At 43.7% G+C, this 137674-nt stretch overlaps 2 protein-coding genes across 6 annotated transcripts; both read left to right on the forward strand.

Moving 5' to 3' along the window:
* Positions 1–49201: 49201 nt before the first annotated feature.
* Positions 49202–84332, forward strand: NCF1 (neutrophil cytosolic factor 1). Its single transcript, XM_069972467.1, has 11 exons — positions 49202–49331; positions 57518–57598; positions 62954–63029; positions 70615–70780; positions 71315–71373; positions 74292–74414; positions 75251–75358; positions 75775–75892; positions 76493–76594; positions 78297–78433; positions 83003–84332. The coding sequence occupies exons 1-11, from the start codon at positions 49260–49262 to the stop codon at positions 83125–83127; spliced, it is 1167 nt and encodes a 388-aa protein (XP_069828568.1). The 5' UTR covers positions 49202–49259; the 3' UTR covers positions 83128–84332.
* Positions 84333–90369: 6037 nt separating this feature from the next.
* Positions 90370–111368, forward strand: RCC1L (RCC1 like). Of its 5 annotated transcripts, none has more exons than XM_069972472.1 (12): positions 90370–90454; positions 91312–91602; positions 93459–93588; positions 94782–94910; positions 95909–95975; positions 96310–96361; positions 96963–97047; positions 97584–97765; positions 105225–105312; positions 105725–105898; positions 107335–107420; positions 111007–111368. In XM_069972472.1, the coding sequence occupies exons 2-12, from the start codon at positions 91330–91332 to the stop codon at positions 111082–111084; spliced, it is 1344 nt and encodes a 447-aa protein (XP_069828573.1). In that variant the 5' UTR covers positions 90370–90454; positions 91312–91329; the 3' UTR covers positions 111085–111368. The 5 variants fall into 5 exon arrangements, with proteins under 5 accessions (XP_069828573.1, XP_069828574.1, XP_069828569.1 ...); XM_069972473.1 differs by lacking the exon at positions 90370–90454 and adding an exon at positions 90478–90540; XM_069972468.1 differs by lacking the exon at positions 90370–90454 and adding an exon at positions 90711–90870.
* Positions 111369–137674: the final 26306 nt, after the last annotated feature.

A 137674-nucleotide genomic window follows, 5' to 3' on the forward strand; every position in this document is an offset into this window, starting at 1 on the left:
TGCGTCATATGACGCGAGACGTGCGTTCCACGGACCGGAAGTCGCTCAGAAACAGTGCGGGCTCGCGTTTTCTCCTGCCGGGACATCCACCATGTATTTAGGTAGCAGGTATGTTGGCGTCCGGTGGCTTTTTGGTACTGGGCAGCCGGACTCACTGTTACTTAGGGATAAGTGTGGTATGTGTAAGGTCCAGGGGGGCCGCTTTACACACCTAAAAACATGGGAGTTATATCTCTATATGTGTCTGCATTATGGCTGCTGTGGGTTGGTCTGGCTGGGCTGATAGTTACCCCACTTTTTATATAATAATGGGTTGCTGGCATTCCATCTGCTCCTCTGGTATATTTATACATATATTATATATATATTTTACAGATGTAGAGCCATAGAAAATCTGACAGTCGCAAAAGAAGAGAAAAGACAAGGCACAGACTATGTGCGGACTGTGATCAACCATTACCAGATGATCTATCAGGCTCCATCTGTGATTACTGCTTTGATATGAGGACTGAGCGAAGGAAGCGTAACAGAGAAGGCTTCTCTGCCTCTAAACCAGCTGATGATATCAAAGCTTTCATGAATGAAGCAAGAGAGTTGTTTGCATCCTTTCGCAGCCAGAGTCATAGATATTCTCCTTCTCCTGAACCTAAAAGACATAAGCCAGATAATCAGCAAGGGTCTTCTTACTCTTCTTCTGCGCATGAATCTGATACCTCTAGTTCATCTGAGGATCATATCCCTGAAGATTTCTATCTGTTTAGAAAAGATCATGCTGAAAAATCAATTAATGTGGTCAAAGAAATCATAGAAGTGAAAAAAAGATAAGCCTGCTGCTGAAGACAAAGAAAGTTTATATTATTTCCCAAAGAAAAAGTCCAGTGTTTTTCCCGGTCATCCGGTCCTAAAGTCTATCATGGAACAGGCCTGACAAAAGGCCTGACAAAAGGCTTGAGCTAGGATCCAGATTCAAGAATATGTACAGACTAGATTCAGCTGATACTGAAGCCTGGGAAAATCCAGGAAAAATAGACACAGAAGTCGCCAAACTTTCCAAATGTACCTTACTGCCATCAGATGATTCGGCCCTATTGAAGGACCCGATGGACAGGAAAATTGATGTCTTGTTAAAGAGAGCCTATAACAATACTGCGGATCTTACTAAGGCTGGACTTTCAGCAGTTCCTGTTGCCAGAGCCCTCAGGGTTTGGTTAAGCAGATTGACCCGTGATATAGAAGATAAAGCACCAAGAGAGGAGCTTTTGCAAGACGTTACTAACCTTAAATTGGTAGCAGACTACTTGTGTGATTTCTCCGTTGATACAGTGAAGATAACCGCTAAAAATCTTGCCCTCACAAACTCTGTTTGACGCGCTGTTTGGCTCAAACCATGGGTTGAAGATGCAGCCTCCAAGAGCAACTTCTGTTCATTACCATTCGAGCCAGGTCACCTGATTGGTTCCCAGTTGGAGAAAATCCTTGAAAAAGGCAGCAAGGATAAAGGCCAGCCATTTCCTCGTGAGGTCAAGAAAAAGCCCTTTAAGTCTTTCAAAGGTAGAGGTAGAAATACTTTTCGTCCCAAACCATTTCAAGACCGAAATGACAGAAGATATCAGAGAAAGAATCAAGCTCGCACCAAAAGCAAGCAAGGGGAGTCTGGTCAAAACAAGACTGAGTTCTGACACCAGGCCCTTACCAGTAGTCGGAGGAAGGCTTCAAAAATTCTTTCCTGCCTGGGAGAAGATTACAACCGACAGCTGGGTGTGGAGCATCATAAGAAATGGTTACAAGCTAAATTTCCTTCACAGACCAAGACAGCGTTTTCTCCTGAACCAGTCAGAAACTCCAGTAATCACTTCCCTTTTGCAAGAATTCATAAAAAAAGGGTTACTCAAAGATGTTCCTATACAAGAACAAGGCAAAGGGGTATATTCCCGAATTTTTCCAGTACCCAAGCCAGGAGGGAAGTGGCGCTTGATTATCGATCTGCGTTTCTTAAGCCATCATTTAAAAAAGGAAAAATTCAAAATGGAGACCATCAGGTCTGCATTAAATCTTGTCCAGCCAGGAGATCAGATGGTCACTATAGACCTCATGGACGCATATTTACACGTGCCTATACACCCATCTTCAAGAAGTTTCTCAGAATTGCTGTCAAGATAAAGTCAGAAGTCCATCACTTTCAGTTTCAAGCTCTTCCATTTGGTCTGTCACCAGCTCCGAGGATATTCACAAAGGTTGCAATCGTGTTAGTGGCTCATCTAAGATTACAAGGAGTCCATGTGGTTCCTTACTTAGACGACTGGCTCATCATCGCCTCCACATCAGAACATCTCATGCATCATCTGACTCTGACCAAGAACCTCCTAGACGATGTAGGTTTTATCATAAATTATCAAAAATCAGACCTCCTGCCAAACACCAGAAAAAGGTTTCTTGGTTTCCTGATAGACTCAGTTCAGCAGAGACTATTTCTTCCTCAAGAGAAAGTAGCTCAAATTCAAGAACTGATACAGACGCTAATAACAGCTCCACATGTCACATTACGAAGAGCCATGAGTATCCTGGGAACAATGACTTCTTCCATAGACGCAGTACCCTGGGCGAAAGCACATGTAAGAGATTTGCAGGAAGAAATCCTACATGTTTGGGACAGGAACCCTCAGTCTCTGCACCGCTCCTTAAAGATCTCTGCATACGAAACAAGGTCTTTATTGGTGGCTTCAGGAAAAGAATCTTTCCAAAGGAAACACTTTCAAACCTGTGGACTCAATAGTAATTACCACAGACGCTTCAAAGACGGGCTGGGGAGCGCACGTCCATCATGCCTGGGTACAAAAGAGATGGTCAGCGCAAGAAGCTGCTCTTTCGTCCAATCTCAGAGAGATGAAAGCAGTCCGTCTGGCATTGATTCACTTCTCTCCTCTCCTGAGAGACAGGTCAGTGATAGTACAGTCAGACAACGCTGTCACGGTGTATTATCTGAACAAACAAGGAGGCGCCAGAAGTCCAGCACTCCAGAAAGAATGCAAACGCATTATGAAATGAGCAGAATTCACAGTGGCCAGCATCTTAGCGATGCATATCAAAGGTTGCTGCAATATTCAAGCAGACAGTCTGAGCAGGAGGAGAATGAACCTGAACGAGTGGTGCTTGAACCAGACTTACTTCAGCAAAATTGTCAAGATGTGGGGAGTTCCAGAGATGGACATGATGGCAACCAGGAGCAACAAGAGGTTACATCAGTTTGCTTCGCTCAATCCGAAAGACAAACCCCAAATCTTGGATGCATTCTCAACCAGTTGGAAAGGCCGGTTCATCTATATCTTTCCTCCTCCAATAAAAATACAGAAGGTTCTGAAGAAGATTGTATTAGACAAGCCGGATGTAATATTAATAGCACCGTTTTGGCCCCGCCGGGCATGGTTCCCTCAATTATTGCATCTTTCGAGGGGCGTCTACTGGAAGTTACCCCAGAACGAAGATCTCCTAGTCCAAGAAGGCCTATTCCATCCACATCTGCAGAAACTCCACTTGACTGCGTGGAGTTTGAAAGGTCTAAGTACAGATTAGAAGGTCTTTCGGATAATGTGATTAGTACACTCCTATCAGCCAGGAAGAATTCTACAAATCGTGTGTATTCCAAACTTTGGAGGAAGTTCACCTCCTAGAGGTTGGAAAATGGCGGTGATGAAGTTTCTCTTCCACTCATTTTACAATTTCTTCAGAACGGGTTTGAAAAAGGATTAAAAGCTAATACTTTGAGAGTCCATGCTACTGCAATTAATGCATTTACGGATGGAAAATTTGCAGGAAACCCGATTATTGGAAGATTTTTCAAAGCCTTAAAGAACTTAAGACCTGTAATAAAGCCTCCTATAGCACCTTGGGACTAATCGTTAGTGTTAAAATTCCTTCTGGATCCTCCGTGTGAACCTCTACAAGACGCTGAACTAAAGTGGCTCTCTTATAAAGTTGCCTTTCTAGTAGCGATTATGACAGCGAAGAGGCTTGGGGAGCTGCAAGCACTGTCCGCAAGAGAACCCTACCTTAAGTTTGTACCAGATGGCGTTCTTCTACGTACTGTATCATCTTTCATTCCAAAAGTGCCTTCGGTAGCCAATATCAACCGTGAAGTATTACTTGTCCATTTCTTGCCAAATCCTACTACAGAGGAAGAAGAAACTTTACATTCCCTTGATGTAGTGAATGCCTTGCAATGCTATCTGGACAGAGTAGAAAGTTTTCGCCACAACGAAAATCTCTTTCTTCAATTTAGTGGAAGTAATAAAGGGAAGAAAGCGTCTAAAGACACGCTGGCCAGATGGCTGAAATCTACTATTTATGAGGCCTACAAAGCAGCGGGAAAATCACCACCATTTCCACTGAAAGCGCACTCCACCAGATCTACTGCCACTACCTGGGCTGAGAGAGCGCAAATTCCACTTCAAGACATCTGCAATGCTGCTTCATGGTCTTCAAGTACGACATTCATCAAATATTATAGGCTAGACATCCGTACCAGTGATCCAGCCTTTAGCACCGGAGTCTTGAGTGCTGCTGTCTGAGGAACCCTCCCTTTCTAAAGCTATATAGCTCCCTTCTGTGCTGCCGGATGCAGACTAAGAAAGCATAAATTTTATACTCACCTTAATTTTGCTTTCTTTGAGGCAGAAGGCAGCACACATACCCTCCCAATAAATTTATTGAGCATCAAAGGAGTCTATTCAATTTTTTACACAATGAAGTGGGGGGTTTGCTGCTCTTATATAATGTATGTCTGCTCTCTATTGGTGAAACTTTTGAGAGTTTTTTTTAGGTGGGCGGTCCTAAGAGAAATAAAGAGGAGGAGCTAATAACCCCTTCTGTGCTGCCTTCTGCCTCAAAGAAAGCAAAATTACGGTGAGTATAAAATTTATGCTTTACAAGTTTGAAATATCTCTTTAAACAGGTGTCAGGATGGTATCTCTGCAGAGCATTATGCGTCCCTCTGCTCGTGCTGTTCGGCCGAGAAGGCACTGATTTTCTTGTATCCTGTTTCTGTGTTTTGTTTTGCTGTGTGTGAACTCTGGTTTATTGCTCACCTGGGTTGGGAGACACACCCGACTTCACCTGCTGAGTTCTGTCTGGCCATGTCATGGTTAATCTGTGTATTGGTTCTGCTGTGACTGACAGGTCTTCCTGCCAGTGGATCTGTTTTGTTCTCAGGTGTCTGTGCTTGGAGATCAGGGGGATGGTCCAATTATGTTCTGGATCAGAACCCTGGCCTCCTATATAACTACCTCAGTCTTGGATATCATTGCTGGTTATTGACTTAGTCTCTGCCTGCTTGTGGATTCTGTTTCTTTGCATCTCCTGACTACTGCTTTGTGTTCTGACTATCCTTGCTAGCTGCCTGCCCCTGACCATATCGCTTGTTTGTTTACTCTGATTATAGGATTGTGATTTTGTACTGTGCTGCCTGATTGTTGTGACCCGGACTGTCGACTATTCTTTATTGTGTTTTGTCTGTCTGTCTTGTCTTTGTGTCCCACCTAGCCAGTGCAGGGACTGCCGCCCAGTTGCTCGCCGCCACCTTAGGGTGGATTGTGGCAAGTAGGTAGAGGACAGTGGGCGGGGCTGAGCTTAGGGCTCACTGTCTTGTCTTGTCCTGCTGTCCGGTTCCTAACAGAATAACCAGCCATACTTTTTTTTTTTTTTTCTCTCTCCACCTTGCTATGGACCCCATGAAAGCTCTGGTTGAGCAAATGCAAAGTCTCAACCAGCTTGTTCTGGACCTTACGCAACGGGTGCAGCAGGTAGAGTCTTTCCTGGGCCAAAATGCCATGCTATCTGCTGCTGTTCCCCCAGAACCTCCAGTGCAGCTTCCTGATAGGTTCAAAGGCGAGAGAAGGGCCTTTCGAATCTTCAGAGAGGGATGTAAGTTGTTTTTCAGACTTTGTCGCCGGTCCTCTGGGGATGAGAGCCAGAGAGTGGGCATAGTTATGTCACTCTTACAAGGACCTCCGCAGGAGTGGGCCTTTTCTTTGCCTCCAGATGCCACTGAATTGTCTTCTGTAGATCAGTTTTTCTCTGCATTGGAGTTACTCTATGATGACCCTGACAGGGCAGCAGCAGCTGAGAGGCAGTTGACAGTTTTGAGACAGGGCAAGCGACCGGTGGAGGAGTATTGTGCAGAGTTCCGCCAGTGGTGCGTTCCATCCGGATGGAATGATCCAGCGCTTAGATGCAAATTTAAGCAGGGGTTATCTGATGACATTAAAGATGCCTGGACAGGACATCCAGATCCTTCCACCCTAAAGCAGGCCATGAATTTGGCTATTCGCATAGACCGTAGACTCCGTGACAGACATAGGGAAAAAGTAGGCTCTGACCCTTCTAAGACCTCTGTCCCCTGCTCTGTCAAACACTCTGTTGTTATCCCTGATATTCATGAGGACGAGCCCATGCAGCTGGGACTATTGGACACCAGGACCAGGCGAGAACACCGGAGACACAACGGTCTGTGCTATTACTGTGGTGACAGTAGTCACTTCATCAGTTTCTGCCACAAGCGTCCCAAGCGGCAAGAAAACCTGCACCCAGATCATCAGCGTTCAGGTGACTCCCAGGAAGGTCACTTGGGCGCACAGGTACCCTCCGGCGAAATAAACATTGCTAGTTCTACTGTAACTGATTTGCCTGTATCTGATGCCAATTTATCATGTTCTTCGGCTCGTCCTGTCAGTAAGCCTGTTCTCCATGCCATGGACTCTTCTTCTGATGAATGGGAGTCAGATGGCAATCTTCTAAGTGAAGTTGAGTCCTGTGAGGGTCCTGAGGCCCCTCGTAAAAGGGGGGGTACTGTCAGGATGGTATCTCTGCAGAGCATTATGCGTCCCTCTGCTCGTGCTGTTCGGCCGAGAAGGCACTGATTTTCTTGCATCCTGTTTCTGTGTTTTGTTTTGCTGTGTGTGAACTCTGGTTTATTGCTCACCTGGGTTGGGAGACACACCCGACTTCACCTGCTGAGTTCTGTCTGGCCATGTCAGGGTTAATCTGTGTTTTGGTTCTGCTGTGACTGACAGGTCTTCCTGCCAGTGGATCTGTGTTGTTCTCAGCTGTCTGTGCTTGGAGATCAGGGGGATGGTCCAATTATGTTCTGGATCAGAACCCTGGCCTCCTATATAACTACCTCAGTCTTGGATATCATTGCTGGTTATTGACTTAGTCTCTGCCTGCTTGTGGATTCTGTTTCTTTGCATCTCCTGACTACTGCTTTGTGTTCTGACTATCCTTGCTAGCTGCCTGCCCCTGACCATATCGCTTGTTTGTTTACTCTGATTATAGGATTGTGATTTTGTACTGTGCTGCCTGATTGTTGTGACCCGGACTGTCGACTATTCTTTATTGTGTTTTGTCTGTCTGTCTTGTCTTTGTGTCCCACAAAGCCAGTGCAGGGACTGCCGCCCAGTTGCTCGCCGCCACCTTAGGGCGGATTGTGGCAAGTAGGTAGAGGACAGTGGGCGGGGCTGAGCTTAGGGCTCACTGTCTTGTCTTGTCCTGCTGTCCGGTTCCTAACAACAGGGGTATGACTTAAGATCTTAAATAATAGATGGATGGGGGTCAGACTCCTGAGAGTCCCACTGATCAGGTGCTTGATGTTATAGTGGTGCTTCGGCCTCTTTATTGGATGCTGCTGCTTGTACCTAAGTCATTGCACCACCACTACTAAAAGTACTGTGGTAGAATTCTCCTCCTATCTTTCTATATCCTAATGGTCCAAATTATGGATGAAGTAGATTATTTCCGAGGTTCTCGGAGAAATCAAATATACACAGTGGAGGATGTAAAAATGACTTCTTATTTATTCATCATTAAGCACATGTATGTATAGTGTTGTCGATCAATAGATGCAAATTAGAGGTGTTCACATATAGCACGTAAAATATTTTATTTTTCTATTCTTTTACTATTCTATGTAAGCTTTAGCTTATTTTACAGCCGTGTGGTTTAGCTTTACTAAAATAGCCATCGAGCAGTCGTGGTCTAAGTATGTGATAAAAAGCTTTAGCAAAACAGCAAACAACTTATGTGTGCAAGCATATAATGAGAAGAGAGACAAAATGACAGAAAACAGGGTCCTGCCTGCAGATATGAGAAGCAAACAATGAAGAAGCTTCTGTGCTTGCATGAATGTGTGAGCGCCCTCAAATAGCTCACCAATAGGGATGCCTGAAGTTGGACCCTTGCCGATCTAATACTGAGTTCATAAATATACATAACTCCTTCAACTAAAGTCTGGTGTTTTGTGTATTAAAAATGAGTTCTATTGATGATTTACAATGAAAAAAATAAAATCATAAAAAATGTGTTAAAAAGTTAGGTAATTATTTTTTTTTTTAACTTACGTTGTTTGATCTTCACTCTGCATTTCTATTTCTTTGGCTAATAATTTAATAGAGGAAACAAAATAGCTGATATATTCTTCACATTACAAATCAGTACATATTCACTTTACTAATTTATCACAGTTATTATATGATGCAATCTTCCTCGTTGTGAAATGTAATATATGTTGGGACGTGCCTTACATGCCAGCAACTGTGAAAAAATACATCTTTATAATACAGTGGTACCTCGGTTCTCAAACTGCTTGGAACTCAAACTGTATTTTCAAGAAAAGTTTGCTTCGGTTCTCAAACACTTTTCAGGCGCCCAGTCTTGAAGTACTCTGTATCTGAATGTTTTTGCGGGTGTGGATGGTGGGTTGTACCTGGTGAGTTTAGCACTGGTGAGGCTTCACATACAGTACAGTACTGTATAAGACTGCTGGAGTGCATATACAGTACAGTAGTAGTAGTACAGTCAGTGCACCACCATCTTTCATCCTGTACTGTATAAGACTGCTGGAGTGCATATACAGCACAGTAGTAGTGCAGTCAGTGCACCACCATCTCCCATCCTGTACTGTATAAGATTGCTGGAGTGCATATATAGTACATTATAAGTACAGTCAGTGCACCACCATCCCCTATCCTGTACAGTGCTGTATAAGACTGCTGGAGTGCATATACAGTACAGTAGTAGTATAGTCAGTGCACCACCATCTCCCATCCTGTACAGTACTGTATAAGACTGCTGGAGTGCATATACAGTACAGTAGTAGTAGTACAGTCAGCGCACCACCATCTCCCATCCTGTACTGTATAAGATTGCTGGAGTGCATATATAGTACATTATAAGTACAGTCAGTGCACCACCATCCCCTATCCTGTACAGTGCTGTATAAGACTGCTGGAGTGCATATACAGTACAGTAGTAGTACAGTCAGTGCACCACCATCTCCCATCCTGTACAGTACTGTATAAGACTGCTGGAGTGCATATACAGTACAGTAGTAGTACAGTAAGTGCACCACCATCTCCCATCCTGTACTGTATAAGACTGCTGGAGTGCATATACAGTACAGTAGTAGTATAGTCAGCGCACCACCATTTCCCATCCTGTACTGTATAAGACTGCTGGAGTGCATATACAGTACAGTAGTAGTACAGTCAGTGCATCACCATCTCCCATCCTGTACCGTATAAGACTGCTGGAGAGCATATACAGTACAGTAGTAGTACAGTCAGTGCATCACCATCTCCCATCCTGTACTGTATAAGACTGCTGGAGTGCATATATAGTACATTATAAGTACAGTCTGTGCACCACCATCCCCTATCCTGTACAGTACTGTATAAGACTGCTGGAGTGCATATACGGTACAGTAGTAGTACAGTCAGTGCACCACCATCCCCCCATCCTGTACAGTGCTGGGGTGGTGTGCACTATACAGTAAAGGATGAGTGAGGTGTTGGTGACTACTGTAATATAATTGCTGGTTTTGTTGAATATTTCTTGTGTATAATGTCCTGTACTGTATATTGCTGCTCTGTAATGCACTGTAGAGATTAAACTGGGCACTTTTCAATGTAATATTTGGGTACTGTAGGTAATTTGAGAACCAAGGTACCACTGTATTCTCTTTGGGCATTATAATGATTATCGACTGAACAGGCCAACATTGTCCTATGTAATGAGGCCAAAGATCAGCTGATGAAGGAGCGTACACTCATTTTGACCCACTAAAAACACATGGGCTGTTGACCACACATATACCTGTATAGTTGTGGCTGTACGGGTTATAGCTGATAGCCACAAGTGCCTCATAAATGATCCACAATCATCCATGTAGCCTGGTAGCACAAATGGTCTGCTAGGCTGCAGGGACAGCACATGCCCTGTTGTAAAAAGGCTTGTGGACACGGAGACATGAAAGATTGAAGCAGACCAGTGACAAGGCTGTGGGAGAGCTGTGGGCTGTGGGTGGGCTAGCAGGAAAGGAAACAGTGACATCATGCTGGGGGTGGCATAATAGTGCAGATCATGATGGATGGCATCCAGAAGACCACAGAACACCTTCCGAGATCTTCTGGAGTCCATGTCTCAGCAGGGCAGATATATTTTGTTGACACAATGAGAACTTACACAATATTAGGCCTGTGGTCTTAAAGAGGTTGCTCTGGAAAAATTAACTTTTCCCTTATCCACAGGATAGGAGAAGGGTAAGAGATCACAGTTGTCCGACATCCAAACCCTGCTGCCCTCTGTATCTGGCCCCCGGCTTCTTTGTTATGAAGAGAGCTGCGGGTATGGCACATGACCCGTGGCTCTATTCATTCCTATGGAGCCACCAGAGAGCAGAGTAAGCCTGAAGAGTGCTTACTCAGCTCTCTCCGGCGCTCCCTAGAAATGAATAAATCCACGGTTCATGTGCCATACCCGCAGCTCTCTTCATAACAAAGAAGCCGGGGGCCTGATACAGAGGGCAGCCCCCTGCAATCCTATGGATAGAGGAAAAGTGGATTTTTCTCTTATGACTGACTGGTGTATTATAGTTTGTTAAAGAGGCTTCAAATGTAAAGACATGAATTGGATTACATTACAGCAACTTACTTGATTTTCTGGTTTCTTTTTTCTTAACACTAGAAGTAATTAAAAGAAATATATTTATAAATAAACAGTGTAAACAATTTTTAGTCATTTATTATTATAAATATTTAATCCTATTTTATAGTAATATTTAGTTAGTCCACTTTTGATTTCTATAAATAATTATTTAAAAAAAAAAAAGTAAAAAAAAAATTGAGAATTGTTTAGATTTTTTGATATTTTTCAACTCCTTTAAAACCTGACATATGGAATGTAAAACAAACTACAGCACTAAATACAAATGATTCTATGGATCTTTCAGTGACATTACATGGCGTTGTAACTTACTTTTTTGAACGTTTGCAATACCTTCTTTTCCTACAATCTGGGAAAATTTGTAACAAATGTCAACAATGAGCTCTGTCATATTTTACAGGCAAAATACACCACATACACTAGAAACTAGTTCATATTTATTCACAGAAAAACCACGCTTAGCTGTATCAGTAATATTATATATTACAACGTATATCCACTTAAACGGGTATTCCCATCTTTACTAACTTAGTTAGAAATGTAGGGATTGTAAAGTTAAATAGTTTTGCACTAAAGGCAATGCTGTGACTGGTGTATATATAGATATAATGTAGATGTATAGCGATATAGGGCCTGATTTACTAAGATACCATCCTTTTTTCCATTCTGCCATAGTCTGTGTCATATTATTTCCTGTTTAATTTACTAATGTGTTTTATGCCCTTAGTAAATTTATTGTTTCTTTCACAGGACTAAGGGTCCTATTCCACGGGCCGAGCAGGGCCGATTAACTATGTAAACGAGCGACGATCTGCTAGATCGCCGCTCGTTTACTGGGCCTATTCCACGGCCCAATGATCGTTGAGCGAGGGCTGCAGGGACATCGTTACTGATGTCCTTGCAGCATTTGCAGCAGCATACATTACCTGTCCAAGCTTCTTCTCCGCGCGGTCTTCATCCTCGGGTCCCGCGCGCTCTATCTTCAGAATGGCCGGTCAGCTGATAGGCCACACTCAGCCAATCACAGGCCGCGGCGGCCTGTGATTGGCTAAGCGCTCCGTCAGCTGACCGGCCATTCTGAAGATAGAGCGCGCGGGACCCCGGGATGAAGACAGTGCGGAGAAGAAGCCTGGACAGGTAATTTATGCTGCTGCTGCTTGTCAAATCATCGGTCGCCCGCCGCGCACCGCTATTCAACCGTAGCGATGCGCGGTGGGGGAACGATGATTTTAGGTCTGGCCCTAAATGAACGATCAGCCGATGACACAATCATCGGCTGATCGTTCTCTCTATTTCACCAAACGATAATCGGCAGAATCGGGCCAAATGGGGCCGATCCGGCCGAATATCGTTACTGTGGAATAGGGCCCTAAGCTAAAACCCAACCATCCCGCCACACTAGAAGTGGCACGCCCACTATATTCCTTCTGCTTTTATTGCAAACTTTGCCTCCGTCCCACTATGAAGATTACAGTCAAGTAGGTGTAGTGAGAGGAAGATAGAGATGGCTGAATTTCTTGCTAGAGTGTACAAATGAACAGGAAGGACAGGAATAGGAAGTACACAGGAAGTTGTGCTAATAAAGACAACAGAACAGACATTAATTAGCTGCATTATTAGTGGAAGAAGATCACAGAAATTTAGTAAAATAACTTTGTTTACCAATATATGTGAATTTAGTTGAAAAACCTTTCTTATGGATGTCTTTCCCAATTATGGTATATTGTATGTATGGCACCCCTTGGAACCAAAGGGATTGATAATTTGTATGCAATAAAAGAGAAACTTGCCACCAGCTCCTAGAATCCAGAAACTGTATTATGTATTATTATACATAAGCTGTAAATTAGCTTTAAAAAATGTATTTCTTTCATCTGTTTTTTTTTTTATTAAAACCTTACAGATCAAACTATGTCCTATAATAATCCAAAGAGGAAATCAGACACTATTGTTCAATTCTGTAGGGTAGAATTGAGGTGGCAATAGGCTGCAGTGCCTAACACTTTGGATACTAATTTTACATATCATATTAAAACAACAATTTATGATACATTATGAAAACAGAGACTCAGGCGTGCCATTAAGTGACAGAAGTGCTAGATGTAATACAGAGAAAGAAAATATTTACTCCTCATGTGAATTATGATGCATGTGCAAACAACCGCTAGGAATGTGATGAGCGCCACAACGATAAATATAATCAACAACAGGTATCTGTTCATTATTCAGCAATTGTTCCTGAAAAATAGAAAAAAAAAGTAAAAATATGTTTTATGTATGTCATGTATTTATTGAAGGAGAAGTACGGTGAAAATTTGTATTAAACTATTGTATTGCCCCCCACAAGTTATACAAACCCCCAATATACACTTATTACGGGAAATGCACATAATGTGCTTTTTTCCCTGCACTTAATACTGCATCAAGGCTTCACTTCCTGAATAAAATGGTGATGTCACGACTCGACTCCCAGAGCTGTGCGGGCTGTGGCTGCTGGAGAGGATGATGGCAGGGGGACACTGAGGGACACAGGGCACTGGAGGGACACTGAGCATCCCCCTGCCATCATCCTCTCCAGCAGCCACAGCCCGCACAGCTCTGGGAGTCAGGTCGTGACATCACCATTTTATCCAGGAAGTGAAGCCTTGATGCAGTAGTAAGTGCAGGGAAAAAATCACTTTATAAGCATTTCCTGTAATAAGTGTATATTGGTAATTTGTATAACTTTTGGGGGACAATATAGTACTTTAATAAAAATTTTGGCTGGACTTTGCCATTACATGCACCAACAGCAAGTGGGCAGGTGCGGAGGGGTTGGGCGGTTTTATGTAGCTGCAGGAGGGACCCACAGAAGATATCTGTTACTGAGAATAAAGTAAATGTAAGCTCACATGCTCTCAAGTGGCAGTTTCCACCTACCAGAGCTTTATCACATTACTGTAAAGCTAAGCTGGGGATATAAAGCTCTGAATCAGTAAGATGCAACTCCAACTGCTATGGAGATATATTAAGAAATTCAGCACCGAATTTTCATCACATAAAGAATAAAAGAACAAAATATTACTTAAATCTGGACATTTACTTTAAATAACAGCACTTAAAATTCCAAATCATGTTTGTTAGCCTGGCTGGTTATTCCTATTTGAAAATTAGTGCTATCAGGTTTTTATGCCTTCCCATAAATTGAGTCTGTTACTAAACATTAACAGATCAATAGGCTGAACCATATAGGAAATGGATTAGATGGAAATGTCATTTTGATTCATCCGTGCTTACTAATACGTGTGCACAGTTAACTTTTTTATTGTAAATATTTGCATCATATTTTCCTATAATTTTTAACAATAAACAAACAATAAACGGTCATAAAAAAAACTACACACGAACAAGAAAAATTTAATTTTATGTAATAAAAGAGCTGTGAAACATATACATACTATTGATCTCGTTATGCTATTAAATTTAACAGTAAATGCCATAATAATCATAAAAACATAAAATAGAATGGCACAGAAAGAGAGGAACAATACCAATCTCACATAAAGATCCCCATTTTATACTAAACAATAACTTTTACCTTTATTTTAACTTTATCCTAAAAATAATTTTAATTCAGTATCATAAAATCATAATCATACACAAATTTTCAAAACATGCTTTTAGTATTTGTACATGTATTTGGGCCAGGGGCGAAACTATCACTGAAGCAGCTGTAGCGACTGCTATGGGCCGCATCAGGGAGCCCTGTGGCCCGCTTCTACAATACACTTGGCCTCTGAGCTGTCAACATTTGCAGCACCAGGTGGCCAAGCGGGTTCTGCAAATGTCCCTTTAACTGCAAGCCCTTCTAAAGAGCATATGCAGTTATGACTACACATGGCAGCTTAGTGGTCAGTTAGGAAGGGAAGGGGGCAATCAAAAGTTTGCTATGGGGCCCAACCATTTCCACTTACACCCGTGATTTGGGCTATACTTCTAATTGCAGTAAATGATGCAGAATCTCACAGTGACTTTCATATTGGAAATTACCCATTTAACTCAATTCTGCATAATTTTTATTCAGTTTTATGGTAAAAAATTATAATTAAACATGTTGCTGTGGCTGCGGGGAACATAACTTGTATACTTACCCATCCTGCTGCACCTCCTCTGCCAGTTTCCAAACTTCTAGGTGTCTGCCTTCTTCAGAATTTCCACTGATGTGCTGTGTGGATAGGAAATGCCTGCCACAGCATAGACAGCATAAGGCCATGTTCATACTACGTATGAGAACTGTCTCAGAAAAGATCATCTGCGCGCAATCTCTGCGCGCCCGCATCAGAACTCCCCACAGCACACAATGGAGCGGGCGGCCGCAGAAAACTGACATCTCAGTTTTTTACGGCGCCGCGAGAGATCCCGGCTGGATTGATACTATGTGTATACGCTCCGGCCAGGATTCCATAGAGGCCAGGTAACGTATATTTTCGTATTAATCACGGCCGTTGTTGCACGCGGCAACAACGTCCGTAATTTTACAAAAATATACATTCTGTTAACATAGCCTTAAATAGCATGCCTTATTATCTTTTGGTACTCCGTTAAGTGTGCATTGAGAGTGCTCATTCTAATCTCTTTGGTCTGATGGGATGAAAACCGACATTTGGTCCTTGATATAACTATGAGGACTCTTATGCAGAGGTTATTTCTTATATATTGGTTACCGTACAATTTACCATTATTGGTGGTATAGCCTTATAAATGTATTTTTGGATCTAGAAGCACATATTTAAATATCTCTGAGTTCAAATTTCGATTTTACGATAGTTACTTAAAGGTTATGTTTTAGTATAAAATGGGGATCTTTTCTCCAAAAATAGGCAAATAAAGAAAAAAAATTGCAGAATGTCTTTCACCATTAGGAATATGGGTTTATGTGCAATTGTATATTTACCTGAGATAGTGCCAAAAATATACAAATTGTTCTGTATAAAAAAAAAAAAAAAAAAAAAAAAAAACAAGGCGTAAAATTGCTACTTAACATTTAAGACAAAAATGTTATGACTTATGGAAAGAAAATATATGCAAAGTAGCTCTCTCACGCCACTTTTATAAGGCAACATTACCTTTAAAGCAAATGCACTAACAGGTACATTGTTTTTTTTTTACATTAGCTGATCGGCACCAGTGACGGGATCCCGGTGGTGCAGTCCTTTTGCCATTCACCGGCCTGGCTCACAGCTCCTCAGTGTGACCATATCCCTTCTCTCTGTGATGCGGCTCCATTGATTCACATGGAGCTGAAACAACAATTCAGAGTGCGGGAATTGGTCGGTGTTTCCCAAAAAAAATTGTGACACTAGAATCCCTGTGCCGATGCCAATTGGCTAATATAAAGCAGAAATAAAGCAATGTACCTGATAATACATTTGCTTTAAATCAGTTTTTCACTTTGGCTAGGAGTTAGGGATGATCCGAACCTGCCGAGGTTCGGGTTCGTACAAACCTGAACTCTCGCCAATGATTCCCGCTGTCTGCCCGCTCCGTGGAGAGGGTGGATACAGCGGGAGAACCGCCTGGAAAACTGGGATACAGCCTAAGGCTATGGCTGTATCCCAGTTTTCCAGGCGGTCCTCCCACTGTATCCACCCTCTCCACGGAGCGGGCAGACAGCGGTAATCATTGCCGAGAGTTCAGGTTCGTACGAACCTGAACCTCGGCAGGTTCGGACCATCCCTACTAGGAGTGTAAGAACATGACTAAGGGTATATGCAAAGCCACAAATTTCTCCAAAAAGAAAGAGTACCCATCTGCAGACAGCTGTTTCAGAGATATCTATAAATTTGGAGGAAAGATCAGAAGCAACATGTGAAAATATTACTTTACTGAAAGAGTAGTAGATGCTTGAAACAAACTTGTAACTGAATGGAAACCTGCCTGGGAGAAACATATATCTATCCTAAGATAATAAGAAGGGAAATCCTAAAAGGGTAGACTAGATGGACCCAGTGGTCTTTTTCTTCTATGTTTCTATAAATCCATACTTCGCTAGCTGGATTCTTCGAGTCGATATGAATGGGCAAAGAGCTTAGCTAAACCCTTATGTTCCTTTGTTTCAAAACTTCTGATATGTTATAACATGTAAGAAGTTTGTTAAACTAGAGGTATTCTTTCATTATTTGGATTATTGATAATACCAAGTAGTTGACCTTAATGAATCACACTATTTTACAGGAAGGGGATCTTAAACCCAGAAAACTATAATGGAAACAATGTAATGACATACTTACTTATTGGTGATGTTTATCCACTGATGTCCCATTCTAAATGACGACTTTGAGGGTCTAGTGCTCAAATGAAGACAGTGGTTTCCTGAGTTATTCTGCAGAAACCACATCCTTTCAATTAGTGGACAATACAGCAATGACTCAGCTGCACCTATATGGCAATAAATGTTTCTAAAAGTCACATAATATTTTAGGCACATAAACGACAACAAACTGAATTGACGGTTAACCATGTTGGAAACACTGTAGCTTCGTATCAGAAACTAAAACGAATGTTTATTTTGTGTTGATGTGAGAATGATATATGGGATTTTGCTGGTATCCTGTTTCTATCATGACAGCCATACAAAACATCCCATTCACTTACCATGGCTGTCAGCCAATAGCTATCCTTCCGGATAGATGCATGCTCAGCTAAGTATATTTGTGTTTTCTTTTAATGAGAAGTAAATAATAAAACATTTCGAGACACTGCTCCTGAGGAAACAAAAGATCAGGTATGTTACAATCCAACATGCCCGACTGTACTTTCCTCTGACGTGTGCTGTCGGGAAATTTAGAACACCCCCAGAAACATTACATAGTCTCATTAAAATTGCCCGGTTCACCAGTTACCTTATCTGAAAAGTCTCAGGAACCTGTAGGTGCATAATATCTGACACTTTAGACAATTAAATCTTTGCCTATTTTTAAAAAATGTAATGCTGATGGTTAACGCCTACTGGCGTTCTGACAGGTCCTGTTCTTTGACCTGATTTGTGCTCTGTTCTCTAGCGCCACCACCATTTTCCTGTTTGCTCTGCTTTCTGGTTTTCTGGTTTTCCCCAAAGGATGCTCTCTCTTTTTCTCTCTCTCTCTTTCTCAAAGGCTATGTTTTCTAGCCTGGCCTCCTGGTGTCAAGGATCAGTGCTGCCCGCTCAGTTGGGCCAGCCGCTACCGAACTGCGACCTAGTATCCTCAAGCAGCAGAAGGGTGAAAATCTACAGGGTAGTTACACTCTGCTCCTGAGCATGGCCCAAAGCCAAACTGGTTGGGTAGCAATCAGTTTCCACACCCGTTGCAACATATAAATTCATGCAAAATTCCATAGTCTTCAGTATACTGAAGTTAGCTATAGGGTTTCTGCCAGTCAAGTTTACGGTTGATTTTTTTTTTTTATAAACTGAATGGAGTTTGATTATCCACCTTGGTCTTGGGGTGTGATTTTTGCATGAATAGTTGACCGCTTAAAAATTTGCAACAATTTTGCACCAAAACAACAACAATCACAGAGCTTAACCCTTTGAGGACCAGGCCCAAAATGACCCAGTGGACCGCGCAAATTTTGATCTTAGTGTTTTCGTTTTTCCCTCCTCCCCTTCTAAGAGCTCTAGCACTTTCAGTTTTCTATCTACAAGCCATGTAAGTGCTTGTTTTTTACAGGAATAGTTGTAATTTGTAATGGCGTCTTTCATTTTACCATAACATGTATGATGGAATCCCAAATATATTATTTATGAAGATATAAATAGGTGAAATCGTAAAAAAGAATGCAATATGGTAACGTTTGGGGGGTTCCTGTGTCTACCTAATGCACTATATGGTAAAAGCGACATGATACAATTATTCTATAGGTCAGTCCGAACACAACCATATGCAGGTTTACACAGATTCTCTAATGTTATATATATTTTTTAACCCCTGGCCTCCGCAGCCTGTTTTGTCCTTAATGACCAAGCTAATTTTTCGAAATCTGACCTGTCTCACTTTATGCGCTTATAGCTCAGTGATGCTTTAATGTATGCTAGCGATTCTGAGATTGTTTTTTCGTCACATATGGCACTTTATATTAGTGGCAAAATTTGGTCACTACTTTGTGTGTTTTTTGTGAAAAACATCAAAATATCATGAAAAATTAGTAAATATTGCATTTTATGAACTTCTGAAATTCTCTGCTTCTAAAAAAGGCAGTCCTAGCATATACATTAGTTAATAAATCACATTACCGATATGTCCTCTTTATTCTGGCATAATTTGGAACACATATTTTACTTTTTTAGGGTGTTATGAGGCTTAGAAATTTATTAGCAAATTATCACATTTTGTGAAAGTTTCCAAAACTGATTTTTTTAGGGACCAGTTCTTTTTTTAAATGGATTTAGAAGTCTGGTATCCTGAAAACCCCCATAAGTAACCCCATTTATGAAAATAGACACCTTAAAGAATTAATCTAGGGGTATAATGAGCATTTTAACCCTACAGGGGCTGGAGGAAAGTATTCACAATTAGGCCGTAAAAAATCGAAAATGAAAATTTTCAAATAATATATACGTTTAGATTAAAGTTTCTCATTTTGAAAAGGAACATGAGAAAAAAAGCATGCCAAAATCTGTAACGCAGGTTCTCCTGAATACAATGGTACCCCATATGTGGGCGTAAACCACTGTATGGGCACAGAGCCGGACTCAGAAGGAAAGGAGTGGCAATTAGCTTTTTTAATGCAGATTTTGCTGAAGAAATTTCTGAGCGCCAGGTGCGTTTGCAGAGCCCTTGTAGTGTCCTCAGAACAGAATCCCCCCAAAAGTCACCCCATTTTCGAAAGTACACCCCTCAAAGAATTCATCTTTTGGTAGGATGAGCATTTTGACCCCACAGGTATTAGAGGAAAGTATTCAAAATTAGACAGTAAAAATGAAAAACACGAATTTTTCCAATAATATGTTCGTTTAGTTTGAAATTTCTCAATTTCACGAGGAACAAGAGAAAAAAAGTACCGCAAAATCTGTAAAGCAGGTTCTCCTAAATACAACAGTACCCCATATGTGGGCATAAACCACTGTATGGGCACACAGCCGGGCTCAGAAGGAAAGGAGCGCCAATTAGCTTTTTTAATGCAGATTTTGCTGAAGAAGTTTCTGAGCGCCAGGTGCATTTGCAGCACCCCTGTAGTGTCCGCAGAAGAGAACCCCCCCCCCCCAAAAGTCACCCCATTTTGGAAAGTGCACCCCTCAAAGAATTCATCTTGGGGTGTGGTGACCATTTTGACCCCACAGGTATTAGAGGAAAGTATTCAAAATAAGACAGTAAAATTGAAAAACTCGAATTTTTCCAATATGTTCGTTTAAATTGAAATTTCTCAATTTCACTAGGAACAGGGGAGAAGCTGCATACTAAAATCTGTAATGCAGGTTCTCCTGAGTAGAACTTTACCCTATATGTGGGCATAAACCACTGTATGGGCACACAGCGGGGCTCAGAAGGGAAGGAGCGCCAATTAGCTTTTTCAGTTCAGATTTTGCTGAAGTAGTTTCTGAGCGCCAGGTGCGTTTGCAGTGCCCCTGTAGTGTCCGCAGAGTAGAACCCCCCCTAAAGTCACCCCATTTTGGAAAGTAAACCCCTGAAAGAATTCATCTTGGGGTGTGGTGACCATTTTGACCCCACAGGTATTAGAGTAAAGTATTCAAAATTGGCCAGTAAAAATGAAAAACTTGAATTTTTCCAATAATATGTTGGTTTAGTTTGAAATTTCTAAATTTCACAAGGAACAAGAGAAAAAATGTACCCCAAAATCTGTAATGCAGGTTCTCCTGAGTACAACGGTACCCCATATGTGGGCATAAACCACTGTATGGGCACACAGCAGGGCTCAGAAGGGAAGGAGTGCCAATTTGCTGGAGCAAAACCGCAGCTAGTAATAGTTATTAGAATAGCGCAGTTACTAAAATAAAATAAAAAAATTAGATTACAGGTAATGTGGGGTGGTTACGGACAGTCTGGGGTGGTTCCGGGTAATCTAGAGGTGGTTACGGGCAGTCTGAGGTGGTTCCGGGTAATCTGGAGGTGGTTATGGACAGTCTGAGGTGGTTACGGCTAATCTGGGGTGGTTACGGGTATTCTGGGGTGGTTACGGGTAATCTGGGGTGGATACGGTCAACATGGGGTGGTCACGGCCAACCTGCTGTGGTTAAGGCAACCTGGGGTGGTTACGGGCAACGTGGGGTGGATACGGACAACCTGCTGTGGTTACAGACAATCTGGGGTGGTTACGGACAATCTGGAGGGGGTCACTGGCAACGTGCGGTGGTTACGGGCAACGTGCGGTGGTTACGGGTAATCTGGGGGGGTTAGGGGTAATTTGGGAGTAAACTGCAATTATTACTATAATAAAAAGTGTGTTTTATTTTTGGTATGTTTGTCACTTTTTGTACTTTATACATTCATTTTCACTATATTACTATGATTACTGTGATATTTTCTATCACAGTAATCATAGTTTAGTGACAGAGACCAAATTGGGGGGACGCTATCACTTTTTATCGCCTGTCACCAATCATTCATGGTGACAGGGGATAAAAAGTGCCTGGAGCACATGGTACAAGCGATCACTGCCCCATGCTCTCCGCTACCTCCGGTGGCGGAGAGCATGGGGCTTTCATTCATTTTTACTTTAGATCACTGTGAACAGACAGTCTGCTCACAGTGATGGCGGCGGCCATCTTGGATCTGATGGCCGCCGCGGGGAGGGGGGTTAGTGATTGGGGCACTAGGGGGGCTGATCTGGGGTCTGATTTTACTTATTTCATTTCCCCCCAGCGTGGATTCACTGTGGGGGGAGATGAAATGCAGCGACGGCATCGGCACGTTAGTGACCGCCGTTTCGGCGGTCACTAAGGGGTTAATGGGGGTCAGAAGCCTGATCGCAGCTGATTCTCGTTATCTCCGGTGCTTCACTCAGATGAGAGCGGGATCGCTGTCCCCGCATGGGGAGGAGGGGGGGGGCCGGATCGCATAGGGAGGAGGGGGGGGGCCGGATCACATGGGGAGGAGGGGGGGGGGCCGGATCGCATGGGGAGGAGGGGGGGGCGGATCGCATGGGGAGGAGGGGGGGCGGATCGCATGGGGAGGAGGGGGGGGGGCGGATCGCATGGGGAGGAGGGGGGGGGCGGATCGCATGGGGAGGAGGGGGGGGCGGATCGCATGGGGAGGAGGGGGGGCGGATCGCATGGGGAGGAGGGGGGGGCGGATCGCATGGGGAGGAGGGGGGGGGCGGATCGCATGGGGAGGAGGGGGGGGCGGATCGCATGGGGAGGAGGGGGGGGCGGATCGCATGGGGAGGAGGGGGGGGGCGGATCGCATGGGGAGGAGGGGGGGGGGCGGATCGCAAGGGGAGGGAGCAGGATCGAGGCGGGGGAGCTGCAGCGCGGCTCCCCTCCGGGCAGTGGCAGCGGGAGGAGACTGTGTTACACAGCCTCCTCCCGCTGCCCGATCTCAGATAGGGAGAGCGGGGGGAGGCAGAAAAGGCATGACGTCCAGGGACGTCATGATGCATTCTGGCACTGCTTTTCATGACGTCCCTGGATGTCATATTGGGGGAAGGGGTTAAATGAAATCCTTTTTTTTGGCAATTAATTATAAATAAAATGGGACTATTGTGACGCTTATAACCAGGGGCGGAACTACCGCCGTAGCAGCCGTAGTGGCTGCTACGGGGCCCCTAGCATCGGGGGGCCCGTGGCCTGGGCCCCCGGAGCTTACTGCCTACAACACCCGGTGGCCGAGCGGGCCTCCCGGGTGTTCAGTGTTCTGATTGACAGCGCGAGAAGCCATAGGCTTCCCGCCCTGTCAATCACTCTTGTGACCGCAAGCAGCATTTGCTTGCGATCACAAGAGTGTTGCCCCCGCCCCCGACAGATCAGCAGCTTCCAGGCGAAGTCCCGGGCAGCGACATCACTGAGGTCAGTGAGCGTCGCGGTGGCTGGGACTTCCGGTACAGGAAGTGACGCGCACCCTGTACCGGAAGTCCCAGCCGCCGCCGCGCACACTGAGCTCAGCGGTGGCGCTGCCCGGGACTTCACCTGGAAGCTGCTGATCTGTCGGGTGCAGATGAAGAGAGAAGAAGAGGCCTGCGACCGACGGGGGATCGTGTGGTAAGGTGAGTTGTGAGTTTTTTTTATTTTTATCAGAGGGGAACACTGGGGGCTGTATATATATGGGGGATGCACAGCACTAGGGGCTGTATATATATATATATGTATATATATATACACAGCCCCTAGTGCTGTGCATCCCCTATATATATATATATATATATATATATATATATATGGGGGATGCACAGCACTAGGGGCTGTAAATATGTGGGGGATGCACAGCACTAGGGGCTGTATATATATATATATATATATATATATATATGGGATGCACAGCACTAGGGGCTGTATATATATATATATATATATATATATATATATATATATATGGGGGATGCACAGCACTAGGGGCTGTATGTGTGTATATATATATATATATATATATATATATATAGGGGATGCACTGGGGGATGCACAATACTGGGGGCTGTATATATATATGGGGGAGGCACAGCACTGGGGGTTGTATATATATATATGAGAGGCACAGCACTGGGGGCTGTATATATGGGGGACGGACAGCACTGGGGGCTATATATATGGGGGAGGCACAGCACTGGGGGCTGTATATATGGGGGAGGGACAGCACTGGGGGCTGTATATATATGGGGGAGGCACAGCACTGGGGGCTGTATATATAGGGGAGGGACAGCACTGGGGGCTATCTATATATGGGGTAGGCACAGCACTGCGGGCTATATATATATATGGGGGATGCACAATACTGGGGGCTGTATATATATGGGGAGGCACAGCACTGGGGGCTATATATATGGGGGAGGCACAGCACTGGGGGCTATATATATGGGGGAGGCACAGCACTGGGGGCAATATATATGGGGGAGGCACAGCACTGGGGGTTATATATATGGGGGAGGGACAACACTGGGGGCTATATGGGGGAGGCTCAACACTGGGGGCTATATATTTATGGGGAAGCACAACACTTGGGGCTATATATATATGGGGGAGGGACAACACTTGGGGCTATATATATATGGGGGAGGGAAAACACTGGGGGCTATATATATGGGGAGGGACAACACTGGGGGCCATTTGTAAGGGGAACAACACAGGGGCAATCTATAAGGAGGACGTCACAGAGGAGGCATCTATAAGGGTAACTACACTGTGGGATGTATATAATAGGGCATGCGCAGAGGGGGGGTATTTATTTTAGTGGACTAAACAGAGGGGTCATCTATAAGGGGACTACACAGAGGGGGCCATATACTACAGGGCAGGGATAGGGAACCTTGGCTCTCCAGCTGTTTAAAAACTACAGCTTTAGCTTTGACTGTCTACACATGATGGGAGTTGTAGTTTTGCAACAGCTGGAGAGCCGAGGTTCCCTACCCCTGGTATAGGGGATGCACAGAGGTTGTCATCTACTATAAACACAGAGGGGCTCTCTACTATAGTAGATGCACACAGGGCCATCTATGTGGAAGACTGAACAAGGGACTATCTATAAGGAGCCAGGGCTACCCACTGAAAGAGGGCTTAAAGGGGCCAAAACAGATGTGCAGTGTGTATAGAGATGAGGATGGTGCCAGAGTGAGGAGCCTAATATGTCTGTCTGGCAGATTCTGTGGATTCGTGGCTCGGAGAAGTTCTCATAATGGCCCAGGACAGATGGAGAAGAAGATGAAAAGGGAAGAACTCCGATCAGAGAAGGCGTCCCCTGTGAGTCACTAAATATATTTGCACTGTAATTTATATGTAGTACAGACCCTGTGTAGAGCTGGGTGTGTTGACGGTGTAGTGGTCGGTTGAGGGGGGGGGGGCCCAATTAAAAGTTTGCTATGGGGCCCAGCCATTTCTAGTTACGCCCCTGCTTATAACAGTTTTATTTTTTCCGCCATGATCTCTAGTTTTTATTAATACCATATTTGTGAAGATCGGATGTTTTGATCACTTTTTTTTTTTTTTTTTATATATATAATGTAACATTAAATCGGTAATCCGCGCACTTTTTACCCTATTTTCGTGTACGCCGTTCTCCGTTCGCAATGACGCTTGTAATATTTTAATAGATTGGACAATTACGCACGCTACGGTATATTATATGTTTATTAGTTTATTTATTTTTATATGTTTTATTTATATAATGGGAAAGGGGGGTGATTTCCACTTTTATTGGGGGAGGGGTTTTAGGGTAGTGTGTTAGTGTTTTTAACTTTTTTTTTTTACACATTTGAAGTCCCTTTGGGGGACTTTTACATACACTAGTGTGATTACACACACTGATCATTGCTATGCCATAGGCATAGCATTGAGCCTGCCTGTGCAGGCTTAGTGCAGCAGATCGGCGATCGGACCGCACGGAGGAAAGTGAGAGACCTGCGGGGGTCCCGATCGGTAAGTGACAAGGGACTCCCCCTGTCACTTACACTTAAACGCCGTGATCGCGGTGTTTAAGGGGTTAATGACACGCGGCAGCGCGATCGCTGCAGCGTGTCATTACCGGGGAGGTCCCGGCTGCTGATTGCAGCCGGCCCCCACCTGCTACGAAGCGCGCTCCGCTCCGGAGCACGCTTCATAGCGGGAGAACCACCCAGCACGTACAGTTACGCCCTAGGTCATCTGGGGACAGTCTTCCATGGCGTAACTATACGCCCTGGGTCGTCTAAGGGTTAAGGAGATCAGCAAAAAATCCAAGGGAGTACTCAAGAGTTTTTCAGGGGGCAATGTATCATTGGAGACTTCTGAGTAAGTACATTGGATTTTTTTGCTGAAGCCCCTGAGCTCAGTGATTGTTGTGCTTTGCTAGTCTACTTTTCATGGCCACCAATAGCCAGAATCCTGCTCCACACTAATGAGGGGCAACACCCCGAAACAGCTGTCTGTGGATGGATGCCTGGCTTTGGTTTTCCCTTGTCATGTTGCAGTACTCGCAACTGAGTTAGACTTTACCACTAAAGGGGCCACCCTGGTATTCCCATATTTGTGTCCTAATGCATGCAACTGAGTGGGACTTCAAGCGACTCTGTACCCAGAATCTGACCTCGCCAAACCGCTTGTACCTTTAGATAGCTTCTTTTAATCCAAGATCTGTCCTGGGGTCTGTTCAGCAGCTGATACAGGCATTGTGCTAAAAAACAACTTTTAAACTTGCAGCCCTGTGTCAAATTGGTGGGGCCTGGAGAGTCTATGCCCTAGGATTGCAACACCCCTTCCCCTCCTCCCCGCCCTCTTCAACATTAGAAATGCCCCTAAAACAATTTCTCCTATTCATCACCTGTCTGAACAGTGCACATAAGCTGGATGGTTAAGGCACCTGTGCACTATTCAGACAGGTGATATATAGGAAAAATCCTGCCTGGGGCATTCCTAATGACGAGGAGGGAAGAGAGAAGGGACGGAGGGGCATCGCAATCCTAGGGCACAGACACTCTAGGCCACGCCAATTTGACACAGGGCTGCAAGTTTAAAAGTTGTTTTTTAGGACAATAACTGCATCGTCTGCTTAACGAACACCAGGACAGATCTTGGATTAAAAGCAGCTATCTTGATGGTACAAGTGGTTTGGGGGGGTCAGATTGTGGGTACAGAGTCGCTTTAGGGGGCTACATATCAGGGTGGTTTGATGGTCTTCTCACTGGGAAGCACCCCTTAGCAACGGGCTTCCTCCCCAGGAGGGATATCTGGCTATTCCAGTGTTTTGAGACTCGCAAATAAGGCTACAAGGACCCTGTTTTTGCATATTCAAATTTTACACCAAAACAATTGATAAACCCCCCATTGTCTTGTTATGATAAAATAGTCATGTAAATATAGTATCTTACATACAATATACATAGCTGTCTATAGTCCCAAATTTAGCTCTAACTAATTCTATTTGAACTTTACTGTATGTGTATGATATGGAAAAAAATGTTCATGGTGGCAAAACCCTTTCAATGAATCTTGGACCAATTAAAGGGGAAACTGATTCATTCTTTGCCGCTAAAGATGCTAAAATGGGGTGGGCACAAAAGGACCCCATTTATTGTTAGGAGTTATAAAATAATAATTTAAAAAGGTTATCTATATTTTATTTGAATGAGGAAGTGGAAAGACCTTATGTGACAATGTAAGTAAAGACCTGCTGGGCTGTTTTATTTCATGTGGCTGTGACTTTTTGACCACACCTGGTCTGTGTTATTCTGCAAAAAATAATGCGTTATGTACCCAGATTAACTCTTGTTGCAAAGGATGTACTCTAGTATGTCACGGCAAGATGGCTTTAGGTCTAAAAATCAGCCCTGGCACTCACACCCCTCCAGCCCATATACCATATGACACTGTGTCCTTGGGTTGCGTTGTGTGGTATTGCAAGTTTAAATACCATAGATAGATTATAGGCTGTGGTGGCTATGTATTTGGAAGAAAGCAACTATCTTTTTTTAAAATCCGGGATAACCCCTTTACCCAGACTCTATCTATCTATCTATCTTATTTATCTATTACCACCATACCATTCATACATTACACAAGTAACAGTTAATACCTCAACACCATGACTAATACCACTATACTGTCACTGAATAAAATCCACTATGTGAACACAAATATGACCAATAAAATGAGTATACACAGGACATATAATACCTGAACACCATGACCACTGCCATCATCACCAGTGACTGGATAATACCACTATACTTGTCAGTAAATAATATTCCCCCTATACTACCAGTATATAAAAAGCAACATTCTCCTTCAGCATTGACTAGGGATGAGTGAACTTACAGTTAGTTCGGGTTCACACAAATTTGAACCCTGACACTTTTCCAGCCACTGGGATTCAAATACAGATTGTTTGGGTGTTGGGTGTTTGGGTTCATGTGAACCTGATTTTACTCTAAGTTCGATCATCTCTGACCAAATAGAGGTAGAGATCCAGCTATACAAAGGATCTACAGACTTTATACGTGATTATAGTGCAGTTACATCCATTGACTCACGGGGGGGAGGGGGGGTGTCTTCTCTACATTAATCATGAACATGAACTGCGAGGGCAAAGCAGCCCCAGGTGGGGAGGATGAGGCTGGCAGCAAGGGCAGCCCTTGGACTGATAATCTGGGCGGCCCAGCGGGCATTTGCCCAGTTCGCCAGATTATCAGTCCGGGCATGATGTGGAGGCTTTTGTGTATAATTAATTTAGTTGATGTGCCTGGATTGTCTGCCATATTGATTCCTATTTTACCTCTGACATGGCTCTCCTAATACAGCCTAAATTTCCTGAAATCCCCCAGGCTTTGCACAGACAAATTTGTCCTAAGTTCAGCAAGGTATAGATCAGTGCCAAAGATCTTCTCTCTCCTAACTCAAACTATAGAGTATCATATTAGATACAGCTTCAGAATCCTCGCTTAGCTTCTTCCTGTTAGCTCTTACAAGTAAGAGAGCTTGTCTCATTGCGCACACTAGAAAGTCATAGAATAGACAGTGTGAGTCAAGGGAGTTGTGTAACTCTGCAGTTAGCCATTGACGGGACTGCACCTACTATATCACTGCACCTCTGCTTTCTTAGGGTATATCACCATCACACTTTCCCCATATGCTCAGGGTATATGTCAGGAACCTGTTGGAAAAAGGTTGCTGAAGTATACTACAGCATTATGACAGTGGGTCCCTCAAATCTAAAAGACCAACATAGTAAAACAATGCAAAAAAAAAATCAGCTTACTCACTTGTATGTAAAGCAACTCCAAAATCTTCATGCGGGGAAAGGGAACGTCACAGATTTAAGTGATGAACAGCTGCTACTTCATAGGAGGAATTGAATGACCCAGCACTCCAAGAGGTGTAGAAAAGATAAAAGCTAAACTTTATTCCATATCCAAAGTAAAAATCATGGAACTAACATGTTTGTTTTTTTTTTTTGTAACTACATGATGTTTGGCCACACCAGATTAATTTAAACTGCAGCCTTTCTATATATTACTGAGGTGGTCACTGGTGCGGTTTTTTTTTTTCTTTTTCTTGTGCACCCCAAATATTGAAGATTACATTTAGTTACACTTTAAGGCTATGTTCACACAACGTATCTTTCCGTGAAAGTACGGCCATTGTTGCAATCTGCAACACCGGCTGGACTTTTGACTAAAAGACACATTGCATGGTCTTCTATGGGATCCCAGCCAGAGCGTAAACACATAGTATACGCCCCGGTTGGGATCTCTCGCGGCGCCGTAGAAAACTGACATGTCAGTGCCTGTGAGTGCACACTATGGAGCGAGCGGCTCCGGGGAGTTCTAATGCAGGCGCATACTGATGCGTCTGCATCAGAACTCTATGGCTGCTAAGATCATCCAGACCAGTTCTGCAGTACCGGCCAGGATGATCTTTTCAGAAGCCGGCCATTTTGTGACCCAGCCGGGTCACGGAACGGCCGGTCTCTTACGATGTGTGAACATAGCCTAAGGCTATGTTGCCACACAGTATTTTTGCTCAATATTTTTAACCACCCAGGAGTGGATTGAAAAGACATAAAGGCTATGTTCACACACTGATGAAATTGAGTGGATGGCCGCCATTTATCGACAGAGGTTTTAAAATAACAGCAATTACTTGTCATTAAATGTCGGCCATCCACTAAATATCAACCATGTGTGAACAGAGCCTTTCTGTGTTTTCAATCCACTCCTGGTTTTAATTGCAAAATACTGAGCATAATTCTATGATTTATGATTTGCACCTCTTTCTGTGTTTTTATCTCACTCCTGTTTTTGGCTAAAAATAATGACCAAAAATAACACATCTGAACCCAACCTTAGAGCTCTTTCACACCTTCGCATATTTTTTCTACAATTTCTGATAAGATCCAATGATTTCTATGGCTCCCATCCACAGATCTTTAGTTGTTACAGATCTGTGGGTGCTGTCAAAATTACTAGTGGCCCCCAGTACGGAGCGTAGTCGCAACATTGTATCACCCATTTTAATCGCTACGGATTGACATTCACAATCTATCCATAATTGTAGATGTGTAAATGGGGCCTTATACCTCAGATCACTGGCTGACCTCCCCCTAAATGACTGTTCTTTGGCTCTTTCAGCTCTCAGCATGTAAACTAAAACCTTGACTAGCACCCAAGGCATGTACCCAGCCAACTCCCACATCTGCTTATAGCCACAGCCTTATGACATATGCTACACAAATAACTATAAAGACAGCTTTCCTAACATGGCTTCACAGCACTAACTAGAAAATACTCAGTCAGCGGCCTCTCAGGAGTTCTTCCGGGGACTCAGTTTGAGAAGATCTCAAAAGGTTTAACGTGATCCTTTTTAGTAACATTTTGCCAGTGGTCAGACCCCCAGAGATCAGCTTCTTATTCCCTATCCTACGTTTAGAATTCCCCATCCCATGCCTATATGAGAATACTCCTTTAATGATTGTACTGTGAGGGCTGATTGGTGTCTTTGATACTTGGATGTCCCAGTCTATTGGTAGACTGTATACCCATAATCTACCACTAGAGGGGGTTAGGGAGATGTAATATGGGAATTCCTTGCGGCTGCTAGACAAAATGATCACATTGTATAGGACAGTGATGCATCATAGAGGTCTTAACTATCATTAGGAAGTTAGGACATCTGATCACCTTTTTAATCTAAAAAGCAGAATCCAAACCTTATAAAAGAAAACCACGTTTAACACTTTCAGTGTCGGTACAAAACTACTCTGTCCATGGTGGTGAGAAGGTTACATTATACAAAGCATTATAAAAAGATAATATGATTATCTTAGTTTTGCACTAATGTCATGTGTGGTAAATGGGGATCTAGAGGAGATGCAAGCAGACTGCAAACGCCAGAAAATATGGGTGTGTGTGTGTGTGTGTGTGTGTGTGTGTATATATATATATATATATATGTTACAGAGGGGGAGATTACATGTGGTGTTGGTGGCTTAATACTGGGGCTGGGGGGTGGGGGTAACTACTAAGAGGGGGGGGGGAGTGGCACCAAGAGACTCCTGACAAAGCTGTCTAGAGCAGCATAATGCATAACCATGCCGGGAGCCACAGTTTCACAAGAGCATCAGTCTATGCATGCTGGGGGTTGTAGTTTTACAGCAGGGGCAGTCTGTGCATGCTGGGTTTTGTAGTTTCAAAGCAGGTGGAGTCTAGGAATGCTGGGGGTTGTAGTTTCACAGCAGGGGCAGTCTGGGCATGCTGGGAGTTGTAGTTTTACAGCAGGGGCAGTCTGGGCATGCTGGGGGTTGTAGTTTCAAAGCAGCTGGAGTCTAGGCATGCTGGGGGATGTAGGTTCACAGCAGGGGCAGTTTGGGCATGCTGGGGGTTGTAGTTTCACAGCAGGGGCAGTCAGGGCATGCTGGGGGTTGTATTTTTATAGCAGCTGGAGTCTAGGCATGCTGGTGGTTGTAGTTTCACAGCAGGGACAGTCTGGGCATGCTGGGGGTTGTAGTTTCACAGCAGGGGCAGTCTGGGCATGCTAGGGGTTGTAGTTTCAAAGCAGCTGGAGTCTAGGCATGCTGGGGGATGTAGGTTCACAGCAGGGGCAGTTTGGGCATGCTGGGGGTTGTAGTTTCACAGCAGGGGCAGTCAGGGCATGCTGAGGGTTGTAGTTTCATAACAGCTGGAGTCTAGGCATGTTGGTGGTTGTAGTTTCACAGCAGGGACAGTCTGGGCATGCTGGGGGTTGTAGTTTCACAACAGGGGCAGTCACACGCACAAACAAACAACTATGCGCCTCCCCAGCCCTCTGCAGAACAAGTAACCACTTGAACACTCCTCTCTCCCCCTCCCGAGTTCTTACCAGAGCGCTGTCAGGAAAACGACATGCAGGAGAGGGTAAAGGAACAAACCCCTGCGGTAGGAGGGTGCCAGGGGTTCTCCGAACAAACCCCCCTGTCCCGTGTGACGAAACCCCTCCCCCTATGACGTGGCTCCATTGATTCCATTGGAGCCGTGTCACAGAGAGGAGGAGAGATAGTCACATTGGGACGGCGGGCCCACCTTCAGTGCCCCATACATGGCCGGTACTCAGCAATAGACCACGCCACCGACATCACCGCCCCAGCTGATCCACTCATGTAAAAACCCAAACCAATGTACCGATGGTACATTCGCTTTTAAGTTCCTTAAAACCCTGACTGCTTCTTAACATTTAACCAATATTTTATTGCTTGGCTAGATATATTTGTACAAGGAAGGAACTATTCTTTGTAGATGAATGGCAGTGTTCATGTGTTTAGCCTAAATCAATAGGAAAGTGCTCTTTTGTGAAATCACAGAGGAAATAATATTGCTTTTGTCTATGATGATACACACTTCCTCTTCCAGTAGTGTACCCAAGCATAAGCATCAGGTCAGAGAATGGCCTGCTATTTTGGGGATGGTTTCCATGATACGTCCAATAGGAATAACTACTGGCTTATCACAGAGCACATAAGCAAAAACAGTAATGACTTTTATCCTCCATAATAAAGCAGTTATTATTTCTATTGGTGGTGCCTTAAACTATTTTAGCACTCTCTATGTCTCAATTGCTATTACTTTAATTAAAGTTATTTTTGCTAGTCTGAGAAGGATAGGAACTTCTGCAGTGCTACATACAGGATATATTCTGCATACCAGACAGGACACGTTTCGGCTCTCTTGCCTTTCTCAACTAGTCTAATACATGAGGTAAGATGGGCTCAATGCAACAATGTACAGAAGGGCAGCACTTTTAACCACCCACATACCGGCAAAGTTTTCCAGATTAAAGGCCAGTTCACATGTGACAGCAAAAACGTTGTTTATTTAGTGAAATGCCCATGCGGTAAGGCGTATGTTGGTGAGACTATCCAATCAGGGATAGAATATCGAAACATAAATCTACAATCAGATGTAATAATGTACTATTGCCACTGCCTTACCATTTTAGAGAAGCCTGACATAATGTATCAATGTTGCGCTTCCAAGTGATTGAAAAAGTCTGTGCACCCCGAAGAGGTGGGGATACCCTTCTGGGTACATACTCTTCAGACCCTAGAACCAGCTGGCCTAAATAGAGAGTATGAACTTTCCACACTTATGTAAAAAAAAGTTTCTTGTTCTTCACATTGTTTTTCTAGATTTTCGTCACGGCCGCGGCGGCGTCCCGTGTTCCGGGCCGCCGCCGCGACCTCCTCCTGCCCCATGCAGCCGCCGGGGTCCTTGTGCAGGGACCCGGCGCTGCTGCTAGTTCGGCCCCTGGGGGCGCTTCACCTCTCCTCCGCTCCTGTCTCCGTCTGTGCCGGCCGGCGCGCGCGCCCCCGCCTCCTGGGGCGCGCGCGCGCGCCGGCTGTCTCAGATTTAAAGGGCCAGTCCGCCCTTAATTGGTTAGTTGCACCAATCACTCCCTATAAATCCCAGCATGCCCTGTCCCTTGTGTTGGAGCCTCTACATGCTTTCCATAGCGTTTGGCCCAGCCCCCTGTTGTTCCTGATACCTATCCGCTACCTGGTCCCTAGTCCTTGTTCCTGGTTCCTGCTCCCCTGTCACTCCATTGCTCCTGTGTTCCCCAACGTCCTCAAGCGTCTGGGAAACTCCAGCACCTAGGTCCGGTGGGAGAGGTCTCCCTGAGTGTGAATGCCACCTCTCCAAGTTTGTCTGTGCCAGTTTCCATCCAGACACCCTCAGGACAAACTCACCAGACTACTGCCTTTCTCGATTCTGGGTCAGCAGGCAATTTTATTGCAGCTACATTGGTCCAGAGATGGCGGCTACCCGTGACCCCACTAGCCAGACCCCTGACTATCTCCTCGGTCACGGGCGAGATTCTTACCGACCATGTGCACTACCAGACCGCACCTCTAGTCCTCCAGGTGGGCACTTCACATCTGGAAAAGATCTCCTTCTACGTCCTGCCCCATTCTTCTTCCACCATCCTCCTGGGACTCCCTTGGCTGCAATTACATGCCCCTAAGCTGGACTGGAGAACCGGGAAGATTCTCAGTTGGGGTCAGGACTGTTCCAACCAGTGTCTGAGGTCACCTCAGCCCAAGTGCTCTATGTTGTCACCCGAGCCCGCCAAGCCTTTGTCCGGCCTACCGGCGGAATACCAAGACTTGCCTGATGCCTCCATCTGCAGGCAAGAAAGAGGGGGAGGCCAAAGGGGGGGGGGTACTGTCACGGCCGCAGCGGTGTCCCGTGTTCCGGGCCGCCGCCGTGACCTCCTCCTGCCCCATGCAGCCGCCGGGGTTCTTGTGCAGGGACCCGGCGCTGCTGCTAGTTCGGCCCCTGGGGGCGCCTCACCTCTCCTCCGCTCCTGTCTCCGTCTGTGCCAGCCGGCGCGCGCGTCCCCGCCTCCTAGGGCGCGCGCGCGCCGGCTGTCTCAGATTTAAAGGGCCAGTCCGCCCTTAATTGGTTAGTTGCACCAATCACTCCCTATAAATCCCAGCATGCCCTGTCCTTTGTGTTGGAGCCTCTACATGCTTCCCATAGCGTTTGGCCCAGCCCCCTGTTGTTCCTGATACCTATCCGCTACCTGGTCCCTAGTCCTTGTTCCTGGTTCCTGCTCCCCTGTCACTCCATTGCTCCTGTGTTCCGCCTGTCATCTGCGGTTACGTCTACAGACCTCTGCCAGCACATTCTCCTGCCTACTGCTCCTGCCACGCCTCGCCTGCCGTCGCTAGCAACCAAGCCAGGGGTAGCGACCTAGGGGTCGCCTGCCGCAGCAAGTCCATCCCGCCTTGCGGCGGGCTCTGGTGAAAACCAGCGGCCCCTTAGACTCCGCTCCCTGGTGAGGTCAGTGCTATCGCTGGTGACGGTCCAGTGGATCCACTACTCCAGGCGTTACAATTTTTAATTACTTTTTCTATTCCTTTTTAGATAACCATTATTGACTGAAAAACTTCAGGTGGTAGGTTGGTCCTTGTGATTAACACCACCTGCCAGTTTGGCCTTGTATATTAATCCTGATTTGATGTTTGTTTTGTGTCATGTCTGAATATGTTCTAACCCACTTTTCTGCTGCCGTCTCAATGTCTACGCATGTAACGCATATAGCGGTTTACACATGTAACGGTTACCTTGACAACTATAGACGCTTTGGATGATGACATTCTGACATGGAAGCTATTCCCAGCCCGGAGTGGTGACGGAGGAGGGAGCACCGCAATTGCACTTACTGCGTCATCTACAAACACCACCAACGGGGACACAGAGAAGCAGAAATTTCTGGAAAATATACTGTTTGTGCTAGTAACACTGCAAATCCTCGAAAATTTTTTGTAACTTTTGGTATGAAAAGGATTCACGGGATTCCTCCTTCCTCTAAACTAGAAATGAGCGAATTTACAGTAATAATGAAGTGAAGCGCTTTGTTTTCTCTGCAATCCGCTCATCAGTCGGCTGCCTTCTAACTCACTGCCGCTCCTCCCCAGGCAGGGGCGGAACTACCGCCGTAGCGGCTGCTACGGGGCCCCTAGCATCGGGGGGCCCGTGGTCTGGGCCCCCGGAGCTTACTGCCTACAACACCCGGTGGCCGAGCAGGCCTCCCGGGTGTTCAGTGTTCTGATTGACAGCGCGAGAAGCCATAGGCTTCCCGCCCTGTCAATCACTCTTGTGACCGCAAGCAGCATTTGCTTGCGATCACAAGAGTGTTGCCCCCGACAGATCAGCAGCTTCCAGGCGAAGTCCCGGGCAGCAACATCACTGAGGTCAGTGTGCGTCGCGGCGGCTGGGACTTCTGGTACAGGAAGTGACGCGCACCCTGTACCGGAAGTCCCAGCCGCCGCGGCGCACACTGAGCTCAGTGGTGGTGCTGCCCGGGACTTCGCCTGGAAGCTGCTGATCTGTCGGGTGCAGATGAAGAGAGAAGAAGAGGCCTGCGACCGACGGGGGATCGTGTGGTTAGGTGAGTTGTGAGTCTTTTTATTTTTATCAGAGGGGAACACTGGGGGCTGTATATATATGGGGGATGCACAGCACTAGAGGCTGTATATATGTGGGGGATGCACAGCACTAGGGGCTATATATATATATATATATATATATATATAGGGGATGCACAGCACTAGGGGCTGTATGTATATATATATATATATATATATATATATATATATATATATATGGGATGCACAGCACTAGGGGCTGTATATATATATAAATATATATATATGGGGGATGCACAGCACTAGGGGCTGTATATATATATATATATATATATATATATATATATATATGGGGGATGCACAGCACTAGGGGCTGTATATATATATATATATATATATATATATATATATATATGGGGGATGCACAGCACTAGGGGCTGTATGTATATATATATATATATATATATATATATATAGGGGATGCACAGCACTAGGGGCTGTATATATATATATGGGGATGCACAATACTGGGGGCTGTATATATATATATATATATGGGGGAGGCACAGCACTGGGGGTTGTATATATATATGGGAGAGGCACAGTACTGGGGGCTGTATATATGGGGGAGGGACAGCACTGGGGGCTATATATATGGGGGAGGCACAGCACTGGGGGCTGTATATATAAGGGAAGGAACAGCACTGGGGGCTGTATATATATTGGGGAGGCACAGCACTGGGGGCTGTATATATAGGGGAGGGACAGCACTGGGGGCTATATATATGGGGTAGGCACAGCACTGCGGGCTATATATATATGGGGGATGCACAATACTGGGGGCTGTATATATATGGGGAGGCACAGCACTGGGGGCTTTATATAAATATATATATATATATATATATATATATATATATATGGGGGATGCACAGCACTAGGGGCTGTATATATATATATATATATATATATATATATATATATATGGGGGATGCACAGCACTAGGGGCTGTATATATATATATATATATATATATATATATATGGGATGCACAGCACTAGGGGCTGTATGTGTATATATATATATAGGGGATGCACAGCACTAGCGGCTGTATATATATATATATATATATATATATATATGGGGGATGCACAATACTGGGGGCTGTATATATATATATATATGGGGGAGGCACAGCACTGGGGGTTGTATATATATATATGGGAGAGGCACAGCACTGGGGGCTGTATATACGGGGGAGGGACAGCACTGGGGGCTATATATATGGGGGAGGCACAGCACTGGGGGCTGTATATATAGGGGAGGGACAGCACTGGGGGCTATATATATGGGCTAGGCACAGCACTGCGGGCTATATATATATGGGGATGCACAATACTGGGGGCTGTATATATATGGGGAGGCACAGCACTGGGGGCTATATATATGGGGGAGGCACAGCACTGGGGGCTATATATATATGGGGGAGGCACAGCACTGGGGGCAATATATATGGGGGAGGCACATCACTGGGGGTTATATATATGGGGGAGGGACAACACTGGGGGCTATATGGGGGAGGCTCAACACTGGGGGCTATATATATATATATGGGGGAGGGACAACACTTGGGGCTATATATATGGGGGAGGGAAAACACTGGGGGCTATATATATGGGGAGGGACAACACTGGGGGCCATTTGTAGGGGGAACAACACAGCGGGCAATCTATAAGGAGGACGTCACAGAGGAGGCATCTATAAGGGTAACTACACTGTGGGATGTATATAATAGGGCATGCGCAGAGGGGGGGTATTTATTTTAGTGGACTAAACAGAGGGGTCATCTATAAGGGGACTACACAGAGGGGGCCATATACTACAGGGCAGGGAACCTTGGCTCTCCAGCTGTTTAAAAACTACAGCTTTAGCTTTGACTGTCTACACATGATGGGAGTTGTGGTTTTGCAACAGCTGGAGAGCCGAGGTTCCCTACCCCTGGTATAGGGGATGCACAGAGGTTGTCATCTACTATAAACACAGAGGGGCTCTCTACTATAGTAGATGCACACAGGGCCATCTATGTGGAAGACTGAACAAGGGACTATCTATAAGGAGCCAGGGCTACCCACTGAAAGAGGGCTTAAAGGGGGCCAAAACAGATGTGCAGTGTGTATAGAGATGAGGATGGTGCCAGAGTGAGGAGCCTAATATGTCTGTCTGGCAGATTCTGTGGATTCGTGGCTCGCAGAAGTTCTCATAATGGCCCAGGACAGATGGAGAAGAAGATGAAAAGGGAAGAACTCCGATCAGAGGAGAAGTCCCCTGTGAGTCACTAAATATATTTGCACTGTAATTTATATGTAGTACAGACCCTGTGTAGAGCTGGGTGTGTTGACGGTGTAGTGGTCGGTTGAGGGGGGGGGGCCCCAATTAAAAGTTTGCTATGGGGCCCAGCCATTTCTAGTTACGACCCTGTCCCCAGGTGCTGGGAAAAGATGGATCCAGTCCTGCGAAACTTCTTCCAGTCTCCTACACTGGATCCAGCTTTTCCCAGCACTTGGGGAGGAGCGGCACGGAGATGCAGTCAGTTAGAAGGAAGCCGGCTGAGGAGCGGATTGCAGAGATAAGCGCTTCGCTCCCTTATCATTGTAATTTCGCTCATCTCTACTTTAAAGTTTGTATTTACTATTTTCTGGATCACTCCTGTATTACATTGTCTATTTTCATAAAAAGTATTAAAGGGGTTATCCAGCGCTACAAAAACACTTTTTCCCCTCTCTTGTCTCCAGATTGGGTGGGGTTTGGAACTCAGTTCCATTGAAGTAAATTGCAAACCACACCTAAAATGGAGACAAGAGAGGGGGAAAAGTGGGCATGTTTTTGTAGCTCTGGATAACCCCTTTAATATCACAGAGTCTCACATTACACTATTTTGTAGCGCATCAATCTTACATAGTTACATAGTTAATACAGTTGAAAAAAGACACATGTCCATCAAGTTCAACCAAGGAGGGGATGGATACAGGGAAGGGGGAGGGGTGATAGGTTCTATACATATGCATCTATATTATTTTGGTCTAAGAACTTGTCTAGCCCTGTTTTGAAGCCCTCTACTGTTGTTGCTGTGACCAGATCCTGTGGTAGACTGTTCCACAGATTCACAGTTCTCATGGTAAAGAAGACTTGTCGCCTCTGGAGATTGAACCTTTTTTCCTCCAGGCGGAGGCAGTGCCCTCTTGTCCTTTGAGGGGGTTTTACCTGGAACATATTTTCCCCATATCTCTTGTAGGGGCCATTTATATATTTAAATACGTTAATCATATCTCCCCTTAAACGTCTCTTCTCCAGACTAAACAAATGTAATTCTTTTAATCTCTCCTCATAACTAAGATGCTCTATTCCCCTTATTAGTTTAGTTGCCCGTCTTTGTACCCTCTCCAGCTCTAGAACATCCTTTTTATGAATCGGGTTCCAAAACTGGACAGCATACTCCAGATGAGGCCGCACCAAAGCTTTATAACGCGGTAATATTATATCCCTGTCCCGTGAGTCCATGCCTGTTTTAATGCATGACAATATCCTGCTGGCCTTAGAAGCAGCTGACTGACATTGTGTGCTATTCTGTAGTCTATTATCTACAAGTACACCCAGATCCTTCTCCATCAGTGACTCTCCCAGAGTAACTCCCCCCAGGACATATGATGCATGCGGGTTATTAGTACCCAGGTGCATAACTTTACATTTATCCACATTGAACCTCATTTGCCAAGTGGACGCCCAAACACTCAGTGTGTCTAAGTCATCCTGTAACATCTGCACATCCTCCATAGACTGTACTGTACTACAAAGCTTGGTGTCATCTGCAAAGATAGAAACATTGCTGTTAATTCCATTCTCAATATCATTAATAAACAAGTTAAACAGAAGAGGGCCCAGTACTGACCCTTGGGGTACACCACTTATTACTGGGGACCATTCGGAGTAGGAATCATTGATCACCACTCTCTGGGTACGATTATTAAGCCAGTTTTAAATCCAGTTACACATTAAATTTTCCAAACCGATAGACTTTAACTTACCCATCAGACGTCTTGTTTCATCATTTCCCATAACTTTCCTACAACTGGAAGTAGCCAGAATATAGTTACATAGTTGGTAAGTTTGAGAAAAGACAAAGGTCTGCCAAATCCAACCTATATCCCTTCTGTGTGTGATCCAGTGGAAGTGGCAATATCAACATCTCCAACATCAGAATAAATTGCTCAAACACCGTCACATCCCAGAAATCTAGTACCTATAACATTAATATTATATTTATTATGAAAGGCATCCAGGCCCCTCTTAAACTTTAAAGAGAATTGTGACACCCACCTCCACCCCCTGGCGGACAGAGGCGGGTGCGCACGTCTCCACCCATGTCATAGACTCCATTCTTTGCACAGGTGGACTCCTTCCTCCGTCCAAAGAATGATCAAGTTCATTCTTTGGACAGAGGAAGGAATCCGCCCATGCATAGAATGGAGTCTATGACACTGGCGGATTACACAACAGAGTTTCCGTCTGTTTTAAGCCATGTGCACATATCCTTACTGAGCTGATGGCACCACTGGATAGATATCAATGAAAGCGTTCAGAACATACTTTTGTTCTCTGAGTCTATGGGGAAGATTTATCAAACATGGTGTAAAGTGAAACTGGCTCAGTTGCCCCCTAGCAACCAATCAGATTCCACCTTTTATTTTCCAAAGAGTCTGTGAGGAATGAAAGGTGAAATCTGATCGGTTGCTAGGAGCAACTGAGCCAGTTTCACTTTACACCATGTTTGATAAATCTCCCCCTATGTTTTTATTTTCATTAAAAAAACACCTTTATTTGGGCTGTGAATTGTGTCAAAGAGGTGGAGCCTATCATTCCCTGAGCCCTAGCACTGCTCCGCCTCACCATGCTGTATGTCGCCCCCTGCATAATCAGCCACGTACACTCTGCATACAGCACAGTGAGATGTTGCAGTGCTAGGGCCCAGGGAATAATAGGCTCCACCTCTTTGACACCATTCAAAGCCCAAATAAAGGTATTTTTTTTAATGAAAATAAAAACGTAGACTCAGGGAACAAAGGTATGTTCTAAATAATTTCATTGATATCTACCCGGTAGTGTCCGTTTATATGATTGTCGTTCGTGCAACAAATCTTCCATGGCAAGAAGCAATGTAGGAGTTACTTTACTGTGTACGTGAAGTCTGACAGTTTTGCGGCTACGTGCTGCCTTCACCTCTAAGCTCTTCTAGTAATTTATTACTTAGGATTACAATATATGAGTTGAGTAAAGATCATGAAGAAAGAGCCATGAGTCAATGATGGGCTGAATGACATGTACTTCTTGTTTCTCCAACATGTAAAGAGGAAGTGTTAGCAAACAAATTGGTTCATAACAGACAAAAATATGCCCTTGTGTCTCATACTCAGTCTATAGCTTGTATAATGGGTGTCTGCTTTTTAATATAAGGATCTTATATAGTTGTATAGTAATCAGGAAAAAAAACGTAATTACCTATAAAAGTTCCATCTATTTTGCAAATTTGCCTGTTACAATAGAATTAATACATGATCTATTTTGCTATCTTTGTACCATTCATTTAAAGTGACCCTGTACCCACAATCTTCCCCCCACAAACTGCTTGTACCTTCGGATAGCTGCTTTTAATCCAAGATCTGTCCTGGGGTCCGCTCGGCAGGTGATGCAGTTATTGTCCTAAAAAACAACTTTTAAACTTGCAGCCCTGTGTCAAATTAGCAAGACTTAGATTGTGTATGCATTAGGCTTGCACAACCTCTCTGTCCCTCCTCCCCACCCTCTTTATCATTAGGAATGCCCCCAGGCAGATTGTCTCCTATTCATTACCTGTCTGAACACTGCACAGGTGCTGGATCGTTAAGGCACCTGTGCAGTTTTCAGACAAGTGATCAATAGAAAAAAACTTGCCCAGGAGCATTTCTAATGGTGAAGAGGGCGAGCAGGAGGGACAGAGAGGTGGTGCAAGCCTGGGCACAGACACTCTAGGTCACGCCAATTTGACACAGGGCTGCAAGTTTTATGGTGCATTCACACCTACAGGATCTGCAGCTGATTTTCTGCAGCAGATTTCATTTAAATAACTGAACACAGCATCAAATCTGCTGCAGATCTGCTGCAGATCCTGTAGGTGTGAAGGCACCCTTAGGGTACAAACCCACACACCGTATACACAGCAGATACGCAGCAAAAACGCAGCAGATTTGAAGCAGATTTGGTGGTGCAGATTTGATGCTGTGTCCAGTTATTTAGATCTAATCTGCTGCGTGTTTGTTGCGTATTTGCTGCGTATCGCAGCAGTAAATAAGCTGCGTATACGGTGTGTGGGTTTGTACCCTTAAAGTATTTTTTTAGGACAATAACTGCATCACCTGCCTAACGGACCCCAGGACAGATCTTGGATTAAAAGCAGCTATCTGAAGGTACAAGAGGTTTGGGGGGGACAGATTGTGGGTACAGAGTCGCTTTAAAGAACTGTTTTCTGGGGTTCCCTCGCGATATGTAGTTAATATGAAAAACACATCCTGTGAAGAAGGAAGGTGTCAGTCTTTGTATTATTGAAACACAGTGGTGCACAGTTAAAGCTAAAATCCAGTGGGGAAAAAAGTTTTCAAATCCACTGGTAACGGTAATTTATTTAAAAATCTGTTTGAAAGATGTTTGAAAGTTATACAGATTTGTAATTTATTTCTATTTAAAAACCTTCCAGTATTTATCAGCTGCTGTATGTCCCCTAGGAAGTGAGGAAGTGATGTTTTCTTTCCAGTCTGACACGGTGCTCTCTACCAAACTGTCTAGTGCAATAGCAAATTCCTATTGAAAACCCCTCCTGCTCTGGACAGTTCCTGTCACGGACAGAGGTGGTGGTCAGGGAGCAGTGTGTCAGACTGGAAATAATACACCACTTTTTGCAGGGCATCCTACAGCTGATAAGTACTGGAAGACTTGAGATTTTTAAATAGAAGTAAATTACAAATCTGTATAACTTTCAAACACCAGTTGATGTGAAAACATTTTTCCCCCCGCTGGATTACTCCTTGAATAGACTAGTAAATATTTTTTTGAAACAACTCTAATATAAACCTGTGATAGCGAATTTTCGGCTCTCCAGTTGTTGCAAAATAACAATTCCCATCACACCTGGACATGCCAAAGACAAAGCTTTAGCTGTCCAGGCATGATGGGAATTGTAGTTTTGCAACAGCTGGAGTGCCAAAAGTTTCCCATTCCTGATTTGAACTATATAAGCAAGAAAACAGACACTTGCATAAAAAAGTGTACAATCCTTGGTAATCAAAGGAAATAGTAAAGGAGCAGACTGAATGAGCACTGGCAGTGGTGTATGAACAGAAAAAAATCCAGCAGATGCATGTAAAGAAGAAACAACTGTGGCACTCACCAGCTCCTATACCTCCTGTACAACACAATCTTTATTGTTCCATTAAAATATGGCAGCAGGTTAGAAGATGTAGTTCCCAGGCAGATGGGGCAACAACTGTTTTACGGAATCTGCCACTTAATGGATCAATAAAGATAACGTTTTGCATAGGAAAATTTGTGTAGCATGTGAATGACGGAATTTGTAAAATCTGATAGCTCCTTGCACCTGGGGCGCTGCGATGAATGTATCTCTTACTTTCATCCTTGCCGCTGTTTCCGTGCTCTTTGTTGTGAAATCTCCTGCCCGGTAAGTCAGTTAGGAGCACTAGGGGTGGGGCTACCGCCCACCCCCTGCCACCCCACTCCATTTATAATAGTTACAAGGGGCAGGCTGTCCGGGGGCGGACTGGCACGCAGGGGTGGTAGCCCCGCCCCCAGAGCTCCTAAGTTAGAATTGCTGATTAGAGTTAATGAATAGATTGAATTTTTTTGTGATATCTCTATTTTTGGGGGTTCCCCAGGGTATTCTAGTGCTACCAATGTCTTCTTTTGAAACTTGTGTGTGTAAACTACACTGAAGCATGGGCAGAAGTGTTCAGTTCCAAGCACTTATATTTATCTACACATTATTATATGAGAGTTATAAGCAAAATATCGGCAATTGTTGACCGGCTTACTCATGGTTACTGTGATGAGGATTATTGCTATGTTCAAACTACATAAGCTCTGCAGAAACACTGCCGTTGTTACAACGGCCATGATTTCTGCGGTACTTACGTAGTGCTGCAGGCTGAGGGAATCCATACTGGAGTGTATACTCATAGGGGGAGATTTATGGGTGTAAAATGTAGACTGGTGCAAACTGACCGCAGCAACCAATCACAGCTCAGCCTCCAGCTCTGGTGAAAGGAAAGAGGAGCTGTAATTGGTTGCTGTGGGCAGTTTGCACCAGTCTAAATTTTAGACCCTTTGATAAATGTCTCCTATAGTATACACTCCGACCGGGATCCCTAGCAGCGCCATAGAAAACTGACATGTCAGTTTTCTTCGGCCGCTATTCAATGAATAGCTGCCACAGACAACCCTGTCAGTTCACTCAATGAAGCGAGCAGCTACGGCCGCACGCTCTATTGTGTGCTGTGGGGAGTTCTGATGCGGGCGCGCACAGATGCCCCCGCATCCGAACTCAGCGGCACTAAAGATCGTCTGCAGTACCGACCGGGATGATCTTTTCTGAGACCAGCCGTTCCGTGACCTGGCCGGGTCAAGGAACAGGCGGTCTCATACTACGTGTGACCATAGCCTAGTACTAATGACCATAGCCTAGCACTAAAGTACTAATGTTCAGCTATTGACAACATTGGAAATTCATGAAGGCAGCAAATTATGAGAACTTCCTTAAATAGTTATTCTTAGACAGTGTAACTTTCCAGGATTACATAATATAGCCAATAAAATATACAACTGGAAATCACCCAGCCAAAGGACAGTTTCTGCTAAACTTATGTTATCCAACATTGGTATAAAGGTCCATTTCCAGTTGTATGTTTTCTAATATTGATGCCATTGATAGCGCCTGTATTAGTAACCCGGATATTACTGTTGATAGAATGGAGAACAATATGATAATCTGACAAGACTAGTATTATAGTATAAAAATAATTGCCTTGCTATTACCATGTTTTCTGTATATTAAAATCTTAATCTTTTTTGTTTGTACATTTTTAGGCTCCCACATGCCTCTTTTTAGTTGAAAAAACAGCTTTTAAAAAATAAAAATAATGATCATTAGTAAATCCTATTAGTAAATTAGTAAATGCATTTTTTTCATGTAAGAAACATGTGGCGTTACAATGGCATAATGTGATGTCACAAACGTGGTGGTGTAGCTATATAGAAGGGCAAGTTTCAAATAATTGAAGCTTTTAGGACCATCATTTAAAGAATCACTCGTATTTTTTTTTATTTTAGCAGAAATCAATAGTACAGGTGATTTAAAGAAACTTTGTGATTGGGTTTATTAGGCTAATATGCCATTATCTGCATTCAAAAAGACTTTCCCCACCCCACCCCTTCTCTCTCCTTCACTGCTCATTATCAGGAAATTTCGACTCTTTTACATCAGTCAAGTCCTGTGTAACCTATAGAGAGGGGAGGGGGGAGGAGGGAGATTAGTCGCCAGCAGAGAGCAGAGAACAAAGGATTACACAGTGGGACCTTTGTGAAAGCCATATTCAGAGGTCAGAGAGGTCAGTGCTGACTTTCAAGGAGATTGTCCGGTGATGTAGCTGTAAATTAACTCTTTGTTGTTGCATTTTTCAACTAATAAACCCAATTACAAAGTTTCTTAAAATCGCCTGTACTATTGATTTCTGCAAAAAAAATTCAAACGACAGTGACTCTTTAAGAATGAAACAATATATTTTGTATTGTATGTAAGTAGCTTCTAATAAATTGTTATCTTTGTACCTAAAATAACAGTTCAGAAATACTTAGTGGACCCACCCTTCTCAGTACTGTTTATTTAGCAACTTTCTCCATATCCTGACAACTAACTAGCATGTCATGTGTCCTCAGGTTTTTAAAAATAGTAAAAGTGACTGGTGAGAAAACCCCTTTCTTCTACAAAATCTACACTGGAGACATATTAAAATGAAACCTTCTTGTACTAACTCCTCAAATAACATTTGCTTGTGCTGGCTAATTAATTAGTTAATTAATGTATGAATTTATTTATTTAGGCTACAAATCCACTTGGCGGGTCTGCAGCGAGTTCCCTTGCTGCGTATTTGCAGAGAGACTCGCTGCAGATCCCGGCCCTATACTTTTAATGGCAGACAAACACGCAGCAGGGATGTACATCCCTGCTGCGAGTTTGTCTGCAGCCCACCCCATTAACCCCCGGCTGCCGGAGCTGATACTTCACCTGATCCCGGCTCCGGCGGTTCCCGATGTCTTCAGCAAGCCGGAGCGGGGACCAGGTGAAGTATATGCTCCAGCCAGCTGCCCGAAGCCCCGGCCGCCCGATCGCCCCCCCGCAGCACCGATCGCACGCCCCCCCCCCCCCCGCAGCACCGATCGCACGCCCCCCCGCAGCACCGATCGCACGCCCCCCACCGCAGCACCGATCGCACGCCCCCCCCCCCGCAGCACCGATCCCACGCCCCCCCGCAGCACCGATCGCACCCCCCCCCCCCGCAGCACCGATCGCACGCCCCCCCAATCGCCCCCCCCCCAGCACCGATCGCTCGCACGCCCCCCTGCAGCCCCGGCTGCCCCCCCCCCGATGGGGGCTGCAGGGGGGCGATCGGTGCTGCCGGGGGGCGATCGAGCGGCCGGGGCTGCAGGGGGGCGATCGGTGCTGCCTGGGGGCGATCGAGCGGCCGGGGCTGCAGGGGGGCGATTGGGGGGGGCATGCAAGCGATCGGTGCTGCGGGGGGGGGGGGGGGGGCGTGCGATCGGTGCTGCGGGGGGGGCGATCGGGCGGCCGGGGCTGCGGGCGGGTGGCTGGAGCATATACTTCACCTGGTCCCTGCTCCGGCTTGCTGAAGACATCGGGAACCGCCGGAGCCGGGATCAGGTGAAGTGTCAGCTCTGGCGGCCGGGGGGTTAATGGGGTGGGCTGCAGACAGACTGTGTTTGTCTGCCATTAAAAGTATAGGCCCGGGATCTGCAGCGAGTCTCGCTACAAATACGCAGCAAGGGGACTCGCTGCAGACCCGCCAAGTGGGTTTGTAGCCTTATTATTTCTGTGATACTTAATACAAGATAAATCAACCAAATATACTATGCTCTGCACTACATGTATGTGTCCTAAATGCAGTATGAACAAAGCATAAGAGATATAATTTTAAAGAATCTTGTCGAGTTGATCATGCAGCCGGATCTTGATAGAACACACTATGCCCCTTAATATGATTTAATACACTGGGCCTTTAAAGGGGTAGTTCAGCAAAAAAAAAATAAAAAAAAAATATATATATATATATATATATATATATATATATTTCTGATCAACTGGTGCCAGAAAGTGATAGAGATTTGTCATTTAATTCTATTAAAAAAATCTCATCTACCACTATTTATCAGCTGCTGTATTGTTACTGCTCTGGACAGTTCCCATCAGAACATGCAGCAGCAGATAAGTACTGGAAGAATTTTTTTTTTTTTTTAAAAATTACAAATTTCTGGCACCAGTTAATTTAAAAGAAAATTGATGGACTACCCTTTAATACATTGTTTTCCCATTCCTTAAAGCGAATGTCCTATTTCAATCAGTAAATAAATATTTTTGTAGGATGGGCGCCGCTGCGCAGATTCTAAGGGAGTCTTTTTTATATGCAAATTAGGTCACTTGGTATACTGGAGGCATGCCCAGCGCCCCCAATAAACCCATATCTTCTCCCCTAGCTGACGCGCTGCCTTCTTAATTAAGCCCGGCCCCAACCTGGCTCTGCCTTTGTGTGTCACTCAGGGGAGGAGATATGAGTGCACTGGTGCATACTGAGCTAACCAGGCAGCAGTTTTAAAAACAGATGGCACCATCAGAATCTGCATGGCAGCCTCCATCACGTCATCTAAAAATTTTTTTTTTTTAACTGATTGAAGTGATTTTAATAAGGCCACTTTAATAAGGTATAAGGCACTGTGTCCCTTTTATTGAGCTATAATGCACAGTGCCCACTCAATACATTGTGCCCTGCCTTGAGGTTTAATGCACTATCCCCCCCCTTAACTAGATATAATGCTATAATGCATTGTGCCCCCCGAGCAGCATTTCATACTCATCTGTTCCGCTCTTGTGCTGTCCTCTGAAGATGCTGCTCTGGCATCTGATTGTCAAGGCTGGCTCCTAGGAAGGATGCAGGTGATGGGTAATCATGCCACCTTCATCATACACAGGGAGTGCACAGCAGAAGTGTTGGGGGAGCCCTTACACCACTGACTCCCCAGAGTGCTGATAGAGGTGCTGAGGCTAGCACCCCACCACAGCCGTGCACCTGGCACTACAATTAGGCATACCACAGTGAATGGGAAAGGCTGAACAGGTGACCAGTTCTTTGGGTTGTTTTGTGTTAGGGATGTAGAGCCAGCTGTGAAGGTGGATTACTCATGGTGCTTGGCGTAAGCTATTGCTGAGGGAGAAGGAAACTGAGCTTATGGTGAGTCTGTTAAAGGGGTTGGTCAGTGCTGCAAAAACATGGCCACTTTTGCACCACTCTTGTCTCCAGTTTGGGTTGGGTTTTGAAACTCCATTGAAGTAAAAGGACCTTATTGAAGAACAACGACTGAGATGGAGACAAGAGTGGTGCAAAAGGAGCCATGTTTTTGTAGCACTGGATAACCCCTTTAAAAGATCAGGAAGATGTCAGTCTGAAGGTCCCCAAAGCTAGGAAACTAGGCTCAAACCTAGAAGGAATGGTTAAATAAGTGCTGGTGGCTCACAGGTGTGGAGGTAGGTATCCCAATGGGTGTACCTGGAGGGTAAGTGTGGAGTTGTTGTAGGGGAAGATTGTGTGGGAGTAGTTAGAGGATAGACCCAATTCAGAACATGGCCTTCACTCTATTAAGTTAGCCTGAATTTGGGTTCCTTTCATCCCTTTTCCAGTAATGAGAATTTTAATACCAAGAAGTTACTTTGTTAAGGAATAATGCAACCTAATGCTAACCAATCAGAGCTGGTCCTGTATGTGTGCTTTCTCCGCCTTCCTGTATATAGAGGAACTGTTGCAGCTCTCTTTGTCTTACACTTTAGTGAACTCAAGAGTGACTTTCACAGCAGCGAAGGAACCTGACACTCAGCATAACTGAACGGATTGTACAATGACAGAGCCTTATATCAGGCATGTGCAGCTTCTGGGCTTCGAGAAAAGATTCTCCCCTAGCCAGCATTATGTAAGTAAAGATGCTTTTAGCACTAACTTTACAACCTGACCCAACTTGGCATATATATATATATATATATATATATATATATATATATATATATATATATATATATACAGTATATATATATAATTTATATATGTATACACACACACACACACATATATATATATATATACTACAATAACGAATAGTAGATTTATGTGCTCAATTATTGTATATAAAATAAAAAACTGGTTCCTTGCTTTCTAATTCACATATTGTGATAAAATCATATTATTATTATCATAAATGCCCCTAGCCACTAGGTTAAGGGAATACCACATATTCCTGAAACAGAGAAGCAAGGCGAATAATAGTATGCTAGTAGCTGAATTATTATTGAGCTTTAGGTTATCTTCCAGGAAAGAGTATATGTTCTATAACTGTCTATGTAGGAATATACCACATACAGGGTTTGATACCGTACATGAACCCTATGTATTTTCTAAACCAGACAACCATAAATCTCACCTAGTAGTTTACAGCCATGACAACCCTAATGTTTACAGCACAATGTGATTTAAAAAAAGTAAAATATTTAGGATTTCTGATTAAAAAGATGACCCTAGCAGATTTATCAACAAAAAGACATAATAGTAAGAAGGCAAAGATTTATAATATAAGAAACAGTAACAATATAAAAATCTAAGCGATTAACCTGTACAGGCACCATGACATTAGGGTCCTAGTAAGGCGGTACTGAGAGGGCTAAGGATGTGTGTCCTCTGTATACCGAGCAGTTCCCCGCCGCTAGCATTAGCCAAGGACCGCGGTCAATAGCCGGCACAGAGCATCTACATTGACGGCAGGGGCTGGCTGGCAGATTTTAGCCTGGGGGGCAAGCACACGGCACTGGCCCTTGACTGGCAGGCTAGCGGCCCATCCACCACCCTGGCCCTTACCTGGTATTACCCTCCCCAAATAAGTGCGGGAAAGGAAGATTACACATGCGCCACAGAATTATAGTATTGTGGCCAGTGTTCCCAGCCACGAAAAGCCCTTGTGATATACATCTATTGGATTAAAGGGAACCTAGCTCCAGGTGCACAGCATAGAACCTTAGGGTGCCTTTAAACAGAGAGATTTATCTGACCGATGTTTGAAGCCAAAGCCAGGAACAGACTATAAGCAGAGAACAGGTAATAAAGGAAAAACTGAGATTTCTCCTCTTTTCAACTCCATTCCTGGCTTTGGCTTCAAAAATCTGTCAGCTAAATCTGTCTGTGTGAATGCACCCGTAAGGTACCATGCTGTGTACCCGGTGACCCTGTTATCAGTGCTGTAATGCCCTTTTGGTTCTCTTATCATGTTAAAACCATCAGCCCTGAATCTCTGCAGCACCAGCTGTTATCAGAGGATGTACTACAACTCCCAGCATATCCTGAGGGCTGCAGACTGTAAGTAAATGCTGGGAGTTGTAGTGTTTGCAGCTGTTGTACTTGGAGGATTCCTGGTGTATTGTATACTGGAGGCTTTGTGAGAGATCAGTATACAGAGTTCTGTGGGGGATCAGTATGTGGATGTGACCCCAGAACAGAACTAATAGGGGATAGAAGAAATATACCGTTACTGACCAAATCCAATACACCAGTATATAAGAAACATATATTGTCACTGTGACCACAACCATTACCACCCCATACTAATACCACCACACCATAACTGAGATCCAGTATAACAAGACCAATAATACCAGTATAAAAGAAACAAATATCACAACCCCTTCACCACCACCGCCATTACTAACTAACATCCACTGTACAAATACCAGGATCATCCCCATAGAAGGTTCTCATTATTAAAATGTGTCTGCTGGTTGTGATCTCATGTGTAATCAAAGATACATAATGAACTGCTAGATAGCTATTTCCTACTGGATATCTATCTATCTATCTATCTCTCTCTCTCTTATCTATCTCCTATCTATCTCCTATCTATCTATCTCCTATCTATCTATCTCCTATCTATCTATCTCCTATCTATCTATCTCCTATCTATCTATCTCCTATCTATCTATCTATCTATCTCCTATCTATCTATCTCCTATCTATCTATCTCCTATCTATCTATCTATCTATCTATCTATCTATCTATCTATCTCCTATCTATCTATCTATCTATCTATCTATCTATCTCCTATCTATCTATCTATCTATCTATCTATCTATCTATCTATCTATCTATCTCCTATCTATCTATCTATCTATCTCCTATCTATCTATCTCCTATCTATCTATCTATCTATCTATCTATCTATCTATCTATCTCCTATCTATCTATCTATCTCCTATCTATCTATCTATCTATCTATCTATCTATCTATCTATCTATCTATATAAATAGACAATCCACAGCACTCCACAGGTTAACGATGTAAAAAAAGGTGATTTATTCACAAATCATGGTGCAGCACATCATAAGGCACAAGTGCCTTATGATGTGCTGCACCATGATTTGTGAATAAATCACCTTTTTTTACATCGTTAACCTGTGGAGTGCTGTGGATTGTCTATTTATATCTACATTCGGTCACTGGTCGAGACCTGGATCCGCTGGCACCACTTTTATATACATTGAAGCAGTGCTGCTTTTTTTCTTTTTCATATCTATCTATCTATCTATCTAATATCAATAGAGAAGTGGACACGGCACTCGAGAAAAATGATGTGGTCGGTGCCAGCAGTATATACCCTTGAGGACCGTGGGTATAAATGCATATAGTAAAAGAAAATCACTGCGGCACTCCGGAACAGCTCGTGTTCAAATCGTAAGGTTTATTTCTCCCACAAAGTGCATAAGCGACGTTTCAGCTCAATCCTTATGAGCTTTTCTCAAGCTGTGCAATATACATGTGTAACAACAAGCTTTAAATAGGTACAAAGTGGTTACTCCCATAAATCACGTGATCAATCAAAAAGCAGTGAAAAAAAGTGAAAGATGTAGATCGCATCTACAAAAGTACAGATATGTAAAACATAATGTGAAATGAGACATGATATACATGTCATAAGGTATGCATATTAGAAATGTGCTATAGTGTCCAAAAAATTGATAAAAGTCCTTCAGACATTCACAATTGAAGACAGGTGGGATGATCGCTCACCAGATCGCGTCAATGGGCCACATACGAGTCATACGGAGCACCTCGTGGAATCAGTTTGTAAACAAGATCACAGCGCATGCGCCAATTGGAGCCGACCAAAATAGATGACGTGGCACGGTCGGATAGGCGCAGAGGCATCGAGTATAACGTGACGTGTGGCGTGACAAAACCATGTGGTAATCAGCAGGGCAGCTAAGCTGCCATATACACATGTATATTGCACAGCTTGAGAAAAGCTCATAAGGATTGAGCTGAAACGTCGCTTATGCACTTTGTGGGAGAAATAAACCTTACGATTTGAACACGAGCTGTTCCGGAGTGCCGCAATGATTTTCTTTTACTATATCTATCTATCTATCTATCTATCTATCTTCTATCTATCTATCTATCTATCTATCTATCTATCTATCTATCTATCTCCTATCTATCTATCTCCTATCTATCTCCTATCTATCTATCTCCTATCTATCTATCTATCTATCTATCTATCTATCTATCTATCTATCTATCGCCTATCTATCTCCTATCTATCTCCTATCTATCTCCTATCTATCTCCTATCTATCTCCTATCTATCTCCTATCTATCTCCTATCTATCTCCGGTATAAGAACACTGACAATAGAACACAGTTGTCAAACTCCGTCCCTCCAGTTGTTACAACACTACAAATCCCATCATGACTGGACAGATAAACCATGACGGGAATTGTAGTTTTGCAACATCTGGAGGGACATAGTTTGACACCCCTGATAAGTTATAAGACCTTATAAGTTATTATAGTGCAGTTACATTCAGTGACTCACAGTAGGCGTCTTCTCTGCATGAAGAGACGTCCACTTTTCCTTTTCTTCTCCATCCGGCTCCGGCCATCATGAAGGCTTCTCTGGCCATGACTCCTCTCCACGGGATCTGTCAGACAGACATTTTAGGCTTCTTGCTCCAGCAACATCCTCATCAATACATCCCTCCATATAGAATAGCCCCCCGCTGCACATCTCTCCATATAGAATAGCCCCCCCCCCCCCCGCTGCACATCTCTCCATAAAGAAAAGCCCACCTGTGCATCCCCCATATAGGATAGCCCCCCCCTGTGCATCCCCCCATTTAGAATAGCCCCCCCTGTGCATCTCCCCATATAGAATAGCCCCCCGTGCATCCCCCCATATAGAATAGCCCCCTTGTGCAACCCCCCTCGTAGAATAGCCCCCTGTGCATCCCCCCTCATAGCATAGCCCCCTGTGCATCCCCCCTCATAGCATAGCCCCCTGTGCATCCCCCTTCATAGAATAGCCCCCCTGTGCGTTCTCCTTTATAGAATAGCTCCCCCTGTGCATCCCCCTTATAGAATAGCTCCCCCTGTGCATCCCCCCCTCATAGAATAGCCCCTTGTGCATCCCCCCTCATAGAATAGCCCCCCTGTGCATCCCCCCCAATATAGAATAGCCCCCCTGTGCATCCTCCCATATAGAATAGCCCCCTGTGCACCCCCTCATAGAATAGCCCCCTGTGCATCCCCCTCATAGAATAGCTCCCCCTGTGCATCCCCCTCATAGAATAGCCCCCATGCACCCCCCCATATAGAATAGCCCCCATGTGCATCCCCCTTCATAGAATAGCCCCCATGTGCATTCTCCTTTATAGAATAGCCCCCCTGTGCATTCTGCTTTATAGAATAGCTCCCCCTGTGCATTCTCCCTTATAGAATAGCTCCCCCTGTGCATCCCCCCCTCATAGAATAGCTCCCCCTGTGCATCCCCCCCTCATAGAATAGCCCCCTGTGCATCCCCCCTCATAGAATAGCCCCCTGTGCATCCCCCTTCATAGAATAGCCCCCCTGTGCATCCCCCCCTCATAGAATAGCCCCCTGTGCATCCCCCCTCATAGAATAGCCCCCTGTGCATCCCCCTTCATAGAATAGCCCCCCTGTGCATCCCCCCCTCATAGAATAGCCCCCCTGTGCACCCCCCCTTATAGAATAGCTCCCCCTGTGCATCCCCCCCTCATAGAATAGCCCCCTGTGCATCCCCCCCTAATAGAATACCCCCCCTGTGCATTCTCCTTTATAGAATAGCCCTCCTGTGCATCCCCCCCTCATAGAATAGCCCCCTGTGCATCCCCCTAATAGAATATCCCCCTGTGCATCCCCCCTCATAGAATAGCCCCCCGTGCACCCCCCCCCCCATATAGAATAGCCTCCTTGTCCATCCCCCCTCATAGAATAGCCCCCCTGTGCATCCCCCTAATAGAATATCCCCCTGTGCATCCCCCCTAATAGAATAGCCCCCCGTGCACCCCCCCATATAGAATAGCCTCCTTGTCCATCCCCCCCTCATAGAATAGCCCCCTGTGCATCCCCCTAATAGAATATCCCCCTGTGCATCCCCCCTAATAGAATAGCCCCCCTGTGCATCCCCCCCTAATAGAATACCCCCCCTGTGCATTCTCCTTTATAGAATAGCCCTCCTGTGCATCCCCCCCTCATAGAATAGCCCCCCGTGCACCCCCCCATATAGAATAGCCTCCTTGTCCATCCCCCCTCATAGAATAGCCCCCCTGTGCATCCCCCCCTCATAGAATAGCCCCCCTGTGCACCCCCCTTATAGAATAGCTCCCCCTGTGCATCCCCCCCTCATAGAATAGCCCCCCTGTGCATCCCCCTCATAGAATAGCCCCCCTGTGCACCCCCCCCTTATAGAATAGCTCCCCCTGTGCATCCCCCCCTCATAGAATAGCCCCCCTGTGCATCCCCCCTCATAGAATAGCCCCCCTGTGCACCCCCCCTTATAGAATAGCTCCCCCTGTGCATCCCCCCTCATAGAATAGCCCCCTGTGCATCCCCCCTCATAGAATATCCCCCTGTGCAACCCCCCTTCATAGAATAGCCCCCTGTGCACCCCCCTTCATAGAATAGCCCCCTGTGCACCCCCCCTTCATAGAATAGCCCCCTGTGCATCCCCCTTCATAGAATACCCCCCCTGTGCATCCCCCCAATATAGAATAGCCCCCCTGTGCATCCCCCCTCATAGAATAGCCCCCCTGTGCATCCCCCCTCATAGAATAGCCCCCTGTGCATCTCCCCAATATAGAATAGCCCCCTTGTGCACCCCCCCTCATAGAATAGCCCCCCCCCCGGTGTGGCCACATGTTAATGGGTTTTAAAAAAAAGAAAAACAACTCACCTCTCCTCGGGCCGGATCTTCAGTGTGCAGCAGCTTCTCCCTGCTGCTGCGGCTCCTCTCCTCTCCCTTTCCTATCAGGTCCTCAGCGGTGCGCGTCAGGGAAGTGACGTCACCGCTGGGGACCTGATGTAGGTGCCTGCAGACGTGCCTGCGTACAGCACGTCTGCGGCTCCTGGGGGATCAGGCGGCCCGGAAGAGACTGAAAGAATAGCGCGGCGGCCGGCCGCGCTATTCTTTCAGTCTCAACTACTGCAGAGAGTCGGCCGCGGGTCGCGGCCCACTCATTGGTGGGGAAGACCGGCCCGGGGGGCACATGCCCTCCTGCCCCCCGGCCCAGCCCGCCCCTGATTGACGGCTATTTTAACTGTTTAAAATAGCTGTGTCAATTCTGACAACTGCGTTTAAACAGTAGAAATATCTCTAATTTGAGTCCCGGTGGTCAGATCTGCTCCCTGCTAAGGAAGAACTGTGGCTTTCTATACACAAGAAGGAAAAAACTAAAGTGCATAAATCAAAAATTGGCGTTGACATCAATAGGCTAAACACTTCAATAGTTCCCTTAGGGTCTATTCACACGTCAGTATATTTTCCAATCCGCAATTTTGAATCCGTAAGCAATCCGCAAATTTTCATCCGTATTGCATCCGTATTGCATCCGTATTGCATCCGTAAAATACGGACCCCATAGAGTTGTATTGGATGTGTCAGTTACTGTCCGTACTAGGGTCTGTCCTTTTTTTTTTGCGGAATGGATTGCAGCCCAGTACACAACACGGATGTGTGTATGGGTCCATTGAAATACATTGGTCCTATTTTTCTGCGGATCCGCAATTGCGGACAGGAACAGGATGTGTGAATAGGGCCTTAGTTTATTTGCTGAAAGCAACCTAAAGATTACAACAATTGTCTCCCAGTTATTTTCACAACTGTCAAAGAATACATCTATATAAACTACCAAAGTCTACATATTTCAGAAAGAATCCAATATGCCATTGATAAAAATACTGTTCCAAAATGTACACACATATGAACCTTCACGCAACTTTGTACCAGTTATTTAAAGGAAAAACAACAAAAATATTAAAATCTTCACCTTTGCAAACCTCTAAGCATCAAAACAATTATTTACAAAGTGTATTGCCCTCATGCAACTTTGAATGTTATAGTAATTTTCATCTCTCAGTGTTAGAAAATTGTATAACTTCAATATATAGAACAAAAACATTTATCTGCTGATAAGACAATACTGCTTCAATACATATTTATAGTCTTCACCTTTTCTTTACAGTATTTCATACCTGCCTTATGTTCGGAATTTGTAAAAGCAATAGATGTCTGCTAATTCCTTTCTAACTGTTTCTTCCTTTAAAGGGGTTATCCAGTGAAAATCTTTTTTTTTTTTCAAATCATCTGGTTTCAGAAAGTTATAGATTTTTTATTTACTTCTACTAGATACTTATCAGCTGCTGTATGTCCTGAAGTGGTGTTTTCCTTTTCAGTCTGACATAGTGCTCTTTGCTGCCACCTCTGTCCATGTCAGGAACTGTGCAGAGCAGGAGAGGTTTTCTATGGGGATTTGCTGCTACTCTGGACAGTTCCTGACATGGACAGAGGTGGCAGCAGAGAGCACTGTTTCAGACTGAAAAGAACATTTGCTGCAGGACATACAGCAGCTGATAAGTATGGGAAGACTTGACATTTTTAAATAGAAGTAAAGTACAAATCTATATAACATTCTGAAACCAGTTGTTTTGAAAGAAAAAGATTTTCACTGGAGTACCTATTTAATAGCATAAAACGCAATACAGTTCTCTAGTGGCATTGCTCTCTAGTTACTACTGCTGCTATTTATTATGTTTTCTTCTGCTAGGTATACATGTTCATGGTTAAATGGCAGGATCTTACAGAGAAGCTTGTGTACAGAAAATATACAGACATTTATGAATTTCATGTAAGTTTATTTCACCTGTTATATGGGAAAAGACATTCATTTACTCTGCATTTGAGCAGCCATCATAAACCTGAAAGGCTAAAGATTACCTGCATGTTAAACTCATATTCATTAGTAAACATTCTAAAATATTAAGCCCTCCTTTACACATCAGGTAAATCTATCCGGATAAATTTCCTGACCCATAGGGTGAATTCATACTACGGAATTCTCGCGGACAATGTCCACGGAATTCTGTCGTGTGTCCGCGCGCACGGGTGCGCGCCTTTGCGCCGGCTCCATGGACACCATTCTATGTGGCTGCGTATTCCGCTATCCACCAAAAGAAGTGACATGTCACTTCTTTCGGCGGATAGCGGAATACGCCGGCCCATAGAATGGTGTCTATGGAGCCGGCGGAAAGGCGCGCGGCCGTACTGCAGAATTCCGCACAGTTTATCCGCGAGAATTCCTCAGTATGAACCCACCCATAGGGTTGCATTGGGCATGGACACTCATTAGTATTTTTCCTGAAGGGTGTCCATTGTGGAAAATAGGTGGTCTGGAAATTATAGAACCTGTCCTATTTTTGTCCGGAATTCCATCATGGATGCCTCCCATAGAATTCTTTCCTCAAGACACTTCTAAAGGTTTCCTGGACGTAAATACTGTCACAACTTCAAAAAGCAGAAAGAAGTAAGCCCAAAGCAGAGCAGGCACACACCCGAATGATAGAAAATGAATAAATCTTTATTTGACAAACATGATTGGTATCACATAACAGCAATTGAACTAGAACCTCTGACGAAGTTCCTGGTGGACGCAACGCGTAGGGCATCATGGTTTTTCACACCATATAGAAACATAGAAGATTGTCGGCAGAAAAAGACCACTGGGTCCATCTAGTGTGCCCTTTTAGTATTTTCTTTCTTATTATCTTAGGATAGATTTATGTCTATCCCAGGCGTGTTTAAATTCTGTTATTGTAGATTTACCAACCACCTCTGCTGGAAGTTTGTTCCAGGTATCTACTACTCTTTCAGTCATTTTCTTACATTGCTTCTGATCTTTCCCCCAACTAACCTCTCACTGTGTCCTCTTGTTCTTGAGCTCAGTTTTTTTTACTAAAAACACTTCCCTCTTGAACCTTATTTAGTCCCTTAACATACTTAAAGGTTTCAATCATGTCCCCCCTTTCCCATCTTTCCTCCAGACTATACAGATTCAAATCTTTAAGTCTTTCCTGATATGGTTTATGCCTCACACCCTCCACCATTTTTGTAGCCCGTCTTTGGACCCGTTCTATTTTATCAATGTCCTTTTTTAGGTGAGGTCTCCAGAACTGGACACAGTATTCCAGATGTGGTCTCACCAGAGCTCTACACAGCGGGATCACAATCTCTCTCTTCCTACTGGTTATACCTCTAGCTATACACCCTAGCATACGATTTGCTTTCCCCACCGCCTGGTTGCACTGGTGACTCATTTTAAGGCTGTCAGAAATCATTACCCCTAAATCCTTCTCTTCTGAAGTCTTTTCCAACACAGTACTGCCGATGTGATACTCGGATAGAGGATTCCTCCTCCCCAAGTGCATTATTTTACATTTGGAAACGTTGAACTTCAATTTCCACTGTTTGGACCACTTATCTAGCAAAGCTAAATCATTTTCCATATTACTGACACCTCCAGGAATATCAGCCCTATTGCACACTTTTGTGTCGTCAGCAAACAGACAAACTTTACCTACCAACCCTTCTCCTATGTCACTTACAAACATATTAAAAAGAATAGGACCCAGAATAGACCCTTGTGGCACACCACTTGTAACCAGTCTCTGCTCAGAATATACACCATTAACAACAACCCTCTGATATCTATCCTTCAGCCAACCACAAATCCACTGAACTATCCAGGGACTTAGACCAATTTTCTCCAACTTCTCTATCAGCTCTTTATGGGGAACTGTATCAAAAGCTTTGCTGAAGTCCAGATAGGCGATATCCACAGCACCACCTTCATCCAGCACTTTTGTGGCATAATCAAAGAAATCAATGAGATTAGTCTGTTATGATCGGCCCTCAGTAAAGCCATGCTGGTTTGGATCCATAGGCATGTAATTTCCATGGATATCCATGGAATTGTAATAGGCAATTTAAAGGGGTAGTGCGGCGGTAAAGAATTATTCACAGAATAACACACATTACAAAGTTATACAACTTTGTAATGTATGTTATGTCTGTGAATGGCCCCCTTCCCTGTGTCACACCACCCCCACCCGTGTACCCGGAAGTGTGGTGCGCTATACATACCTGTCACGTGCCGACTCGTCTCCGATCTTCAGTCAGCGATGTCTTCTTCGGACGGCCGGGCCGAATCCCTCCGACCGTCCTGAGTGCCGGCCGCCCTCTTCAGCGTCATCAGATGCTCAGCCGCGATTGGCTGAGCACAGTTTGGCTCAGCCGCGATTGGCTGAGCACAGTTTGGCTCAGCCAATCGTGGCTGAGCAGCCGATGACGCAGCAGAGGGCGGCCGGCACTCAGAACGGTCGGAGGGATTCGGCCCGGCCGTCCGAAGACGACATCGCTGACTGAAGATCGGAGACGAGTCGGCACGTGACAGGTATGTATAGCGCACCACACTTCCGGGTACACGGGTGGGGGTGGTGGGACACGGGGAAGGGGGCCATTCACACACATAACATACATTACAAAGTTGTATAACTTTGTAATGTGTGTTATTCTGTGAATAATTCTTTACCGCCGCACTACCCCTTTAAGACACAGCACTTTATATTTATTGATATGATTCTTGTGCAAATAGGTTTTTACTGATTAGAGAAGGCTTGATTCATAAGCATAATTGGAATGTAGGCCTGGGGGTTTCCTTGTATTGTTTGGTTCTCCCATGTTGTTTTTGGTTTTAATTGTTTTTAATCATGTATAGGGATTCTAGTTCAATTGCTGTTATGTGATACCAATCATGTTTGTCAAATAAAGATTTATTCATTTTCTATCATTCGGGTGTGCGCCTGCTCTGCTTTGGACTTACTTTCTGCTTTTTGAAGTTGTAATTGTCTCTTCAGTATGCCTTAGGCAGCACCCCGTTGGGTAGTGCAGTCTCCCCCCAGTTTAGTGTGTATGGATGTAAATACTGATTACTGTCAGGAAATTCTGATGGTTTAAAGGAAGCCTGTGACCCTGGCTGCCGGGGTGAAGCCTGTCCGACCCCCCGGTGGAGCCCCTTATACTTACCCCTTCCTCAAAGTCCCAGTCCCGTCTCCCGTCCCGCTGCCGAAAAATCCCTGCCGGAAGCCGCGCGCGCGCTCACCAGAGATGAGTCCGGCGCCCATAGAGAATGACTGCTCCAGTCATTCTCTATGGGGGTCGGACTCATCTCTGGTGAGCTCGCGCACGGCTTCCGAAGAGGATTTCTCAGCGGCGGGATGGGGTCTGGGACTTCGAGAGGGGGATAAGTATCAAGGGCTCCACTGGGGGGCGGACAGGCTTCACCCCTGCAGCCGGGTCTCCTGTAAGCCTTCTGATCAGGATTTCCTGACAGTGAAAACTGACATGGATGTGTAAAGGGGGCCTTAAGGAGGAGTCTGGCAAAATCAGGGGGTGGTTGGGGTGGAGGGAATGAATAGCTAGTGGGCAGGCTTGTAGGGGATAACCCCTACCACTGCACTCGATAACATGTGCTCTGTCTCTGGCTTGTAATTAGCTAACTTGGCCCACTGCAGAGACAGAGGACATGTGATCCATGTCTCCGATGGGAGGGGGTACAGTGCCGGAGAGAGACAGAGAGGAAGCCCAGCTACAGATATCTAGCGTCTTATGGGGTGAGTGATGTTGTTCTGGGGTTTCTCCACTATAGAAAGATGCAGCAAATCTATAAAGATCTTTATGTGGGACAAATATCTCTCTGACTCCTGAAATGGCCCTCCTAGAGATGCATTTGGACTCCAAAATTAGTATTAAAGGGGACGTGTCGGCCCAGCTGCCAGGGTGAAGCCCCCCCCACCCCCCGGTGGAGCCCGGTATACTTATTACCCTTTTGAAGTCCCGATCCCGGACCCTGTCCCGCCACTGAGAAATCCCAGTCGGAAGCAGTGTGCGCGCCTACCAGAGATAAGTCCGATGCCCATAGAGAGAGTCATTCTCTATGGGCGTCATACTCATCTCTGGTGAGCGTACGCACAGCTTCCGACTGGGATTTCTCGGCGGCGAGATAGGGTCCAGGACTTCAAGGAAGGGGTAAGTAGAAGATGCTCCACCGAGGGGTTGGGCAGGCTTCACCCTGGCAGCCAGGGCGACAGGCTTTCTTTAAATGAGGTCTTTAGAGATATTCCTGCATCTAGCCAGGTCATCTAATTGCACCTGCTGCGTGTAGCCCCCGTTTTGTTACTTACATACGTTCATATGTTATTTACAATGTTGTTATTAATAACCAGTCATCTACGTCAGGGGCAGATTAACTTTACCATAGATCCTGGGCTGTTCACCAAGTCTGGGCCCCCCACACCACTCTAAATATGGCAGCAATAGCACTGTCGTGATGCCCTAATTTGAGCAAAATTGCAGTAAAAAAAGCAGTGTTTTTTGTAAATCCTGGCAGAACTGTAGCCAGGAAACAATATACCTACCGCCCGAAATGGACCTATTATAATCCGCTACTGATCTACGTCATGGAAGCTGGAACAATTCTAGAATCTGAAGTATAATTAGTTTTAATAGGAGGTTGCGACCTCAAATTACCTGGATATGTATAAAATGTTATAATTTGGGAAAGGATTAGTTAATTTGGTTGAACGTGATGGACATGTGTCTTTTTTCAACCTAGGTAACTATGTAATATGGGCAACACTGACAAGGTTTTTCCTATCTCCAATCTCATTTTTTGTACATACACATATCAGCGAATACAGAATGGTCAATAGTCAGTGCAGGCAGGTGACAGCATATGTGTTGTATAATAATACATGTACAACCAATAAAATTTTAGACAAAAGTCATGTGATTAGAACAAGTGTTGTTAGTACACAAAACTATTGTATTAATTGTTTTATTGTTATACTTGTTATACCCTGCCCCTTTATTGCCTCCACTCCCCTCACAGAGCCCCTTTGGACATGTGTCTTCCATGTCTCTGCCCCCTAGCAGTGCAATGTTTCCAGTGGGCCCTTTGCACCCCATTATGACACTACCATGTCACTACATTGCTCATCTAAAAACACACAGAAGCCAAAATTTGCCCCAGAACGCACATAATAAATTACAGTATCACAGTAAATAGGGACACTACTTTCTTAATGTTACCAGCAATGCTTGTATATGTGCATAAAATATATATGATTGATCTTTTTCTTCATCCTAGAAATCATTGAAGGAAATGTTTCCTATTGAGTCTGGTGAAATAAACAAAGAACATAGAACAATCCCTCACTTACCTGGTAAATATCATATTCAACAAATGAGCTGTTATGATGTGTGCAAAAATAAATCTATCAATTTTACCCAAAAAGTAATAAGATTTGTAGGGTACTAATCATTGCTATTACCACAGACTATGGCTCTGTGAACACTAAGTAAAAAAAGAGAAAAGGTGTCCGCTTTTTCTTTTCAAAATGGCGTCCGTTATTGCCGCGTTTTAATTGACCTAAATGCAATGCACTGAAGTCAATGGAATGATGGCCGCCCAATGCACACAGTGTATTAAACGGATGTTGTCTGCGTGGACGGCAGCTATCAGTTACTTTGTCCACCTGTGGACCAACCAGCATGCATCTGACACATGTCTACAACATGGGGAATATTTGTGCTGTTGGATTTGCCTATTTCCTGTTGTCTGCGTGGACGTCATGCCGGATCCATCTTATACCGGCAAAACTAATTACACCACCTGGGTGGGATGGGTGGAGTGCACAACCAAGTAAAGGCAGCCACTCCACACATCTGGAAACAGAAAAAAAGACAAATTTGGTCATCTCTCCTACAACACCATTCACACTAGGCAGGTGCATGTTGCTATGGCTGAAATTGCAAACACACAAAAACACAAAAAATGCAACAATGGCAAAATACAGACCCAATACAGACATGAAAATTGTTAAAAGCAGCCCCCCTCCCCCAACTGCTAAAAAAAAGTTCCACAAAAATAATGAGGCTCTTGGTTACCATTTGCAAACAGTGTAAACCAAGCCACCACTGTTTGCAAATGGTAACCAAGAACCTCATTATTTTTATTGAGATTTTTTTTGGCAGCCGGGACACTGCTTAAAGCGATTTTCATGTCTGTAGTGGGTCTGTATCTTGCCATTGCGGTGAGCTCTTGCATTTTTCTGTGCTTTTGTGTGTTTGCAATTTCAGCCATAGCAATGTGCTCCTGCCTAGTGTGAATGGTGTTCTAGGAAAGCTGACCAAATTTGTCTTTTTTCCGGTTTGCAATTAAGCCCCATTTACAGTACTTCAACGTAACTAAATTACAAAACCTGCGTCCAAACTGGAGACAAGAGCGGTGTGGCCATGATTTCTTTAGCGCTGGATAACCCCTTTAATGGAATTTTCAATCAAAGACACACTCAAAGGGCAATCAGTCCACCCAAGCTAGAGTTATGTACCAACAGCCGTCATTGCAGTGACAGGCGTCCAAACCACAAAATGACAGGCGTCGTGGGCACACACTGCAGCCTATTGTTGTACTTGCATTGACAAACAGTAAAAAGCAGGTGGGTGGTAAAACTGTTTTTCATATTCAAAATCTACGTATAAAAGCAAAACAATGAAACGGAAAAAATGTGGGATTATTATTTTTCCTTGTGACATTTATAGCAACCACAAGATCAATAACACTTTCTCTAAAGCAGACAGATAAAATAATTTCAAAGGGGAGATTACAGAGCTGAAGCCAGAGATATGTTAGAACACAGTTTGATATAATTCATTTGATACTATTAGAATTGACAGGTAATTAGAGATGTCTATTTGCTTTAAAGAGAAACTCAAGTGAAATAAAAAAAAAAAAAATACAGGAAGGCGGAAGGGTGCATGAACATAAAAAAGAAAGTATACTCACCCATCCCTGTGCCTCCATTGTGCCACTCTTATCTCTCTTGGACCAAATTCATTTTTGGCTGGCGTCGCCATACGTCACGGTGCCAGGTCCTGCTGCTAGAACATCATGGTTACGCTGATGGATTGCCTGCTCAGCCAATAAGTAACCACAGCAGTGTCCCGCCACAGTCACTAATTGGGTAAGCGGGCAAGCCATTGGTGGTTTATGTGATGTTCCAGCAGAGTTCAGGCAGTGCTACAGGGAGCATGAGGATAGGAAAGTATACTATTTTTTATTATGTCTCCCACACCCCTGCCTTACTGTATTTTTTTTTATTTTTTTTATTTCATGGGGCTTTGAAGATGACATTGTTACCTCTTATAATGTTTATTTTAATTTAGTAAACATTTATACCTATTAGTAGTAGAGTAGTGTTGAGGGAACCTGGCAAAATGTTTGGTTTCAGCACCATTATGCAAACCCAAACTATTGGCGTTTGATTCCCCATGGCTGCAGGAGATGGATGCCGCCTTAGGGCTGCCAGGAAAACATGGATAGAGCTTGTGGCTGTATCCATGTTTTCTGGGACTCATACTGACAACTGGATGTTAACAATCCCCTTGACAAAGATGTCCCTACACTGTGTGATAGCGTCAACACTGATGGAACAATCTCACACTATGTAGGGACACGCACCCCATCTGGAAACACCCAGCTGTCAATGTATTCATACATTCTAGTAAGAATATCCGAGGAGCTGCAGTAGACAAAGTTCTAAGACAATAAGCTTCAGCGCAGAGGAATACAAATATTTACTAAAACAGTCTTAAGATTCAATATTAAGCAGCTGTTCTGTGAACTCCAATGCATTTCAGATGCACACCGCCCATAACCCTAAAGCTATGATTAAGGGCGGTATTCACCCAAAATGAGCTGGAGTTTGTTGTCCTGTCTAAACTGCTATGGATTGCTAAAAATCTTAAATACGAGTTTTTACTGCTTTTGCACAACACTGGAAAGTTGCTTTATTATGTGAATAGCACCATCTTACATTTCCATACACTTTCAGCTGCGAGGGTGTGGTTTTCACTTTCATTTATAGTTCTTACTTTGATGATCCAAATTCTCTAGATGGAGACAACAAACATACGGCAAATTATGACTAAACTTCGTTTTTAAACACACCCTTTAAATTACAGAAACCTATATAATGCACCTAAAGGCCAGGTTCAGACTATGTAAGTGTGCGGCTGTATTTGCGGCGGTATTTTCGGTGGTTCATGCGTACGTTGGAAAGTATAGGATATACGGCTGCACAGTGCACACTATGTATGAATCTATGGCCCGATCGTAAACGAATCCATCATTTTGCAATTAAATATACTGTTAAAATAAATATATATATAAATAAATGTATATTTATATATATATTTATTTTTTGACAGTATATTTAATTGCACAATGATGGATTCGTTAGAATTAAATTATTGAACAACGAAACTGAATTTATTTAATCGAAAATGTGTTTTATTAATTAAATATTAATTAGTACAGGAAGCTCCATAAGCCGTTAATTCATTTTGCCGGCAAAAGAGCATTCTGTACTAATCATCACTTTATTTTAATGAAAACATCAAATGTTTCTTCTAATTATGTTATCACAATAGCATTATTAGAAGAAACATTTAGAATTATATGTGCGCTCAGCTGATTGGCTGATCGGCTCAGCGCACATATAATTAGCGGGTCCGCAGTACAGTGACTTCATTGTGCTGCGGACCAGCGAAGAGGACACATCGGGGTGAGTATAGAGCTCTCCCCACCCCCTCCCCAGCACTGCACCCCTCCCAGCAAGAAAGGGGGGGGTCAGTTAACCCCTTCCTTGCTGGGATGGGTGCAGTCTGACATCAGTCTGGCCCCCAAGGGGTTAAGGGGGATGCAATACATCCTCCCTTAATCCCTTGGGGGCCAGACTGTAAGCAGCGATCTGTAAAGATGCTGCATACTGTAAGGAGCACAACACCGCTCACAATGATGGGTGTTGTGCTCCTGTTTGTGTGTTTTTTGTGTGTTTCTCCCTTTTTGTTTTTCAGATATTGCTATCCTGAGGATCACGTCGGATTCCGTGGACTACGTCGATGACCAGCGTTTTTTTTATTTTAATAAAATGGTCAATGAGGGGTGTGGGGGTGTTTTTATTTGAATAAAAAATTTTTTTAACTTGTGTCTTGTCTTTATTTCTTTACTTTATAGACTTAGTAGTGGAAGCCGTCTAATAGACGGAATCCATTACTAAGTTGGGGCCTAGTGTTAGCCGGTATAAAATGGCTAACACTAACCCCCTATTATTACCCCAGTACCCAATGCCACCAGGGGTACTGGGAAGAGTCGGGTGCCAGTGGTCCCGGAGCGTCAAAATTGGACCGGGCGGCAGCAGGCTGGTAAGATTTAGGCTGGGGAGGGCCTAAACCAATGGCTCCTCCCACCCTGGTGTTACCAGGCTGCTGTCTTTGGTTTTTAACCCGGCTGGTTCTAAAAATAGGGGGGACCCTATGCGTTTTTTTTTTATTATTTATTTATTTTAAAAAAAACACATAGGTTCCCCCTATTTTTATAACCAGCCGGGTTAAAAACCAAACGACAGCAGCCTGGTAAGACATCAGTCTGGCCCCCAAGGGGTTAAGGGGGATGCAATACATCCTCCCTTAACCCCTTGGGGGCCAGACTGATGTCAGACTGCACCCATCCCAGCAAGGAAGGGGTTAACTGACCCCCCCTTTCTTGCTGGGAGGGGTGCAGTGCTGGGGAGGGGGTGGGGAGAGCTCTATACTCACCCCGATGTGTCCTCTTCGCTGGTCCGCAGCACAATGAAGTCACTGTGCTGTGGACCAGCTCTTTATATGTGCGCTCAGCCGATCAGCCAATCAGCTGAGCGCACATATAATTCTAAATGTTTCTTCTAATAATGCTATTGTGATAACATAATTAGAAGAAACATTTGATGATTTCATTAAAGTAAAGTGATGATTAGTACAGAATGCTCTTTTGCCGGCAATATGAATTAACGGCTTATGGAGCTTCCTGTACTAATTAATATTTAATTAATAAAACACATTTTCGATGAAATAAATTCAGTTTCGTTGTTCAATAATTTAATTCTAACGAATCCATCATTGTGCAATTAAATATACTGTCAAAAAATAAATATATATATAAATATACATTTATTTATATATATATTTATTTTAACAGTATATTTAATTGCAAAATGATGGATTCGTTAGAATTAAATTATTGAACAGCGAAAGGCACTTTATTACAAAGAAAATGTGTTTTATTAATTTAATATATTAACTATTAGAGGCATCGGCATTCGGCATCATTGCCGGATATTTTTTAAGTACTCCGTACGGACCGCCTGTCAATCCACGGCCGCGTTTCCAGCCGCAAACAATGGTCTTGTTCATTTTTTTACGGGTCCGTTTACGATCGGGCCGTAGATTCATACATAGTGTGCACTGTGCAGCCGTATATCCTATACTTTCCAGCGTACGCATGAACCACCAAAAATACAGCCGCACACTTACATAGTCTGAACCTGGCCAAAAGGTGAATAACTATGTCCGGTAGTATACTGCTACTGAATACCCCCAAAATGCGTAGACCATACATCATTGCATGCGCTACCAAATAAATGGTAAGAAATTTACCCATACAACCCTTTCTATATTATATACTAGAAAATGTACCCGGCGCTGCCCGGGTACAAAGTGTCAGTGTGCTAATTAGATATGTTCTAAGGTGCCCCGGAGGCCAATCTTAAGGTATTGTTCCATCTGAGTTAATCAGTGGAATTAGTGTATACCTGTAGTGCATTGTTGGAGGGGTTCTGTATACCTACAGTGTATAGTTTTTAGGGGTCCCGCATATCTGTAGTGCATAGTTGGGGGGTGGGGGGGTCAGTATACCTATAGGGTATAGTTGGGGGGGTCCTGTATAGCTGTAGTGTGTAGTTGGGGGGGCTGTATACCTGTAGTGTATAGTTGAGGGAGGTCCTGTATACCAGTAGTGTATAGTTGGGGGGGGCTATATACCTGTAATGTATAGTTCGGGGGTCCTGTATACCTGTAGTATTAAGTTGGTGCTGTATACCTGTAATGTATAGTTGGCGGAGGTCTTGTATACCTGTAGTTTATAGTTTGAGGGTCCTGGATACCTCTAGTGTATAGTTGGTGGAGGTATTGTATACCTGTAGTATATTGTTTGGGGGTCCTGTATACCTGTAGTGTATAGTTTGGGGTCCTGTATACCTGTAGTATAGAGTTGGTGGGGGTGCTGTATACCTGTAGTATAGAGTTTGTGGAGGTCCTGTATACCTGTAGTGTATAGTTTTGGGTTCCTGTATACCTGTAGTGTATAATTTGGGGTCCTATATACCTGTAGTATTTAGTTGGTGGAGTTCCTGTATACCTGTAGTTTATAGTTTTGGGGTCCTGTATACCTGTAGTGTAAAGTTTGGGGTCCTGTATACCTGTAGTATATAGTTGGTGGAGGTCCCGTGCACCTGTAGTGTATAGTTTTGGGGTCCTGTATACCTGCGGGGTCGTATTTACCATTAGGCATCCATGGTCTGGTGCCTAGGGTAGCAGCTTGCAGAGGGGCAGTAGTACTCTCCCATTCAGACTTGCCAGAAAATCTGGTGTCTTTTCGAGGGGGGGTATGGCGGTATTGGTCAGGTCTGGTATAGCGGTGTAATCCAATCACAGTGTGTCAGTATTGGTCAGGTCTGGTATGGCGGTGTTATCCAGTCACAGTATGGCGGTATTGGTCAGGTCTGATATGGCGGTGTTATCCAGTCACAGTATGGCGGTATTGGTCAGGTCTGGTATGGCGGTGTTCTCCAGTCAAAGTGTGGTGGTATTGGTCAGGTCTGGTATAGTGGTGTTATCCAGTCACAGTATGGCGGTGTTATCCAGTCACAGTATGGTGGTATTGGTCAGGTCTGGTATGGCAGTGTTATCCAGTCACAGTAAGGCGGTATTGGTCAGGTCTGGTGTGGCAGTGTTATCCAGTCTCAGTAAGGCGGTATTGGTCAGGTCTGGTATGGCTGTGCTATCCAGTCACAGTATGGTGGTATTGGTCAGGTGTGGTGTGGCGGTGTTAAATGTGACGTCTGGAGCTATTATCTACCAATCTACCTATCCTGATGCTAATTGCTGAGTGAGGATGGGGCATCTTCAGGTTTAGTGCTTAGGGCAGCTGCAGCTGGTAATGCTGCCCTGTATACATGTACTATATAGATGGAGTAGGGGGCCCTGTATACATGTACTGTATAGATGGAGTAGGGGGTCTACCAGTTATTTCTGTGGATCTGTTGTGAGGCAGCCACCCTAGCAACTATTCAGATTCCAGCTCCCTATGAAAATGAAAGTAGTAATCCTATTGGTTGCTAAGGCTCCCAACTGCCATTTCCTCTGGGCACCTGTGTGTGCAGTGTGGAGATTTTTCCATTCATCTCTATGGGGCGCGCTCTTCCCCCTCCCCCTACCCTCCTGTACATCTGGCGGGGACGGGACATTTGCTATAACCTGCCCGGGCACCCAATGTATCTGTGTGCCAAATATGGGGTCAAACGGTTCAGGCGTTTAGAAGTCTATACGGGACAGACAGACAGACTTTCATTTTTATTATATAGATTCTGATTCTTGTATGTATAACAGGATACTGTAACCTTATAGTCAGACTCTTGACACATTTACATAAAAAGCTCAAAAATGAGAACTGAAACACTAACTGAACCATCTGGTTTTGTCATATTTTTATCTTTAAAACTCGGCATGGTAAACTGAGTGGGAGACAAAAACATAGGAAGCTTTTACTTTATTAGTAATGGATAAGCTGTTATCACCACTATGCCTCATGTATTTTGTCTAGTTTTAACTTGCTAGTAAAATCTAACAATGGATCCCAATGTTAATTGTCAGCACCAAAATGGTTTGATGGCCTGAGGTCTACAGAGAACCGGCAAGTCACACTTGCAGACTATTGCTCCTCTCTACTCAATCTACCACCTAAGATATCTCGATGCCCTCATATTCTCAACTTTTTCAAGGTCAGACCTGATGATGTCAACCCCACAGCTAGCAGCAAGTAAGTATAATTTACCATTTATACACCATGAAAGCACAAAGATCACAAGGGGAACTTATCATTGCATTTACACTGCTTTTCTGTGCAAACAGCTATTTGCAAGAAAAGAGTGACTTTTTGTCTTAAAGGGAAACTCCCAACATCCTTGACACTCTTCATGTGGTTTTACAGTAGTCCCCCTCTGATGCAGTTTTCTGCCTGTTGCGTCTCTAGGTTTTCCTTTTCCGCTGCACTGTTATCAGACTACATTTCCCAGTAGTCCTAATGGCCTGTTTTTCCCACCCCCATAACCACTCCCCTATGCACACCCCACCCCCTTCCCAACTCTCCTGCCCATGCCCCGCCTCTCTCCAGTAATGTCTGCCTTCCACCCCCTCTTCACCAACTTATTTAATTTTAATAGTCAAAACTTCTATCTGCTATATACTATGCTTGTTTGGTATTTTATATTTGCATTTGCATTATACGTGTTTTTTGTATATTTGATTTTTACCTATATAGTTAGTATATGTATATTTTTTGCTTTATCGTCAGTGGTCGCAAGCCTGAAACTTTCTTGTTGAAGACAGACAACACCAAGAAAAATGTAACAGGTGGGTTAAATATTATTTCTCAGATATTTTTCAGTGTGTACCCGTAGAATTTTATATAAACATCAATTCACAAATCTTTTTTTACTCCACGGTTCTAAATCTACTTTTTTTTTACACAGTCTACTTTTTATGTTTAGTGCTACATAAATCTTAAGGGTTGTCACCTATAAAGATATGGTTGGCGTTTCTCTACCAGCATAAAAAGGGAAGTAAGCAGCTGAATATGTGTAATGGACTTTGTCACTGTGCAAATTAAACAGCACTCCCAAAGTTGCTGGAGTTTCTATAGCTGCTAGAATATAGAGCAGATGCAGCTTGCATTGAACAGTCTACACTTGCTGAGGCAACTACATAGCCCTGAAAGAATCTCCTGACAAAACCATATGGCACTGTTAGGCTAAGTTCACACTACGTTTTTGCAATCCATTTTTTTTCCATCCATTTAAAAAAAAAAAAAAGATGCATTTGTGAGCATCCATTTTTCCATTGACTTCCATTATAAAAAACGGATCCTTTTTTTAATGTACACAAAAACGTAGTCAACCTCATTTTTGTGTCCGTTTAAAAGAAAAACGAATTCGTTTTAATCGTTTTTTTTTTTTTTTTTTTTTTTATAATGGAAGTCAATGGAAAAACAGATCAAAATGGATGCACACAAATGCATCAGTTTTTTGCAAAAAAAAAAAATGGATTGCAAAAACGTAGTGTGAACTCCATGAAGAAGCCAATAGCGAAATGACGTTGGAGGAGTGTGAGGTGGGAGGCCTGAGGCTTTGGGAATTGTATTCCCGGGTAATTTTGTTTATGTGCACTTGCTAACATTTTGGTTAGATTTAGCTATGCAGCCTGTGGTTTGGCAGTGGCGGATTAAATGTACCCTGGGCCCCGGGCTGTCCACCCAACCTGGGGCCCCCCCCCCCCCAGCCGGCTGTGTGGGGTATATAAGAATACAGAGGTCTGAGGGGGATCAGTATATAGAAGTGACCCCAGAACATCACTAATAGGGGATAGGGGGGATGTTTTTATTCTATCCCCTATTAGTGATGTTCTGGGGTCACTTCCCTACACTGAGCCCCCACAGATCTATGTATTCTTATATGCCACAAAGAATCCAGTGTATAATGCACCTAGGACCAAACTACAACAGCTACATGCACTACAACTCCCAGCATGTACTGACAGTCTGCAGCCCTCATAATATGCTGGGAGTTGTAGTGCCTGCAGTTGTAGTTGGGTTCTAGTTTAAAAGTTTTCGCTAGTGTACTGTAGTGACCCCGGTGCTGTGTCAGTACACTACCGCAAACACTGACCCATTTAGACCCCAATGGTACACAGGCTCTGCACACTATAGAAGTGATTACAGTGCAGTTACTAATGACTCACAGGTGACTTCTTCTCCGATTGCCGTCGCTCACTTTTTCCTTTCTTCTCTATTTGGCGCAGCATCATGAAGACTTCTCCGACCCCAACTCAACTGCAGGCGGGGAGCTGGGGGTGACTGGGGAAAAGAGGCAGCTGGGGCGACAGGGGGAGAAGCTAGGGCAACAGAGGCTGGGGAGGGGGGGGGGGAGCTGGGAAGGCAGGGAAGCAGCAGGGGGAGAAGATGATGGGGGTAGCAGCAGGGGGAGAAGATGATGGGGGTAGCAGCAGGGGGAGAAGATGATGGTGGTGGCAGCGGGAGGAGAAGATGATGGGGGTAGCAGCAGGGGGAGAAGATGATGGGGGTATCAGCAGGGGGAGAAGATGATGGGGGTATCAGCAGGGGGAGAAGATGATGGGGGTATCAGCAGGGGGAGAAGATGATGGGGGTAGCAGCAGGGGGAGAAGATGATGGGGGTATCAGCAGGGGGAGAAGATGATGGGGGTATCAGCAGGGGGAGAAGATGATGGGGGTATCAGCAGGGGGAGAAGATGATGGGGGTAGCAGCAGGGGGAGAAGATGATGGGGGTAGCAGCAGGGGGAGAAGATGATGGGGGTGGCAGCAGGGGGAGAAGATGATGGGGGTGGCAGCAGGGGGAGAAGATGATGGGGGTGGCAGCAGGGGGAGAAGATGATGGGGGTGGCAGCAGGGGGAGATGATGGGGGTATCAGCAGGGGGAGAAGATGATGGGGGTAGCAGCAGGGGGAGAAGATGATGGGGGTATCAGCAGGGGGAGAAGATGATGGGGGTAGCAGCAGGGGGAGAAGATGGGGCGGCATGGAGAGCAGCTAAGGGGCAAGGGGTATAGTCGGGCGGCAGGGAGCCAGGGTGAGCTTCCGGCAGAGAGAGCGGGCCGGAAGCTCACAGTGCAGCCCCGCGGTGCCCGAACTTCTCTGCTTGGCGGCGCGCAGGATGTGACGTCATCACGCCGCCAGGAGAGAAGTACGGGCACCGCAAAGACGGCAAGGAGAGAGGGGGCGGTACCGCGGCGGACTCCGACAACAGCGCGCCACAGCAGAACATCACTCGGGGGCCCATTTGGCCCCGAAAGTGATGTGCTGCTGGCGCTGCTGTGTAAGATCTTAATGTGGGCGGCGCGGGCCCCCCCGGAGCCTTGGGCCCCGGGCGGCCGCCCAAACCGCCCACATTATAATCCGCCACTGTGGTTTGGTATATATTTTAGTACTTGCACTTTATATTACTGTTTACAACCTGGCTGTAATGAGCTATGTTATCTGTACCTAATATTTGCACTTGCACTTTAATTGTAACATATACCTGTCCTCCTGTATGGTCTCCCACCTCCCAGGTCTTTGTGAGATTTTGTTGGTTGTGTCTGCTGCTTCTATATTGTCAGAAGACAAAAACACAGGCAATGATTTCCTTAAAAAACATAAATTAAATAATACCTAATAAGGGGTTTTATTATATGCTTTTCGGATCACATTTGTGTATTAAAGAATAATATTTGTAACACAATCTGTATTGTTGCCATAGACATAACTGGTCCTATTATTCTGCAATCATATCGAGCCATCGCAGACTATGAAAAGAATTCTAAGACCGAGCTGTCTGTAAAGGCTGATGATGTTGTCGATGTGGTAGAAAAAAAGGAAAATGGTAATGTTATAAAAGAGGATGTCATATTCTGCATGTCCTGCTAAAGTATATAGATGGTATGGTTGGGGGGGGGGGGGGTGTTGGCTTTTGGGGCATGTTTCCTCCATACAGTGGCCAAAGCCTAGTATTGTTTTCTCCCAATATTTTATTTTACTTATTTTTCATGACAAATAACACTTTAATATGGTACTAATAGTTCAATTTAGGTATTTTTATACTGAAGAAAATTAGAAAATTGGGCCTTCTTATTGAAGGTCTAGTGATTCTCCATGCTTTGTGGATATAATGTAATTAGTCACTCTGGTGTGTTGTCTCACCCCTCTGTGGCCCTGGGACAGTTGGCCAGTTGGGGGCGCCAGTTAGGGTAGAACTTCCAAGTTGGTAGGGACAGTGGGGTGGGTTCAGCCAAGGGAAACACTGTCACTGTAAATTGAAATATCTTGTTTGCACTGTGCCCACCTAATGGTGCATTTACACAGACAGATTTTTGAAGAAAAATAATATTAAAAAAATCTGCCTTTCCCTGGCCTACACCCTGTTTATGTAACGAGTGGGCAAGGAGGGGGAGGTCTGGCAATGTGGCATGGCCTCCTTCCACACCTGATTTATCATGATAAATCATGGCAAAAATATACACCTGCTCCGGATTTGTCGGATTTACAAAGAGGCGTACGTCTTAGTAAATCTGGTGGAGTGCATGGGGTCAGGGCTTCCTGTTAGACTGGCCTACTTTTACACCGGTCTTGATGAATTCCTCCCTATATGTGGCCTCCTTTTTTTTTTTTTTTAATAAACTGATGATATTGCTATGCTACAGTATGTTTCCTCTCTTATAGGTTGGTGGTTCTGTCAGATGAAGAACAAGCGAGGATGGGTTCCAGCTGCTTATCTAGAACCGCTCGATGGCCCTGATGAGTCTGAGGAACAAGACCCAAACTATGAAGGTGATAAAGCACATAATGACATGGAATACAAAAAATCTCAATACATTTTTAGTTTAACCCCAGTAATCTTTAACCCTCTTACCACCCTGCAACAGAACAGTTAAATTTTGCAGGTCATTCCCGTAAATCACTATTACATTGTAGTGATGGTGTGGACATCATTTGTCAAATCCTAGTGCAACAGTCGGGATTGCTCTGATTTGGGAGGTTAACCTGCAGCACCTAAGGCACTTGATGGAGGAAGGGGCTCCTTTAAATCAAACATGCTAGCCAGAAGCCTTAGAAACCCCCCAGGCCGGCCATCAGTATAACTCTCTGGCATGAACGCATTGTTATTCTCATTCGAAGGAAATGTTTTACTTGTACTATACCAGTTCTATTCAGAATTCTCATGTTTGTGTACTTTGTGCATACAGGAGAACTGCACGTCAGCACACAAGCTTATTCAGGAGATTTAGAGGATGAATTGTCGATACAAGAAGGGGAAACTGTTGAAGTCATTCACAAACTTCTTGATGGTTGGTGGGTTGTAAGGTATGTGTAAATTGCTGGTGAAAATTAATACATTCAAGGGGATAACATTGTTCAAAGAAATGAGCTTACTTAATTTATTTACCACATTTTTTTCCCTAAAAGGGTTTTCCGATAAAAACCTACTTGTCCTCTTTTCTATGGAGACTCTAGAAAGAGGCAAGTGCTGTCTCTCTCTCCAGTCACTCCATAGAGAATGGAACAAAGAGCCTGGAGATCGCCAGGAGGCACAGAGGTCGGACCCTCCACAATCTCTCACTTGTCCCCTATCCTGTGGATAGGAGACAAGTAATTGAAAAAACCCTTTAACTATGCAGCAAAAAAAGCATCATGGCCCAGATTTATAAAAAGGAACTGGTGTAAACTGGCCACAGAAACCAATCACAGCTCAGCTTCCCCCATGCACACTTAAACTCTGACCTCCAGGATTGCCACTGTCCAGGGAAAACATAGAAGGGAATGCAGGACTAGACCAACACTGTGTCCCCTTTAGTCTTTGTTTTGGTGAGCTTGCACCCCTACCCGTCATGGCATAGCATAAACGACATTAATGTAGACCACTGAATGATTCATATAACCACAGCTTTTCTCTTTTTGGTTCAGGAGAGGCAGCAAAACTGGATACTTTCCTGCAATGTATCTTCAAAAGTCTGGAGACGCTCCTCCTGCTGATGGGAATCAGAAAAAACGTTTACCACCCCGGAGGTGAGAACAAGGCTATAAATATAAAGTAGTAGTTAAAATAACATGTTATTTGAAAAAAGTGCCACTCTTTGAGTACTAAAACCTGTGATATCACCAATGAGTTTCCCGGAAATATTATAGTACATAGTTTTTTTGCTTTTTACATGACCCAACCACTTCCCGGTTCCCATGCATGACTCCGGTCTATTCCTGAGCACCAGCCGGGCATGAAGCACTGGAGGCGGGCCTACTGGCCCCAGTTTAATGAAACCCCCTCCCCTCTGTGACACAGCTCCATTGATTCTAACGGAGCCACACCTCGAGGAGAGGGGGTTTTGTCACAAGTGGTACATTCGCTTTAAAAAGATACAGTGGCTGAAATGTATCCACAGAGTAAAGAAGGAAAGACGTTGGGAGTACAAAGGTACAATATTCAAATATGTTACAAGGACCAGAGTATGACATAAGTACAAACAAACCCTACATAATGAACAATGAGCGATGAAAAAATGTAACCACAACATAATGCAATACAAGCCATGTGGCAATATTGCTGCAAATAGGCATATATGTGAGATTAGAAGCATCCCACAATGATAAAAAAAGCCACAAAGCCTGTGTATATGGCTGACATACAAAGATAAGAAGAGGTAGCGGGCTATAGTAACATTTGCACGATTTGCATTTGCATGATAGTTTACCTTAAAGCGACTCTGTACCCACATTCTGACCCCCACAAACCTCTTGTACCTTCTTATAGCTGCTCTTAATCCAAGATCTGTCCTGGGGTCCGTTCGGCAGGTGATGCAGTTATTGTCCCTAAAAAAACAACTTTTAAACTTGCAGCCCTGTGTCAAATTGTTTACGTTCAGTAAAATAATATTAAAACAGCCATAATTTTGAGTGAAAATAAGTAAAAAAAAAGTTTTTGCAAAAGTAGGCTATAAATATGGAGCATGTTAATTATTGTTGATTTCCCATGGACTTCAATGGAGCACATTATTAGGCTATGTTCACACAACATATTTTTTTATGACAAGAATGGATGTTTTTTGCAACGGCCGTTCCTGTCATAAAAAAAATGTGTTGCATTGAAATCAATGCAAATAGCGGCTGTTGCTCACACAATGTATTAAACAACGGTCGTTCACTACGGCTGTGGAAATAATTGACGTCAATTATTTATGGCTGTAGTGCATTGAAATCGATGCATTTTCTACTGCAACAACGGACGTTGTTTGCACATAGTGTGAACCTTGAAAATATAGCTGGATTTTTACTTCTCCATTGCAGCCGTATTTTGGTATTATTTTACTGTGTTTAAAGATTGCTCCAGAACACCAATATGTTGTAAGGGTGCGTTCACACGTACAGGGTCTGCAGCAGATTTGATGGTGCAGATTTGAAGTTGCAGATTCAAGGCAAATCCAATTTGGACCATGAAATCTGCTGCGGATCTGCTGCAGATCTACTGTGGATCTGCTGCAGATTCAAATCTGCGCCATTAAATCTGCTGCAGATCCTGAACGTGTTAACACACCCGGGTAAATGTGAATAATTGGTTAAGTTTGCCTCTGTTTTATCAAGATAATATTGTTCTCACAATTCCATATAACTTTATATATACGATAAAACTATAACATATTGGCACCAATGAATTTACATTTATTGTACATTTTATTGCTTATGACTTATGTTAAAATATATGTAATTTCTCTTGCAGGGGAACAATCTCAAATGCTAACAGTATCCACAAGCAAAAACGTAGAGAAATTAGCCAAGACACTTACAGAAGGAACAGCAAAAAGTTTCTGAAACAACGGCAATCTTCTTCGGATGCTCTGAAATCCCTCACCATTAGTAAGCACTTACATTCCAGCTTTTTATTACAGCTACAGTATATACATGTAAGATTGCTGGAGAATCATTTTTATGGAGACTACTGCTGTCAGGATGGGGAGGTAGGGACAATACGGGACAGTGGTCCCTAAGCCTGAACCCACCCACTGTCCCTACCTACTTGCCTCAATCGGCCCTAGGCAGCCGCGGACAACCACAAAAACGTTCCCTATACTGAGTAAGTGTAACACAGAACAAGACAGACAGACAAACACAATAAAGGGGAGTCAACATGCCAAGTCAGAACCAAATGGGCAGCAAAATTGGAGATCAAACGCATAGTCAAAGGTCAGGCGGGAGGTCGGGTAACAAGTCAAACAAGCAGAGGAATTAGGTACGGGGATAGCAGGAGTAGACAGGGGGTATGAACCTTAATAGCCAGAATGGAAAGACTGGCTCTGCTTTCATTTATGAGGATCGTGAGCCCGGTCCAGATCCCCATTGGACCGGAGCCCTGATCCTCAAGGTTCCGGACAGGCAGAGGCATGTGTCAATCAAACCACACTGCTCAGCTGCAGCAACCAAGGCTAGCAGTGAGCAGTGTAACTCTTGCATTGCCAGGAAGCTGAAAAGCAAGCGGGTGTGTCACACAAAAAGTACAGGCCCAGTTCACACCAGGTTTACTGCACATTCCTGGCTGCTTAATACAATCACAATCTGCTTAGTTTAGTATGCCAGCATGTCCCATAGCTACAGAATATGCATTGGCAACATGAGAGATAAGCCTGTGACCAGGGCCGGTTTTAGACTAAATGTGGCCCTGGGCAAAGTTGAGCAAAGTGGGGCCCCAAATGCTGAAATATTGTAGCAGCAATTTAAGGTTCCCATACACTTGTTGGTGGTACCTGCTGCTCGTGGTGGGTTCGGCCATCAGTGTAAGGTGAATGGGGCACTTTGTACAGTCCTCTGACATGATATCAGTGGACATATGGGGTTGGGCTTGATGGAAAATCAACATCCAACCTCTTTGTTCTCAGAGAGACAAGCCGTCATCAGATCTGTCTGGCTATGGCTTACCCCTCCTATAGAGAACACAGAAACGCTCAGCTGTGCCGAACATTCCTGTGTATGGGGAGGACAGGGCCAGATGAGATTTTATATATATATATATATATATATATATATATATATATATATATCATTAGTGATGTGTGTGCAGCCCTTGCTGTATATAGTGAACAATGAAGATATATACTAGCTGATCACGTTCCCCGGTGTCCTCAGGCCTTGTCTGTTGGATCCCCCAGTCCCAGCTCTCGCTTCTGGTCCTCTCTCTGAGGTGACAGGCCATTCAGCCAATCACTGGCCGTAACAAACAGACAAGGCCTGAGGACACCGGGGAACATGATCAGGTAAGTAACAGCTTTATTATGTTATACGCACAATCATCAGACAATGATTTTTACACTTGCCAAAAGACAATGATCAGCTGATTACAGTTGTCTCTATATACACAGAGCGATATCGGCCAGGTTGGGACAATTTTTGCTCTGTATATTAGGGCCCTTAGTCACATTGAGTCAATTCAGAAGGTTACATGCCGGGACTGCCGCCACATGCGGGGACTGCCGCCACATGCGGGGACTGCCGCCACATGCCGGGACTGCCGCCACATGCGGGGACTGCCGCCACATGCTGGGACTGCCCCGCTACTTGCGGGGACTGCCGCTACATGTCAGGACTGCCGCTACATGTCAGGACCGCCGCTAGTGGTGTAAACACAAAAACTATTTATATGCATTGTTTTAAAAAATAAAATAAAAAATCACTCTATCAGGACCAAATATTACCTCCATACCGTTATTGAAGAAAACTTTTCTTATATATAGGCCAATATTACCACCATAAAGTGACTGCCCCATAATGACACTATATACACACCAATATTAGCACCACACCATGACCGCCACATGATTCTATATACACTATATACAGACCAATATTACTACTATAGACTGACCACCGCATAATGACTCTGTATACACTATATACAGACCAATATTACTGCCATAGAGTGACCACCACATAATAACTCTATATACACTATATACAGACCAATATTACCGCCATAGAGTGACCATCACATAATGACCCTATATACACTATATACAGACCAATATTACTGCCATAGAGTGACCACCACATAATAACTCTATATACACTATATACAGACCAATATTACCACCATAGACTGACCACCGCATAATGACTCTATATACAGACCAATATTACCGCCATAGACTGACCACTGCATAATGACTCTATATACACTATATACAGACCAATATTACCACCATAGACTGACCACCGCATAATGACTCTATATACAGACCAATATTACCGCCATAGACTGACCACTGCATAATGACTCTGTATACACTATATACAGATCAATATTACTGCCATAGAGTGACCACTGCATAATTACTCTGTATACACTATATACAGAGCAATATTACCGCTATAGACTGACCGCCACATAATGACACTATATACAGACCAGCACACACCATGACCACCACATAATGACTCCATATATACACCATATACAGACCAATATTACCACCATAGTGTGATCACCACATAATGACTCTATATACACACTATATACAGACCAATATCATGTGGCGGTCATTGTATGGCGGTAATATTGGTCTGTATATAGTGTATATAGAGTCGTTATGCAGCGGTCAGTCTATGGCGGTAATATTGGTCTGTATATAGTGTATATAGAGTCATTATGTGGCGGTCACTCTATGGCGGTAATATTGGTCTGTATATAGTGTATATATAGAGTCATTATGTGGCGGTCACTCTATGGCGGAAATAACTCTATATACACTATATACAGACCAATTTTACCACCATAGACTGACCACTGCATAATGACACTATACACACTATATACAGACCAATATTACCGCCATAGACTGACCACTGCATAATGACACTATATATACACTATATACAGACCAATATTACTGCCATAGAGTGATCACCACATAATGACTGTATATACACTATATACAGACCAATATCATGTGGCGGTCACTCTATGGTGGTAATAATGGTTTGTATATAGTGTGTATATAGAGTCATTATGCATTATGTGGCGGTCAGTCTATGGCAGTAATATTGGTCTGTATATAGTGTATATAGAGTCATTATGTGGTGGTCCCTCTATGGCGGTAATAACTCTCTATACACACTATATACAGACCAATATTACCACCATAGACTGACCACTGCATAATGACACTATATACGGACCAATATTACCACCATACAGTGACCGCCACCTTGTTTTTTTCTCAATAAAATACACCGTGTTGCCTTAGTGACATCATCATACACTATACATAGGAGCTGCAGCCAATCACCGGCCTCAGTGGTCACCAGGGAATGGCTGCAGCTCCTATATACAGTCTATTCACCTCAACACTTGGAGTCAGCAGTGCTAATACACACACACTAAAATATCTATCTATCTATATATATATATATATATATATATATATATAGAGAGAGAGAGAGAGAGAGAGAGAGAGAAAAACAATCCGAGGACAGCATCTCCTTATAAAGTGCTTATTGCTTTATTCTGCCAGTTTGCAAAGAATCTTTGCAAACTGGCACAATAAAGCAATAAGCACTTTATAAGGAGATGCTGTCCTCGGATTGTTTTTCTGGAATACGATTGGGGTGAAGGACCGAACCCCATGAGGACTGTGCACCCTGCACTGTGTAACCGCGGACCCAACCACTACTATATATATATATATATATATATATATATATATATATATATATATATACACACACACTAACACATCCATGAAAACACATTATACAGATCCAAACCATAGAGTCCATACACTATACACATGACATGTAACACACACTACAGTCATCCATTATACACATAGCATTCATACACACACTACATGGACAGTATACTTACCCCCTCTAACAGCATGCTGGGTGTAGTTGTCCTTGTCCATGGCAGCAGCAGCAGCAGGAGGCTGTGCTCCTCACCCTGCAGCCCTCTCCTCCATCGTCCCGACAGCTCCACACCACCCTCACCAGGAAGAGAGAGGAAATCACATGGTACAGAAGAGAGGGGGAGGGGGAAGCTACACACTCCGGAGCAGAGCGTCCTGCAGCCTCTATGTGACTCCCTGATAGCAGCCATAAGCTGCAGCCCGGGATCACTGACAGAGGCTGCAGGACGCTGTCTGTGCGGTCCTGCACCTAACACTCACTGTAACTGGGGCAGGGGGCCCCTGGGGGATGGGGGCCCTGGGCAACTGCCCTCTTTTCCCCCCCCTAACGCCGGCCCTGCCTGTGACGATGCATGGCATGAGATCCAAAGCAAATAGTTGCCTCTTCCAGGCTCTTCAAAGTCAGTCTCATGTCTGAACTCTAATTCCAGAAAAAGTATTCTGCATTTTCAGTGTTGCTGATGGTCATGTGACTATATCTATTTTCTTTTTTTTTTCTATTTTTTTTTTTTTTTTTTTTTTTTTTTTATAGCGGAGCAAAATGAAGAGGAAGATAAAGCTAAAGCCCAACCAGCAATCCCACCAAGACCCAGTAAAGAGCTCATCCTCGATAAATGTTCAGAACATACAAAAAACAAGGTCAAAACAGTCAACTAAAAGAATCGTCGAATCAACACAGCATTGATGGAAGAACATAAACAGCTCCAGATAGCAGACTATGATGGGATGGGTTGCTAGGATAGCTAATATCTTTTTTTTTTTTTTTTTTTTGAGCTTCCTGTCTCAAACCATCTTGACCATAACGGAAACCTATCAGCAAGTACATCCCGGCCTAGCCACTTGATGCATGAAATATTAATAGGCTGCCTCATTACGATGAACTATGTTTTACTTTTTACTATGATCAGGTGTTTCAGAGACAACATAGTTATTAAGAGTGTCAGGCTTTGGAAGAAGTGTTCACTGGGCATCTCCGCTTTAGCTTCTTTGTGTCTGGCTAAAAGATGAACTTTTACAGCTGAATGCTCCTCAAAATGTTTCAGAACTTTACAGCCATTAGAGTGCATTCGTGTAATAGTTTTACGTTAAGACTATGTTCACACACACGGGGAGATTTATCAAACTGGTTTACAATACAATTGGCTCAGTTGCCCCTAGCAACCAGATTCCACCTTTCATTTTTGAAAGAGTCTGTGAGGAATGAAAAGTGGAATCTGATTGGTTGCTAGGGGCAACTAAGACAATTCTACTTTACACCAGCTTGATAAATCTCCCCCATAGTATTTTGGTCACTATTTCGCTGCCCTGTGGCTCTTTGCTTCGAAACAACTGTAATTCAGTCTTCTCACTTTACAGCATCTGTTACAATGTATATCAACAGTGAGAATGTTTAGCAATTTTACTCAATAACATGCACCGCCTATCTCAATCTGTTTCCATAACATACATACTATTTTCTCCTCCATTCTGGTGATCTGTGCACAGGGATGTTAAGGGTTCATGTGGTACAGTTCTATATGTCTAAACTAAACCCATATGTCACCATACAGAGGATTGAGCAGCAGTTCTGAAATGTACTGTATATACCATCTATATTACTTCCTTAAATTGCAGGAGATACTATCTGCCATTTCCACACAATTCTTTCCTCAAAGATTGTGTAACTTGTCTCCTTTCTCTGTTATTTAGGATGAATTGGTCAATTGTGGTGGTTACTAATACCCGCTAACTTGTTTCAGTCCGTTGACTGCATAGAAGGCAATGCTGATTTATGTAAGAAGTTTACAACACACAAAGCGCATAGTCACACAATGTCCTTAGAATTACTACATACGTATGCTGTAGTATTGGAAAGAATGAAAAAGACATGAGAAGAAATGCTTTTTTGCAATTTTTATACACTTTAAGGCTATGTTCACACTATGTGAAACTACGGCCGTAGTTCTCGCCGCAGAACTACGGCCGTAGTTTTGTGGGGTGGAACATAGCCTTATTTTCAATGGGATCCCGGCCGGAGCGTACACACATCGTATGCGCTCCGGCCAGGATCCTGTGCGGCGCCGGAAAAAACTGACAGGTCAGTTTTCTGCGGCTGGAATTTAGTGAATTCCGGCCGCAAAAAAAGACCTGTCAGTTCACACAGTGAAGCGAGCGGCTCCGGCCGCTTGCTTCATTGTGGGCTATGGGAAGCTCTGATGCGGGCGCACGCTGATGCGCCCACATCAGAGGTCCGCTGCCGGAAAGATCATCCGCGCAGGTACTTAGGTACCGGCCGAGATGATCCGGGCTAAGACTGGCCGTTCCGTGACCCGGCCGGGGTCACGGAACGGCCGGGTGTTCACGTAATGTGAACATAGCCTAAGGCTGGGTTCACACACAGTATATTTCAGGCAGTATTTAATCCTCATGTCAGGTCCTCATAGCAACCAAAACCAGGAGTTGATTGAAAGCACAGAAAGGCTCTGTTCACACAATGTTGTAATTGAGTGGATGGCCATCATTTAATGGCAAATATTTGCTGTTATCTTAAAAAAAAAGGCTGTTGTATTGATACAATGGCAGTTATTTACCGTTATATATGGCGGCCATCCACTCAATTTCAACATTGAGTGAACAGATCCTTTCTGTGTTTTTAATCCACTCCTGGTTTTGGTTGCAATGAGGACCTGACATGAGGACCGAATACTGCTTGAAATATACTGTGTGTGAACCAAGCCTAAGGCTATGTTCACACGGCGTATGAGACCGGCCGTTCCGTGACCCCGGTACTTAAGTGCCGGCCGGATGCTCCGGCCGCGGAGCTCTGATGCGGGCGCATCAGCGTGTGCCCGCATCAGAGCTTGCCATAGCACACACTCGCTTCACTGTGTGAACTGACAGGTCTTTCTGAGGCCGGAATTCACTGAATTCCAGCCGCAGAAAACTGACAGTCAGTTTTCTTTCAGCGCCGCATGGATCCCGGCCAGAGCGTATACGATGTGTGTACGCTCCGGCCAGGATCCCACTGACAGTAAGGCAATGTTCCACCCCGCAAAACTACGGCGAGAACTATGGCCGTAGTTTTATGCAGTGTGAACATAGCCTCAGGGTGCGTTCACACGTAACGGATCCACAGCGGATTTCTCCCTGCGAATTCGCAGGGCTTGCTTCAGGGCTCCCGCACATCCCGCTCAGCCAATCAGTGCTAAGCGGAACGTGAAGATGCCGGGAGCCCCAAACCAAGCCGGAGTGTGGAGAAGGTGATGTATAAGCTCAGGCGGCGGGGGGTTAACGGGGCAGGCTGCTGACATCCCGCTGTGAGTTTGTCTGCTCAGAGTGTACAGGGCAGGGATCCGAATTCGCAGCGAGAAATCTACTGCGGATCTGTTACGTGTGAACGCACCCTAAAGGAGAAGTCGGGGCAAAATCAATTTTAAGATATGTTATTGCTCTACAAAAGTTATAAAAATTACTAATAGACACTTATTATGAGAAATGCACCTATAGAGCATTTTCTCTGCACTTACTACAGCATGGCCTGTTCAATTATCTGTAAAGTTGGTGATGTCACGTCACATACACTGCCGCCGCCTCCTGCTGCTCCAGACCATGCCATGCTGCTGTAGTCAGTCCCTCTGCTAAAGAGATCACCCCCTCCATCCTCCCCAGCTCTCTGCACCTCTCTCCATGCCGGAGGCTCTCGGCACCACTAGTCCGGAGTGCTCACCTTAGTCTATGCACACTCTGTGGGACGCTCAACATTCCCACATACAACAGCCCAATACGGAGTGAACTAAAAGCTGACCGTGGTGGCTCCACAGACTTGGTGAGCGCTCCAACTCGGTTAGTACTCCTACCATATCTGGTTTTCCGAGAAACTTACCAAAGTAATGCACTCCACTTTCTGTATGCATTTCTACCCAAAAAAATATAGTTCCCATCTTGTGTAGTCCACCACAGTAAGATACATTGCTTTATGTGATACAGCATATAGTTAGAATTTGCTTGTTAATTTATACTGTATCTGCAGTCCATTAGAGGGGTCTACAATGGTTTTGCACTAAACTTAAATGATGCAGGAAAAAAGCAAGTTAAAGGGTTTCAAGGCTTTTTTGGATTTCCCCTTAGATTGTAAACTGCGTTAGCCAAGAATTCTTACAACATTTCTTGAAATGCACCTAAGAAATAGGAAGCCAGACATTTTGACATAACTTGAATATTGCATGAAACTTTCTGTGAACACATTTAATACGACAACTTAAACACTTTAAATGAATATCCCTAATAATGGAATCAGAACTGAAATGACCCGGTAAAGTATACAATGCCATGAACAAGCATTTGCACGTATGAAATAAAAGGAGATTTTAGATATGGGTTTACAGCTTGCAGCTAGTGACCATCAAGAAGAGTGGATCCTTCCTGCTAAGGCTTAGAGCCCTATTACACGGGACGATTATCGCTCAAATTATCGTTTGAATCTAAGCGATAATCGTTCGGTTGAATAGCAGTTAACGGTTAACGACCGAGTGAGAAATAGTTGATCGTTTAATAAGACCTGGACCTATTTTTATCGTTGCTCGTTCGCAAATCATTCGCATTGAATAAGACGTCGTTCGGTCATTCGCAGTAGTGACGAACGCAAAAGCGACGACAAGACGACCGCAAGAACGATCATAAGTAACGATTATCGTTCCATGTAAATGGGTGAACGATTTCAGGTCTTTCGCAATAGCGGTCGTTTGGATCGTTTATCGTTAACGATTATGCAAACGATAATCGTCCCATGGAATAGGGCCCTTAGAATCTATAAGGGGAAGAGAGAGTTGTGAATGGAGGCCAGGGGATTGCATGTTAAAAGCTTTTGTAGAGGGGTGGGTTTCAGGTTGCTTCTGAAAGTTTAAAGAGTGGGAGAAAATACAAAACGCAACTGGTTCCTAATCTGCACAAGGCATCTACAGTATATGGTTAGTGCATTTCACTCTTTGGCTTGCAGCTATTTCCATCTAAGCAGCTCCATTATAAGTCTATAGGGCTGGCTGGACGGAGATGATTGACAGCTGGGAAGTGCAGCACGCTGCTCTCTTCTCGATCCCCTGATCAGTAGGAGTCTTTGTGCCAATCAAAACTTTTGACATGTCCCTGTGACATGCTTGAAAAAGACAATGCCTGGTAGAACTCTTGCTGCTATATGTATTTGGACATGGAATTAAGCCTTAAAATTCTGCTGAACACAGGATACTGTTTACTTTACAATTTCATACTTCATGTAGGCCCTGTCAGTCGTAGGATATATACACACACACGGTGGGGGAGATTTATCAAACTAGTGTAAAGTAGAGCTGGTTCAGTGGTCCCCAGTAACCAATCAGATTCCACATATAATTTTTAAAGAGAACCTGTAACCCCCTGTGGAAGGGGAACGGGACTTTGTGGAAGCCGTAAGTATATGGGTTTGCACCGGGGGATCAGCCGGGCTCTGTCCCGGCCCAGGGGGTGGGGGTGGGGGGTGGGGGGGGCGGGGGCTGGGGGGGTGACAGGTTCCCTTTAGAAGAGTCTGTGAGGAATGAAATGTGAAATCTGATAGGGGCAACCGAGCCAGCTCTACTTTACACTAGTTTGATAAATCTTCTTAGTGTATTTCCTCCTAGGGAAAATACATGCCACAAATTACACAGAAGAAATTCAGAACATAGCCAAAGTTATTATTATCACTTATACTACATGGTGAACACCTTTAGAACAAAACAAAAAAACAACGAAGAACTTGCTATTTTTTTCTATTCTAACCTCCTAAGAAAGTTAAAGGAGAAGTCTGGCACCTGACATTTTTTTTTCATAAGAGCCGAACATAACTACATGTACTAACCTCCAAGGCTCCAGCACTGGGGTCCGCTGTTCCCAGTCCTCGGGCCATTTCCTAGCCTGAGCAGGGACCCGGGTCATGACATGTCAGCCCCACTCAGCCAGTCAGCGGCCGTAGCATTTATTAAGTTCTTAAGTTAATAAATTAAGTTATTAAGTTCGTAAGCCAGACCTGACGAAGCGCGCATAGCGTGAAAACGTTTGTCTGATTGCACCCGCTCCTCCACCTTCCCCCTTCCCTGCTATGTTCATACCTGGATGAATAAAGGATTTTTCGGCATCTTCTGTGGTGAGTGACCGCCTCTATTATTCTACCCTTTCCATTTATTAAGTTCTACTTTTGAGCAGTTTTTGCTGGCTGCGCCTTTTTCATTTTTTTTTCGCTTGGAGGTGTTGAAGTGGGAGCATGGTTTCATGTTAGCTATTTTTTTGCCAGATTTTAGCAGTATTCCTGTCAGCCCCATATGTAGGTTTTTAGCCAGGAATTGAGCCAAAAAGAAATTATGCAAAGTGCACAAAAGTGCAGCTCATGATAAGTTTTGTGTATGGTCTGGAGGTTGTTATGCAGCACGTATAAAGTGCACAAGCGCAAAAAAAAAGAAAAGAAAAGAAAAAAAAAATGGGCAAATAGTAAATGTGCCCCAAAAAGAACTAAAAAGCTTTCAGAGACAAACTATGTGTGACACCTAGTGGCTATTTTATAAACTACATGTCTAATTTTGTGTTGGCTGCAAATACTGTTGTTGTTTACCAGACTCATGCAAGCAATAAATCTACATTATGTTCATTCACCCATCTGCTCTCTCTCTCTACCCATGTTTACAAGCAGTGTACTGTATATAACCAGCCTTAATAAAAGGGCTGTCCATCCTTAGGGAAGGGGGTGACTATATACAGTATGACAGGACAGGTCTTGCAGCCCTCATCTAGACTCAAAAAGATTGAAGTTTCCCTTGTTCTTACCCACATGGCACACTACCATCCCATGGGGGTAAGCGGTGTGTGTGTGGTGGTGTGTGTGGGGGGGGATTTTGGGCACCAAACTAAAACCTCCCTTATTCCATCCTCTCCTACAGACGTTATATTATCCCTGGTCATATCAGCCGTATAGAGGCCATATGTATATACAGAGGCCAGCTGCTGGTATGACCTCTACAAGGCTTGCTGTGACCTCAGCAGAGACTATGAGCTCAGTAGAGGCTGATCAGGCCCAGACTGGAGATGCTGCCCAGTCTTTAGTTTGACTTGTTAAATATGTAATTCCGTAATATCTGATTTTGTCTGTGTATGTACCCCCGGAATTGTAAAGTGCTGCGGAATATGGTGGCGCTCCATAAATAATATTATTATTCGTAAATCCTAGCTCCGATTTTATTTCAATTGGTGTGTTCATAGTGTAATTTCCATATATACTTCAGTAGTGACAGGTTGGACCATCTAAGGCAGGGATGGGGAACCTTCAGCCCTCCAGCTGTTGCAAAACTACAATTCCCATCATGCCTGGACAGCCGAAGCTTTAGCTTTGGCTGTCCAGGCATGATGGGAATTGTAGTTTTTCAACAGCTGGAGGGGCCGAAGGTTCCCCATCCCTGATCTAAGGGCTCATGTACACGTCCGCAAAATTCCATCCATGCACGGACGTTGTTTCTGTGGACACATGCATTAGCTCTTAGGTAACATTTGCTGCATGAGGCTTTGATGAGATGGCAGCGACTATACTGATGCAGGCTGCTGGGATTTCAGTGTCAGGGAGGCATTTTAGTCCCAGTCCGGCCCTGGGGTGTAGACACACAGCAGATTTATTGCAGAATAACAATCATATTTATTTGTAAAGCGGTGACAGATGCCGCAGCACCATATTGTGCATACAATTAGGGAGATTTATCAGACATGGTGTAAAGTGAAACTGGCTCAGTTGCCCCTAGCAACCAATCAGATTCCACCTTTCATTTTCCAAAGAGTCTGTGAGGAATGAAAAGTGGAATCTGATTGGTTGCTAGGGGCAACTGAGCCAGTTCTACTTTACACCATGTTGGATAAATCTCCCCCAATGTGTACAGAGCCATAAAACACCAGTCCTACTATGCAGCCAGGAAACAAGCACAAAGGAGGTTTAGTCAGAACGTATGCAGGATAATATGTGAGCTATTACCTATAGCAACCACTCTCCACCTTTCATGTTCAAACTCTGCAAAATGAGAGCAGTAGCTTGATAGGTTACTATGGGTAACTACCTTAATAAATCTGGTTAATCCCCCCCTTAAAAAAAAATGAGAGTCAGTAGTCTCTAATATATATGTGTTTTTAGTGACGTAAATAACCTGACTAAGCCCCCCCCCCCATACAATGATGTGGTACAGTCCTTGAACACAACCAATCACTAAGCGCTGGTGGTATCGTCAAGACCACGCCCACACTCCGTACACACTCTCTCCCACCCCGCTGCTTCCTCTATGTGCTGCCCACACAGCAGCCACGCCCCCTGACTCGAGCCGCTTGCATGCCGGGATTTGTAGTTTTCGCGGTGAGGTCACCAATATGGCTGCGCCCATGCCGGTATCGTGTATACTAAATCGTGTAGCGTTTCCTAGAATGGGATAAGTGACGGCATGTGCCAGTACTGCTAGTAGAAGGCCGGGCTGCAGAGAGTACCTGGTATGTCCTGCGGGCTCGCTGTGTGACTGAATGGTGAGTTATCAGCTGTCTGCACCGGTAGAAGCTGGGGACAGAACCGCATGTCCCGCTTTCCGTTCATTCACGTGACCGTGATCTATCAGTGTGTCATTGAATGCACAGAGGTAGTCTGGGTCACGTGACATGTATTTAGAGGGTTTGTAACAAGTCATAGGACATTGGTGGTGTCAGTGTGGGGGTTGTATGGCTACATGATGTCCAGTATACAGACCATGGCTGGTGATGATGGAGATCTTGTATTTTGTAGTATTTATAGTAGTATTTGTATAGTAGTATTTGTAGTAAGAACTTTGTGTTTTTCAGGCTCTTCTCTCTGGTACAATGCGGCCTTCCTCATTACTTTTGGGTCTTTTGAACCCCAAGCTTACACCTGTGCGACACCTTGCCTCAACCGCGGGGAAAAGCAAAGCAGGAGATGACCTCCCGACCTTTCAGTACGTCGGGCAGAAGCTGAGGAGAAAGGACCGTGTGTTTGTGTGGGGTTTCTCTTACTCGGGAGCGTTGGGGATCCCCAGCTTTGTAGTGCCCGACGCTGGGAGGAAGAAGCCGAAACAATACCAGCTGACCCCATATAGGCTGGATATGGATGAGAAGGTGAGAGATGGGTCTGCTGTAATAACACTTCAGTATAATATACAGTGGTGCCTTGGATTACGAGCATAATTCGTTCTGGGACCGCGCTTGTAATCCAAATCCACTCTTAAACCAAAGCAAATTTTCCCATACGAAATCACTGATATACAGACAATTGGTTCCACACCCCAAAATAATGATTTTTTTTTTTATTCTGAATAACGTGTAGAACAGTTGAAACAAACATTCACAAACAGCTGAATATGTGATATTATAAGTTACTGTACAGTATAGTAATCAGCATGTGGAGTATAATGTATAGTAAGTGCATAAACCTGAAAAACAGCAGCAGTTTGTAGGTACAGGATGGAACTGCAGATCCCTATAATGCAGTAGCGTAGTACAACAGGCTATAATAGAGAAGCAGGGCTGCTGTCAGAGGTCTGTGTGGTCACATGACTGCAATGGGGAAGGAGGGGGGATGTTCAGCATGGACCAATCAGAACGTGAGAGTCATAGAGCTGTGCAGGAGGAGAGTGACTGAAACGTCTTTATACAGTAGTGTAAATGGCTGAGCGTAAGTGCAGGCACATTATAGCAGCAGTTTGTATAGCTGAGTGTAAGTGCAGGCACATTATAGCAGGAATGGAGAGGATGGGTTGACAGACTGCAGGGAGGAATTAGCTGGGCATTTGTGGGCACATAAATGCAGTGCTCTCTGTCTGGGGAGAGAGGGTTTACAGCTATGGAGAGATTACCTCCACAGTCCTGTCCCCTGATGTAAGCCACAGCCTGAAGTGGATCTGCTATGATTTGGAAGGTGAGGGAGACTTCCTGGGTCAGAGTACAGTGCTATAGACCATGCCGCTTTGCAGACCCCTCCCCCACTCCCCCTCCCACCCAGTACAGAAAGCTCTTAAACCAAGTTACAATTTTTAAAACTTCTTGCAAAATGCTCTTAATCCAAGTTACTCTTAAACCAAGGCACCACTGTATTATGATACGAGGCATTTGGAAGGGCTGCGGACCCCTTCACTTTTTTATACTTTGTTATGTTGAGGCCTTGTACTATAATACCCCATAGTGACAAAGTGAAAACTGAATTTTAGAGCTATTTGTACATTATTAGTGGCTCCCATTCCGGACCAGACTGGGACTGAAAATCAGCCCTGACATACAAGCCCCATCAGCCCACATGTGAAATACCCACCTGCTGCGACAAACTCTGCTTTTGGGTATGTTCACACTGAGTAAATTCAGTGGAATTCCACAGCGGAGCTTTTTGCAGCGGAATCCCGCCTAACTAAATGTAAATTGGCGTCTCTATCGGAGGGCTTGCGCACCTCCTCTCTCTTTCACTCAAAGAATTGACGTGTGAGTTCTTTGAGCGGAGGCGCGCAAGAAATCACATTGAGACGTTTTCGCTCGGAATCCTGCCTGCCTCACTGTCTCAATGTGATGTTTGGCTCTCCGCTCAAAGAAATGACATGTCAATTATTTGAGCGGAGAACAGCGGCACGCGAGAAATCACATTAAGGGTAGCTTCACACGTACCGACTCGCAGCGTTAATAACGCTCCCAGTAGGCTAGGTCCTGGCAGATCACTTTCACTACATACACACAGTGGTCTGAACGACCGCTGCGTGTATGTAATTCTGCCGGCCGCTTAACCCCTTCAGCTGCTGCCTGGCTCCCGCTCCGTATACATTACCCGTACTCGGTGCACAGGGTCCTGGCCTACTGCTCTCCCGCCCGGCCAATTCCGCTACCTTTGCTCAGTGGGAACGGGGCCTTATGTAGTAAAGTAAAGGTGAATTATAAGGTTTAATAAATCTTACATGTGAATCTTTAACTATATTTGTCCCATTGTGTGTCAGATCTCGTCGGCCGCCTGTGGTTACGGCTTTACACTGTTGTCATCGAGGACAAGTGATGTCACCAAAGTTTGGGGAATGGGATTAAATAAGGATTCGCAAATAGGATTCCATAGAAGCCGAAAAGATCGCAGTAAGCATTTTTCTTATAATTATTAGACTGTAAACTAGGTGACAAAATATAATAATATTTGACACAGTTAAGACACGACAACAAAATCGTAGTGTAGTCTTTGGGGGCTGTCACAGGTATCTATCCTTATATTCACATTACATTGGGTACATTTTAAATGTGGACGAAAATTTGTATACATGCAGGCAATGATCTAAAGATAAAACCCTTCCTGAATCATACCTATCATTAGGCAGCTTTACCTGATTGACGTGCAGGCACTCCTGCTGGAATATTGGTTAACCTTGGATACAACCATGCTGGGTGAGACAAGTGCACAAGATACATTGTATCAGAAAATGCATGGAACTCACCCGGCTCGGTGATATCCAAGGTTGCCCAATCTCCTGGCAGCAGTGGCAGCCGATTGGGTAAAGCTACCTAATGACTGGTATGATTTACATTCTTAAAGCATACCTGCCACTTAATAAAACTTTTGACATGTCATATGATAGGGGTCCAACAGCACCAGGTAACACAGTTCAGGAGTGCCTTCTCAGAAGTAGATGTGATATGCACGTCAGAGGGTCTTCAATCCCAGTCAGAGCCATATAACATCTCATATGAATTAATCTGACAGCATCCATTAGCGTGATGTTTAGTGAGTTTTATTCAAGCAACATACGTGGGAGCAACGTTTTGACCCAACAGGGTCTTTGTCATGCCTGTCTTGACAAAGATCCTGTTAGGTCGAAATGGTGCTCCCATGTATGTTGTCTGAATAAACTTTACGCTACTGGTTGCTGTTGGATTACTTCATATCTGATGACCCAGGGATGTGTCAAAGATTTTATTGTTCCAACGTGACCTCCTCTTCCCGTTCTTTGTCCGAGGCCTGGATGGCCCAATAGACTTGCAGTGGAAATTGATTTAGGTCACGTGACACAGCCGTACTTCTCCTGATCCTTCAGGGTCTGAACACACTGTGACTGATAAAAATATTTACTATGTCTGACATAGCATATGAAGTTTTCAAATGACAGGTACGCCCTAAGTTTACAGGAAGGCCCCATGATCATACACTTTTCCCCTTTCCAGTGCATAGGTCTTTATCATGGGACGACCCCTTTAATTTTTGTGTTTGTGTGCTGAATGCAAAATTGTAATGTTAGATTTTTTTTTTTATTGTTTTATATTGACTTTTCCTTTTGAAGCTAAAGGCTATGAATACATTCTGGAGCCATCACCTGTGCCCCTACCACTGGACAAACCACAGTCTACACGAGTTTTGCAAGTATCTTGTGGCAGAGCGCACTCCCTTATTTTGACAGATAATGAAGGAGGTAACTGAAGTGATCTGAATATGATGATGTGTTGTCTGTGTAACATTACCATCTTCGTTACAGCCATACTGCTATATACATTCCAGCTGCCACCCTCCCCCAGTAAAAGTTGAAATCACCTCCGCCCTCTTCTCATTCTACAAATAACAATAGGAAGAAATAAACACATTTGGCATGGTATCATATGGAATTGTCCAAACTATTTAAATACAAGGATATTGTTCCCGCATTGTGAACAGTGTAAATGAAAAGAGAAATAAAAATCTAGGATTCCATTAGAAAAAAAAAAGAGATAAAAAAATTGTGATCTAAAAACTATAGATTGTGGCGCACAAAATGAGCCCCCAAACAGCCCCGTAGGTGGTAAAATAAGAGTTGTGGCTCTTAGAAAGCGAAGTGGAGAGCACTGCTTTGGTGTGACCTAGATGTACATGCATCAATGACCTTTGACCATGACCAGTAGCTATGGCGGCATTTGAATGTCCAAATGACAAGTGCAACACCTGTCAGATGTCCAATCTGCACCCCCGCAACGTGATACTGCCGCTGCCAAAGTGTGTCTGCTGTTAGAGTCTGGCTCCAATCTGACTGATCCATGCAGTGCTATAGCAGGTGTGAGTATGCCTTTTTTTTCTTTTCATATGGCCTCTGGCAATATATAGGAAAAAATATTGGTGTCTGGATAATGTATGGGCTGAACGTAGTCGAATATTGACATTTTGGTGTCGTGAACATGTACAGTTTCTGTGCGGGACTCAGCAGACCACGCCTTTGAGGTCCTGATCAGACGCAGTATAGGTTTAGGTAATGGACTAAATGTAGAAACCAGTAGACTACTGGTTATTAAAGTCAGTAGGCGAGCCAGGAAAATGTTCCAGTGTGCATTATACCTTTTTCATGGGTTGCCCATAGATGTACAAATAACGTGAGGGGTGTGTGGCCTGAATTTAAACTAGATCACATTTTCCCCTCTGATCTAATATACATTCTTTTTTCAGTTTTCAGTATTGGGAATAATTCGTATGGGCAGTGTGCGAGACGAATTGTTGAAGGTGAAATTTACAGGTAAGGAAAATGCAAAACTAAAATTTCAATGTAAGCTAACTGTCAATCATTCCGGAGGAGACAGGGGCTGTACTTCCACCCCCACTTCCTCTGTTCCACCCTGATGTACCTGTTATCAGAAAAAGGGTTACCCTAACATGCAGTTGCAGGGAAGGGAGACACCGAGTGGCCATGATTTTAGAGCTATTTTACCGAAGTAAGGAGTCATTTTTGGTAAATTAGATGATTACAAATATGTTAGGAATTACCTAGGTTATCACTTGGAGGGAGGTTTAAAACAGAAGTGACCATTTAAGGCTTAATACACCTTATCTATTGTTCTTTGTCTTGCCAGTGAAAGCCAGTTGATTCACAGAGTCAAGCAGCTTGATAGCAGAGTTGTTCAGGTAAGGCACAGTACAAAAACACTAAAATGGTTGTGCAGGAAAAAATTTAACTTTGCCTTCAGCCTGCCTTTTGCATAACACAACAGATAAGCCATACTTACCCTCCTCGCCACCCCCGCTGCTCTCCCTCTGAGATCTTCCGGTCCAGGCTGTTTCTCTGTTATGCCATTTCCCACTGACATCCCACTCCTTGCTCAGCCAATCAGAGAGCTGATTGTGAAGCAGGACATTAGCGGAAGCTGGTAGAACGGAAGCACAACAGGGGGAGTGAGGGTGGGGGGGGGGGGGGAAGTATGCATGTCTCATTTGTTGTGTTATGTCGGGGAAAGTACAGGGTAAAGCTTAACTTTTCCCTGGACAACCTCTTTAATGGTGGGTTCACACCTACAGGATCTGCAGCTGATTTTCTGCAGCAGATTTCAGTTAAATAACTGAACACAGCATCAGATTTGATGCTGTGTTGTTATTTAACTGAAATCTGCTGCAGAAAATCAGCTGCAGATCCTGTAGGTGTGAACGCACCCTAAAAAGGGGAAGGGGTACCAATATTTAATGCTTTTAAATTTCTAGACATTTGATGGCTTCGCCAATGTGTCTGCAGGTTGCATGTGGACAGGACCATTCTCTATTCAGGACAGAGCAAGGAGAGGTTTATTCCTGTGGCTGGGGAGCTGATGGTCAAACAGGTCAGTTTCAGATGGGTCTAGATTATTATTTTATTTTTTTTTTTAGGTTTATTTTTCTGTCTCTACGTGTAGACTTGTGTCATCACATGTCATAGAAACAAATGTTATAGAGAAACTCTAATCTTCCATCGTCATTTCTTATTTGCAAAAATTATTGGTGGCATATAGTCATATGCTGGATCAGGGCTTCTGGTTGCTCGCGAGAAAAGGATAGGGCCTGGTATGTAGCTCTGGGGATAATTCACAGCAAGGTACGCTATATATTTTTTAAACTATTGAAGGGAAGCAGAAACATTTCCATTATGACATGTTTTATACATTTATATCAGTGTTTCTTAGTACATGTGTATAAGTAAGCGAGGATAAACTAAAAAAATAGGGGAGTAAAGCAAAAATAAAATTAAATCAATAAATCTATCGATATCAAAATATTTGTGTGCATGAATCAGGCACCTAAACAGATGTTACCCTGCCTGAACCACATTGTCCCTTAGTAACCACTTGAATGATATACTGATATTTTTCTTCCCCTACAGGTCAGGGGCATTACAACATCAGCAGTGAACCTACCAAACTTTCCGGTGATCTGGCTGGTGTGAATATTGTGCAGGTTGCCACTTTTGGAGATTGTTGCCTGGCAGTCTCGAGTGAAGGAGATGTTTATGGCTGGGGAAATTCCGAATACTTACAGTTTGCATCAGTAACTGATCTCACCCAAGTAAGAATCATTCAGAACCTAATCTTAAATGGGCACTGTCTTAAAAAAAAAAAAAAAAAAAAAAAAAAACTTTTCACATGTCACAGGGACATATTAAAATGTTCTGATTGGCCTGGGTTCTCACTGCTGAGACCCCCACAATTGGGAGAATGAGCAAGGAGAAGTGTGCAGCAGTGCATTTCACACTCTGGCTTGCAGTGATCTCCACCCAGACAGCTCTGTTATAAGCCTACGGGGCCACTGGTCATTGATGATCGATTAGAACCTGAACGATCGGCATTTGATTAGCTGGGGCTGCTGAACTTGGATAAAGCTCTAAGGTTGTCTAGAAAACATGGATACAGCCAATGACTATATCCATGATTTCCACGTAGCCTTAGGGCTTTATCCAACTTCAGCAGCCACCGCTAGTCAAATGCCGAAAGTTCGCGTTCGGATCGACTCGAGCATGCTCGAGGTTCGCTCATCTCTAATGACTACGCTTTTTAAATGCTAGTCTTAAATTTATACCTGGTTGTTCCTGGTTAACATGATTCTGTATACAAGAACCTATTTATTTCTCCTGTCATTTCTCCTCTGTTCTGTTAAATGGGCTATCCAGGATTAGAAAAACAGCTGATATCATCTTAAAACAGCACCACACCAGTCCTTAGGTAGTCTTGTACTTGGTAAAAAACTGAGCTGCAGTACCATAATTCTGGGAACAGCAGCTACGTCTTCCTAATCCTAAATAACCCCTTAAAGGGCTTCACCACACAACACATGCTAAACATGTTTAAACAAAAAAGATTATATCAACCTTGTCTTCATATTACATCTGAAAATGATGCATTTTCTGAGGGCAGAAAGTGTAGTACAGATGCAGTGTTATGGTGGTCAGTTGCAGATCTCTCTATGACTTGCTCTGAAGAGTTTTGCTGTCCAGAAATTTGTTTTACTGCTTTGCCTCTGTAGCCTTAGGTTACAAATGGGGAGAACTTAACCCCTTCGTGCTGCAGCTAGTTTGGGCCTTAATGACCAGGCTAATTTTTCAAAATCTGACCTGTCTCACTTTATGCTCTTATAGCTCAGTGATGCTTTAACGTATGCTAGCGATTCTGAGATTGTTTTTTCGTGACATATGGCACTTTATGTTAGTGGCAAAATTTGGTCACTATTTTGTGTGTTTTTTGTGAAAAACATCAAAATATCATGAAAAATTGAAAAAATTTGCATTTTATGAACTTTGAAATTCTCTGCTTCTAAAAAAAGAAAGTCGTAGCACATAAATTAGTTACTAAGTCACATTACCAATATGTCTTCTTTATTCTGGCATAATTTGGTAAACATATTTTACTTCTTTAGGGTGTTATGGGGCTTAGAAATTTATCAGCAAATTATCACATTTTCGTGAAACTGATTTTTTTAGGGACCAGTTCTTTTTTTAAATGGATTTAGAAGTCTGGTATCCTGAAAACCCCCATAAGTGACCCCATTTTGGAAACTACACACCTTAAAGAATTAATCTAGGGGTATAATGAGCATTTTAACCCTACAGGGGCTGGAGGAAAGTATTCACAATTAGGCAGTAAAAAAATTGAAATTTTGATTTTGAAAAATTGATTTTGCTGAAGAAGTTTCTGAGCGCTAGGTGCGTTTGTAGTGCCCCTGTAGTGTCAGCAGAGAGAAAACCCCCCATAAGTCACCCCATTTTGGAAAGTACATCCCTCAAAGAATTCATCTTGGTGTGTGGTGACCATTTTGACCCCACAGGTATTAGAGGAAAGTATTCAAAAGTAGACAGTAAAAATGAAAAACTCAAATTTTTCCAATATTATGTTCTTTTAGTTTGAAATTTCTCAATTTCACGAGGAACAAGAGGAAAAAAGTACCACAAAATTTGTAACGCTGGTTCTCCTGAGTACAATGGTACCCCATATGTGGGCGTAAACCACTGTATGGGCACACAGGAGGGCTCAAAAGGGAAGGAGCGCCAATTAGCTTTTTCAATGCAGATTTTGCTGAAGAAGTTTCCGAGTGCCAGGTGCGTTTGCAGAGCCCCTGTAGTGTCCGCAGAGTAAAATCTCCCAATAAGTCACTCCATTTTGGAAAGTGCACCCCTCATAGAATTTATTTTGGGGTGTGGTGAGCATTTTGACCCCACAGGTATTTGAGGAAAGTATTCAAAAGTAGACAGTAAAAATGAAAAACTCAAATTTTTCCAATAATATGTTCCTTTAGTTTGAAATTTCTCAATTTCACGAGGAACAGGAGAGAAATGTCACCCCAATATATGTAAAGCAGGTTCTCCTGAGTACAACGGTACCCCATATGTGGGCATAAACCACTGCATGGGCACACAGCTGGGCTCAGAAGGGAAGGAGCGCCAATTAGCATTTTCAGTGCAGATTTTTCTGAAGAAGTTTCTGAGCGCCAGGTGCGTTTGCTGAGCCCCTGTAATGTCTACAGAATAGATTCCCCCCAAAAGTCACCACATTTTGGAAAGAGCACCCCTCAAAGAATTCATCTTGGTGTGTGGTGACCATTTTTACCCCACAGGTATTAGAGGAAAGTATTCAAAATTGGCCAGTAAAAATGAAAAACTCGAATTTTTCCAATAATATGTTGGTTTAGTTTGAAATTTCTCAATTTGACGAGGAACAGGAGAGAAAACGTACCCCAAAATCTGTAACGCAGGTTCTCCTGAGTAAAACGGTACCTCATATGTGGGCATAAACCACTGTATGGGCACACAGCAGGGCTCAGAAGGGAAGGAGCGCCAATTTACAGGAGCAAAACCGCAGCTAGTAATGGTTATTAGAATTACAGGCAACGTGGGCTGGTTACGGGCAACGTGGGCTGGTTACGGGCAACGTGGGCTGGTTACGGGCAACGTGGGCTGGTTACGGGCAACGTGGGCTGGTTACGGGCAACGTGGGCTGGTTACGGGCAACGTGGGCTGGTTACGGGCAACGTGGGCTGGTTACGGGCAACGTGGGCTGGTTACGGGCAATCTGGGGTGGTTACGGATAAACTGAAGTTCTTATAGGCAATCTGGGGTGGGTACCTGTAATCTGACATGGGCACCGCAATCTGGAGGGGGTCATTGGCAATTTGGGGTGGTCAGAGGCGACGTGCGGTGGTCAGAGGCGACGTGGCGTGGTCAGAGGCGACGTGGCGTGGTCAGAGGCGACGTGGCGTGGTCAGAGGCGACGTGGCGTGGTCAGAGGCGACGTGGCGTGGTCAGAGGCGGCGTGGCGTGGTCAGAGGCGGCGTGGCGTGGTCAGAGGCAACGCGCAGTGGTTACGTGCAATCTGGGGGGGTTATGTGCAACCTGGAAGGGTTACAGACAATCTGGGATTGTTACTGATAAACTGAAGTGCTTATAGGTAATCTGGGGTGGGTACATGTAATTTGGGGTGGTTACGGGCAATCTGGAGGGGGTCACTGGCAATTTGCGGTGGTTACGGGCAACGTGCGGTGGTTACGGGCAACGTGCGGTGGTTACGGGTAATCTGGGGAGGGGTTAGGGGTAATTTGGGAGTAAACTGCAATTATTACTATAATAAAAAGTGTGTGTTTTATTTTTTGTATGTTTGTCACTTTTTGTACTTTACATATTCATTTTCACTGTATTACTATGATTACTGTGATATTTTCTATCACAGTAATCATAGTTCAGTGACAGAGACCAAATTGGTCTCTGTCACTTTAAATTTTCAGAGTTGGCTGGTTGTGAAGCGAATGCGCACTTCATAACCAGCCAGGACGTCGAGGAGGAAGGAGCTCCGTGGATCCGGTGAGTATATGGGGAAGGGGGGGTGACTGGGGGACGGGGGTGACAGGGGGGGTGGGGGGGCGACTTGGGGGGTGGGGGGACATCACTTTTTATCCCCTGTCACCAATCATTTATGGTGACGGGATAAAAAGTGCCGGGAGCACATGGCACAAGCGATCAGCGGTATATAGTATATACCGCTGATCGCTTGTACCGGGACCCCACAGGGGGGTCCCCGATGACTGCCCCATGCTCTCCGCTACCTCCGGTGGCGGAGAGCATGGGCTTTCATTCATTTTAACTTTTTAATCGCTGTGAACCGACGTTAGTCGGTTCACAGCGATGGCGGCGGCCATCTTGGAAATGATGGCCGCCGGGGGAGGGGGGTTAGTTATCGGGGCACTAGGGGGGTCTGATCTGGGGTCTGATATACACTTATTTCATCTCCCCCCCCGCCGTAGATTCACGGCGGGGGGGAGATGAAAGGCGGCGGCGGCACCGGTAATCCCCTTTACCGACGGCCGCCGCTATAACGTTAATAGCGGCGATCGTCGGTAAGGGGGGGGCCGGGACGGACCCCACACACTGCCCCAACCCCTCAGCTACCTCCGGTAGCCGGGGGGATGGGGTGGGGGCCGTCCCGGCCCCGCAGCCTTATTCTCTGCCATCGCCGTAAAAAGCTGATGGCAGCAGAATAAGGACCGTTAGTGACCGCCGTAGAAAGCCGTATCGGCGGTCACTAAGGGGTTAAAGCGTAACTGTCATATTTTTTTTTATTACAGAAATCAGTAGTATAAGCGATTTTAAGAAACTCTGTAATAGGTTTCATCAGCCAAAAAAGCCTCCTTCTGTACTCAAGAAGCAATCTCCCAGCCTCCCCCCCTGACTTCTTACACGTCTTCATTACAGAGAAGCCAGTGAAGACGGGCTCTGCTCTCTTTATTGTAAGCCAATGAAGGGGGGAGGGGCCGAGGGAGATGAGGGAGCAGGAAGAGGTGACATGAAGGTCAGCTGTTTGTAGACTCTCTGGGCACCTAAACCGCAGGATTCAGGTGTCAGAAAGGTCAGTGCTTATCTATGAACTTACTGAGAGAAGATTGCAGGGTGTTGTGCTTTGCAGAAATCCTCCGTGCTCAGTCACTCCTAACAGCCCCTCCCCTCTCCATAGCCACATAATGGAGACAGAAATCCTGCTTCATCTGATGTGAGGGGGGAGGCTGGGAGATTGCTTTTTCAGTACAGAAGGAAACTCTTTTAGTACATAAAACCTATTAGAGTTTCTTAAAATCGCTTGAACTGTTGATATTTAATGTTTTCAAAAAAATGACCCTGAAATGACAGTTACGCTTTAACCTCTTAAGGACATAGGACGTATGCGTACGTCATATGTCCTCACTTGCACTTCAAAGCGGGGCCGCGCGGCGGCCCCGCTTTGAAGTTCTGCAATCCCGGGTGCCGCGAGTAGCCCGGGACCGCTGCTATTAGCGGGCATGGTCTGATCGCCGTGCCCGCTAATTAGCTAATCGGAGGCAGCTGTCAAAGTTGACAGCTGCCTCCGATTACCGGAGGCAACGTTTCCCTGGGGTCTAGTGGGGGAGATCGCTCCTCCGGGACCTTGTCCCGGAGGAGCGATCTCCGTTACTGATGCCGGCCGGGGACGCGTCCAAGATGGCGCCGTCCTCGGCTCGGCACTCGTTCGTTTTCGGCTGCAGCAGCCGAAAGCAAACGAGTGCCGATCTCTGCAGCATATCTATGCTGCAGAGATCTCAATGAGAGATCCAAGTGTATATACTAGAAGTCCCCCAGGGGGGCTTCTAGTATATGTGTAAAAAAAAAAAAAAAAAAAAAGTGTTAATAGTAAAAAGCCCCCTCCCCTAATAAAAGTCTGAATCACCCCCCTTTTCCCAGGTTTTAAATAAAAGTAAACAAATAAATAAATAAACATGTTTGCTATCGCCGCGTGCGTAATCGCCCGAACTATTAATTAATCACATTCCTGATCTCGTACGGTAAACGGCGTCAGCTCAAAAAAATCCCAAAGTGCAAAATTGCGCATTTTTGGTCGCATCAAATCCAGAAAAAATGTAATATAAAGCGATCAAAAAGTCGTATATGCGCAATCAAGGTACCGATAGAAAGATCACATCATGGCGCAAAAAATGACACCTCGCACAGCCCCATAGACCAAAGGATAAAAGTGCTATAAGCCTGGGAATGGAGCGATTTTAAGGAACGTATATTGGTTAACAACGGTTTGAATTTTTTACAGGCCATCAGATACAATATAAGTTATACATGTTATATATCGTTTTAATCGTAACGACTTGAGGAACATGCATAACAAGTCAGTTTTACCCCAGGGCGAATGGCGTAAAAACACATTTCCCCCAAATAAAAGAAATGCGTTTTTTTTTCAATTTCACCACACTTTGAATTTTTTTCTGGTTTCGCAGTGTACTTTATGCAAAAATTCAGCCTGTAATTGCAAAGTACAATTAGTGACGCAAAAAATAAGGGGTCATTTGGGTTTCTAGGTGGAAAAATGCAAGTGCTATGACCTTTTAAACACAAGGAGGAAAAACCGAAAACGTAAAAACGAAAATGGGCCATGTCCTTAAAGGGTTAAAGTGTAACTACCATTTTGTAAAACTTCTGACATGTCAGAAATGCGTATAGGTCGGGGTCTGGGTGCTGAGAACCCCACCGATCGCTAGAACGAAAGGGCAGGCACGCTCATTAACGTGCACTCAGCCCCTTCATCTCCACTACAGGGAGATGAATTCTGTAGACTGAATTCACCTGCTTTTTACTTATGTGTGAATGGGATTGTTTATTTTTAGTCGTTAATCGTTGAAAATCACACAAACTAGATTGTTTATCGTTAACCTGAAATTATTCACCTTATTACACAGAATGATGGTCGTTAGTTTTGATTGTTACTATGATCGTTATTGCGATCGTTACTACCAGGGCTGTGGAGTCGGTGAGCCGCAGCTGCGACTCCGACTCCTGAATTTTATCAGGACCGACTCCCGCTCCTTCATAAATGGCCAGTCATATACCAGGGGAGTTATTTATCACTGGTTCAGTAGCTTCTCCCTAATGTCCTACATGATCCTGGGGCCGACTTCTGGGGGAATGAGGAAAGATATAAGGCAGATTGTCCTGTGTGTGCAGTGGATCAGCCAGTCTCCAGCCTCCATGTCCTGAACTACTCACAACTAGACTAGATGAAGCAGGTGGTCTTTTCCTGCTGACAATCTTCTATGTTTCTAACTAAATATTCACCATACACACAGAAACACTGCTAACAATGCTACCTATAAAATAGAGGTCAGCCATAGTGATATAGAGGGGTCACTGTGGGTGTGGGGGCACGCCATAGCGCGCGTGCACACACAGCCTGCTGCAGCCATAGCACACTAAGGAAAAACACCACACTGAGGACACTGCCTGCAATTACACAGAACGGATATTATTTAAATTCAGACGGTTTTTCAAACGATAATCGTCCCATGTTATAGGACCCTAAGCCATATTTTCTAAATACAGGTGTTCATTTTCTCTCTTGTATAGTATTATGGCAGCATATCTACTGTATATTGTCTGTCTGTTCTGTGATGTGACATGACTAACAACACACATGGTAATATGGCATACAGTAAGAGTAAGACCTTTTTATCTTTTGTTTTTTTTTCTAAGGTCAATGTTCCCCGGCTGTTACCCTTCCAGAACGTTGGCAAGGTGAAACAGGTGGCATGCGGTGGGACTGGTTGTGCTCTTTTAAATGGTCAGTGTCAATCTGTGCAAATGCGAAAGTCTCAGGTCTATGGGTTTCTCTGCATTGGTGTTTCAGGGATAATGTGCAAACACTGACAGTAACAGCCGATTGCTATAGCTCCAGGTGCTGCCTAACAATGCTCTGATAGTATAGCCCGTTTTATGCAGTTTTATGTTATATGTATAGTCATGATGCAACTCTTGACTTGCAAGTTGACAGTGAATATCATAGATAGTAGTTGAGGTTAGTGGTTCAGCACTAGACATGTTAATACTGTACAGAAATTATGAATTAACCTTCTCTTATAAAGCTCTTGTTTCCATACTGAAGGTTTACTGAGGTGTGAAATGCATTTTATTATGGATTTGTTACTTTTGATAATGTAACTTTTTGATATCTATGTTTTTTATTTTTAATGTAGAAGATGGACATGTATTTGTTTGGGGTTATGGTATTCTCGGGAAAGGACCAAACTTTTTGGAGTCTTCCATCCCAGAAATTATTCCTCCAACGCTGTTTGGCTTAAGTGACTTCAACCGTAATGTGAAGGTGTCCACGATATCCTCAGGCCTGGGACACTTTGCTGCGATAACAAGTAAGTTTATGCCAACATATAAACCAGATAAGCAAACACTGACCACCGTAGCTGAAATAGTTTTTTTTTTTCTCTGCATGATCTGGCCATGGCCAGCAGGGGAGCTTTTTGTCTACTGCAGCAGCAGGGTAATGCTGGAAAAAGAAGAGCACCATTGGGGTTACATTACACTCATTTTTAAATTAAATATATATTTTTTTTCTTTATACTTTAGCCATAAACATTTTACATGCTAACTAATATATCCCACCCCTTGGTAGCTGCCATTGTTACTAAATAATCTGTGTTGTTCACTTCACTTGTCAGTTGATTTAAAACTGACCTGTCAACATACAATCTGGGGTAAAAATAAAAAAAAACCTATGACTAGAAACGGCTGCTCATCAGGATTCTGGACCTATTATTTATTTTTTTATTTTTATTTATTTTTATCATCATAGTCCTTTCCAGTGCTGAAATCTAAGTCATTTTGTAAATAAAGCTAAAAAGCCCAGGTGGCGTTCTCAGCACAGCAGCAACCCAGTGTTAGTCATCCCATCTCCTCTTATTTATTACCTCCATTTGGTGAATAAGCCTGGTGGTTGTCAGGCAAAGGGGGGGCAAGTGTATGAAAGTGGATATAGAGGTGATGAATATGAGGCTTTTTAACTCCAGGCTCTTGCCATGCTGGAGGGCACTCCTAGGCTCTTGCGCTTAATTTTCCACTTTTGCAGAAAATGTTAATGTGAAGCCATGTGATAGAAAAAGTAAACTGTATACAGTATTTGCTTGGAAAGCAAGAGCTCCGTATCATTTCTGTGCCAGTTTTTCCTGGCAGATTCAATTTGCAGCTCTAAGCTTGTATGTTCTAGTCACTTGAATAAGGTCTAGTCATAATGCAGGATCTGTATTAAAAACCAGGACCCCTGTGTTGTAAACTGTGTACTAATACCCCTATTCCACGGAACGATTATCGTTCATAAACTCGCTCCAACGACCGCTCGTTAAGGATCACTAAACGATTTTTTTTTTAGCGAACAATAGCACATAACGTGAACGATATATGTAGTGTAACGATTATTTTGTGGTAGTTACATGGTCGTTTAAAACGTTCGCCGGGGTGATCATGACCATACGACACACCTACTTTTTTTTAAACCTTTTTACGAACGACTGAAAGATTTCTAATTTTACGAACTGATTAGCGAATTATCTTTCAAAGACCAACGACTTTTTTTTGACATGTTCAAAATTGTTTTTCAGCGACAGTATAACGATTTCGCCTTTGTCGTTCGCTCGTTTACACCAATTCCACGAAGCGACTATCGTTAACGAGCGGTCGTTGGAGCAAGTTTATGAACGATAATCGTTCCGTGGAATAGGGTCTTAAGGCACAACAGAGTCTAGTGGTTTGGTTGGAGTATCTTTTGTAAAACTTTTTTTTTTTTTTCTCACAGATATCGGGGAGTTATTTGTTTGGGGTAAAAATATTAGAGGCTGCTTGGGTACTGGAAGGTTTGATGATCAGTATTTTCCATGGCAGGTAAGATCCTCAACTCATTACCAATTTGAATCTTTCTATCCTTTTTAATGTTAGATGTGACTGTCATGTAATATTTATTATTATTATTTAGGGTCTTAAATATATATACCTGGGGTACAGGCACATACGTTACACAACCAATCATTTTGCCCAATTTGCCCCCCCAAAAAAAACGCTTCAAGGAAATCTGTCAGCTGTAATTCACACTTCAAGCTGCTGACACGGTTATATAGATGTTAGGTCAAGGAGACACCTGGTGCCTTTCTTATATACAGCTGTGCTTCCGGAACATTGAAAAATGCTTTTATTCTCTGGCTCAGAGTCAAACTCCTGAAAGCTGCAAGTTGAAGACTTCCTCCCCCTCCTTCTCGCTGCTTGATTGACACTTGGAGTTCTAAACGGGGTCAGGTATGGGAGGGGGGAGAAAGGAGGTGCTACAGTTTGCTGCCCTTCAGGAGCTCAGAAAATGCCTTTTTTGACTCCTAGAACAAGAGAATAGAACCATTTTTCTTCCTCCTGGAAGCACAGACTGATATATGAAAAATACCATTTGTCGTCTTAACCCCTTAACGACAATGGGCAAACATTTACGCCCCTGCAACCTGGGACTTGGCGCAGGAGGACGTAAAGGAGGAGCTGTGTAACAAGTAGTGGTCGGCACTCCGATATGTGGTGGTGCCTGGGCCAAGGCACAATACATCAAAAGAAATTCCCGGCACTCGCCAAATCTTCTGCAAGGTGATGAATTTATTTACAAGTGCAATACAGACAGACAGATAGGCTTCAAGCCGAAACGCTTCCTTTATCTGTCTGTCTGTATTGCACTTGTAAATAAATTCATCACCTTGCAGAAGATTTGGCGAGTGCCGGGAATTTCTTTTGATGTAAAGGAGGAGCTGAGCTCACTCCATAGCTGGTGAGGATCGGCTGCTATTTGCAGCCAGGCCCTCACAGTTAATGGCGGGCACCCGCAACCACAGCGTCTCCTGTCACTTACCGATCGGGACCCCCGCAGTGTGTCTGCAGGGGGTCCTGATCGCATGGCCTTACTGACGGAGGTCCCTTACCTTCCTCCATGCAGTCAGGTCTGCAGTCTTCTGTTACAGTCTGCCACAGGCAGGCTCTATAAGAAGATCGCAGATTACACTGATCCCTGCTATGCTATGGCATAGCAGTGATCAGTGTGAGAAATTTAATGTAGTAATGTAAAAGCTTAAGTGTAAAAAAAAAAAAATGCTTGGTGAACGGTGTGAACAAAAAACGGTAAAAAAAACCGCAGATAGCTTTTTTTTATTTTTTTTATTACATTTTATGTGTAAAAAAAATTAATAAGTGATCAATACGTCTGATCTAAAAAAATGTTACTAATAAAAACTAGAGATAATGGTGCAAAAAATGACACACCATACAACCCCGTAGGTGAAAAAATAAAAGCGCTATAAAAGTCAAAATAGGGCCATTTTAAATATGCATATTTGCAAGAAAAAAAGTTTTACTGCTAATAGAAATAGTAAAACGTTAGAAAATCTAGTAAACATGCATATCGCTGTGTTCAGACTGACCTATAGAATAAAGAAAAAATTCAAGTTTTACTGTAAAGTGCATTACGTAAAAATAACCTTTTAAAAAAAAACAAAAAACATTACAAAGTACACCTGCGCCTGAAACGAACAAGCCCTCACATGTCCCTGTAGGTGGAAAAATAAGAGTTATGTGCCTTAGAAGGCGAGGAGAAAAAAAATAAAATGCAAATAAGACAATTGGCCCGGTCCTTAAGGCCATTTCAGCCTCTGTCCTTAAGGGGTTAAAAGGGTATTACTCCTAAACATAACTTTACATATGTTGCTGCCCCCATGGTGAGACTAACAATTCCTTCCAGACTTGTTATTGTCTGTTCAGTCTCCTTCCCCGAGTTCTGAGCTGCTGCTTTCTCCTGAAGACAGACACAAAAATCTGTGTGTGAGCTTTTCTATCAGTCTCCCCTTCCTCCCCCCTCCCTTCTGAGACAGCTGATGTAAACAAGTCCCTATCTGCAACTTTGTAATTCCAGAAGGATTAATCACAGTGAGTTCATCAAGAAGCTACAGAGTTTAAGATAAAGCAGGCAAGGGACTTGTTTACTTTGGCCGTCTGACATGTCACTTCTTTCGGCGGATAGCAGAATACGCCGGCCCATAGAATGGTATTTATGGAGCCGGCGGAAAGGCACGTGGCTGTACGCGCGGACAGACAGCTGAATTCTGTGGACATTATCCGCGAGAATTCCTCAGTATGAACCCACCCTAAGAGAGGAGGGGTAGACGAGAGGAATGCTCAGTGTCTGTAGTTTGAAAAGTGAATTACAGCTGACAGATCCGTAGTCCTATGGTGCCATTTGTTTCATTCTAGCATAGCTGTGTTTTATTACTGTCACTGGTCACTCGCCTGACCCAAAGAAAATCCAGGACAGAGGAAGGGTTCTCTACTGGGTCAGCTGACTCCCCGTGACCCACAGGAGGACATCATCTACTATCCGATCCCATCTGGCTGCTCACAGACCCCTCCCCTCATCACCCAGATCTGTATGCTGCTGCTATATCTATGGGATCAGGAAATATAATAGTTATACCCCACCACTGAGGCTGTGTTTACACGATGTGTGCTAGGAAACTTACAGCAAAAAACTGCACATAAATCATCTTACAGAATTGCACATAGTGTCAACTCAACCTACTTATGAGTCTCAGCAAATTAGGTTGCTGGAGTCTGACCGGGTGATTAGGCTGATCTCACTTGGGGAGACTGCATCGATGAGACCCCAACCCCTCTCTCTGAAAAGTCAGAGGATTCATGAGAAATGTAGGCAACTTTGCCAGGAACAGTCCCATTGATAACAATGGGATCAGTTCTGGCATCCCTTTCCCTTGGGCGTTTTACTACCATGCTGTAGGGACACTAAGCTGACTTGCTTATATAACTTTGTAATGTGTGTAAATAAGCTGTGTGGCCCCGATCCACCCCTTTCCAACCCCGGAAGTTAGTAAAATAAAGCATACATACCCAATTACAGTCGACCCCATTCTCTTCTCCTGGGCGCCATTTTGTGACTATGTCGTCACAGCAGGGGGTGGTCCTGGTCTTCTTCCTCCTTTGCGTCTTCTGGTAAAGTGAATGGAACATGAAAAGGCTGCTGGTTCACTTGCGCACCAGGAGCCTTTTCATTGGCTGGACCGCATCTCATGGCTTCCAGCTGGCTGAGCTCTCTGGTAGCCATGTGATGCCCCCCAGCCAATGAAAAAGCATGCGCACCGGCAACCATTTCTCTCCCATTCACTTTACACGGACCCGATAGTATAGGAGTTCCGAAGACGGAGTCGCGGCCGGCGGGAGATTGAAGTGGCGATCATCACCAGAGGGATGTTTTTTTTTTAGGTCCCGCTGGAGTTGTCCTTTAATATATGGAAACAAGCCCTACATATACTATCTTTATGTACTGTATACTGTATCAGATGCATGAAATATTTTTGTATTATTAACTCATTCCTTGAAATAATGTCATTCTTTATTAACTTTTTATTTTCTTCAATCAATTTTCTCTTTCATGCAGATAACTGTACCAGGAGAAGTAGTGGATGTTGCTTGTGGTGTCGACCACATGGTAGCACTTGTCAAGTCAATTTCCTGAGGAGGAAAAAGGCAAGGTTTATTGTTTCGTATGTTATGTGCTGTTCCTCAGGTTGGACATGTAATGCAATCTGTGTAATTTTATATATATATATATATATATATATATATATATATATATATATATATATATATACATATATTTATGTATACCTCTGTAAAACATGGGCATTGGACTTTACCAATGGAGCCTCAAATGCAAATGTGAACGTAGCCTAAATGGGCCGTTTTTATGGCTTATGTATAGCTTTCTATGTGCTGTATATGTAAAACTTTTTATAATAAACAACTCAAATCATAGTATTGTCTAAACATAACTGTTAAATGGCCGCTGTCATTTCAGGAAACTTTGCATAAATCACTAGTACAAGTGAATCTAAATAAATACGTTCTTTTCTTTTTGACAGGCTACCTTCCTCCCATGTAAACTTTCATTCACTCTGAAGATTCAGGTTAAGGCCGTGTTCACACTACGTAAGTACCGTAGTGATCACGGCTGTTGTTGATCATGGCCGTGATTACTACGGTACTCACGTAGTGCTGCCGCTGAGGTTATCCCGTACGGAGTGTATACACATGGTATACACTCCGGCCGAGATCCCTAGCGGCACAGCAAGAAACTGACATGTCAATTCACACAATAGAGCGTGCGGCAAGGAATTAAGCGGCACTAAAGATTATCCGGCCTGTACTGCAGTACCGGCCGGGATGATCTTTTTGTGACCCGGAATGGTCAGTGTCTTACAAAGTGTGAACATAGCCCAGTTGTGTGAGGCGTACATAAACCATGTATTCACCATGTATAAACCACAGCTGCACAAGTCTCTTACCTCCATCCTCAGTGCCACGTGTGCAATAGGAAGCGAAGTCTCTTACCTCCATCCTCAGCGCTGTTCCCATGCAGTTTGTAATTTAATCCTGCATCCGGTAAAGCCGTTTGGAGGACTTGGGCCAGGGCTACCACCCCAGAGCACCTATCTATGCCGATAGTCATTGATAGTCATTATAAGCAATTTGCCCGCCACGGATCAGCACTCTGTGGGTGGTAGCCCCTCCCCCAATGCTCCAAATGACCTTACCGGATGTAGGATTACGCCACAAACTTCATAGGAACGGCGCAGAGGATGAAGGTAAGAGACATACCTTCCACCTCAGCACCCTGTGTGCAATAGGGGACTATCATCAGGTAAGATTTGTGCCACCTGCTGATTTCCTGTTTCCCGTTAACCTCTTAAGGACGTATGACTTACCCGTACGTCATGCGCCCGTAAGAGGTGTTCAGAGCGGGGCCGTGCGGCGACCCCGCTCTAAACAGCCGTGGTTCCGGGTGCCCCTTGTAGCCCGGGACCGCCGGTATTAGCGGGCACGGTCCGATCGCCGTGCCCGCTAATACAGTAATCAGATGCAGCTGTCAAACATGACCGGATGCAGCACATCCCTGGTGCAGCAGCCGAAAGCAAACGAGTGCCAATCTCATTGATCTTTGCTGTATAACTATACAGCAAAGATCTCAAAGAGAGATCAAAGTGTATATACTAAAAGTCCCCCAGGGGGCTTCTAGTATATGTGTAAAAAAACAAACAAACAAAAAAAAAAGGATTGTTATAAGTAAAAAGCCCCCTCCCCTAATAAAAGTCTGAATCACCCCCCTTTTCCCAGGTTTTTAAATAAAAATAAATAAATACGTTTGCTATCGCTGTGTGCATAATCGCCCGAACTATTAATTAATCACATTCCTGATCTTGCACGGTAAAAAATTTAATAAAAAGCGATAAAGTTGTATATGCGCAATCAAGGTACCGATAGAAAGTAAACATCATGGCGCAAAAAATGACACCTGACACAGCCCCATAGACCAAAGGATAAAAGCGCTATAAGTATGGGAATGGAGCGATTTTAAGGAACGTATATTTGTTAACAATGGTTTGAATTTTTTACCGGCCATCAGATAAAAGAAAAGTTATACATGTTATATATCATTTTAAGCGTAACGACTTGAGGAACATATATAACAAGTCAGTTTTACCCCAGGGCGAATAGTATAAAAACACATTCCCCTAAATAAAAGAAATGCGTTTTTTTTTTTTTCAATTTCACCACACTTTGAATTTTTTTCTGGTTTCGCAGTGTACTTTATGCAAAAATTCAGCCTGTCATTGCAAAGTACAATTAGTGACGCAAAAAATAAGGGCTCATGTGGGTTTCTAGGTGGAAAAATGCAAGTGCTATGGCCTTTTAAACACAAGGATGAAAAACCGAAACCGCAAAAACGAAAATTGGCCCCGTCCTTAAAAGGGTTAAAGGCTACCTGTCATGATGTCTCTTCACCCGATTGGCGCGCAGTCGTCTTACTGCATACAACTACAGCAGGTTGGTTGTGTGGACAAGCCCTATTGGATCAGAATTAGGCTCTTGCACAGAACCCACTTGATGTGCTCATACCCATAGTTACCCAATTTCTGGCGGCAAGAGCGGCTGTTGATCGGGTACCCTTTAAATAACACACTCCTGATGAAGCTGTGTTAAATAGTAAAACACTTGTATTCCCAGCACTTTACTGGGAATCAAAGCCTTTCATACAATGTTGGTACTATCATTATATTGTGAGTCTGCATTATTTCTATTTATTTTAATACTGGAAGCCACATTCTTCTATACATAAATTCTGTCCAGGTTCCATACAGAACCTGGAAGACCACCCTGAATCCCTGAAAAAAGGGATACCAAAGGGTCAATACCTGAGAGTGAGAAGGAACTGCTCCACGGAAGAGGAGTTTTTACAGGAGTCTATTAAGTAGGGGGGATAGCCTCTCCGTAGGAATCTCCAACAGGTGTTGAATGGAGCTGTCCAAGTGGCATGAGGATCAACATGTAGCAATCTATTGGTCTCCCGTTATAGAGGTGGCCCAGATAGATACACGCATCATAGGGACCTCAAGGAGTACTGGCCCATCTTTACAGGCGGACCATAGCTTGCAGGAGGTTATTTTAGTGTGTCCCTTGCCTCTCTTGCTCTGATCTATGACTTTCATTTACCATATTTATATCAACTCCCATAAAGTCTTTTGTTTATTCTTTATACTTCTAGAAGATGTTCCCCATGCATTTGAATATCATGGTGACTTGTTTAGTATGGGGTCCAATTACTATAGTACAACTACATACTATACCTTTTGACATCTGTTATTAAACAGAGAGTCCTGGGTACCCACTGATATGTTTTACTATCGCCTAACAGAGACAGCCATGAAAATAGGTTAAATCCAAAGTGTAAATTTTTGCCGTATCAGCACAGTGCAATTTTTATGGAGTCTGACTGACATATGCCTTACATCCGGCCTGGAGCCATGTATGAACTAACAATCAGTACCACTTTGACATAAGGGGGCCTTGTTATTTGGGCTAATATGTTGCTGGATCCAAGGAGCGCCATCTATATATTTTTTTATATGGACTCTGATTGATGTCTTAACATGGCAGAAATATGTCGCCGGACCCATGTGGCGCCATCTTTATGGAGTTTACTGGATGTGTGTTTAAAGTCACTTCCGGCCTTGGGCCATGTGTCAGATGACAACCCGGGTGGCATTGCGAGCACGGCTGTATCCAATAACATCCGCTTGAGGGTGAAACATTGCATACAAAAGGAACCGGGAAGCTCCTCTGATGTAGATCTACCAGCGGCATTATGCAGCGTCTATCAGCAACCTCCATCATGACTTAAAATTGAACCGTCTATCCCTACATTTTGGTCTCCTGATGAGTTGAATTCTTAGTAACTACACTACAGTCACATGAGGATACAGTACGCTATTAGTTTGGTGTTGCTCGGAATAGACTGTACTTGATTCCGTGCCACTTTGATTCTGCCAATGGAAATTAAATATAATTTATAAAAAAAACTTTTAAAAATGAAACAATAATGAGAAAAAAATAAAAGTGCAAAGAGTTTCCAATCGGGTCCAAATTTAGTTTTAAAATTCAGGTTTTTAAACAATAATGAAAAAAATAAATAGCCATATTTCTTTCCATCAGGGGAATCCAACCAAGCAAAGAAGAACTGTCTCGACATAGGTGTTTTACCCCTAGACCACAGCCCCATTTAAGCTAGAAGATTCAACTATATCTGAGTGTTAGGGTCCATTTACACAGAAAGATTATCTGACAGATTATCTGCCAAAGATTTGAAGCCAAAGCCAGAAACAGACTATTAACAGAGATTAGGTCATAAAGGAAAGACTGAGATTTCTCCATTCCTGGTTTTGGCTTCAAATCTTTGTCAGATAATCTCTCTGTGTAAAAAGACCCTTACTTTCAGACATAAACTGACTACAGAGGGCTGATCTGCAATCAGAGACACTGGCTGACAGCTGAGCGAGCAGGAGGCCGGGCAGCAGAGATTATTCATGAAGGAAGAGGAAGGAGTGGCGAGGCGTGACAGAGTGCGGCACAAATGCTGAGCCACAGCTCCTCTTTAACTCTTGATTACAGTAGGACAACTTTTCATATGTTGCTGCCCCCATGGTGAGACTAACAATTCCTTCCAGACTTGTTATTGTCTGTTCAGTTTCCTTCCCCAGTTCTAAGATGCTGCTTTCTCCTGAAGACACACAAATCTGTGTGTTAGCTTTTCTATCAGTCTCCCCTTCCTCCCCCTTCCCTTTTGAGACATGTGGAAAACTTAAACTGTACTGATGGTACAATTATAAACAGCACCTGAACTGGAGACAAGAGTGGTGCTGTCTCTGGAAGAAAGTGGCCATTTTTTTGTAACACTGGATAACCCCTTTAATCAGCTGTCTTGGGAGAGAGAGAAAGACTCACACACAGGTTTTTTTTTTGTCTTTAGCAGAAAGCTGCAGCTCAGAACTGGGGGAAGAACTGAATAGAGAATAACTATGAAAAGAATGGTTAGTCACACCATGGGCAACAACATAAGTTATGTTTGAGCAGAATACCCCTTTAATATAACATCCACTCATTCCTTGGAGATGCTTTAGATCTGTTAGGAAATATAATGAGTGGCATTGGTGTTTCCACACACTGTGGTCATAGCACAATTTTTGCTGTTATTTATTGCAAAATATTTGCTGGCAAAAACCTGGTATGACCTGAATGATTGAATAACCTTTTACACATAGGACTGTATGGAATATAAAATTTCACAACTGCGTATCTATTGGCCTTCTATGTCAGTACAGTTCAGACACAGGCTGTGTTCACACATCATGTGGGCCATTTATTGAGTCACTCTTGCTGTAAAGGCATCGGTTACCATAATACATCATGGAATTACTTATGCTGGGTTTACACGGAACGATTATCCTTCCAATTTTCGCTATAACGATCGCATTTCAGGGATAATCGTTCCGTGTAAACACAGCAAACGATCAAGCGATGAGTGAAAAATCGTTCATTTTGATCTTTAAACATGTTCTCAAATCATTGTCCGTCGTTCGCTAAATATTCGCAGATCGCTTTGTGTAAACAGTCTTTTAAGGATTCACCCTATGTAAAAGATGGGCTTAAACGATCTTAAGGGTATAAACCCACACACCGTATACGCAGCAGATACGCAACAAATACGCAGCAGATTTGTTGGTACAGATTTGATGCTGTGTTCAGTTATTTAGATCTAATCTGCTGCGAGTTTGCTGCGTATCGCAGCAGTAAATACGCTGCATATACGGTGTGTGGGTTTATACCCTAAAAACGATCGCAATAACTATTTTTCTAACAAATCTTCGAACAATTTTTTACCGTCTAAACGCTGATCGTTATAAAAACCAAATTGTTGCTTCAAAATCGTTAATCGTTCGATTGGGCGAATTATCGTTCTGTGTAAACCTAGCATTACACTATTCTATTCTTCAGAGCTCCAAAGGTGGAGCTCAGTGTAAGAATCTGCTCCTTTCTGTATTGTTACATGGAAACTTGCGAAGAAAGACATTCTAGATGAAGAGATAATGATATGTGAGAGATATACAATTAAATTGGAGTCCTATTTGGCTGCATACAGTAAGACACTAAGGGTTTCTGTTCCATCAAAACCTGTTGGGTTCTACATCTATTACTGTTTCAGGTGATGGCCTCTGATCATAGCAGCTGTAAAGTGTGAAATTTTGTGCTGTTCTGTTGGGAGACCCAACAAGTTACCAATGGAGATGAAAATAGAACAGTAATAATACACAGCTAAAAGTGTCATTACGCAAATGGTTGTAAATGAGCTTATAATTCACATTTACAATATGTTTACTTTATAAAGGCATTATTTGGTAAATTTTATTTTACCTTTTATGCCACATTACTTTTTTTTTTTTTAAATAAATCATACCCCATATACACAACCACTGAGGTACCAGTACAGTTGGGACCCAGACAAAGTGACCCAATTTTGGAAACTACACAACTTAAAGAAAATGTACCATCAATACATTTGCTTTTAAGCTCTGCACATGGATAGAACGGTGCCAGCATGGGGGAGCCCCCGCTCTCTTTTTTTTGTTCTTGAACCGCAGCCCGACTCCCGCGTATAGTGCCGTTCTATTCCTTCAGGGGCTGAAGCACTGGAGACAGGCCGCCCCGCCCCCAGTCAAAAGAACCCCCCGCCACTCTATGACACGGCTCTATTAGAACCAATGGAGCTGCATCATAGAGGTGCAGGGGTTCCCTCCCACTGGGGGCGAGCCAGCCCGGGAAAAGAAGGGCACCGTATGCCTGGAACCGGGCTGTGGTTCAAAAAAAGGATTTTACCAACAGCGCCACTCTATCCATTAGAATCCATTTAAAGCGAATGTATTTATGGATAAAGGATACTGATGATTGTACTGAGCATTTAGGAAGTGACCTGGTGTTTTCCAGAGGCTAATGCACATCAGATGGTGCAAAATGTACTATTGCACAATGAAAACTCAAAGCATTTATCCCAAGACTACAACTTACCATCCATCTCCAGGATAGGTAATAAGTGGTTGATGGGGTTCGACTGCTGGTACCACACTGATTACAGGTTTGGGGGTCAATACAGTGCCTGTACTGAGTGTGGCATCTATAGGGTTAAACTGCCGAGATTGTGGCAGGTGCACCACTGTGATTGACAGGCGGATCCTGCTGGTGATTCTCTGGCTCAGCACCTGAGCCCGCGTTATCGCCATGACAAGCTCCGAGACATCGCGGTCGCAGCTGACAGCAGCAGTTCGGGTTGCCGTGAAAATGTTCCACATGTCAGCAAGTTTTGCGCGCGAGCCATATTCTAACTTAATAGGTTAAGTGCACGGAACTTGCCAATGCATCTGTAGGCAGAAGTTTAAAAGGCTGCACTGTGACAGGTAACTTCAGGAACTAAATGTTCAGTATCAAATTTTTGATTATCTTGGATTGGAGCCTTATCGGAATGTAGAGGACATAATCAAAATGCAATCTTCAGTGAATGAAAATAACATTAAATGTCGATTAGCTGTGGAAAGAAATTATGTTCATACTCTAAACTGAATTCACAGATCCCATATTAATTTCTGCTAGAAGCCTATGTGTGCAAAGCTAATGCGAGTAAACTGTCGCTTCTGGGTGGTTTTAACCTCTTCAAGACCGAGCCCTTTGATGCAAAAAGTCTGGGTCAAATTAATGCAATGTTCATATACTAGAGTATACCAACTATCGTAATAACAATTGTAATTATGATCATACCTAACGACTATGGTTCCACCTATTATGGTGACAGATTTCAGGTCGTCACAAAAGCGCTTATTTGCAGTCTTTTATTGTTAAAGGGGTTATCCAGCACTACAAAAACATGGCCACTTTCCCCCTACTGTTGTCTCCAGTTTGGGTGGGGTTTTGAAACTCAGTTCCATTGAAGTAAATGGAGCTTAATTGCAAACCACACCTGAACTGGAGACAACAGTAGGGGGAAAAGTGGCTATGTTTTTGTAGCGCTGGGTAACCCCTTTTAAGGGGTTATCCAGGGCTACAAAAACATGGCCACTTTTTTTTCCAGAGACAGCCCCACTCTTGTCTCCAGTTTGGGTGCAGGTTTTGTAACTCAGTTCCATTGAAGTGAATTGCAAACCACACCTGAAATGGAGACAAGAGTGGTGCTGTCTCTGGAAGAAAGAGGCCATGTTTTTGTAGCGCTAGATAAAAAGAAAACTAACTTTGTCCAATAGGACCCTAACACCTCTTCCCCTCCCATCCCTTGCCCTGCTTGGAGCTCAGCTTGGAGCTGACTGTCACACAAGGTCAGGTATGGGAGGAAGGAGGTATTTCAGCTTGCAACAGATTAGGAGCTTGAGAGAACCTCCCTGTCACTATCCACTGGAGGAGAAAACGCTATTTTCTACATTATGGAAGCACAAACAGATATATGAAAGGGACCAAGTGTCTCCTTGATCCAAAAGCTATCTAACAGTGTCAGCAGTTTGCAACATGAATTACAGCTGGCAGATTCCCTTTAATAGTCCATTGAGATATAAAGGATCTGCGACTAATTTTATGCTGTGTTCAGTCATTTAGTTACATTGATATATATCTGTGTTGTTCCCCCATGCCTTCTTCCTCCTCCCCTCTCTCTCTTTGCGTCTCTCTTTTTCTTCCAATGTGGGTGGATTGTGTAATGGGCTGTTGCTGTTTATCGGATTATAGGATTGTTCATTTAAGCAATAATATTGTGGGTTTTTTTTCTCTTTCTCTATTTAACTTTGTACCGAAATAAAAACGTTTAAAAAAATGTGGTACCTTACCTATAAGTAACCCATCTCTGTCTCTCCATTCACATTGGTTAGCTTTTATTTTAATCCTCTCCGTTGAAAAGCTTTATTTCTTTTGAAACGCAGAAGCAAAAAAATAAAAATCAAATTATATTTCTGAAAGCATAATTGCATTTTCTTATTATTCCCAACCGTTCACGCCGGAGAGAGCAGCCATTGTTATTTTCACACGCCGTGAGATTAAAAACAATGGTAGCGAAGGCAAGTTAATGATATTCATATTTACAGCTGTTTTAGAAAGTGAGTGGTGCCATAATTGTTACCGTCTTGTTTATTCTCTCCCTCTAAGGCTAGTTACGCTTCTAGACGGCCCAATCTTCAAAGCATTGTTTTCCACCAGTGGGCGTAATTCAGAAACTGTCTATAGATTTGTGCTGAAAATTGATCCTTACTGTGCAAATAGAAATGAAGAATGTGTTAAGCTCCCTGTGGTCATTGCTGAAGTCTGATTTAACCTTTCGGTTGCTGAACATAGTAGGAGAGACCACTATGACGTGATCACATTTTTACAGCGGCTTCTAAGGTGAATGGCTTGAATACATGCAGTGCACGGCTGTGCTTTGCTAAATATTGATGGGCTTCATTTTTATTCATAGTGATTGTGCTGCCAGCTGGGCTTTGTTACGGAGTAGTCTTTGTGATCGCCGGATTTAGTTACCACGAAAACAAATATTCCGTTAGCCAACCTGTAGCGATTTAACTACAGTAATGAATAATAAGTGTCAAGATGAAACAATGCGCCTAAATCCTGAAAGCACCTTCACCAGAGCTGGGGATGTCCTTGAAATGAAAGGCGCTATTGTGATTTCTAGGTCACAGCAATTTTTCTAATTTAAATTAGAAAGCAAGACTGCACAAGGTCTTGGTAAGAAATCTATTTTGCCGCTTCATCCTGTGAGGGTGACTCAGATGGCAGCAGGAGGGAGCTCTTGTGTTCTCGGTTACAGTCCGCAGGTGCTGATGTCATTTTCTGTAGTTTCATAGGAGTTATTATTAAATGGAACGCTTTACACTAAAGAGGGAAAAAAATGGGTGTTCTTCTCCCAGATCGTATTCAATGGTAAGGAAATGCAGCAGCATGACAATGTGGAGTCACACAGAAACTGAGCCATTCTCCGTACATTGATACCAGTGTTATGTTCCTATTGCAATAGGTTTTGGGGGAGATTTATCAAACTAGTGTAAAGTAGAATTGTCTTAGTTGCCCCTAGTAACCAATCAGATTCCACCTTTAATTTTTTAAATAGTCTGTGAGGAATGAAAGGTGGACTCTGATTGGTTGCTAGGGGCAACTGAGCCAGTTCTACTTTACACCAGTTTGATAAATCTCCTGTTTTATATTGAAATGACCCAACGCAGACCTGGAGTTAATGGATTCTCTTTTGTTTAAAATGTTGCTGATCTATCATTATCTCATCTTTACCGCATTTAAAGATGTCTGCTTTAGGATACCTCTAGCCATATGCCCTTTAACGCAATTGCGTAAATGGTGAGTGAAAGCGATCTGATATTCGGCTTGCAGGGATGAATGCAAATTCCCTTCCACCACCTTTTGTCTTTCTATAGGAACAAGTTCCAAAGGTGACCTAACCCAGCATTAGTTTTGACAAGTTTTTGAACTCTAAGGGCCATGTTAGGCCAATATATCAGAGCAAGCGAGCGCCAACTGGTCAGGTGGCCCATAGGAGATAGCAGCGGCCAGCAGAATGTTGCTATCGTCATTTAAAGTGACACTGTCACCCCCAATAATCACTTTTCAATCTTTATAGGTGTGTGTAACCCGCCTATATCTCTCTGCATACCTGTAATTGTTTTTCTGTTTCATGAGGTGGCTTTGCCTGAAATTGTAACTTTGCCGAGTATCTTCTAGCGCTACTGGGTGGGGCTTGGTCCCTGAAGCGCCACATAGCCCCGCCCATTACAGCGCCATTGACCCCGCCCCCTTGGGCACGTCAAATGTCCCGGCCGCCGCTCCCTGTTTTGAGGCCTCCTTGACGTCGGTGACATGCGCGTCCACATCCCCCGCCGTCTTTCGCGTGTGGGAGCGTCATGTGGCGCGCAGAAGGTGAGCGCCGGGTCGCACAGCCCGCCGATTACACCGGCCGCACCATCCCTTGTTTGGGACTCTCCGGAGGCCTCGCTGCGGCTGTGAAACCCTCCTCACAGCCAGCAGCGAGGCGCAGACATAGTGCGCAGGCGCACTGCGGCGGTCCATTTCGGCGCATGCGCAGTGCGCGGCAGACGCCGCAGTGCGCCTGCGCACTATGTCTGCGCCTCGCTGCTGGCTGTGAGGAGGGTTTCACAGCCGCAGCGAGGCCTCCGGAGAGTCCCAAACAACAAGGGACGGTGCGGCCGGTGTAATTGGCGGGCTGTGCGACCGCACACACAGCCCGGCTGTGGGTGACCCGGCAGTCACCTTCTGCTCCTGCGCGCCACATGACGCTCCCGCACGCAGAAGACGGCTGGGGATGTGGACGCGCACGTCACCGACGTCAAGGAGGCCTCAAAACAGGGAGCGGCGGCCGGGACATATGTTGTGCCCAAGGGGGCGGGGTCAACGGCGCTGTAATGGGCGGGGCTATGTGGCGCTTCAGGGACCAAGCCCCGCCCAGTGGCGCTAGAAGATACAAAGATACAATTGGCAAAGTTACAATTTCAGGCAAAGCCACCTCATGAAACAGAAAAACAATTACAGGTATGCAGAGAGATATAGGCGGGTTACACACACCTATAAAGATTGAAAAATGATTATTGGGGGTGACAGTATCACTTTAAATAGAACATATTTTAAGACAACAATAGTTAATTCAGCCCATGACCTATTATACGAAATGATTATCAACTGGAACAGCCGGTAATCGGCCAAGTTCGGCCAATAATCGCTTCATGTAATAGTGCCCTAAGTGTTGTAAGAAAATGGGAGACATCTATCAAGGGCTTTGCACCTATTTTTTGGCGAATAAGTGTTGGTTGCACCCATTTTTGGTCTAAGTGGTATTTATGAACCAGTGTTCAACATGCGAATAAGTATTAGATGCTATTTATTTTATATAATGTTCACCTAAATATTCGCATAATCCGGGATTTGCGCCTTAACTATCACGTGTATAAAAATGTAAAATCTGCACCTACTGGTACAGGCCTACCTCTGGTCTGGAAAAGGTGAAAACATTTTACTTGTTTCTTCTGTGCGCATTTTTTAAGCACAATTTTAATTTTTTTTTTTTAGGGTGTGCGCAATTTTTGATAAATCCTGTTTAAGGATAAATACAAATGGCTAAAACTAGGTAGAAAAATCACAGCTATTAGACTCAACGATAAATTTCCCCCAATCTCCTAATATGTAATTGTACATCAAACCTTGTTCAAGTGAAGTAGTATTCCAGAAAAATAAATCTACTTTATACCCAGCAAAGCAGGTAAGAGAAACTCCACATATAATTTAAGCTCTTTAGTACCCTTCAAAACTCAGCATTTCCTAAATAGTGTTACATATTGTAGTTATGGTCTGTACGTTAGGTCTTTTCATAGAATTTTTCACCCTGAATGTAATATAATTTACTTCTATAAAGGTGGGTCAGAGGTCTAATGTATGTTTAAAGCACTACTACAGTTTCCCCATAAAGAGTTAAAGGGGTTATCCAGCATTAGAAAAACAAGGCCACTTTCTTCCAGAGACAGCACCACTCTTGTCTCCAGTTGAGGTGGGGTTTGTAATTAAGCTCTATTCACTTTGATGGAACTTTGGGCCCTGTTACATAGAACTATAATCCATTGGATGCACTGACAGGTGACATACCCATCTCACTTGTTTGAATAGCTGGTACAGCATAGACCCAGGTGGATTATAAAGACATCTAACATTTTATTTTCATCTTTTTCATTTTGACTGAAGCAAATTTCCTGTGTAAACGGATGAGACACTTACAAGAATATGATGGAGGCTAATGAAGCAACACACAAGTATTTTTCACTTTTTATTTAATATTTTTTGGAATGCTGAAGCCTGTTCAGATTAGATATGTTTTGGATGCATTTTTTATGTGCGGTTTATGCCAGTGGATTGCACCAATCCAGATCCCATTCTCCTTTTGGGTGGCCCCCATGGCACAGGATCCGATACTCACCTCTGGCTCCCTACTGGAATCATAGAAAGTGTGTTGTGGATGCCTGGACAGTCTATACGCACAGTGCCTATGACGGTGTGTGGGGGACTGTTAAACCATGTTAATTGGTGTGCCTCCCAATGATATCGGGAATTGGAAATCCTGGAAAAGTTAGGGTTAATACCCCTGGTACATGGATTCCTTCGGAGCTGCTGTATACCGCATTACTTGTACCACCTTTTTATGAATGTGTCATCTGTCCGTGCCTCCTCCAATGGAAGTGAGATTGACCAAGGCACTTGACTAGCCTTCTACTATGTATTTTACTGCTTGAGAAAGACCCCAGTGAGGGGTTGAAGCGTTGCAGTTAACCCTGGTCGAATGGACACGTTATTTTTGAAAGAACACTTCAGGTGCTACAGTGATTCTGATGGTGGTTCTTTGGTCCAAGAGAGGCACACTGCTGGTTTGGCCACCAAAGACTTTTTCTTTTTTTGATAAGCATATTTCTTACCTATGGTTGGTAGTGTAGATGGGACATGAGGCAGTAGTTCTTATCTTCTTATTGTTTGAAGAACACTTAAAGTCTCTACTAATATCTTATTGCAGGAACTGTATGGGAAAGTTTGGAGGGAATTGGGTGGTGATGGAGTCTTTTGTCCGTCATATAACGTAGTGCGGCCTTCCACCTGGAATAAAGACTGCTTAAAGCTGTATCTTACTTAATGCATTGCAGTCAAGGAATATCAATAATGTTTAAGCCTAAGAGAATTCACCCAGAATTTTTCAGCTTCAACGCTTATTTCAGTACCCCCAGTTTGGGGACTTCCAATAATTGTATTGGCTCAACAAATTCTTGCTAACTTTTTTTTTTTTTTCTCTGTAAAAAATGCAATTTCACAATCCACCACTAGAGGCTGCCCTTAAAAGCAGAAGTACACTGCTAGAGGACTCTTCAAATACTGAATCAGGCTATAAAATGTATAAAAAAGGCCACATAAAGTAATATCTAAATATAATGTGTGCAAAATAACCTATATTACCTTACATGTGTGATGTGGTGCTGACGCCAGCAGTGGAAATGTTACTCATAGGTTTTTGTATCTAGAATCTCATAATCTTGAGATTCTAGATACAAACTCAAAGATAGCTGCCCATCACTGTGTGACATGGGACCAACAACATCTTGCTGATTATCTACTGTAAAGCAGTTACTAAATAACAGTACAGTGGTCTCTTAACATATGATATTAATTGGTTCCAGGACGACCATTGTTAAAACCAAAACTCTATGAAAAATTGGTAATTGGTTCTGAACCACCGATATGTCATCCCAAAATGAGAAAAAATAAATACATTTAAAGGAAAATAAGCAGCTAACTAATATGGATAAAGCAAGGGCTTACACACAGCAGTCAGAAAGAGCTATTGGAAGCTGTGAATTACTTTCTATGTAGAAGATGGGAGTGCTTTCAGGGTCCTGTACAGATTACACAGGGTTTCAGAAAAATAAAATGAAGCTGCCCTCACCTGGTGCCCAAAGGAGCAGTTCATTATGGTACAGGTAGAGAGCAGTACAGGACATGTAGTATAACACTGTACTATAGAGAGGAAATATCAGAGACACAGCAGTACAGGACATGTAGTATCATGCTATACTGTAGAGAGGAGATACCAGACACACACAGCAGTACAGGATATGTAGTATCACACCGAACTGTAGGGAGGAGATACTAGACACACACAGCAGTACAGGACATGTAGTATCACACTGTACTGTAGGGAGGAGATTCTAGACACACAGCAGTACAGGACATGTAGTATCCCACTGTACTATAGAGAGGAGATACCAGACACATTCAGCAGTACAAGACATGTAGTATCACTGTACTATAGAGAGGAGATACTACATGTCCTGTACTGCTGAATGTGTCTGGTATCTCCTCTCTATAGTACCGTGTGATACTACATGTCCTGTACTGCTGTGTGTCTAGTATCTCCTCTCCACAGTACAGTGTGATACTACATGTCTTGTACTGCTGAATGTGTCTGGTATCTCCTCTCTATAGTACAGTGTGATACTACATGTCCTGTACTGCTGTGTGTCTAGTATCTCCTCCCTACAGTACTGTGTGATACTACATGTCCTGTACTGCTGTATGTGTCTGGTATCTCCTCTCCACAGTACAGTGTGATACTACATGTCCTGTATTGCTGAATGTGTCTGGTATCACACTGTACTGTGGAGAGGAGATATCAGTCACACACAGCAGTACAGGACATGTAGTATCACACTGTACTATAAGTACTTGTAAGTAGAGGGATCACTGTACATGCTGCAAAGCAGTTACTACAAGTACCCAGAGAGGACCAAGTCATCTAGTTTATGAGCTTGTGCTTTTAGCAAGTTGAAGTCCCAGCAATCCTTTAGCATAGTATTCTTATTATAACTTTAAGGTTACTACCTTAGGGCCCTATTACATGGAGTGATAACCGGCCGAACCAGGGTGACTCAGACAATTATTGCTCTGTGTAATAGAGACAACGATCAGCTGATGAAATAATCATCGGCTGATCGTTGGTTTAGGTTTGGACCCAAAATCGTCGGATGTGTAATAGCGATGTTCAGCCGACTGCTGACATTTGCACAAACACCTGACACCTTACCTCTCCCTGCTCCCGGTCTTCTCTCCTGTGCTCCGCAGCGTCCCGGTGGCTGCAGCATTTGTGCGGCAGCCTGTGATTGGCTGAGCAGCCTGTCAGCTGACAGGCCGCTCAGATGCTGCTGCTAACAGGACTAGAAAGCTGCAGAACACAGGAGACAAGACTGTGAGCGGGGAGAGGTAAGGTATCAGGTGTTTGGGCAAGGGCTGCATGGATATCGCTAACGATGTCCATGCAGCCCTTACTGCCCGATTATTGGTCCAGTAAATGAGCGCCCCGATCTACTAGATTACAACTCATTTACTAAAATGATCGGCCGTGTAATAGTACCCTTACTCTCACATGGAAGATTTTGTAGTTCAAACTTTTTTTTTTTTTTTAATTCAAAGGGACAGTTACCTGGGTAATGCCCTTCGTATAAGTATTATTATGCAATGGGTTTACATAGTGTTATGTATGGTATACATGTGATTAGAAGAGGCTATCCTGCAAATAACATGTATAGGCTACCTTTCTACTCTAGTGGAATGACATACATTCCTTTAATATTCTACCATAAAGCAGGTCAGTGAAGTGTTTTCATGTTAGATTTGGCAGCTATATCAAAGAACTGTCTGAAGTCATCATGGAATAAGCAGCAACTGCAGATTTAAGCAGCTGACTTTACAGTTGACTTAAGTGATTGAACAGCTGCCAGCACTTCTGGTGTCCGATCAATGAACTTTTGTCAGGACCCTAAAAACAGGTCCAGAACTGTCCTTGTCATTATTTACTAAATGGTTAGTGTGACTTTAAAGTTAACACCTATTACTTAAAAGGGGTTGTCTGAACTCACTTTCACATACCCTATGCATAGTTAATAGAGGTTCCCTGTTCAAGACCCTAATTTATTATCCATAGTGGAGAGTGACTACAAGACTCAGCTTGTATATGCATTACATAGACTGGCCAATATATTTAATAAGCACCATGTAATTCTTCTTTTCCCCTGTGGAGGCACTGTGGATTTTGAATTATTAACTTTATTCCCTTATAAATTTATCTGACAAGTGAGGTTGGAGGGGTTAACAACAGGGATTCTCTCATTGTCAGGAGAACGTTCTACCAAATGGGGACTGTCCGAAGCAGACAAGCCTCTTACATATACCGTAAAATCTAATATTTGTGAAATATGATCTGATTATGTTCAGAAAGACACACACCTCTAAAACTCCAACATCTATAGGTCTAGGCCTGTTGTATGTAATATTTAACCCCTAGGCGATTCTGGACGTACCCGTACATCCAGGGCCGCCTTCATGTGTTCAGAGCGGGTCCCGGGGTCCCAGGTGCCCCCCAGGGGGGCTTCTAGTATAAGTGTAACAGTAAAAATAAAAGTGTTGTTATTAATAAAAAGCCCCCTCCCCTAATCATGGTGGAAAAAATGACACCTGACACAGCCCCATAGACCAAAGGATAAAAGCGCTATAAGCCTGGGAATGGAGCGATTTTAAGTGACGTATATTTGTTAACAATGGTTTGAATTTTTTACAGGCCATCCGATACCATATAAGTTATACATGTTATATATCATAGTAATCATAACGACTTGAGGAACATAAATAACAAGTCAGTTTTACCCCAGGGCGAATGGAGTAAAAACGAAAAAAACAAAAAAAAAAAACAAAAGATGCGTTTTGTTTTTTTTCAATTTCACCACACTTTGAATTTTTTCCTGGTTTTGCAATGTGCTTTATTAAAAAGTTCAGCCTGTCATTGCAAAGTACAATTAGTGGCACAAAAAATAAGGGCTCATGTGGGTTTCAAGGTGAAAAAATGCAAGTGCTATGGCCTTTGGCACAAGGAGGGAAAAACAAAAACGCAAAAATTGAAATTGGCCCGATGCTCTAATTAAAGGGGTTGTCCATAAATTTTTTTTTTTTTGTCAAATCAACTGGTGTCAGAAAATTATATAGATTTGTAATTTCCTTCTATTTTAACAATTTTAAGTCTTCCCATACTTATCAGCTGCTGTATGCCCTGTAGGAAGTGGTGATTGTTGCCTTTTATTACACGAAGCGGTTATCAGCCATAATGGCCGATAATCACTTTGTGTAATAGGGCCTTAACAGATCCATTTCATGAAAAAAAAAGGATAAAAAACAGATGGAAAAAGTGATGCATTTTTATACACTAAAAAAGGATGCAGTTTGATCTGTTTTTTTGTGTTTTTTCCATTAAATGGACTGCAAAAACGCAGTATGAACCCAGCCTAACTAGTTACGACCATCAAAATGGTAAATGTACACATACTCATTATTTCACATCTGTTCACACATTGCTTCATTTTGACTCAAAATGACAGTCGTATCTTGCTTTTATTTTACTGTGTTTTTTTTTTTTTTTTTTTTTTTTTTTTTTTTTTTGGGGGGGGGGGGGGGGGAGGGCTGTGATTCACCTGGGGCATTATTCTGGGTTTCCTGTGCAAATTTTTGACAAGTGTGTATATATATATATATATATTTTTTTTTTTTTTAAGAAGAGATAAAACATGTTAAACTAAGAAATATAGCATTCATATAGACTCCTTTAGGATGTTTTATACCGTTCCTGATTGACTCTGTGGTGGGCTGAAGTTCACACTGCGACACGCATGCTACTACAAAGACAATGGGCACAGTCTGTCACCTCTCTTATGTTTGCTCCTTTGCCTTAAACCTGCATCTGTTGTTTTCCAGCATCCTGCTCACAGTTAGAAATCGCTGCTATAGCTCGAGCTTCTGATAGCGGTGATGTGGTCACACCTTCCTACATGATGCCTGGGCAAGGTTTAATGGAACATGTTGTTACTAGTGCTACTGCCTGCGGACAACAGTTTCAGCAATTTTAAAGAAGAAATTAGGACAGAGGGAGAATGGTAGTTTTCAACTGGTCCAAAAAGTTGTGCTTTGGTCCTATTAAATCTATAGGACTAGAGAGGTGAAGGTAAGAAGCCTAAACTGATCGGTGTAAAGTGACAAAGTTTCTACTTGAACGGTCAGTCATGCCATATGTGTAGTTTTAGTGAACAGTTGCGGCAAACACAACTTTTATGTTATGTGTATCAGTGTTTCTCAACCTTTTCACGACAAGTACCCCCATATGACGATAAACTTTGTTTTAGGGTAGATACTCTGTACTGTTTTGGCCTTTGGCTCTGTATTCTCACAGCAGATTTCCATTCCGCTATGAGAATGTAGTCACTGATTATTTACCTAAATAGCTGCTTGGCCTTAAACAGATCATGCTTACTCCCTGCACTCCCACCTGCTTCTCAGTCTCGCGGGTCACTGATGGACTGCTCAGCCAATAAGTGGCTACAGGGGGACAGCACACTGATTGGCTGAGCAGGCCGTCAGTGAGCCAGAGAAGCAGACAGGAGCACGGACAGGTAAGCATGATATGCCCCTTTCCGCTAGGTATGCCCCTGGAGCCCGATATGTCCCTGCAGCCAAATACATCCTTTGCAGCCACATATGCCTCTTTCAGCTAGGCATGCCTCTTGCAGCCAGGTATGTCCCATGAAGCCAGATGTGCCCCTAGCCACATATGCCCCCCAAAGTTGGATATGCCCCAAGCCAGATGTGTCCCCTGGAGTCAGATATGCCGTCTGTAGCTAGACATCCCCCTGCAGTCAGATATGTTTCTTGATGCCAGGTATGTCCCCTGTAGGTGGATATGACTCTTCCAGATGGATTTGTCCCCTGAAGCTGAATATGCCTCTTACCGTCCCCCCCCACATAGTAATATTGTTCCCTGCCGTGCACCCCCACATAGTAATTATGTCACCCTGCCCTGTTGTGCCCTTATGGTAATAATGCCCCCTGCCCCGTTGTGCCTCCATAGTAATAATGCCCCCTTCCCTGTTGTGCCTCCATAGTAATAATGCCCCCTACCCTGTTGTGCCTCCATAGTAATAATGCCCCCTACCCTGTTGTGCCTTTATGGTAATAATGCCCCCTGCCCTGTTGTCACCTCAGTAATAATGCCCCTTACCTGCTGTGCCCCCATAATAAATGCCCCCTTCCGTGCTGTGGCACATAGTAATGCCCCCAGCCGCCCTCTGTATCCCAACACAAACAAAAAAACTTCATTCTCACCAAATCACAGGTCTTCCTCTCTTCTCCATCCTCAGAGCCACAGCGAGATCACGTCCAGGCCCGGTGCTGCAGAGTGAGGTTTGAGTCCAAGGGGGATAGAGGAGCTGAAGGGGGAGAGGGTAAGATAGGAGGTAAATGGGGGAGAGGGGGGTGGACTTGACATCCAAGCACAATTGATTACTCAGCACTGCAAAGACCCCCCATCCTGGGACCCAATAAATGGTGTGCTGGAGGGGGCTGCCTAATCTGCTCAATCAATTCTGAGCTGAGTGGGGTACAGGGGAGGGGGGGGGGGGGAGTTTGCTACCAGCGCTATCTGTCAGTGCCCCATGCGGTCACCAGGTAATAAAAACAGCCCAGACCCAAAAACAAGTTTGTTTTTTTTTAACCCCACCTCCCATGTAACCCCTCAACCTGCGCCTGGTACTTCCTGGGGTGTGCGTACCACAGTTTGAGCCACCCTGATGTATATGTATATGACAAATGTCAGCTTTTTTGCAGCAAAATTTCCTAGAGTTAAACAGATTTGTGGAGCCATATTCAGATTTAACATCCCCCTTCACCCAGGCTGCTGGCATCTCTGCAGTGTCAACAACCAGCTAGTGATTTTACAAACAGCATATGACCCTGTCCCCACATCCAAGATTACTGGTAGCAGATGGTAGCTTCTATTAGGGATTAGTGTTAAGCAGATTTGCCAAACTGTTCGGGTCCAGCAACACTCACCGAACCCGAACACTCTCCAGTCTAGTCTACATCTAGTGCCCCAAGATGTTTTCGTAAATGGAAAAGCTTTATTGCTTTATTCTTGAGGTATCAAGAAATTGAAATTCATATGGCTTGGTAGCATAAACATCACCTTTATCTCCAGGTTGTGTTTGGTATTGCAGTTCAGCTCCATTCACTACAATAGATATGAGCTGCAAAACCACGCCCAAGCTGAGGACAATGATGGTGCTGTGTTCTGGAAGAAAGTGGTTGTGTTTTTCCCCCTTAACAACTACCCTAAATTCAGCAAACGCCTCTTTTGGCATCCAGGAAAGAAGGAGTGAGGTGGGTTGTTTTGTTTATACTAAAGGTCATATTAGACAGCTACATCTGCTAGATTGGCGCTCGCTTACTGAGCCTATTACATGGCTCAATAACTGTGCGGGCAGGGCTGCATGGACATCAATAGCGATGTTCGTGCAGCCCTTGCTTTCACCAGCTGTCGGTCGCACATCACCTATTAACCAGATCGATGTGTAGCAAGTGGCAGATGATTTCTTGACATGTTGCAAGACAATGATCAGCTGATGAGGAACAGCTGTTATTGCAGATTGCAACAACGGCCGCTGTTTATTGACAGTAGGCTATTACATTAGAGTGTATTGAACAACGTCTGTAGTGTATACACTACGGCCGGTGTTCTCTGCGGGTGCACCAAATAACTGACAGGTCTATTTTGTGCGGACGCTATTCATTAAACAGCAGCCGTACAAGATAGACTGTGCACACAGTGTAAAGTACGGCTCCCGGCCATACTTTACATTGAGGTCTATGGCTAATAGGAGCGTGGGCACACCCGAATGTACCCACATTCCAATTGAAATCAGATGATGTTCATTCGGCCGATACTATAGTATGTGATACAGAGGCCGTTGTTCTTGCCATGTGTGAACATGGCCTTATGCTGCATGCTTTACATATTTTACAAAGTGCTATGTTATCTAGGAGGTTAAAAAAACACACCTCCTAGAGTAGCAAGATATGGGGAAATCTGTAAGCACGCAGAATTCGCTTGTGTTCAGTTATGATAAACTTGACAAGCCTAACATGCAAGAGACACAGCCCTTCCTCCCATTACTTGCTGACATTGTCTAATAATAAAACAAGAATCAAACAAGCACTTAAAAACTCTGCACACAGATTTCCTGAAGGTTTGATCATAGTGACATTTGTTGGGAGGGCCTATAACTGTGTATGTGGATTGCACACAACCCCTTATTAGACAGGTCTACAAGCTGTAATGGTTATCGCAGGTCTTAAAGGGGTTATCCAGCGCTACAAAAACATGGCCACTTTTCCCCCTACTGTTGTCTCTAGTTCAGGTGCGGTTTGCAATTAAGCTCCATTTACTTCAATGGAACTGAGTTTCAAAACCCCACCCAAACTGGAGACAACAGTAGGGGGGAAGTGTCCATGTTTTTGTAGTGCCGGATAACCCCTTTAAAGTGACTCTGTCAGCAAGTTTATGCTAAAGTGTGGCTTTATTTTATGTGTGTGACTTGAGATTTAGGAACTAGATTCTGGGAATTAAAATTAACTTGCAATGTTTTACTACTTTATTAGAGGGAGAGACATGGCAGTCTGTCAAAAAGACTGCGATCATCCAACAGCGTGTTGTCTTCCTGGCTCTTAAAGGGAACCAATCAGCATAATGGTGCTGATATGGTTCCCATCTGCACCGTATAGATCTACTGTGCAGCTCCCAGAGGATACCAGCTGTGTCTGCAGCGGTAGCTTTACATGGGGGAAAAAGGAAATGTATTCCAGAGAACAAGGCCAGGAGAAGAGCGGCAACCAGTCATCTGGGCGGGGAGATGCCATGACTAGTCACAGCTCTCTGCCTGTCAGATGCATTTCCCTCCAGCACTTTTCTACTGTGCTGGAGGGAAACACTGCCGGATCACTGTAAACCCAGCCTTGTGAGTTTTTTTTTTATACTTAGGCCTGTAATTATGACAAGTGGGAATCTTCCAGGTCCCCTCTGGCTCTCTGCCACATGATGCTGTTATGGCTGACTCCATAATCAGAGGTTTAATGGAGGTCTCTAAGCTTTACTGGAAAAATATTACAAGTTATAGGTTCAACATTTCCATAGAATGTTGGTCAAGGGATATTCTGAGTCGGGAACGATTGTCCCCCCCCCCATTATTTGGCAATTTGCATCTGACATATAAGTAATACACAGTAGGGTTATATTCACACAACGTCAAAAATAAAGAAAAAGCGGCCGATTTTGATATTTAAAACAACCTCCATTTTTGCCGCAATTTAACTGACTGCAATGGCAATGCATTGCAGTCAATGGGAAGACGGACGTCCAATGCACACAATGCATTGAATAACGGACATTTTTACCACGGATGTCAAAATAATAAACACGTTAATTTTTTTCGGATGTCTATTGCAGCGGTTGTTTTTTATTATTTGTTCACACACAGTTTTTCTTTTCTTACCGTTCTTTCTCTGTTTTTACTATTAAAGTCAATGGACTTTTCAATTAAGACACACCTAAAGGCCAATTAGTAATCCCAAACTAGGATAATGTACCAACAGCCGTCATTAGCTGTGGGGAGGCCAGACAGCTAAATGACGTCCGTTATTTTAGACTCAAAATGACGGATGTCATTTTAAACGGAGCTGAAAAAACATTGTGTGAACATAGCCTAATAATAAAGTAATAATGAAGCAAATTGCTTTGTTATCTCAGAAATCAGCTCATCAGTCGGCTACCGTTTAATTCAGTGCCGCTGCTCCCTGGGTGCCTGGAAAAGATGGATCCAGTCCTGGGAAACTTCTCTGTTTCCCAGGACTGGATCCAGCTTTTCCCAGCACCTGGGAAGGAGTGGCATGGAGCGGCAATGATCTAAAGGTCCTTTTACCCGCACAGATATCTGACCAATTTATTTGATAATTTTTTTCAGCCAAAGCCAGGAATGGATTTGAAAATAGGCTAGATCCCAGTCTTTCCTTTATGACCTGTTCTCTGTTTATAGTCTGTTCCTGGCTTTGGTTTCAATAATCTGTCAGGTATCTGTGTATGTAAAAGGACCCTTAAAAAGCAGCCAGCTGATGAGCAGATTTCCGAGATTTGCTTTATTATTACTGTAATAGTTGTTTGTCTTCCTCTGGATCAACACAGTAGGGTTATAGGTTAAACTTTGATGTTTTTTAAACATATCTATATAAGTATTTGTAATCAGTCTTCGAGTAAATGCAAAATTCAGGGTCTCCTTTTTCTAAATCCTACAATGCAGATGGCATCTGACTACCTGTAATGTGCACCCACTGTTACCTGGTGGTGCATTAGGACTGTAGGGCAAGGAATGCAAAACATTTCAAGGGTCCATTTACACAGAAAGATTATGTGACAGATTATCTGCCAAAGATTTGAAGCCAAAGCCAGTAATGGATTTGAAAAGAGTGGGAATCTCAGTCTTTCCTTTATGACCCGATCTCTGTTTATAGTCTGTTTCTGGCTTTGGCTTCAAATCTTTGGCAGATAATCTGTCACATAATCTTTCTGTGTAAATGGACCCTAAGTAAAAACATTTCTTACCAAGCTTGTTAGGAAACAGTAGTTTGCGATAGCTTCATATGTAGTATGTCTGCCATAACAGATCCAAAAGCAAAATAAACTCTACTTGAATCGATCCAGGGAAGGATCGGTTACTTCCTAAACAGCATGGGTTAAGCAGCAGTAGACTGTAGAAGTGAGTTGTTTTCCTACAGATACAGGCTGCGTTCTAAACAGATGGCACCAGAATATTTCTCAGCATGGTGACTGTTGTTATTTGTTCAACAGCTCCGCAGTGTCCTCCAACAAGCATGTGTATTATTTAACCTCTTTTGTTCCCTACTACCATGTGCTGTACTACACAAACTGAATAATGCAAGTTTCTTTATTCTATGGACAGCATGCATAAGCGAAAAGATGACTCGTAAGCAGATGTTGTTGATGAAGAAGAAGAGGCTTTTCTTATATTCAACCAGATAGATCTTCAGTTCAATATAACCGTCTGAAATCAGTGGCTGAAATAGCCCGGTCTTATTGTCATTCACTGCCAGAGATGCTATTTTCTCTAGTGAAGCTTTATGGCCTCTAGCCTGAAATTCCAAGATCAAATGAGTCATAGGTGCAAAGTGTGCAAATTCTATTTCATTCTGGTCCCATGATGACCTGCATCAGTAAGATGGTTATTAAAATTAGGATGGTTGTGTTTAAAGGGGTACTTCACACCCAACATTTTTTTTAAATCAACTGGTGTCAGAAAAAGCCAGAGATTTGTAATTTACTTCTATTGAAAAATCTCAAGTCGTCCAGTACTTATCAGCTGCTATATGTTTTGCAGGAAGTGGTGTATTCTTTCCAGTCTGGACAGCAGGAGAGGTTTTGTATGGGGATTTGGTACTGCTATGAACAGTTCCTGTCATGGACAGAGGTGGCAGCAGAGAGCACTGTGTTAGACTGGAAAAAGACAAAAATACAAAAAGTGCAACAGCAACCCACAGGTGCAAGATCTTACCGTATATACTCCTCCCACTCTGTAGATATTGAAAAATGAGGATCTCAGCAAACTAATTGATCAAACAGAGTGTACCATGTCACCACATTATGTTGTCCTCAGAGACATGGTCCCTACTCTAGCATTTTCACACTAGCAATGGCCTCTCCTGGCCTGAACGAGCCTACAACTGGGCAGATAGGATCCAAATGATCTCTTTTTATAGCAGCCTTGGGACATGGGGGGGGGGGTGCAAGACAACAGGAGGCAGCCACATCCCCCACATTCAACAGAAAAAAGGGGAAAATTGGCAGCAGCAGGAGAGGCCGTTGCTAGTGTGGAAATGCTAGAGTAGGACCATGTCTCTGAGGACATGAGGACACCTTAATGTGGTGACATGGTACACTCTGTTAAAATAGTTTGCTAAGATCCTCATTTTTAATATCTACAGAGCAGGTTTTTATTGTGTGTACACTGGGGAAGGGGGGGGGGGGGGGTATATACGGTAAGAGCTTGCACCTGTGGGTTGCGGTTGCACTTTTTGTATTTTTGTCTGTACTTTAGCCACATGCAACCTGCAGTGTGAACAAAGACTGGAAAGAGTACACCGCTTGCTGCAGGACATACAGCAGCTGATAAACACAGAAAGGCTTGAGATTTTTTAATAGAAATAAATTACAAATCTCTGGCACTTTCTGGCACCAGTTAATTTGAAAGATTTTTTTTTATTTTTTTTTTTTGGGGGGGGGGGGGGGGGGGGGACTACCTCTTTAATAGGGTCGGGTGAATGGAGGTATTCACAGCAGATATGTGTACTGTATATTCACCATTGAGACAAATCCTAACTGGAGTAGGCACCATTTGTTTCCTCGTAAGCTATGTATCCCCTTCTTCTTTACATGTGCCACAGTGCAACTAAACAAGGAGTAAGGGAATGGTCTAAAAGCAAAGACCTTTACACAAACTGACAGTTGTGTACATTCTCATTGAAGCAACAGAAAACTAGCGAATTACAGGGTTGTTCAAAATTAGAGCAAGCACAATTACTTTCTTGAAAAAACAGCACCACCCCCATCCTCATTTTGTATGTGGTATTACAGTTCAACTCAATTAATTTCAATGGAACTGAGCTGCAAAATCACACACAACCTGGGGACAAGAATAGTGGTGTTTTTTTTATCTATGTCTGGATAACCTCTTTAATTTTCCATGTAATATCATGTTGCGATCAAATGATGGATGATGTCATTATCTTGTCACTGATCATTCTCTTTCAGAAATCATAGTTAAAGTGTAACTGTCAAGTTTTTTTTTTTTTCACAAGTCAATAGTACAAGCAAATTTAATAAACTCTGTAATAGGTTTTATTAGGCAAAAATGCCTTTTTCTGTACTCAAAAAGCAGTGTCCCAGCCTCCCCCCCTCACTTCTTATCTGTTCATTATCAGGCAAATCCGTCTTCATTACAGAGAAGCCAGTGAAGACGGTTCTGTTGCGTCCATTATATCCTACGGAGGGGGAGGGGCAGCTGGGGAGATGAGGGAGCAGGAAGAGGAGACATGAAGGTCAGCTGTTTGTAGACTGTCTGGGCACCCAAAATGTTGGATTCAGAGGTCAGAATGGTCAGTACTTATCTAGGAACTTGCTGAGAGAAGATTGCAGGGTGTTG

The sequence above is a fragment of the Dendropsophus ebraccatus genome, chromosome 5 (assembly GCF_027789765.1).
Source record: "Dendropsophus ebraccatus isolate aDenEbr1 chromosome 5, aDenEbr1.pat, whole genome shotgun sequence".
NCBI lineage: Eukaryota > Metazoa > Chordata > Amphibia > Anura > Hylidae > Dendropsophus > Dendropsophus ebraccatus.

What these genes read in the sequence shown, in the direction of transcription:
- NCF1 (XM_069972467.1), top strand. Translation starts at nt 49,260, where the DNA reads ATGACAGAGCCTTATATCAGGCATGTGCAGCTTCTGGGCTTCGAGAAA. An exon ending in CAGACATTTATGAATTTCAT is followed by an intron (nt 57,599 to 62,953) that starts GTAAGTTTATTT and finishes TCTTCATCCTAG; the next exon opens with AAATCATTGAAGGAAATGTT. An exon ending in GGTAGAAAAAAAGGAAAATG is followed by an intron (nt 74,415 to 75,250) that starts GTAATGTTATAA and finishes CCTCTCTTATAG; the next exon opens with GTTGGTGGTTCTGTCAGATG.
- RCC1L (XM_069972468.1), top strand. An exon ending in CAGTAACTGATCTCACCCAA is followed by an intron (nt 97,766 to 105,224) that starts GTAAGAATCATT and finishes TTTTTTTCTAAG; the next exon opens with GTCAATGTTCCCCGGCTGTT. An exon ending in TGGTTGTGCTCTTTTAAATG is followed by an intron (nt 105,313 to 105,724) that starts GTCAGTGTCAAT and finishes TTTTTAATGTAG; the next exon opens with AAGATGGACATGTATTTGTT.